The sequence below is a fragment of the Triticum dicoccoides genome, chromosome 2A (assembly GCF_002162155.2).
Source record: "Triticum dicoccoides isolate Atlit2015 ecotype Zavitan chromosome 2A, WEW_v2.0, whole genome shotgun sequence".
NCBI classification, from domain to species: domain Eukaryota; kingdom Viridiplantae; phylum Streptophyta; class Magnoliopsida; order Poales; family Poaceae; genus Triticum; species Triticum dicoccoides.
In genome coordinates, this window is record NC_041382.1 from 410,927,412 (window position 1) to 411,071,590 (window position 144,179).

Sequence of the window (144,179 nt, forward strand, 5' to 3'; positions counted from 1 at the left end):
ATGGAACTAACACAGTTTAGCTTATGCAGTTCAAGAATTATACTCCCTCCGTCCCAAAATAAGTGACTCAACTTTGTACTAACTTTGTACTAAAGCTAGTACAAAGTTGAGTCACTTATTTTGGGACGGAGGGAGTACTTGACATTGGAATGCTAGCACGTGGAAATTGGAAGAACTGAAACTGCATCCACTGGGCAGAACCATCTGTGCATGGCTGTTGCAGCGGAAAAAGACTGCCTGAGTCAACCTATTATTTTTCTTCGGATGAGGATGATCTACAAAAATGAGTAAGATATTATTGGCATCAGCTAAACTAGCAGTAGTGCATCTAACTGAGATACGGAGAAAGACATGTAAAGGCTGAGACAAAGTAGCTACTGGCCTGCTACATCAAGGAATTCCTCTCTATCTCTCTGCTTGCATGTTTTCAAGCACACGAGGGAAAACTAACAAGCTACCAGTACAAACCTAATAAATAACAAACAGAGGAATTAGAACTAGAGCATGGACCAGTAGATCAACACGAGGAGGCAGATTCGACCAAATCCACATAAACACATCCATACACATACCAGGATAACTGGATAGTGGCCAATTGGTTAGATCAGGAGCAACAGTACATATTTCCCTAAACTTAACATTACCATAGTGTGTAAATCATGCCACTGGTCAGAGCACAACACCACAATCACAAGTCCAAGGCCACCAGATGATTAGCAGTCGCTCGACTAATCGACTATTCACTATTGGAGTAATGATTACCAAGTTATCTGTCACATCTTGCTGTTGGCAACATCACACAAGAATAGGAGCGTCATCGTCCACCTCGCCCTTGAGGTCAAGCAGCTCGAAGATGAGGCTCCACGTCGCGTGCACAGCTACAAATTAACGCATGCATATGGATCAGTCAGTACAGGAACGCCCCAACCAAAAGCGGAATGGGAGGATCAGAGTAAGCAAGAGCAGGTGGAGGATGTGTGCGGGGAGGGGGGAATGTCAGTACCTGGAACCAGACGAAGAAGGTGGAAGACGGCTGCGTGAGAATCCTCTCGGTGCCGTTGCCCCTCCTAGTGAGTGCAGATCCGGGGCCTCACTTGGTCACGGCCAGATGTGACCCTTGTCGAGGACATGGCCGACAGCCGCGAGGACAAGCCAGATGTAGCTCGTCGTGGATCCGGGAGGGCCGCTGTGTCACCTGCTCGATCCGGGAGCGCCGGTGGTGCATGCACCTGCGTGAGGAGGGAAGACACAGCACGTAAGGTAGAGGAAGGGAGGCCGAGGGGAGAACAACAAATCGACAAATTGCCTTACCTATCCGAGCAGCAGAAGCACGCGTCAATGGCGTCGTCGGCCGAACGGAAGCAGACGTGGGGATGCAGCCAACTCGCCATGGAGATGGAGCACCAGGTCCAACCCATGGGCGGATCTGGAAGCCAACACCATGGAGGAGATGAGCTCTAGGCCTAGCCCCTGGGCGGATCTGGGAGCCACTGCCATGGAGATGGAGCTCCAGGTCCACGCCCTTGGCGGATCTCGGAGCTGCCGCCTGACCTGCTCGGCTGACTTGCTCGCACGTAGGGTACAGGGCGGTGGCCGGGGAAGGATCGACGGCGGTGGGGGTGAGAGGAGGAGGAGGAGAGGCATCCCGAGCGAGTGCTAGGCAGGGGCGGCGGTGCTGCGGGTCTCTCGTGCGTTGGGGAGAGAGGAGATCGTGCAGGACGGGTCAAAGGAAAGAAAGAAAGGGAGGCGGGGGTGTAGAAGGAAAAATGCCAAGGTGAGGGTAGATGGAGCTAGGGTTTCTTTTCGTGTGAGAGAGATGGATTTTTTTCTTTGGTAATAGGAGATGGAAAGGCAGCCAACCAATGGCATGCGAGTGCACGGATCCATCCCCAAGATCAAATCCTGGCCATCCACTTCTCTCGCATCCAACGGTCCAAAACTCTCCCCTCGTCCAACACTCCTCTCTTTTTATTTTTCTCTTCTTTTTGATTCAATCGGTTTTCTCTTTGCCTCTCTCTTTGCGGGCAATAGCGGGCAGAAATCTCGGGGCTTGGCGCGGGTGAAATCGAACCAAAAATTCTGTGTTGGGGTGAGTCGCGGTCACGAAGGAGGACGTGAAGGATATAGGCGGGGGTGATAATGGACGTGGCGGTTTTGCGCGGTGGTGACGGATGCATGTGGTGACTCGCGAGCAATGGTGCGGGAGGGCCGCACCCGTGTGCCTAAGGAATTTTCATTTTCTTTGGACGAAAAATTCAATTTCTATTTTCCGAATGCCCAAAATGAGATTTTTTTTTTGCGAAGGACCTACCAAACAATTGTTGCAAAATTAGACCAAATCATTTTTCTAAATTACTAGGCCATATTTAATGCACAATTGACCAAATGGTTGGGTGTAAAAAGTTTTGATCCACCTCTGGTGAAAAAGACAAATTTCTATCGATTCAGTTGGAAGCGGGTCAAATTTGAACTGCGGTTGCCTCATAGTCTGCTATTTATTTTTCCCAAAAATCATTTCTAGGTACAAAAGTATCTATTTAATCAGAGAAACACCAAAAAAATTCCAAGATTCAACCACTAGCTAGGAACGGTCATTCCCGCCGTTTTGACCGCATTTTGAAATGGGCATAAAGAATTAAAAAAATAAAAAATTGGAAAACCTTCGCATTGTGTCATTATATGTGACCAAGTTTGCAGGAAAAATAATAAACTAGTAATACGGCAATTATTTTTAAAAAGTGTTCTCAGCAATGAGCTATCATGCGTGAAGATTCATGGCTTTCAAACCAAATGATCAATCTTATGGCCACATTCATAGCATAGTTTGTTCAAATGATCTCATATTATGCACAAGGGTGCATAATGGAATTCCAAACAATATTGCCTAAGGGAGTTTTTATTTTCTTTGCATGGAAAATTCATTTTCCATTTTCTGAGTGCCCGAAATGAGTTTTTTTGTGAAGGACCTACCATATATTTGTTGCAAAATTGGACCAAAGCAATTTTGTAAAATACTAGGCCATATTTAATGCACAATTGACCAAATGGTTGGGTGTCAAAAGTTTTTATCCACCTCTGGTGAAAAAGACAAATTCTCGCCGATTCAGCGGGAACCGGGTCAAATTTGAACTGTAGCTACCTCATAGTTTGCTCTTTATTTTTTCCAAAAATCATTTATAGGTACATAAGTATATATTTAATCAGAGAAACATCAAAAAAATTCCAAGATTCAACCATTAGCTAGGAACGGTCAAGCCCGCCATTTTGACCACATTTTGAAACGGGCATAAAAAATTCAAAAAAAATCAAAAATTGGAAAACCTTCGCATTGTGTCATTATATGTGACCAAGTTTCCAAGAAAAATAATAAACTTGTAATACAGCAATTATTTTAAAAAAAGTTTCTCAGAAATGAGTTATCGTGCGTGAAGATTCATGGCTTTCAAGCCAAATGATCAATCTTATGGCCACATTCATGGCCTAGTTTGTTCAAATGATCTCATATTGTGCACAAGGGTGCATATTGGAATTCCAAACAATGTTGCCTAAGGGAGTTTTTATTTTCTTTGCACGGAAAATTCATTTTCCATTTTCCGAGTGCCTGAAATGAGTTTTTTTTTGTGAAGGACCTACCATATATTTGTTGCAAAATTGGACCAAATCAATTTTCTAAAATACTAGGACATATTTAATGCACAATTGACAAAATGATTGGGTGTCAAAAGTTTTTATCCACCTCTGGTGAAAAAGACAAATTCCCGCCGATTCAGCAGGAACCGGGTCAAATTTGAACTGCAACTGCCTCATAGTTTGCTCTTTATTTTTTCCAAAAATCATTTCTAGGTACGTAATTATCTATTTAATCAGAGAAACATCAAAAAAATTCCAATCTTATGGCCACATTCATGGCATAGTTTGTTCAAATGATCCCATATTGTGCACAAGGGTGCATATTGGAATTCCAAACAATGTTGCCTAAGGGAGCTTTTATTTTCTTTGCATGAAAAATTAATTTTTCATTTTCCGAGTGCCCGAAATGAGTTTTTTTTGAAGGACCTACCATATATTTGTTGCAAAATTGGACCAAATCAATTTTCTTAAATACTAGGCCATATTTAATGCATAATTGACAAAATGGTTGCGTGATCACCATGTGACCGTGGCATTGCCATGCGTTCTGGTCAACCTAGGCATGTCTAGTAGGTTGGGCACTCTCCAGCTAGATGCTAGGAAGAAAATAACAACAGAAGAATCTCATGAGGAGACCGAACTACGCTCAAACATGAATTAGCAGCCAAGTGTTTGATAAGCGGTACGGGAAATTCACAAGGCCAATGGGCCTAAGTTTTGGCTGAGGTTGATCATCTACTAGGGAGACTGTTTTGGCAAATTTTTAGCTCAAATGGATGAGTTTGGATGGCACTGGCTTTGCAAAGTACCACATCGGGCAGAAATATGGATGTTGAATCTGGGCTCAAATGGTAAGTGGATTGAGCTAAAATTTTGTGGAGTATGGTAATTTGAGCATATTAAAGCACTGTAAAAAATTTATACCATTTGGATAATCCCAGCTTGTACTTCCTTCACAAAGCTTCTCACTGGGTAGAAACTTTAGAAATTTGCTGAGGAAGATTTAATAGGAAAATTGAGCTGAATATTGGAATGTGGCAATTGTTTTTATATGTAAGATGGCACAAAAAGTTTGAGGACAATAGGAGGTGTCTAGATAGCACTTCCTATGCAATGTGCCAATTTGGACAGAAAATAGAAAATGAAGTTGGGCTTACATAGATGATTGGATTATGCTGAAATTTGGTGTAGGGGGTTTCTATAGTCAGGGTAATGCCCTCACAAATTTTCAGCAATTATAAAGAAATATAAAATGTAGTTGCTTCACAAACTAAAAATATTACCAGGAACAAATATTCGATGGTGAGCACACATGTATTGTTAGATAGAGCTAAACTTTTGTGTAGAGATATGAATTTGGCATATAGAATTTGTGGCAAAAATTAAACTCATTACGATATTTCTATCTTGTACTTCCTTCACAATGCTTCTAGGTGGACAAAAACTTTGGAAATTTGCTGAGGAAGATTTACTGGGAAAATGGAGCTGAATTTTGTCATGTGCCAATGATTTGGATAGGAAAGAGTGCCCAAAAATTTTGAGGGCAATCAAGAATATATAAATAGTACTTCCTTCACAAAGTGATGTTCTGAACAGAATAGGAAAATAAATATTGTTGAATTATTTTTGAACTAGGCAATGAAGTATTTTTACATATTTGATGAAGATATGACCCAAAGAATTTATGAGGATTTTTTGGGAATTTTGGAAATGACAGAAATATAGGTTGCTTCACAACCTAGGGCAAAAATTGACACATGGACATGACACATAGGCAAAACTGATGAGGTGGCGCCTAGTCATAGCAATCCACCACAATTTACAAGGCTATGACCATCTATATTGGTCATGATCAGCTAGAAATAAGGCAGCGGACCAGTGTTGTCTGCTTTATGACCATTTCGTGTAAGGAAATTACGACCTTTCTGACCAAAATGGTCGATATAGTTTAGGGTTTGGAGCCCCCCGAATAGATTTTGACCAATTGGTCTCAAATGGTCATAGATTTATGACCAATTCTTCCAGGGTCACTGACAGAAGGTCAAAAGTTGACATATTTCTTCTAGTGTAAAGGTTGCTAAGTTTTTGCTAAGTGTGGAATAACAAGTTTCTACCGAAGTACCTATGATTGTGGATCTACAGATGGTTCGAAAAAGGAAAATAATTGCTAAACCTAATGGTAGCGGCGGAAGTATTGACGAACTGTTTGTTGATCCTACAAGAGATATAGTATGTTTAGATGCAAGGTCAATCTTGAATTTACTACCGTAGCATTACTATGAGCATCTCTAAGAAAGTATGAAGATCTAACTCAAGATATGATGAACAAGTACGGATGAACACCGACAAACTCTATGAACTCAGACGAGGTAATGTGAATCCGAGAAGGGGAGATCTGGGTACCTGGTTGTGGTAGCAGAAGGCGGAGATGCATCGCTGAACTCCAGCGAACACGGGGCGGCGCTATGGTCCTGGGCGAGGCGGCCGATGAAGGTCGACGGGCGCGGCGGAGCTCTGGTCGTGGGGGGCTTCGAGAAGAAGAAGAAGCAAAGGGGACGAGGTAAAAATTAAAAGGGGGACCCTCCGTATATATTTATAAGGCAAGAGACCCGAAGGTAAATGGCAGGCGCAAAACACGAGGAGGTGCAGTAACTTTTGGAGCTGAAGATGCCTCGATTTTCGGGATAATTGGATATGCACAAAGATTCGTTATGACAACATCATGGATTTCTAGGGTTTCCAAATATGACGTCAGCAATAAGGTGTGGAAAATAGATAAGTGTTAAAAGTTATAAGAAGGCGTTAGATGACCCAAACAAGGTAGATGCCACACCAGAAGATAATCCGCCAGGTTGAAGGTGATGTCAGCATTTCATATGGTGGGTAATAAAGTTTTTTCAAACCGAGATTGTGAGACCTAGAGGTACGACTCGGCAGACTAATGGAATGAAGGTTGACATGAATGAATTCAAATCAATCTGGGGCCTAATGTTGGGGATATGACCCCGTGATATAGCCCATCGTATAAAGTTTGGTTCATATCACTGGTGACTCTTGGAGCTAAACCTCAGATGGCCAGAGCGATCAAGACGCAATACTGAAAGGGCGGTGTCGGCGTCCTAGGAACGGGGGTACCCAGACTTTCCTACCTGCGGCCAACGACGTGGCTTCATCGACGGCCCGATACGGCCTAGCTTCAGCATCAACAACTCAAGACCCTCGTGAGGGGCCATGCCGCAAGAGGAGGACGACACCAAGACCTCCATGAGGAGCGGCCTCCTCAGGCTGGCTCCCGAGGAGCGGAGATTTCTATGCGAGCTTCACCTCATGAGGTTCGGATGACGTGAGCCATGACGACCAAGGCCAGGTGGGCGCCAGCGGGCGCCGTGTACCAGTTTCCTCTTTGGTGCTAAGGAGGAAAGCGCGGACGCGGAGAACCGAGGAATCAACCAAAGGTTTCCATTCCAGTGCAACAAGATCAAGACCGCCATGACAGCAGGACGAAGGTCATCGCCGAGCCCACCGCGGCATCACGACCAAAGGCTTTTGCAGGCGGAGACTACTTGTGTCAGGATAGCATGTACAAGTTGTCTCCCTTCGAATTTGTCCGTTGTGGGAACCCTTCCCGCCTTCATTTTGGGAAGAGGACCAGCACTACAAAAAAAAGACACATCCATGACATTTTGGGCCGAACAAATTTTTTTTCCTGTCATACTTATGACACTTCTATGACGATAATTGTGACAAAACCTGGTATCATCATAGATGTGGTGGGGTCCTACTTCTATGACAGAAAATCATGATAGAAAATGGGCTTTTGTCTTGGACGGGTCGGAGACGCAACTGCATAACATTCTTTGGGTCGTCCATGATGGAAAAATCGTGGTAGAAGCGAGGGCGAGGAAAATATCGGGGTGTTCCCGGTTACGGTGGGTGGTCGGGGCCGAGCGATGCGCGTTTCTCTCGTACATGCATGCGCATGGGTGTGAGGCGTTGGGCTCTAACTGAAACCGAGCGAGGCGTTGGGCTCTAACTGAACCCGAGCGATTGCACTGCAGGCTACGCGTTACTAAACCCGAGCAATCGACCGATGGCTGTTAACTGAACCTGATCGAGCGATTCCTTCGCTACTGCTGCTAACTGAAGCCGATCGATGCTGCCTCTAGATGAATAGTGAGCATTGCGGGGGGGCGGGGGGTTGGAGGAACAGTTCCGGTGGGGGTGGATGAACAGGACCCCGTGGTGTTGCCTCTAGATGAACAGTACCCCAATCGGTCGAGCCGGTTAGGGCTGGATGAACAGGACCCCGTGGAGGGCAGGATGAACAGGACCACCCCATGGAGGGCAGGATGAACAGTAGACGGTGGAGGGCTGGATGAACAGGAGCCTGTGGAGGGGTGGTTGAACAGGAGCCCGTGGAGAGGGCTGGTTGAACAGTAGCCGGTGGAGTAGCGTGCGGTGGAGGCTGGATGAACAGGAGCCCGTGGATGAACCGTCGCAGGTGGAGGCTGGAGGACATCGACGGTGGATGAACAGTAGCCCGTGGAGGCTGGAGGGGGTCGACGGTGGAGATGAACAAGACCCCTGTTTCGACCGTAGCGCTCCAACACAAGTCTGTTTCCTTCGTTTTGCAGTACGCCGCACCCCTCCCGATCAATAGGACCCCCGTTTCGACCGTAGGAGGTCTGTTTCCTCTGTTTTGCGGTACACCAGACCCCTCCCGATGAACAGGATCCCTTTTCAACGTGGCCGGTCGAACACAAGGCCGTTTCCTACGTTCTATGGTACGCCAGGCCTCGTTTCCATCGGCTGTTCCGTCCAAGCCCTCCTGATGAACACGACGATGCATTCCGTTCCGACCAAGCCGGTAGGCTCCCCATGAACACAACGACGACACTGTTTCTCCATTCCGACCCAGCCATGTACACGAGCCCTGGCCGTACGTACGCGCGAGTAGGCGTTCGAGACCCTGCCCGTATGTATGTATGTGGTCGTATTTTCTTTCTTGCACACTGGCCGCTGTACGTACGTGTACATGCTACGTGCGCGCCTCTACTACGACACGTGCGTGCCTCTACATCGACTAGTATGTACGTACAACTTCGCGATCAGAATGACAATGCTACGTACGCTTCCACCAGGTGGGTCCCGACTGTCTGGCACTTCCTTGCATGCGAAGATGTAGCTGGTGGGTCCCAGCAGTCAGGGGGGCGGATCGTTTTTTTGCCCGGACGCACTTCCTTGCGTGCGAAGATGTAGCTGGTGGGTCCCAGCAGTCAGGGGGAAATGTTTTTTTTCATGAAATACGGTGGCCCGTCCGGTGGGTCCCTGCTGTCAGGTGGAGGAATAATTATTTTGCGCGTAATAAGGAGGCACTTCCTTCTGCGGCCGTGGGCCCAGCTGTCAGCCTCTCCACGTACAGTCCACGTCCGATGGAAGCTGTTCCTTGACCACGTTGACCATGCTGCACAGAGAGCACCAGGGTGGTGGATGGCGACGAGGCCTAGGAAGGGGACGACGCGAAGCCGGGGAAGACGCGGCAGTGGAAGCCCGCGCGGAGAGGAGTACGAGGGTTCACTGGTTCGGCTGCCGTCGCCGCAGGGCCTGGCCAGCGGTGGGAATAGTAGGGGCGGTGAGGCCTCCGCGGCAGCACAGCCGGCCACGGGAGGCAGGAGCGTGCGGCACGACCAGTGCTGCTTTGGGCGGCTGGAGCAAGAAGACCAGAGGTTGAAGAAGCATTACGGCCGTTGGATGGACATCATACAGTCACTGGAGCTAGAATCATTCATATTAACTAAGTTGACAAAGCACTCTGTCCCTGTCAACTTAGTAGGCCCACAAGTCAGCCTCCCACTAAGGTGGGTCCCAACTAGCAGGGGGAGTTTCATTTTTTGTGCGTAATAAGGAGGCACCTCCGATGGGTCCGAGCTGACAGCGGGGGGAACGTTTTTTTTCGCAAAATACGTTCGCCCGTCCGATGGGTCCTAGCAGTCAGGGGAGAAACATTTTTTTTGCCAAATACAGTGGCCCATCCGGTGGTTCCCCGCTGTCAGGTGGAGGAATAATTATTATCCGCATAATAAGGAGGCACTTCCTTGCGGCTTCCGTGGACCCAGCTGTCAGCCTCTCCACGTACAGTACTCTTCTGATGGAAGTCGTTCCTTGACCACATTGACCATGCCGTGCCGAGAGCACCAGGGCGGTGGACGACGACGAGGCCTAGGAAGGGGACGATGCGGAACCGGGGAAGACGCGGCAATGGATGCCCAGACGGAGAGGAGTACGAGGGTTCACTGGTTTGGCTGCATGTGAGGCTGTCGTCGCTGCAGAATAACAGGGGGTGTGGGTGAGTGGAGGGATGCCCTGGCCAGCGGTGGGAGTAGTAGGGGCGGTGAGGCCTGCGCGGCAGCACAGCCGGCCATGGGAGGCAGGAGCAGGCGGCACGACCGGTGCTACTTTGGGCGGCTAGAGCAAGAAGACCAAAGGTTGAAGAAGCACGACGGCCGTTGGATGGACATCGTACGGTCACTGCAGCTAGAATCGTTTATATTGACTAAGTTGACAAAGCCCTTGGTATGCGTCAACTTAGTAGGCCCACAGGTTAGCTTCCAAAATGGTGCACCCCAGATTTCAGGGGGAGGAATCATTTTTTGGGAGGGTGAAGCTAGAATATCCGAGATTCAAGAAGAAGCACGGCACCTGTTGGATGGACATCCAACGACCATTGCTGCTAGAAGCGTGTGTTGACTATAAGTTGACAAAGCCTTGCATACACGTCAACTCTCTTTTTTAGGGGACGCGTCAACTTAGTAAGGCCACAAGTGTGTGGCAGAGAACTTATAGCCCATTTGAGATTTGTAAGAATGTGCAACCAATTTTTGAATTCTAATGGAATTTACTACAGCCCATTTACAGTTTGTTAAAAGTACATCCCATTTCAACCAACCGTTCAAAACATTCAATAAAATTTCCCACATTTTGATGGGATCCAAAATATTTTTATCCCAGAATTTCTAGTCAGATTAAATACAATTTCAATATAAATTTATATTATGTAAAAATCTAACGAAACATTGCGCTCGCAACAATTAATGAAATTAAAATTTTCAATATCGAAAAATAATATTTTATAAAGTAATTACGTGTTTGGTGCATTTTTTATAGTTACTGCCCAGTTTTTTATAATTACATCCCATTTATTATTTCTTAAGGCCCATTTTCTTGTTAAGCCTAATGCATCCCTCCTAGAAAAGATTTGCAGCCCAGCGGGGCGGAGAATAACAACTTGACCTTGCCTGGGTATTCCTAAAAAAAAAGTATAGCTGGGCTAGCCATTTTCAGCTTGAAAAAAATTAATATCTGGGCTGGATATCTGGACTGGGCTAGACGGGCCACAATCCGCCCAGTTAATAGCTGCAGCGATGTTTTCGTTGTTGTTCAGATGTGAAAAATTAATATCTGGGCTAAACATCGCTCAAGAAAAACTCTGCAGTGCTCACACCTCAAAAACACAAATACTGCTCGAGCTGCTTGGTCCCAGTTATCGGCCGCTTATTGTGCAATTCTCTCATTTATTGACTACATAGGTTGACAATGGTGTGGGACCCTGATGTCAGGAAACCAGGAGGAAGCAAAAAAATTATTGTTTTATATACTAATAAGGAGGCACTTGCCTACATGCGGCTATGGCCCTGGTGGTTCCCCACTGTCATCCTCTCCAATTAAAGTCATCTCCTCATCCTCATGTCCGTTGACCATGTTGACAACGCGAGACGGCGGTGCCACGGCAAGCGCAACAACTCAAAGGACGACGAAAAGGGCCTTGCGGGCCCTACAGATGGTCTGATACAGTGCCCGCTGCTCATTCGTGAAGCCAGGATCATAGGGCCACATGTCCGCTACGACATTGTCGTTCACTTATTCACCGGTGCTCGTTGAGGAGATAGAGGTTGCAGCACAGGTCCTCCTGCACTGGTAACTCTTCCGCCATTAGGGCGTCGAAGTGCGGTCGCACCTGCTCTATGGTGAACACGACATGAACCGGCTTGGACAGTGGCGCCGGCTCCTGGTCGGAAGCTATGTCCATCGTCTGATTGTCATCGCTCAGCTCGGCGAGGTAGCAGGCGAGCCAGCATGTCCAGCTACTGGAGCGAGTCTGACTGCCCTGGCCCACCCAGACCGCCTCTCTCACCCGCGCACGCTTTCCGCCCGAAACGGTCAGCACCACCCGCCCCGCTTCCCGGTGCATGTGATTGCTCCGCCTTCAAACAACACAAGTGCCGTCCATCTGTCCTTCTGCCGCCCATATTAATTATACGCGGTTGCTGAGGCGGCTACTCCGGCGCCACACGTCCATCCCTCTGCCGCCCACCATTGCTATATAAACTGATGCGCCGGCCATAGCCGCAGTCATCCACATCCGTTTCTATTCTCATGTCCACACCACTACTACCCACGATGGCTTCCTCGCGCTCCAGCGCTCTTTGGGATGGGCGGATGATGGACCACAAGGAGATTGTAGCCATTGCTGTCGACTGGCTGGCCGACAGGCAGCCAGAGGACGACGACGACGTCCCAATGAAGAACATGGTAGTCGACAATCCGGCGCCAACCCCCTCCACCGCGCCATCCTTGCCGGTGCATTGCACCATGACCATCGGCGAGGCCCATGCCCAATATATGGACACGGTGAGGCAGAAGCGTGAGGAGCAGTTCTAGGAGGCGCAGGCCGACGCCGCCTACAACCACCATCTCCTTCAGGAGCACCTGCAGGCGGAGGAGCAGATCACCACGGAGCGGGCGGAGCAGGAGGCGCTGCTCGACTCGTACCGCTCCGCCCACGAGGGCTGCCTCAAGCGCTGGCAGTACTGCATGCGGGTGGCGGAGGTTGCGGTCGCCTATAAAGAGGGTGATGAAGCGGGCGAGGCGCTGTTTGGCGAGACCGAGGACGAGGCAGAGGACAATGCCGGCTCCGATGAGTCCCTGCTCCGCTGGCGTCGACAAGGCCCTGCGGCGCCAACAACGAGGCAGAGGACACCGCCAGCTCCGCCGAGGCCCCACCCTGCCGGCAACGAGGGGGAGGATTTCCCCCGCTCTGCCAAGGCACCGCCCGCCGGCAACGAGACATAGGACATCGTCGGCTCCGCCTAGGCCCCGCCCCGCTGCCAGCGAGGCCGTGCCACATAGAAAACGAGGAAGAGTAGAACACGGTAGGTCGCCGCCGCTCAGGTCCAAGTAAGGCCACCGCTGCTACCCACGGTTGAAGCCAAGCTAGGCGGGTTGACCACTGACGGCCGGTTAGCTTCTTGGCGGTGACATGGAGTCGGAGAGCTATGTTGGAGAAGGACGCTGCTTCTACTTAACTGCTGGTGCAGTTGGCTGACTAACACGTGGGCCCAACAGGCATCTGGGCCACATGTTAGTTATGCAACTGCACCTGGAGTTAAGTCACTGAAGCTTCTGTTCGGCTGAGCAGGACATAGGTGGGTAGCTTTGGTTAATTAATTATACCTCCAGCGCACCCCTTTTTAGTTAAAGAATGTATAAAATGTAATGAAATCCGGCATGTTTATATGAAATCTGACCGTGTATGAATGAATTTATTTCGATTAGTTCGAATTCTTGTATCACTGGCATTGGATGAACATGCAAAACAATACGTACTAGCATTATTCCCAGGGTGATCACCTCGTTTGCAGCAGTTTCACATGTACTCCCTCCGGTCCTTTCTAGTTTGCATACAAGTTTTGTCTGCAGTCAAAGTATCTCTACTTTGACCAATCTTATAGAAAAAAGTATGCACTTTCACAATGTGCTAAGTAAAAAGGAACAGAAGGAGTACAAAGAGTTTGAGCAGCTTTTTAGTGTTCCTATACATTGCAATCAAACACACAGTCCTGGCAATTCATAGAGAACATTCAAAACAATCAATGATTATGCATCTCAGCAATTCACATGTCAGAGCCAATATTTACTTCACACCTAAAGAATAAAGAAAAAATGGATCGATGCTGCTGACAGCAAAGGGCGTCCCATTCGAAAATATCAAACGCATGTCTTCTTACTAAAATCAATGAGAAAAATTTGACAAGGTTTTCCCATTACAAAATATCAAATGCCTACGATTGTGGAATGGGCAGGGTTTTCCATCAGTTCGGACATTGGCATGACACCTCGTGCTAAATAAACCAGTTGTTCTTTTTTTGCAGTTTCACCAAAATCAACCAAATTCGCGCGTAGCTTGTATGATTTCGCCCTTATCTGTTGCAACACCTTGAACTTATCGGCACCTCCTTTCTTGTGGTGGAAATGAATGATTCGATGTATTCATGAACATTTTGTGCAGTTCCCATTGAAATCGAGCTGAGCACCCTGTTTGCACAAATACAAAAAAAGTGATTAGTATAAAGCAAAATGTACTATTAATTGACAGTTTAAACAGGCACCAACATCTGGTCCATGTAGAGCACACTTTTCGAAAAATGGAACTCACCAGAAAGAATCCTAGAACAACATTGTACTTGCGCATCACAGCAAGAAAATGGAGATTTGTCAGTCCTTTTGAGCCGAAGTTAGTTTGGTCTTGTGGGGGGGGGGGGGTAACCTAACCATCCTTCAACTGCTCCTTCTGATGGGAAGATAGACAGGGCTTCTTCATCCTGGCATAATCGTAACTAGTTACTTCATGTACTGCATATTCTTCTTCAGAGGAGGATGATCCTGTTGTGCAAAGACAAGAGGATAACTCAATGCTAGCATCCCTGTTTGCTCGAAAAAAGGAAAGGAAATATTTAAAACAACACAGATGAAGCATGAGGGAGTCCTGGATTAGGGGGTGTTCGGGTAGCTGGACTATACCTTCAGCCGGACTCCAGGACTATGAAGATACAAGATTGAAGACTTCGTCCCGTGTCCGGATGGGACTTTCCTTGGCGTGGAAGGCAAGCTTGGCGATGCGGATATTCAAGATCTCCTACCATTGTAACCGACTCTATGTAACCCTAACCCTATCCGGTGTCTATATAAACCGGAGGGTTGTAGTCCGTAGGCAATCAACTCCATATACAACAATCATACCATAGGCTAGCTTCTAGGGTTTAGCCTCCTTGATCTCGTGGTAGATCTACTCTTGTACTACCCATATCATCAATATTAATCGAGCAGGACGTAGGGTTTTACCTCCATCAAGAGGGCCCGAACCTGGGTAAAACATCGTGTTCCCTGCCTCCTATTACCATCCGGTCTAGACGCACAGTTTGGGACCCACTACCCGAGATTCACCGGTTTTGACACCGACATTGGTGCTTTCATTGAGAGTTCCTCTGTGCCGTCACAATCAGGAAGGATGCCTCCTCCCGTCTTTAAAGACGGCGCCGTTTCTAAGGGAGCCTTGGCTGTCGGCCGTGGTTTCCTCATGACCGCCTGTTCGGCTGTTGCACCGACGGTGACCTCTCGGGTCATCAAAAGCAACCTACACATCATCTCGGAGCTCGTCGAGCAGCTAGATCCAATGGAGCTCTCTTCCGTAAACAAGCTCTTGGATCGCATCGCCGCCTTGGGGGTCGCTACGGATTACGACCAGGTTGGGCTTAAACCCGATCTAAGAGAAATTAACTCTCCCCATGTCACCCACCACGTTGCCGTGGTAGAGACGCAGTGCGGCGACCCTTCATCTATTTTAAGGATTAGCTACGTCCGAATTCCCGACCCCTCCAAGCCGGGTACCCGCGGAGGGGGAGATGTAACTCAAGACCTGAGCTTAGGATCAGGCAACGGGCCAGATTCACTGGACTACATCCAAGAATCTAAACTTCAGAGTTCGGAAACTCTTCGGCCTCCAAATCTTGGATTGGGTGAGGTTTCAGATTCAACGACACCCGCCCACCCGATCATAAGCGATCTCTCCCAAATCAGGCAGAGGCTCGAGGAAACAGTACATCATTACTGGGCCAGATTCCTCCTGGTTATGAACAGGAAAAAGGATTGCCGCGAGGAAGACGCAATCTCAATTTTCTGCAGTAATTGCACGGACAAGGGAATCCTTAACGCCGTAAGTCGTCGTGATATCACACGCTTTGCTGACTTGGCGTTCATAGTACAAAAATACTGTGCAATGGAAAGCGCCTGGAAAACCGAAATAAATTTTTGGGATAATCCGGCCTTGAATAGTAATCCCGTCCGAACTAAGAGGGTGCATTATCACAGGACACCCGGGATAAACACCAAAAAGCCAAAACCCTCTACAGGGCATGGAACCGTACTGGAAAGATGGCTTGATGGACCCTGTAGAATTCACAGTACAGAGGACGCCACACCAACTCACAGCCTTAGAGCATATTGGATACTCCGGCAGGCAGCCAAAATCGGCGAGGACCTCTTAATTCCGGAGGCCGCAGAAAGCCAGCCCAAGGACACTAGTACCGTTCTCACAGTCTTCGAGACTTTCGCATCAAACAATGTGCGAAAAAGAACACTCCGCAGCCTCGCCGAAGTCTATCAAGTTGCAACAATAAATCCATGGAGCGACACTGCCATTACCTTCAACGCAAGTGATGAACCTAGATTCCAAACAGCCCGAGCACCAGCCGCATTAGTCATCAGTCCCATAGTGGACGGCTTTCGCCTCACCAAGGTGCTCATGGATGGAGGCAGCGGACTGAACCTCATTTATGAGGAAACCCTTCAAAAATGGAAATAGACTGGAACCGTGTCGAGCGAAGCAGCACAACCTTTAGAGGAATAATCCCAGTCGGGAAGCGCGCTGCACAAGAAAAATCACACTAGATGTGGTGTTCGGCACGCCGGATAATTACAGGTCCGAAGAAGTCACGTTTCAGGTGGCCCCGTTCAAAAGCGGATATCACGCTTTACTAGGGCGGGAAGCATTCACAATCTTCCAAGCAATACCCCATTACGGGTACATGAAGCTTAAGATGCCCGGGCCGAATGGAATTATCACTCTAGCTAGTGGTCCGGACATAGCACTTCACGCCGAAAACAAGACGGCCGCATTAGCCCTTGAGGCACTATCCGAAGCCTTAGCGGCCGAGGAACTGACTGCGCTGCGCTCCACGGTTAACAGGGATGATGTGATACTCGACAAGAGATCCAAATCCACATCCTTCAAGCCAGCTGACGAAATAGTCAAATTCCAGGTCCATCCAACGGACCCCAATAAAACAGCTTCCATCGGGGCACGACTGAACCCTGATGTAGACGTCGCACTGTGAGAGTTCCTACGAGAGAACTGGGACATTTTCGCCTGGCACCCTTCAGACATGCCAGGGATCCCACGCAGGCTGGCCGAACACAGCTTAAATATCCTAAATGGATTCAAACCTGTCAAACAAGCCCTTCGGCGTTTTTCCGAACCCAAGAGACAGGCTATGGGAGAGGAGCTAGCCAAGCTATTGGAGGCCGGGTTCATTAGAGACATAAAAGATCCGGACTGGCTAGCAAACCTGATGATGGTACCAAAGAAGGACAAATCCTGGCGCCTGTGTGTCGATTTTAAAGACCTTAACAAGGCTTGCCCAAAGGATCCCTTCCCCCTCCTCCGTATCGATCAAATTATCGATGCCACCGCAGGACACGACTCATTGTGTTTCCTCGACGCATACTCCGGTTACCATCAAATCAAGATGGCAGAATCAGACCAAGCTGCAACAGCATTCATCACACCATACGACCCATTCTGCTTCAACACAATGCCCTTCGGGCTGAAAAACACCGGCGCAACATATCAGCGCATGATCCAGACATGTCTGGCAAACCAGATCGGCAAAATAGTGGAGGCGTATGTGGATGATGTGGTCGTCAAATCAAGACATGTCGAATCTCTAGTAGACGACTTGAGGCTTGCATTCGATAACCTCCGAAAATATGACATCAAGCTCAACCCGGAAAAATGCGTCTTCGGCGTTCCAGCCGGAAAGCTCTTGGGCTTCATTGTATCCGGTAGAGGAATTGAAGCAAATCCAGCCAAGATCCGAGCTTTGTCACAATTGGATATCCCAAAGGACCTCAAACAAATACAAAAATTAACCGGATGCGTGGCGGCTTTAAGCCGCTTCATCTCCCGCTTGGGAGAAAAGCCACTACCCCTCTATCGCCTCCTTCGGCGCACCAAACACTTTGAGTGGACGGATGCCGCCACGGTCGGACTTGATGAAATAAAAGCCATATTGGCAACAAACCCAGTCCTGGCCGCGCCAAACACCGGCGAACCAATGTTATTGTATATTGCAGCAACACATCAAGTTGTCAGCGCAGTGCTCGTTGTCGAGCGGGAAACAGATGGACACAAATTCCCCCTTCAAAGGCCGGTCTACTACGTATCCACTGTCCTCACTCCATGCAAATCACGGTACCCGCATTATCAAAAGATTGCATACGCGGTATTCATGGCATCTCGGAAGCTACGACACTACTTTCAAGAGTGTTCCATAACAGTAGCCTCGGAAGTACCACTCAACGATATTATCAACAATCGCGATGCAATGGGCCAGATTGCAAAATGGCCCATCGAGCTTCTCCCGTTCGATATAACCTATAAGCCACGGCAAGCTATTAAATCACAAGTTTTGGCCAACTTCGTCGCAGAATGGACGGAGGCCGAGCTCCCTAAAGAGTACGACACATATTCAAACTGGATTATGCATTTCGACGGCTCCAAAATGTTGGCCGGACTGGGGGCTGGCGTCGTCCTGACGTCCCCCACAGGAGACACAGTCCAATATGTGCTCCAGATCATGTACACGGATTCCAACAATGCAGCCGAATATGAGGCCCTCCTGCATGGTCTCCGGATAGCAGTATCCATGGGTATCCAGAAAACGCGGGGATTCAAACCTCGCGATATCCCAAATAAATGGAGACTTCGACGCCAAGGACCCAAAAATGGCAGCTTACCGCAACGCCGTCCTAAAAATGTCAGCTCGGTTCGAAGGGCTGGAGTTTCACCATATAGCCCGAGAAAACAATCAAGCAGCGGACGTCCTGGCACGCATCGGAGCAAAACGCGATGCAGTCCCCCCCCCCAACATCTTTTTGGAAAGATTGTTCAAGCCATCCGTAGCATGGGAGGGGGAACCCGCAAATCACAGCCTGGACCAAGCCGCACCACTCGACGACGAACAATCTGACACAATTGGAGGCTCTGCCAATGAAATTACACCTTCAGCCCATGTAATAATGGCGGTTATCGCCCCGTGGACAGAACCATTCCTAGCCTACCTTACTAGGCAGGAACTCCCGGAGGACCAAAACGAGGCCCGCTGCATAGTGCGGCAATCTAAAGCCTATAGAGTCCATGAGGGAGAGCTTTATAAGAAAAGCACTACCGGAGTCCTTCAAAGGTGCATCCCCGAAGAGGAAGGGCGGAACCTTCTGGCTGAAATTCATGCTGGACTCGGTGGTCACCATGCTGCTGCTTGGTCCCTTGTTAGCAAGGCTTTCCGTACAGGTTTTATTGGCCGACGTCCCGGGCAGACGCTCAGGACTTAGTCCAACGATGCGCTGGTTGCCAACCAAAGCCATATGCCACTCACCGCACTCCAAACTATACCCATCACCTAGCCTTTTGCGGTCTGGGGGCTTGACATGGTCGGACCCCTTAAAGGTGGGACCGATAGGAAAAAATACTTACTGGTCATGGTGGATAAATTCACCAAATGGATAGAAGCCAAGCTTGTTAAACGGCCGAATCTGGACCTGTGATAGACTTCATATCCGGGGTTGTACACCGTTATGGCGTCCCCCACAGCATCATAACCGATAACGGTACAAACTGTACCACCGACGAGGTAAAACTCTCGTGCAAAAACATGGGCATCAAGCTCGATTATGCTTCCGTCTATCACCCACAAACCAACGACCAGGTCGAACGTGCAAATGGTCTTATCCTGACCGGCATTAAACCCAGACTGGTGTGGTCCCTCAAGGAATCTAACACGCACTTGGTAGAGGAGCTCGACTCCGTGCTATGGGAGCTGCGGACCACGCCAAATCGCACCACCGGATACACACCATTTTTTATGGTGTACGGCGCAGAGGCGGTTCTGCCCTGCGACATAATTCATGACTCACCTAGAGTGCGCATGTACAAAGAAAGAGAAGCCGAGCTCGATCGGCAGGACAACTTGGACGCCTTGGAGGAGGAGCGTGACGTGGCAAAAGCCCGTTCCGCATTTTATCAACAGCAGGCCCGAAGATATCAAAGCAGAGAAGTACGGGCCAAAAATTCCAATGTTGGCGAACTAGTTCTACGCCTGCCGGATAAGAAAAAGGACAAACTCAAGCCCAAGTGGGAAGGTCCATTCATAATCGACCAAGTCCTGACTGGTGGGGCGTACCGCCTGCGAGATGCGTCAGATAACCGACTCGAGCCGAACCCGTGGAACGCCACCCGTCTCCGAAGATTCTATGCCTAGCGCCGGACTCTGTGTTCGTCTCCTTCCTCTGTCCATTTTTTGCATTTTTCTGTCTTACAGTTCTCTCCTTCCCCTCTTTTCTTTTATAGCCCTTAAAGGCTCATCTAGTGACGCACCACTCGCGCTCATTAAACCTGGGGGCTTCTTTAACAGAAGCTTATTTATACGGGCTTCACGCCCAACACATGCGTCAAACTTCCGCATGTACCTTTTTCTTCACCATTATATGCATCGATATGACTCAAGTTTTGGCCAAGCTGGGTTGCCTGGCTCCTGTGCTTACCCCTACATTCCCGATTGTTCGGCTAGGCGGTAAAGGGAGCACCTCTGCGATTGTTACTGCCGGGTCAGCCAGATGTGTACCTCAGACTGGGTGAAGCCAAAAGCTAGCGTTCTTAAGGGAATATTCGGTCGGTGAAATAAAAGATGATCTTTTTACTCATTTTATGCGCCCCCAGATGCTTTTTTTCTGCGTCTTTTCACGCAGTCCGGACATGCACTTTAGGGCATGCCTCCCAGCGAAAGGAACCCCTAACGGAACTATTCTCTCTGGAAGATGTTTCTTACTAACCATGTAATATAATATAACTAGTTGGGCACTTGTCTGATAAAGCACTAATGACCCCTACGCCTGGTCTCCACGCATACCCTGGTTCTTATACAACCGCTATGGTATTCAGACACACTCCGGACCGTCAGGTCTCGAGGCTGAAGCGAAAAGGTCGGTAACGACAAACGATCTACAATCCAGCTAGAAGGCATTACCCATGTCAATTCAAAATTACACAGTCATTCTGACTGATTGTATTCCTCTTCTATACCATCTAACAGGCTGTCTAATTTACAGTCCTGCTGGGAATACTTCGCGGCCAACTCTACTTGGTCGTATACTAAGCTTACAGGGATCTCCTTCCCGTCAGGCCCCACTGGTCCGACCTCTGCCATGTGGTTTGGGTCAGACTTCGTAAAACGGGTCTTCACCATGGCCCATGCCTCCCTAGCGCCTTGTCGGCAGGCCGATATCTTCCACAACTGGAAGCGCCGCCGAGCTCCCTTCAGCTTCTCCGCAAGCTCTCCAAGGCCCTCGGGCACGGAGTGGGCAGGCCATAAGGCTTGGGCAATACCCCGCATCACCTGCCGAATTCGCTCGTGCAGCTGCAAGAGTTCGGGAAGAAGTTCACCCGTACAACCGGGCATCTCCTCTGCAGGACGACCTGTGAGCTTACCTACAGACATTACTCTGTTAGTCGACTTCCTCGCCGAACTCTTTTTTCAAAGTTCGTTCAAGCACTTACTAAAAATGCCGCGTCGAAGCCGCTGATTCTCCTTCGTGGAGTCCGACAGCTGGCCACGAACATCTTTAAGTTCGACATCCAGCATGGTGTTGGCGTCCTGAAGATCATTCTTCTCTCGCCTCACCTTTGTCAACGTACTCTCACCGGCCTTTAGCCGGCGTAAGAGTTGTTGCTTGTCCGGATCGAGTCCGGCGCCATCTGCAATATGATTTGTCAGATTTGCACCCACACCGCACAATACTAATCTTTCGAAGTGTATCTTACCTGAGGGGGTCTCTTTGGGCTCCCCTGCTGCGGCTAGTGCACCTCTAGTTGGGCCTTGCACTTTTCCAGCTCCTGGGACAGTACGGTATTCTTCTCTGTAAGAAGCTGCATATTAAATGATCCTTAAATCAGTTGCTCTAACTGCTTCAAGTCTCGAGGGCTACTGGCATATATATATATTCAACCAAAATTTTCTTACCCGTATGTCTTTTACATACTGCTCCGTGGCTCTGGCTAAACCATTTTGAGCGGCACGGAGGTACGCATCTCCCAAATTAAAGGCATCTAAAGCCTCTTGGGAGAAACAAGCGTCGCGTAGAACTGTCCGGCGATGCCTGTGGTTCATGGCACTCTCCACTTTAGAATTTGTGGCAGACAGCCTATCCGCATCCTCTGTCGGAGGAGCGTCCTATGCGTGCCTTGTGCTCGCCTCCGCTTCCTGGCCAGACGTTGGAGCCTGGCTGGTGGAGGCGCGATTGGCAACCTCTCTGGATGTAGTCCGGCGAGGTCTCTTCGTTCTGATGATGGCACGAACGTTAATATGCCCTGACAGAATAACACCAGGAAAACAGAGGGTGCGCTATACCTTTGCGCCGGCATCTCAGTCCGGACTGCATTCCTTTTTGTCCCACGGGGCCCTGCGGCCCCTCGTTGGCTAGCCGCCGCAGGTTCGGCCTCCTGCCTCGAAAATCTCCCCTGCAAAAACACGGTTGTCGTCAGAAACACCGGAATACGTGAGAGTGGAATCTCTCTCAAGGGAATGAGACTCCGGTTTCTGTCACCTGGGAGGCCGGGATTAACCCTGGGTAATCAGCCGTGATGGCTACCAAGGTATTGTCCTTGCTTAGCTGAGGGAACACCCCGTCAATAAGCTCCACCGATATGTCTGGATCCTCTTCGGAGTCCGGATCGAGGGACCGTTCTGGGTCCTCGGGCTGTGGAGGGCGGCTGTTTATATCCTTTACCTCCTGTCGCAGTTCCTGCACTAAAGTCGTTAGACTACATATCTAACCGTGGGAGTATAATGAAGGAAATATGCCCTAGAGGCAATAATAAAGTTATTATTTATTTCCTTATATCATGATAAATGTTTATTATTCATGCTAGAATTGTATTAACCGGAAACATAATACATGTGTGAATACATAGATAAACTTAGTGTCACTAGTATGCCTCTACTTAACTAGCTCGTTAATCAAAGATGGTTATGTTTCCTAACCATGAACAAAGTGTTGTTATTTGATTAACGAGGTCACATCATTAGTTGAATGATCTGATTGGCATGACCCATTCCATTAGCTTAGCACCCGATCGTTTAGTATGTTGCTATTGCTTTCTTCATGACTTATACATGTTCCTATGACTATGAGATTATGCAACTCCCGTTTGCCGGAGGAACACTTTGGGTGCTACCAAACGTCACAACGTAACTGGGTGATTATAAAGGAGCATTACAGGTGTCTCCAAAGGTAGATGTTGGGTTGGCGTATTTCGAGATTAGGATTTGTCACTCCAATTGTCGGAGAGGTATCTCTGGGCCCTCTCGGTAATGCACATCACATAGGCCTTGCAAGCATTGCAACTAATGAGTTAGTTGCGAGATGATGTATTACAGAACGAGTAAAGAGACTTGCCGGTAACGAGATTGAACTAGGTATTGGATACCGACGATCGAATCTCGGACAAGTAACATACCAATGACAAAGGGAACAACGTATGTTGTTATGCGGTCTGACCGATAAAGATCTTCGTAGAATATGTAGGAGCCAATATGGGCATCCAGGTCCTGCTATTGGTTATTGACCGGAGACATGTCTCGGTCATGTCTACATTGTTCTCGAACCCGTAGGGTCCGCACGCTTAAGGTTACGATGACAGTTATATTATGAGTTTATGCATTTTGATGTACCGAAGGTTGTTCGGAGTCCCGGATGTGATCACGGACATGACGAGGAGTATCGAACTGGTCGAGACGTAAAGATTGATATATTGGAAGCCTATGTTTGGATATCGGAAGTGTTCCGGGTGAAATCGGGATTTTACCGGAGTACCGGGAGGTTACCGGAACCCCCCGGGAACCATATGGGCCTAGATGGGCTTTAGTGGAAAGGAGAAAGGGGCAGCCCAAGGTGGCCGCACGCCTTCCCCCTCCCCCTAGTCCTATTAGGACTAGGAGAGGTGGCCGGACCCCCTTCTCTCTCTTTCCCCCTCGGGGAATCCTAGTCCAACTAGGATTGGGGGGGGAGTCCTACTCCCGGAAGGAGAAGGACTCCTCCTGCGCCCTCCTCCTGGCCGGCGCCCCCCTCCCCCTTGGCTCCTTTATATACTGAGGTCGAGGCACCCTAGAACACACAAGTTGATCCACGTGATCTATTCCTTAGCCGTGTGCGGTGCCCCCTGCCACCATATTCCTCGATAATACTGTAGCGGAGTTTAGGCGAAGCCCTGCTGCTGTAGTGCATCAAGATCGTCACCACGCCATCGTGCTGACGGAACTCTTCCCCGACACTTTGCTGGATCGGAGTCCAGGGATCGTCATCGAGCTGAACGTGTGCTCGAACTCGGAGGTACCGTAGTTTCGGTACTTGATCGGTTGGATCGTGAAGACGTACGACTACTTCCTCTATGTTGCGTCAACGCTTCCGCAGTCGGTCTGCGTGGGTACGTAGACAACACTCTCCCCTCTCGTTGCTATGCATCACATGATCTTGCGTGTGCGTAGGAATTTTTTTGAAATTACTACGAAACCCATCAGTGGCATCCGAGCCTAGGTTATTTATGTTGATGTTATATGCACGAGTAGAACACAAGTAAGTTGTGGGCAATATAAGTCATACTGCCTACCAGCATGTCATACTTTGGTTCGGCGGCATTGTTGGACGAGACGACCCGGACCAACCTTACGCGTACGCTTATGCGAGACCGGTTCCCCCGACGTGCTTTTGCACACAGGTGGCTTGCGGGCGACTGTCTCTCCAACTTTAGTTGAACCAAGTATGGCTACGCCCGGTCCTTGTGAAGGTTAAAACGGAGTCTATTTGACAAACTATCGTTGTGGTTTTGATGCGTACGTGAGATTGGTTCTTGCTTAAGCCCGTAGCAGCCACGTAAAACTTGCAACAACAAAGTAGAGGACGTCTAACTTGTTTTTGCAGGGCATGTTGTGATGTGATATGGCCAAGACATGATGCTAAATTTTATTGTATGAGATGATCATGTTTTGTAACCAAGTTATCGGCAACTGGCAGGAGCCATATGGTTGTCGCTTTATTGTATGCAATGCAATCGCGATGTAATGCTTTACTTTATTACTAAGCGGTAGTGATAGTCGTAGAAGCATAAGCTTGGCGAGACGACAATGATGCTACGATGGAGATCAAGGTGTCACGCCGATGACGATGGTGATCACGACGGTGCTTCGGAGATGGAGATCACAAGCACAAGATGATGATGGCCATATCATATCACTTATATTGATTGCATGTGATGTTTATCCTTTTATGCATCTTATCTTGCTTTGATTGACGGTAGCATTATAAGATGATCTCTCACTAAATTATCAAGAAGTGTTCTCCCTGAGTATGCACCGTTGCGAAAGTTCTTCGTGCTGAGACACCACGTGATGATCGGGTGTGATAGGCTCTACGTTCAAATACAACGGGTGCAAAACAGTTGCACACGCGGAATACTCAGGTTATACTTGACGAGCCAAGCATATACAGATATGGCCTCGGAACACGGAGACCGAAAGGTCGAGCGTGAATCATATAGTAGATATGATCAATATAACGATGTTCACCGATGAAACTACTCCATCTCACGTGATGATCGGACATGGTTTAGTTGATTTGGTCACGTGATCACTTAGAGGATTAGAGGGATGTCTATCTAAGTGGGAGTTCTTAAGTAATATGATTAATTGATCTTAAATTTATCATGAACTTAGTCCTGGTAGTATTTTGCAAATTATGTTATAGATCAATAGCTCGCGTTGTTGCTTCCCTATGTTTATTTTTGATATGTTCCTAGAGAAAATTGTGTTGAAAGATGTTAGTAGCAATGATGCGGATTGGATCCGTGATCTGAGGTTTATCCTCATTGCTGCACAGAAGAATTATGTCCTTGATGCACCGCTAGGTGACGAACCTATTGCAGGAGCAGATGCAGACGTTATGAACGTTTGGCTAGCTCAATATGATGACTACTTGATAGTTTAGTGCACCATGCTTAATGGCTTAGAATCGGGACTTCAAAGACGTTTTGAATGTCATGGAGCATATGAGATGTTCCAGGAGTTGAAGTTAATATTTCAAGCAAATACCCGAGTTGAGAGATATGGAAGTCTCCAACAAGTTCTATAGCTAAAAGATGGAGGAGAATCGCTCAACTAGTGAGCATGTGCCCAGATTGTCTGAGTACAACAATCGCTTGAATCAAGTGGGAGTTAATCTTCCAGATAAGATAGTGATTGACAGAATTCTCTAGTCACCATCACCAAGTTAGTAGAACTTCGTGATGAACTATAATATGCAAGGGATAACGGAAACAACTCCCAAGCTCTTCGTGATGCTGAAATCAATGAAGGTAGAAATCAAGAAAAAACATCAAGTGTTGATGGTTGACAAGATCACCAGTTTCAAGAAAAGGGCAGAGGGAAGAAGGGGAACTTCAAGAAAAACAGCAAGCAAGTTGCTGCTCAAGTGAAGAAGCCCAAGTCTGGTCCTAAGCCTGAGACTAAGTGCTTCTACTGCAAAGGGACTGGTCACTGGAAGCGGAACTACCCCAAGTGATTGGAGGATAAGAAGGATGGCAAAGTGAACATAAGTATATTTGATATACATGTTATTGATGTGTACTTTACTAGTGTTTATAGCAAACCCTCAGTATTTGATACTAGTTAGTTGCTATGATTAGTAACTCGAAACGGGAGTTGCAGAATAAACAGAGACTAGTTAAGGGTGAAGTGACGATGTGTGTTGGAAGTGGTTCCAAGATTGATATGATCATCATCGCACACTCCCTATAATTTCGAGATTAGTGTTGAACCTAAATAAGTGGTATTTGGTGTTTGCGTTGAGCATGAATATGACTTGATCATGTTTATTGTAATATGGTTATTCATTTAAGTAAGAGAATAAATTGTTGTTCTGTTTACATGAATAAAACCTTATACGGTTACACACCCAATGAAAATAGTTTGTTGGATCTCGATCGTAGTAATACACATAATCATAATATTGAAACCAAAAGATGCAAAGTTAATAATGATAGTGCAACTTATTTATGGCACTGCCGTTTAGGTCATATTGGTGTAAAGCGCATGAAGAAACTCCATGCTAATGGGCTTTTGGAATCACTTGATTATGAATCAGTTGATGCATGCGAACCATGCCTCATGGGCAAGATGACTAAGACTCTGTTCTACGGAACAATGGAGCGAGCAACAAATTTGTTGGAAATCATACATACTGATGTATGTGGTCCGATGAATATTGAGGCTCGCGACAAGTATCATTATTTTCTGATCTTCACAGATGATTTGAGCAGATATGAGTATATCTATTTGATGAAACATAAGTCTGAAACATTTGAAAAGTTCAAAGAATTTCAGAGTGAAGTGAAAAATCATCATAACAAGAAAATAAAATTTCTACGATCTGATCGTAGAGAAGAGTATTTGAGTTACGAGTTTGGCCTTCAGTTAAAAACAATGTGAAATAGTTTCACTACTCACACCACCTGGAACACCACAATGTAATGGTGTGTCCGAACATCATAACCGTACTTTATTAGATATGGTGCGATCTATGATGTCTCTTACCGATCTACCACTATCGTTTTGGGGTTATGCATTAGAGACAGCTGCATTCACATTAAATAGGGCACCATCTAAGTCCGTTGAGACGACACAATATGAACTATGGTTTGGCAAGAAACCCAAGCTGTCGTTTCTTAAAGTTTGAGGTTGCAATGCTTATGTGAAAAAGTTTCAACCTGATAAGCTCAAACCCAAATCGGAGAAATGTGTCTTCATAGGATATCCAAAGGAAACTATTGGATACACCTTCTATCACAGATCCGAAGGCAAGACTTTTGTTGCTAAATTCAGAAACTTTCTAGAGAAGGAGTTTCTCTCGAAAGAAGTGAGTGGAAGGAAAGTAAAAACTTGATAAGGTAATTGTACCTTCTCCCTTATTGGAAAGTAGTTCATCACAGAAATCTGTTCCTGTGATTGCTACACCAATTAGTGAGGAAGCTAATGATGATGATCATGTAGCTTCAGATCAAGTTACTACCGAATCTCGTAGGTAAACCAGAGTAAGATCCGCACCAGAGTGGTACGGTAATCCTGTTCTGGAAGTCATGTTACTAGACCATGACGAACTTGTGAACTATGAGGAAGCGATGATGAGCCCAGATTCCGCAAAATGGCTTGAGGCCATGAAACCTGAGATGGGATCCATGTATGAGAACAAAGTATAGACTTTGATTGACTTGCCCGTTGATCGGCAAGCCATAGAAAATAAATGGATCTTCAAGAGGAAGACGGATGCTGATAGTAGTGTTACTATCTACAAATCTAGAATTGTCGCAAAAGGTTTTTCGACAAGTTCAAGGTGTTGACTACTATGAGATTTTCTCACTCGTATCTATGCTTAAGTCTGTCCGAATCATGTTAGCAATTGCCGCATTTTATGAAATCTGGCAAATGGATAAACAAAAACTGCATTCCTTAATGGATTTACTAAAGAAGAGTTGTATACGATGCAACTAGAAGGTTTTGTCGATCCTAAAGGTGTTAACTAAATATGCAAGCTCCAGCGATCCATCTATGGACTGGTGCAAGAATCTCGGAGTTGGAATATACGCTTTGATAAATTGATCAAAGCATATAGTTTTATACAGACTTGAGGTGAAGCCTGTATTTACAAGAAAGTGAGTGGGAGCACTACATCATTTCTGATAAGTATATGTGAATGACATATTGTTGATCGGAAATAATGTAGAATTATTCTGCAAAGCATAAAGGAGTGTTTGAAAGGAGTTTTTCAAAAAAAGACCTCGGTGAAGTTGCTTACATATTGAGCATCAAGATCTATAGAGATAGATCAAGACACTTGATAAGTTTTTTCAATAAATACATACCTTGACAAGATTTTGAAGTAGTTCAAAATGGAACAGTCAAAGAAAGAGTTTCTTGCCTATGTTACAAGGTGTGAAGTTGAGTAGGACTCAAAACCCGACCACGGCAGAAGATAGAGAGAGAATGAAAGTCATTCCCTATGCCTCAGCCATAGGTTCTATAAAATATGCCATGTTGTGTACCAGATCTATTGTATACCCTACACTGATTTTGGCAAGGGAAGTACAATAGTGATCTAGGAGTAGATCAATGGACAACGGTCAAAATTATCCTTACTGGAATAAGGACATGTTTCTCGATTACGGAGGTGACAAAAGGTTCGTCGTAAAGGGTTACGTCGATGCAAGTTTTGACACTAATCCAGATGATTCTAAGTCTCAATCTGGATACATATTGAAAGTGGGAGCAATTAGCTAGAGTAGCTCCATGCAGAGCATTGTAGACATAGAATTTTGCAAAATACATACGGATCTGAATTTGGCAGGCCCGTTGACTAAATTTCTCTCACAAGCAAAACATGATCACTCTTTGGGTGTTAATCACATAGCGATGTGAACTAGATTATTGAATCTAGTAAACCCTTTGGGTGTTAGTCACATGGAGATGTGAACCAATCACATAAAGATGTGAACTATTGGTGTTAATCACATAGCGATGTGAACTAGATTATTGACTCTAGTGCAAGTGGGAGACTGAAGGAAATATGCCCTAGAGGCAATAATAAAGTTATTATTTATGTCCTTATATCATGATAAATGTTTATTATTCATGCTAGAATTGTATTAACCGGAAACATAATACATGTGTGAATACATAGACAAACTTAGTGTCACTAGTATGCCTCTACTTGACTAGCTTGTTAATCAAAGATGGTTATGTTTCCTAACCATGAACAAAGTGTTGTTATTTGATTAACGAGGTCACATCATTAGTTGAATGATCTGATTGGCATGACCCATTCCATTAGCTTAGCACTCGATCGTTTAGTATGTTGCTATTGCTTTCTTCATGACTTATACATGTTCCTATGACTATGAGATTATGCAACTCCCGTTTGCCGGAGGAACACTTTGGGTGCTACCAAACGTCACAACGTAACTGGGTGATTATAAAGGAGCATTACAGGTGTCTCCAAAGGTAGATGTTGGGTTGGCGTATTTCGAGATTAGGATTTGTCACTCCGATTGTCGGAGAGGTATCTCTGGGCCCTCTCGGTAATGCACATCACATAAGCCTTGCAAGCATTGCAACTAATGAGTTAGTTGCGAGATGATGTATTACAGAACGAGTAAAGAGACTTGTCGGTAACGAGATTGAACTAGGTATTGGATACCGACGATCGAATCTCGGACAAGTAACATACCAATGACAAAGGGAACAACGTATGTTGTTATGCGGTCTGACCGATAAAGATCTTCGTAGAATATGTAGGAGCCAATATGGGCATCCAGGTCCCGCTATTGGTTATTGACTGGAGACATGTCTCGGTCATGTCTACATTGTTCTCGAACCCGTAGGGTCCGCACGCTTAAGGTTACGATGACAGTTATATTATGAGTTTATGCATTTTGATGTACCGAAGGTTGTTCGGAGTCCCGGATGTGATCACGGACATGACGAGGAGTCTCGAACTGGTCGAGACGTAAAGATTGATATATTGGAAGCCTATGTTTGGATATCGGAAGTGTTCCGGGTGAAATCGGGATTTTACCGGAGTACCAGGAGGTTACCGGAACCCCCCGGGAACCATATGGGCCTAGATGAGCTTTAGTGGAAAGGAGAAAGGGGCAGCCCAAGGTGGCCGCGCGCCTTCCCCCTCCCCCTAGTCCTATTAGGACTAGGAGAGGTGGCCGGACCCCCTTCTCTCTCTTTCCCCCTCGGGGAATCCTAGTCCAACTAGGATTGGGGGGGGGGGGGAGTCCTACTCCCGGAAGGAGAAGGACTCCTCCTGCGCCCTCCTCCTGGCCGGCGCCCCCCTCCCCCTTGGCTCCTTTATATACTGAGGTAGAGGCACCCTAGAACACACAAGTTGATCCACGTGATCTATTCCTTAGACGTGTGCGGTGCCCCCTGCCACCATATTCCTCGATAATACTGTAGCGGAGTTTAGGCGAAGCCCTGCTGCTGTAGTGCATCAAGATCGTCACCACGCCGTCGTGCTGACGGAACTCTTCCCCGACACTTTGCTGGATCGGAGTCCGGGGATCGTCATCGAGCTGAACGTGTGCTCGAACTCGGAGGTGTCGTAGTTTCGGTACTTGATCGGTTGGATCGTGAAGACGTACGACTACTTCCTCTATGTTGCGTCAACGCTTCCGCAGTCGGTCTGCGTGGGTACGTAGACAACACTCTCCCCTCTCGTTGCTATGCATCACATGATCTTGCGTGTGCGTAGGAATTTTTTTGAAATTACTACGAAACCCATCATATAAAACAAACGGGCAAGCACAATTGTTCACTTACCTAGCTTGGAGGATCGTACATAGTAAATCCGGCCTGCGGGTTGATGCGGAGGAATTCCTCCTTTTCTCCCTTGTACAAAGAGGATAAGATCTTTACTAGAGGGGCAGTTGAGGCCGGCCCCTTACGACCGTAACGGGTGGCGTCATCCTCCCCGTTGAAATCCCACATAGGGTGGCCTCTATATTGAAGCGGCTGCACCCCCCGCATAATCCATGCGGCCATGACTCCAATCATGGTTAGTCCGGAATGAGCCAACAGTCTTATCCGGCCCATCAGGTAAAGGACGTCTCTGTCGCTTTCTCTCTGAGAGCTCCGCGGACGCCAGCTCAAGCGTTTCTTCAATGGATCACTGTTGAACTCAGGGAGACCGACCCGGATAGGGTCCGGTAGCGGGACGTCATCTATGTAAAACCATTCCGAAGGCCAGTCCTCGGACGCCTTCTTTGGGGTTCCGGATAGGTATCCGGTCCCGGCGATGCGCCATACTTCGGCTCCGCCCACTTGGTATATAGACCCCTCTTGAGAACGGGGCACCAGGCAGAATAACCTCTTACACAGCGCGAAATGAGCCTCAACGCCTAAAAATAGCTCGCAAAGGATGACGAAACCCGCAATATGCAATATGGATGCGGGCGTGAGATTGTGCAGCTGGAGGCCGTAGAACTCCAGAAGCCCGCGAAGAAATGGATGAATTGGAAATCCCAGTCCCCTTATTAGATAGGGGACGAGGCACACCCGCTCTCCTTTAGAAGGATTGGGGGTGCTCTCCGCTTGTTTTCCGCCATTATAGGTGGCGAGACCGGCTCGGACCGGGACCATGTATGCCTGAGGGAGAAATCCCTTGGCCTGAAGCGACACTAACTCGCTATGCGGGATGGTGCAACTCTCCCAGTCCCCGGGTTTGGGACCGGAGGGGCGAAGGGAGGAGCTGCGACGGCTGGTCATGTTGGAATGGACCTTTGCTGGAAGCGCTCTGATGATAACTCGCAGAGAGGAGAAGATGTGGTTTGGACCTAAATCCCCATCCCGTTAAATAGGCGGCTCGTTTATACGGCTAGGGGTGTGGATGTAAAAACGCCTCGGCTTTTCGCATTCATTTGATACATGGAAGACGACCATTATTGGGCGTGGAAGCCGAGGAGCACTATATTACAAAAATTGGACATTATTCCTACAGGTACACAAGATTTGGAGAAGAACCCGCCTTGCAATGCCGAACAATCTGCACGCCGGACTCGTCGTCATTAAAGCCTGGTTCGGGGGCTACTGAGGGAGTCCTGGATTAGGGGTGTTCGGGTAGCCGGACTATACCGTCAGCCGGACTCCAGGACTATGAAGATACAAGATTGAAGACTTCGTCCCGTGTCCGGATGGGACTTTCCTTGGCGTGGAAGGCAAGCTTGGCGATGCGGATATTCGAGATCTCCTACCATTGTAACCGACTCTATGTAACCCTAACCCTATCCGGTGTCTATATAAACCAGAGGGTTGTAGTCCGTAGGCAATCAACTCCATATACAACAATCATACCATAGGCTAGCTTCTAGGGTTTAGCCTCCTTGATCTCGTGGTAGATCTACTCTTGTACTACCCATATCATCAATATTAATCGAGCAGGACGTAGGGTTTTACCTCCATCAAGAGGGCCTGAACCTGGGTAAAACGTCGTGTTCCCTGCCTCCTGTTACCATCCGGCCTAGACGCACAGTTCGGGACCCACTACCCGAGATTCGCCGATTTTGACACCGACAAAGCACTTCTCAAGGACAATACCACTTTTTGATGATAGTATCTAAACAGTAGCACAACACCAATAGAGATGACAAAGCTCAATCATATGGATGAAATCAGTGGGTGAGTACCAACCTTTGTTAGGAGGCTTATTGTGTAGAGCATACAGATGAAGCACTTCTCCGGAACCATCTGTTGCTATCTACTGTGGTGGCCATGCCTACTATATACTCCTCGATTAGATTAATGTTTCCAACATCTTCTTGTGCAGTTCCACTAAAATATATGGTATCTTCAAAGAAGATCCCTGTTTGCACAAGTAGATATAATTACATATTACATTAAGAGTGGCATCAAATCAGTGGCAAAACAATTGGTCGTTCTGGACATAGCAATAAATTAAGATGCAAAACTATATCACTACTTGTGTCATCACAGTTCCAGTGCTTCATTACAGCACCAGGAGTTGATTTTTGTTTTTCTTCCGCTTGTTCTTCCCCTTCATCACTTGCTTCAATAACAGACAAGCTTTGCCTTCAATGTAAGATTTGGCATGTCAATTATGTTGCACAAGTATAGCACTAAACAATGACATTAATTTTCTGATGAAAGTGGCAAAATACAGGGCAACAGTTGTGAAATATCCTTATCTTACCTCAATGGGATATTGCGGTGCACATACGGATTGGAAGTCTTGTCTCCATTTGTGCAGTTCACTAAAATCAAGCAACATTACTGTACAAGTAGCACAACATATGAAAGCACACTGCGGAATCATGTGAAAGAAGGCTAGTACTGACCTCTGATGACGCGGAATTCAAACAACTCACAAGAAGAAGATATGAACCAAATTTGCCAACACGGATAGGAAGTAAGATCTCCTCTTGTGCAGTTCCACTAAGATCAAGCAATAAACCAACGTTGTCGGTGTGATATTTTGGTTGAACTGCACAAAACACTCTTAAAACAATAGTGTTTTGTGCAGTGCAACAAAAGGTCACAATGGCAACGAGGTGAAGTAGATAACCCTGTTTACACAGAGGTGCAAAGGAAACAACTAGTGGTCAATAATGGTGAACGACACATAAGCCAACAAAAAGAAGCATCTATCTTACCTAAATGGGAAAGAAAGCAAGACAGTAGCATTTCTCAAATGGTGGCATTGATTAATATTAAAAGAGAGATTATATTAACAATAAAATTCGTTAAACATGTAATTTTCTTTTAACCGTGGCATTGCATCAATTTTCTAGCGGCATTATTAGAGGGTGCTTGTTCACAGGGACATTTTGGTGGAGGGACTAAAAACTCTGTGTCAGTCCCATCTAAACCAAACAGGAGGGACTTTTAGGGACTAAAAGTGGGCATTTGGGACTAAAGAAAGAAGGCCCCGAGGGAGAGTCTTTTTGGGACTTTTTCCAATAGTTGCCCCTGCCACGCATCGCACCTTGTCTCTATTAGTTCATTACTAGGGGTAACATGGTCTTTTAGCATGTCATTTAATAACCTCTAGTCCATGTTTAGTCCCTGGAACCAAGTAGGTAGGGACTAGGGAGTTTTTAACCATACAGGGCCTTAGATTAACAACAACTAAAGAGTTGCACGGGACAGTGGATGCACCAGCACCATGTGCATCTGCTGATGTACTGGGGTGATGCACAGTCTGTTGCAACAAAGAACAAACAACCAAGGAGCATATTTGTGTTGGTACCAATTTTGTTATCTTTAGACACCTTTCCCTATGTGAGCACATCAAATCTAGTCTTGTTCAAACTCTACAGCCTTGTCCCCCAAAACAAAAGATCAGTTTGTTACAGATGTGTGTATTGCATTTGTCATTGTTTTCCCTTTTAGACCAACGTAGGTGCTGGATAGCCAGTCTGTACTAGTACTTTCCCCACTTCCTTTCCTCTGTGAACCATGTCCAAGATTTATGCTATACAACTTTCCCCACAACTTTCCCCCATTCCTGTCCTGTTTGAACCACATCTTAGATTCATGCGATACAACTTTCCCCACTACTTTCCCCCTCCCTTTCCTTTTTGAACCACGTCCTAGATTCATGCTATACAACTTTTCCCACTACTTTCCAACATTCCTTTCCTCTTTGAACCACGTCCTAGATTCATGGTATACAACTTTCCCCACTGCTTTCCTGTTTGATCCAACACCTAGATTCGAGTGCAGAAGCGGAAAAAGCCCACATGCAGCTAGAGCAATGCATGTGGAATAAGTAAATTATACCTTAAGGTTCTTGGGGTGTGGTTCGGTGGGCGACTGAAGGCCGTCCGACCCACACTATGTACGGCGGCGAAGAAGAAGGGGTCAGAGGCCCTCCCGCGCCGCCGCTGGGTGAAAGTGAACAGCTGCACCGGTAGTGGATTCCCTCCTCCCTCACCGGCAGCGAAAGCGTTAAGCCTCCTTCCCTTCCCGGTGGACGGATCCGACCGGCTCTTTGACCAACAGTGAGGGGAGAGAGAGAGGCCAACGAAGTCTTGTTTAGATCTAGAGAGGGTGAGAGAGTGTGAAGAGAGCAACTACAAGCAGACCAGCAGTGAGGGGAGAGAGAGAGGCCAACGAAGTCTTGTTTAGATCTGGAGAGGGTGAGAGAGTGTGAAGAGAGAAACTACAAGCGCTGAGGCTCCAGTGTGTATATATATACTGGAGAGAGTGTGAAGAGGGCAAACCCTAGAAAACAAGCGCTGAGGCTGCAGCTTATACATGATGACGTGATTATACGGTCACTATGAGATCATATAGCTCCGTATCCATCCATTTGACCAGTAGTATGTTACCTCTCTCCACGTAGTACATTGGCTCCCACCAGTCAGAGGGTGAAACAAACAAATTAATAAGAAAAATTAAAAGCGCCAGCGGTGTATCTTACCTCACACATCTCACTACTGCTCGGGAACATTGTCCAATTGATGCCTTTGTTCGCTCACATACTATTTTAAGTGAATCCTTATTATAACATGCACACAATTTTGGGCACTTGTATTCGACCTAAGTCAGTGTGCCACCGTATCTCATACGACTCCCTCCGTCTAGTTGTAATAAGTCACGTTAGAAGGTGCAGCGGGACCAAGGTGCAAGCAGATTGGAGGAGAAGGAGAAACTTGACCGGTCATTCCTCCAATCAAAGCCCTGATTTATGTCTCTAAACGTAACAATTAATCCAAACAACTAAGAGATGTCGTTTTAGCTACCATGCAGGGCCACGTATTAACGCGCATGCAAACCAACTTTGATTTCTTGACTGATCAACGTGTAGTTGTGCTCCATGCATTGGGTTTCCAGGGGAGATAACAAGGCAGAGTAAGGAGCGTTTTGTTACATTGCTTAGGCTGGTCATAGTGGTGAGTAACTTGGACTAGTACAACATGCATATGTTACTAGTCTATGTTTTTTTGGAAGCCTACTAGTCTATGTTACTACTACGCGAAGTTTGCCGTTGGAAGCGAGCCGGTTTGGCTCTCCTGAGCTAGCAAGGTTTTTCTAGCCCACCCAAGCTAGCCGGCCCACAAAAGCTAACATATTTTAACAGTTACAAACGGCTAACCTTGCCCGGCTATGCTATAAGCTGTTCTTGCTAAGGATCCAAACGCTCCCTAAGTAACAACACTCGCTAGCAATGAGGCTAGGAGGGGATTGAGATGCGAAGTTAATGGACGACGCCTAAACATTTTGGGAATATCTGATTTCCGTAGGATGACTTAACACCTAGACGGAGGGAGTACTACTCCTCAGTCCAGGTTTGATGGAATATTTGTCACCTCTTCTCTTCTTGTACGTACTCCATTTGTATCTCACTTCCTGTGGCTTCGTACTCGCACGATTTTCATATTCTATGAACCTGTGTGTGCGTGTGCGTGTGCGTGTGCATGTGTGTGTTTAACAGCATGTGTGTGTTACAGAGAGTGACAGATCGACCTACTCCTACAGAGAGATGGTGTGTAGTGTATGATTTAGCCGCCAGAGTCGATGCATCCTCTCGTTTCTGGGCGTCCGGTAGGGACAGGCAGACAACTGCCACGCCCGCTCCTGACTAGCCTGGCCGACCCAAAGCCCCTCCATCGCCCGTGCGTGCTTCCTGCCCGAAACGGTCAGTGCCGCATTCATGCCCGGGCAGAGCGGACGCGACCTCTCATTGGCGCCTGCGTTGAAGGGAGAAGCGGATTCAAGAGTGATGATTGCTTCGTCCGTCCAACTTACTGCTGGGTCTATGTGATTTGACGGCTCATTCGTCATTATTACTGAGGTGGTAGGACTGCTGGATGTCCCACTCTTTCGGCGAAAGGAGGTACTACTAGATTACAATTTTCTCCATTCTTACGGCGGAGGAGTGCAAGAGCAGTGAAAACACGTTGGCTCAGTGATTACATGGCCCACCTCACACTATCACCATATTTTCTAGACACCGTGCGGCACCTAACTCTTTACATAGTACTACCTCCGTTCCTAAATATAAGTCTTTGTAGAGATTCCACTAGGTGGACTACATACGGAACAAAATGAATGAATCTACACTTAAAATGCATCTATATACATTCGTATGTGGTTCATGGTGAAATCTCTACAAAGACTTATATTTAGGAATGGAGGAACTACTTGTATAGTACGTACTGTAATTTATCAGCGAGATAGTACAATGCGGTATATGCAATTCAAGATTACTGGGACTAGTTGATGAGACATAAACTCATCACAAATACAGTACGTAGAAGCCAGTAGAGGTATGTGCGGGGAAATGAAGTAGAGAAATATCCACATGGAGTGATTTGGGCAGCTGGAGCAGTGGTGCAAGCCAGCTGTAAAGGGCGTTGTACCTGAGGGATGTCAGGACGTAGCTCAACCTAGAGGAGGGCGGCGGGAGGAGGCAACTACCCACGTTGCGATAGTGAGCAATGGACGAAGGCAACCTCACCGGCTTTGTGAGAGAGAATGGCGGGGACCCCTGATCGGGACATGCCGACAATGGGTTTTCGCCGTCGGCGATGGCGACCGCATCTACACTAAGCATCCACCCCTTCCCCCGGCGGACGTGATTGTCAGGACCCCGACTCAATGCCACATCGATCTAGCATGTAACACCTATCACTTTGCGGCCTCACGCACGGTATTCCCACGGGTGTCGTCTTACCTTTTCCCGGGACCGTTTGCGCCTTTTGGCACACGTATATGACAGTGTCGCTAGCATCTATATGATAAGGAGCCCGGGCTGACATGGCTAGTCGTAAACCCAAAGCGGCACAAACTTACAGGGACAGGCATCCATGACCCAGCATCGAACGTGTCGGTCATCAGCGAGTGAATCCAGGCTGTAGCACTGGGCTAGCAGGACTCCGGTGAACCGGGCTGTAGCGGGCTAACAGGACTCCGGTATTCATCGCGTGACATTTCCCCGAAGGGACAGACACAGGAACGAAGAAGGACACATGCCGGCCAGCCTAAGTGTTCCGGAGCAGTAGCAAGCTACCATGGCTCAGTGGAAACACTAGGAGACATTTCCCGGTAAGAGAGGCTACTAAAGATAAACAACTAGATGGTCAGATCCCACACATACCAAGCATTTCAATAGCATACACACAATATGCTCGATATGTGCAAATACAACATGGCATCACAACATGACTCTACGACTCAAGTATTTATTCAATAGGCTCCGAGGAGCGAGATATTACAAACAGGGGTCTCACGACCCAACATTCAGAGCATACAAGTCAAAGCACAAGCGGAAGCTATCATGTCTGAGTACAGACATCTATAAATGAAAAAGGCTGAGAAGCCTGACTATCTACCAGATCCTGCCGAGGGCACAAGATCGTAGCTGAGGTAACAAGCTAAACGTCGAAGTCCACGCGGAACTACTAGTGAGACCGAAGTCTCTCTGCAAAAACATAAAATAGGCAAACGTGAGTACAAATGTACCCAGCAAGACTTACATCAGAACTAACTACATATGCATCATTATCAACAAAGGGGTGGTGGGGTTTAACTGCAGCAAGCCAGCTTTGACTCGGTGGCTATCCTAAACTACGACTGCAATGTAACTCTTTTGAGGTGGCGCACACGAGTCCACATATTCACCATATCAATACACCACTATGGATCCGCTCCCGTCTCCCTACGAGAACGCCATCCATAGCACTCACGCTTATCTTGCGTATCTTAGAGTATCCACTTTCACTTGTCTATGAACTGATATAAGCAACCCAGAAGTCCTTTACCGCGGACACGGCTATTCGAATAGATGATATTAACCCTGCAGGGGTGTACTTCTTCACACACGCTCTCACCACTTACCGCCGTTTACACGACATGTACTCGGCAACCTTCAAGCGGAAGCCCAACGTGGGTGTCGGCCACGGCCTGCCTAAACACTCAAGTCTCTAGTCCAGGTTTATCGCCTATTCGGGTTCCATCCATGAGGAGATCCGGTCGGAGTTTCGCTCATAGCCCCAAACAATGTGAACAGGGTTCCCGAGACACCAAACGGGCGCCCGGTACACCGTGCCACGTGCCTACCGCATCACAGCCCACCCCTACGGTCAGCGCTGCGCACGGCCTCCAGCATACTGCAAACACCAGAAACTACTTGCAACTCCTGGACAGAGGACAAGGGTGATCAAGAAGCCGAGAGGGTCCATTGGTTTCGGGCCCAATGCGTGGTAGTAGCTGAATCATGGATCACAAACACAGAACTCGGTTCCTGAGGACGGCTGCAATGAGACAACCCACCATGTACTCCTACATGGCCTCTCACTGCTACCTTTACCAAATCGTATTCACACACTTAGCTCACACACAGTAGGACATGTTCACACGCCTCTGATTCATCCCCGATGAATCAGACCTGACTCAACTCTAAGCAGTAGCAGGCATGACAACAAACATAAATGAGTAGGCACATCAGGGCTCAAACAACTCCTACTCATGCTAGTGGGTTTCATCTATTTACTGTGGCAATGACAGGTCATGCAGAGGATAAAGGGGTTCAGCTACCGCAGCAAGTAACAGATGAATCGGTATTGTCCTAATGCAGTAAAAGAGGGCAGGAGCGAGAGAGTGGGATTGTATCGGAATGAACAAGGGGGTTTTGCTTGCCTGGCACTTCTGAAGATAACATTGAGTCTTCATCAGTGTCAACGATCACATCATCGGTATCACGTCTACCGAGGGGGAACAACACCGGCAAACACAGAAGAAGCACAATCAATGCAATGCACAATATGATGCATGATCATGACATGGCAAAATGAATGTGTTTTGGGCTAATGCAGCTAGCAACAGATTAAATGAAGTTGGTTTGAATACAAAATTCAAATTCAAACTCCATATGTGATTATTCAAATGCCATTTAATTGATTTGTGCTAAACAGCAGCTATAAGTTGTTCTAACATGCATGAAAATGGTACAGATGGATTCCTTGAATTTTTCTGATAATTTTTCATATATAAATATTTAATTTGGAGTTACGGTTAATTTTCTATGATTTATTGAAGTTTTAGCTATTTTCTGAAAATAATAAATCATTTAAGATTTATTTAAATTCCAGAAAGAAATTAATGCGTCAGCATGACCTCACAGTGATGTCAGCAGGTCAACGGGCGCCGTCCAGGTCAAACTGACCTGTGGGACCCATATGTCAGCGTCACAGTTAGTTAACAGGGGTTATCTGCTTAATTAAAGGATTAGGGGGGGTCGGGGCCCACTGGTCAGTGAGTCAGAGGGGAGGGTCAAACCGGGCAGTGGGTCAACCCACGCCGGTCAAGGGTCAACGGTCGCCGGCGTTTAGCCGCCAGCGAGTCCCGACGCGGTGGTGCGCTGCGGAAATGGCCTACAGAGCGCCGTTTGGCGCGCGGAGCACGACTACGGGATGCGGACGCTCGTCCGCATCCAACCAGGGTGGTGGCGCGGCCGGGGAGTGGCCGGAGAGTGGTCGGCGACGAGCTTTAGCGGCGGCCGGAGTTCGGGCGAGGTCGGGGTTGGCGTTAGGGGGCACGGGAGGGGAAGCTGGTGTGTGAGTTAGGTTCCTGGTGAGGTGTGGGGCACGTTGCCGTGCTCGGTAGCTAGCTCCGGCGGCTCTGGCCTTGTCCGCGTCATCGCCGGCGGTGAGGAGCTCACGGCCCCGGTGAAAAGGGCGGCTAGCGTGCGGGAACGAGCGCGGGGAGGAGGGGAAATGGAAGAGGAGCTCACAGCAGATCCGGTAGAGGCAACGACGAGGCCGGGGAGGGGCTGGAGCTCGCGAATCCTCGAAAGTTCGTCGGCGGCCGAAGGTTGGGGACGAGCTCCGGGAAGACGCTACAGGGCTCCCGCGGTCGAATGGGTTGGTGTAGAAGACGCAGAAGGCGATGGCGGTTCCTCTGAACTCATCGGAGAGGCACGGGGTGGACGGTGGCCGCGGTGATGCTCGTCGGCGGCGACGGGTGTGTTCGGTGGCTGTGCGCGAGAGAGCCAGAGGAAGAGAGGAGCTCGGGGAGAGAGTGAGAGGCCTGGGGGGGCGTGGCTGTCTCCGTGGCACTAGAAGGGCCTCGAGGGCGTGAGGCAGGCAGGGAGGAGGCCACGGCGTCGCCAGCGCTCTCGCCACGCACCTGCCTGTCCTCCTGGCAGGAGGAAGAAGACCACACAGCCCCTGGTGGGCTGGGCCTCTTCTGCCAGGTAAAGCCCAGGTGAGGTTTCTGTCTTTCTCTCTTATTTCTGTTTGTTTTTTTTTATTTAATTCTTTTGCCACTGTTTTGAATTTAAAAATAATTCAAACAATGCCAAAAACTCCTCTGAGATATTTATGCTGCTTAATGGACTTTTCCAAAAGCTTATAAAATATTTCAAGGGTATTTGAAATTATATTCTAATTATATGAATATAATTCAAATTCAAATAGCTAATGAATTAAATCCAAAGTCCCAAAAATAATTCCTTAAAAATGTTCAATATTTTGGTTGGGACCAGAACCCTTACCAAAAATTATCAAACATTTAAGGAGAGCATTTTGGAGCAATGAATGAGATTTCTAGGGTTTTTGCCCCTTTTTTATTTAAGTTTTTGAGGCTTCCAAAATTCCTCAGTTCAAATTTCAGAATTTAAACATGATGCACACATGAAGCTAGCCTAGAGCATTACCAGAAGCTAGGGATGTGACAACTCACCCCCACTAAACAAAAATCTCATCCCGAGATTCAAGCGTAGGGTAAGGTGAAAGGGGAACGCAACTAGTACAATCTTCACGATCCAGGTTGCACTTCATAGGAACGTTGATTCGATCACCATCATTGTCTTGAAGTCTTTCTCTGAGATCTCCAACTAACATGACAAGAAGAGGGAAGGAAAACTCTAGAAGAATTAATCTTCTCAAAGAACGAACAACTCAGGATTAACTCACGGAATGAGACATAGAACCATCTCTCGGTTAGAGACACGAGATACACATCAAGAGGGGTGGAAAGAACGAATGACGAGGGTTCACTAGGTAGACAACAATTCCACACCTAAGAAGGTGGTAAACGATTGTCAACGTAGCAAGGAGTTGAGTTGCCATGATACCACAGCGAGGCACCTTAGGGATGGTGACTCATAGAAATATCTCCTTAAGTGGCAAAAAGAATTACCTTTGATTCAGAGATCATCGAAAATCTTTTATACCAACCTACGGCAATTCTCGAGCGATCATTTGGAGGGGGTCGGTAGAATGGCATACTCCGACTTGGATGATGTGGATTACCTTGTTGAAGACAACGTAATGGATGAATTTTCTTATCACCGGAAATGGAAGAGACCCATAGTAGAATGGCACATTGGCGGTGCAAACTGGGAACAAAATACAAATGCTGGGAATGATTCTGGTAACTGAGGAAGAACCCAACAATAGAGAGTGAATTCGCTGTTTGAAAAGATCATAGCATTGCCGAGGGAGCTGAGAGGAATCCTAGTTAGAGTCGATGATAACACGTAGCGCTTGTGCGTGCTCTCAAGAACTTGAGCATTTCCACAATCATCAAGGTTTTATCAACAACCGCGTCAAGGGTGCTGACAACACAACATACTACCATGATGAATAGCGATGGACGATGCAGACGCAAAGGAAGATAACACCTTCTCAGAATACACCTTAGCGAAGCCAACGAACGAAATCTGGATGATCGACCGAGAGACATTTAGCACTCCACTTCTAATGTTCTCCTTGATGTGCTAGTGTAACCCATTCATAGAAATGGTCTGGTATCTAGAACATCAAGTAAAAGGTCGGACTTCGGGAAGACAAAAATCATAAGGCACAACTAGGGAGTAAATCCTACGAAATCCTTATGGGGAGGTGGCCAACTTCCTCAAATAAGATACTATAATAATAGGTCTACCGGATGGGTGTGTTGGCCATGACATCCACTTTACCAGTCACAGAGAGACCATTAATATAGTTCTTGGGAAATGTTCCAACCATCATATCTGCCTGAGATTCAGATCTGGTTGGTGTTAGGATATTCCAGTCTCATCGAGTCTAGGAAGAGAAAAACGAAAGTTTGCAACACAAATCGACGAGATGACGTTGCGGGATTCTCGGGAGATGAACTACGATAGCAAACTCCAAAACTTGAGCTGGTTCTGCTACACACATGTGAACACGCTGTCCTGGACAAGCATGACCACAAAGTAGTCTTATAATAAAACACTACCGAGTTCAGGTGGGGAACCATAATCGAGGATATCGAAGTCTTTACGCAAGTCCATGGATTAGATCCCAAGCATAGACTTCTTTTCCTTGAACAAGTCAATCAGTGGCTTAGTGTGCTAGGGACACATATAGAATGAAGGTTGCAAGTCTCCAGACTACAGAATACTTCGCACGTGTGCATGACTGATTTGGGATGATTCCAAAGGAAACAAAACAATCTTTCTCAAATTCACGGCGGCAACTTTCACCAAATGCACGTGTATAAGAGGAAGTCACTCCTTTCATCAAACAAATACTTCATGAGCTAGCATGAAGAGAATGCTTTCAAAAGTTTCCAACACTAGCTTAATGTTCAACAACATCATGGAGGAGATAAGGATGTTGCCAATGGGCTCAACAACAATTCATCTAGGTTTCCTTTTAAAAGGAATTCCATAGTTAAGTGAACACGGTGATAGCATTGGTCAGACCAAAGATGTAATGGTGTATGCTCGAGGGATCAACCACGAATAAGACAACATTACGAGCATCGTTGGTACTGATTTGATTTGACGATAGCCCACACTCAAATCAAAGGATTGATAAGACAATAGGTCCAACAACTGATCACAAGGACCAATCGATGAAGATATCATCTTTCTTCAGCACACCCTACACAAGAATATCCCTTTGGAACGAACTAAGTCAGGCAAGCTTTTATCTTCCAACTCTCCAAGTTGTTGTCTAGCTTAACCAACTAGCTCAGGGATATCCAACACAGATTCTTGGAGAAGGGTGGTTCACAAGAAACCAACTTGATCACGAGCTCAACACAGCAGTCAGGTGACAACCTGGTAATACTTCCGAGAAGATCTTCGGAAAATCACGAAGCACCGATATGTTACTAGGCTCGAGAACAATCTTGCTTTTTGAGGCAAGACGGTATGATCAATAGAGCGAAGATTTGAATAATCCTAACTCATCGATCGAGGAGTGCACCGAGAACAAGGACTAGGTAGCACGATCAGTCTTAGGAGGATGATTCAAAAACCAACACGCTAAGAATGAAATTATTATCCATTAACTACCAAGCAACAAGGTTGCTAGGAGTATTGAATTCACACATCACGATTCACTTGTCGGCATTCCGGTTGCGACAACACGGAACCGAGGGATGAATAATGATGGTGAGAAGTATCACTACATCAAGAATTCACAAGAGCCGGTGCAATCCTCATGAAAATCCTGACATAAAGACGGTAATACTTCAGGGTAGAATAGAATCAAAAGCTGGGCTGGCATTTTGATCTGCGGAGCACAATTGCTTTGACCCAATCCTAGATATGGAAGAGGTACTGGAGTTTGTTTCTCCCAGTCATTCTGCGATAGAATGGCTTGACGGACCACAAGAGTAATAGGCATCGATAAACGAACGCACGCATACTCTTGACTATCAATTGATAGACGAGGGTCAGAATACAACTAAAGGGAACAACTCAAAGGAACATATAATTTTCTGAGTTGTGGATGCATAGATTAGTATGTCGAACCAAGTTCAACATATTTCTTCCGGATAACCCATGCAGAAAGGTAGAACTGGCAGAGTCACGATTTATGAATGGGGAACTCCTCAAGAGTACTCTAATTGTGATTTTTTTTGATCCAATAAACATCTGCCATAAGCGGTTCATAGTATTTGGAAGAAGGAAATACCACGGACCTCGAGGACTATCGCAAAGTTACTAATATCCTGAAAGAACTAGCAAACACTATCAACATGAAGTAAGTAGAGTGAATCTCGGGTTCAAAACCCAGAAATAGAATACCTACTACTAGGTAGCATCACGGGATGCTTTCAAGAATGATGGCCATAATCATCACACTGGGAACACAAAACATTGCTAGATTACTAGGTGACTCCCTAAACACCTAGGGCCATAATAGTAACTCCAACATAATGTCAAGGCAATAGAATACCTCAACCCAACAATTAGTGTGATTGAGCTAGCATAAAGGAGCATCGAAACCAGAGGAAAAGGATTTTGCAAATGCATCAGACTATTTAGAAACCTGGGATGACTCGGACAGCATAACAGCTGTAAATGCTCAGAAAAGATTTGAGACATTCACAAAAATGGTGGCATAACCACTCAGAAGCACAATATCAAGGTCTCGAGATCAATAATTAACATACAGAAGTAGTAGGAACTGAAACGAGGCTTAAGTCCAACAATCTTATAAGTCTACAGATTAGCAACACGTGATCCTGATAGAAAGAAGAGATAGCCTAGTTCTTAATCCCCGTAGAAGAGAAGATGATGACTCAGATCAGAAGGCCATGAGGTATAAGGAGTAAAAAGAGCCTTACGTTCCATCCCACAATCAATTCCCCTACATATAACTAAAGAATTTCTAGACTCAACTTCGACCAGTTTGGCTTGGTAATCCTACAGGCAGTCAATCTCTGATACCAACGCTGTCAGGACCCCGACTCAATGCCACATCGATCTAGCATGTAACACCTCATATCACTTTGCGGCCTCACGCACGGTATTCCCACGGGTGTCGCCTTACCTTTGCCCGGGACCGTTTGCGCCTTTTGGCACACGTATATGACAGTGACGCTAGCATCTATATGATAAGGAGCCCGGGCTGACATGGCTAGTCGTAAACCCAAAGCGGCACAAACTTACAGGGACAGGCATCCATGACCCAGCATCGAACGTGTCGGTCATCAGCGAGTGAATCCAGGCTGTAGCACTGGGCTAGCAGGACTCCGGTGAACCGGGCTGTAGCGGGCTAACAGGACTCCGGTATTCATCGCGTGACATTTCCCCGAAGGGACAGACACAGGAACGAAGAAGGACACATGCCGGCCAGCCTAAGTGTTCCGGAGCAGTAGCAAGCTACCATGGCTCAGTGGAAACACTAGGAGACATTTCCCGGTAAGAGAGGCTACTAAAGATAAACAACTAGATGGTCAGATCCCACACATACCAAGCATTTCAATAGCATACACACAATATGCTCGATATGTGCAAATACAACATGGCATCACAACATGACTCTATGACTCAAGTATTTATTCAATAGGCTTCGAGGAGCGAGATATTACAAACAGGGGTCTCACGACCCAACATTCAGAGCATACAAGTCAAAGCACAAGCGGAAGCTATCATGTCTGAGTACAGACATCTATAAATGAAAAAAGCTGAGAAGCCTGACTATCTACCAGATCCTGCCGAGGGCACAAGATCGTAGCTGAGGTAACAAGCTAAACGTCGAAGTCCATGCGGAACTACTAGTGAGACCGAAGTCTCTCTGCAAAAACATAAAATAGGCAAACGTGAGTACAAATGTACCCAGCAAGACTTACATCAGAACTAACTACATATGCATCATTATCAACAAAGGGGTGGTGGGGTTTAACTGCAGCAAGCCAGCTTTGACTCGGTGGCTATCCTAAACTACGACTGCAATGTAACTCTTTTGAGGTGGCGCACACGAGTCCACATATTCACCATATCAATACACCACTATGGATCCGCTCCCGTCTCCCTACGAGAACGCCATCCATAGCACTCACGCTTATCTTGCGTATCTTAGAGTATCCACTTTCACTTGTCTATGAACTGATATAAGCAACCCAGAAGTCCTTTACCGCGGACACGGCTATTCGAATAGATGATATTAACCCTGCAGGGGTGTACTTCTTCACACACGCTCTCACCACTTACCGCCGTTTACACGACATGTACTCGGCAACCTTCAAGCGGAAGCCCAACGTGGGTGTCGGCCACGGCCTGCCTAAACACTCAAGTCTCTAGTCCAGGTTTATCGCCTATTCGGGTTCCATCCATGAGGAGATCCGGTCGGAGTTTCGCTCATAGCCCCAAACGATGTGAACAGGGTTCCCGAGACACCAAACGGGCGCCCGGTACACCGTGCCACGTGCCTACCGCATCACAGCCCACCCCTACGGTCAGCGCTGCGCACGGCCTCCAGCATACTGCAAACACCAGAAACTACTTGCAACTCCTGGACAGAGGACAAGGGTGATCAAGAAGCCGAGAGGGTCCATTGGTTTCGGGCCCAATGCGTGGTAGTAGCTGAATCATGGATCACAAACACAGAACTCGGTTCCTGAGGACGGCTGCAATGAGACAACCCACCATGTACTCCTACATGGCCTCTCACTGCTACCTTTACCAAATCGTATTCACACACTTAGCTCACACACAGTAGGACATGTTCACACGCCTCTGATTCATCCCCGATGAATCAGACCTGACTCAACTCTAAGCAGTAGCAGGCATGACAACAAACATAAATGAGTAGGCACATCAGGGCTCAAACAACTCCTACTCATGCTAGTGGGTTTCATCTATTTACTGTGGCAATGACAGGTCATGCAGAGGATAAAGGGGTTCAGCTACCGCAGCAAGTAACAGATGAATCGGTATTGTCCTAATGCAGTAAAAGAGGGCAGGAGCGAGAGAGTGGGATTGTATCGGAATGAACAAGGGGGTTTTGCTTGCCTGGCACTTCTGAAGATAACATTGAGTCTTCATCAGTGTCAACGATCACATCATCGGTATCACGTCTACCGAGGGGGAACAACACCGGCAAACACAGAAGAAGCACAATCAATGCAATGCACAATATGATGCATGATCATGACATGGCAAAATGAATGTGTTTTGGGCTAATGCAGCTAGCAACAGATTAAATGAAGTTGGTTTGAATACAAAATTCAAATTCAAACTCCATATGTGATTATTCAAATGCCATTTAATTGATTTGTGCTAAACAGCAGCTATAAGTTGTTCTAACATGCATGAAAATGGTACAGATGGATTCCTTGAATTTTTCTGATAATTTTTCATATATAAATATTTAATTTGGAGTTACGGTTAATTTTCTATGATTTATTGAAGTTTTAGCTATTTTCTGAAAATAATAAATCATTTAAGATTTATTTAAATTCCAGAAAGAAATTAATGCGTCAGCATGACCTCACAGTGATGTCAGCAGGTCAACGGGCGCCGTCCAGGTCAAACTGACCTGTGGGACCCATATGTCAGCGTCACAGTTAGTTAACAGGGGTTATCTGCTTAATTAAAGGATTAGGGGGGGTCGGGGTCCACTGGTCAGTGAGTCAGAGGGGAGGGTCAAACCGGGCAGTGGGTCAACCCACGCCGGTCAAGGGTCAACGGTCGCCGGCGTTTAGCCGCCGGCGAGTCCCGACGCGGTGGTGCGCTGCGGAAATGGCCTACAGAGCGCCGTTTGGCGCATGGAGCACGACTACGGGATGCGGACGCTCGTCCGCATCCAACCAGGGTGGTGGCGCGGCCGGGGAGTGGCCGGAGAGTGGTCGGCGATGAGCTTTAGCGGCGGCCGGAGTTCGGGCGAGGTCGGGGTTGGCGTTAGGGGGCACGGGAGGGGAAGCTGGTGTGTGAGTTAGGTTCCTGGTGAGGTGTGGGGCACGTTGCCGTGCTCGGTAGCTAGCTCCGGTGGCTCTGGCCTTGTCCGCGTCATCGCCGGCGGTGAGGAGCTCACGGCCCCGGTGAAAAGGGCGGCTAGCGTGTGGGAACGAGCGCGGGGAGGAGGGGAAATGGAAGAGGAGCTCACAGCGGATCCGGTAGAGGCAACGACGAGGCCGGGGAGGGGCTGGAGCTCGCGAATCCTCGAAAGTTCGCCGGCGGCCGAAGGTTGGGGACGAGCTCCGGGAAGACGCTACAGGGCTCCCGCGGTCGAATGGGTTGGTGTAGAAGACGCAGAAGGCGATGGCGGTTCCTCTGAACTCATCGGAGAGGCACGGGGTGGACGGTGGCCGCGGTGATGCTCGTCGGCGGCGACGGGTGTGTTCGGTGGCTGCGCGCGAGAGAGCCAGAGGAAGAGAGGAGCTCGGGGAGAGAGTGAGAGGCCTGGGGGGGCGTGGCTGTCTCCGTGGCACTAGAAGGGCCTCGAGGGCGTGAGGCAGGCAGGGAGGAGGCCACGGCGTCGCCAGTGCTCTCGCCACGCACCTGCCTGTCCTCCTGGCAGGAGGAAGAAGACCACACAGCCCCTGGTGGGCTGGGCCTCTTCTGCCAGGTAAAGCCCAGGTGAGGTTTCTGTCTTTCTCTCTTATTTCTGTTTGTTTTATTTTTATTTAATTCTTTTGCCACTGTTTTGAATTTAAAAATAATTCAAACAATGCCAAAAACTCCTCTGAGATATTTATGCTGCTTAATGGACTTTTCCAAAAGCTTATAAAATATTTCAAGGGTATTTGAAATTATATTCTAATTATATGAATATAATTCAAATTCAAATAGCTAATGAATTAAATCCAAAGTCCCAAAAATAATTCCTTAAAAATGTTTAATATTTTGGTTGGGACCAGAACCCTTACCAAAAATTATCAAACATTTAAGGAGAGCATTTTGGAGCAATGAATGAGATTTCTAGGGCTTTTGCCCCTCTTTTATTTAAGTTTTTGAGGCTTCCAAAATTCCTCAGTTCAAATTTCAGAATTTAAACATGATGCACACATGAAGCTAGCCTAGAGCATTACCAGAAGCTAGGGATGTGACAGTGATCCTCCGGGATGTTAGAGATGTGGCCCCATTGGTTTTGTGTGAGAGAGTGTGAAAATTGAAGAGAGCAACCCCAGGAAGCAACCGTGTAGGCTCGTCCTGCCTATATATATACTGGAGCGGTTTCCTTTTCTCTCCATATGAACCTATTTATATTGCGTACGTGCCACTGAAGAAAAAAAACTTTATTTATAAATGATGCGGCACCTACTACTCGTTCTCCTATAAACCTTGCACTTGGCTTCTCCAAACTATTAACCTTGCGATTGGCTCTTCGCCTCTTCGGGAAGTCGAGCAATAATGGTATTGCAGTATATATCGTTCTGGCTATATGAGACTGAATGAATTGTTGCACGTCCACCATGTGGCGAGAGGCGAGGGGCGAGGGCGAGTGTGTACTATTACGTTCGTTTCAATATGGACTACATATGGAGCAAAATGAGTGAATCTACACTCTAAAATACGTCCATATACATCAGAGTTCGGAGTATGTACTAGTAGTTCATATTTAAATCTACTAAAGGACATATATTCCAAACAATATGATAATCTCTCTAACAAAGGTAGGGACGAGGAGTAAACGGAGGGAGTACTAGTAAAATTTTCTCCTCGTCCTGCGGGCCACCGCGCACGTGGGCGAGGGAGCAGGTGTACTAAGCAAGCTTCTCCTCGTTCTGCGAGTTGACGGGACACATCAAAAGTACTCCAGTGTATAGAGCCTTGCCTCTAAGGTAGGCCCCACATGGTTTGCCTCTTTTTTAACATAACACGTCAGGTCGCAATTTGTTTGTTCTCCCGTGGTAGACGATCCTCCCTCCATCTAGTGGACAACCAGTACACGTGTCAAGTTACCACGTGGGCTACCTTTTCGTATAGAAATGAGCTCCACCGTGTACCCACGTGGGTGTGGTTGGGAAAGAGATGGGAGTACGTGCGCCGTGCGTGCACCTCTTCTCTTCGTGCACGCCCCCACCTACGTGGGTGTGTGTGAGAAGGACTATAGAGATACAAACCTAGACATAATGCGCCGTCCATCCCCATGCCTCCGCCCAGTCCGACCACCAGTCACCACCACGCCCCACTCCTCCTCACCTTATCTCTCATCTTTCTCCCTCCATTTTTATATACAAGGCCACTATCAAAATTACAATTTGCAGATATACAAGGCCACTAACACTAATTAATGCAATATTAATGGTGTTTGCCTCGTAGTACTACTATCAAAGGAGTACATTAATTATCCCTTGCATGCATGCGGGAGTGTGAGCACTGGCTTGATGTGCATGAAAGAGAAGAATACACATTAATTTACATGGCAAACAAGGAAACAAGGTGGCTTGCAACATTGAGTTAGAAGACATTAATTTTTGCCTTGGTACCTGTAATATGGGTTTGTGGCCTTATATACAAAAATGGAGTCTGATAAAATTCTCGAGATACCATTTATCCGACAAAATTCTCGAGCAATCATTAGTTTTTGCAAAATGGGATTACTCCTGCATGGGTCAATCACAACAGGTGTTTTGTAAAAAAATGCATCTTGATGTTCCGTGCAATGCACGGGCATGTTGCTAGTCCAGGAAAACAACACATGGCAAAAATCCACGGCGAACGAGGGATTTGAATCTGTTGGGAGGGGCTGTTTGGAACTTGCCCGGGTTAGCCAAAATATTGGCGACCCTTTTGTCCACCTGTGCCTTTGCCACCGATGAACGAGGAATGGCTCGGGTTCTCATGCATCCTCCAGCGCGCACGTTGGAGACGAGCTCGCACGAGCTTTTTGTCCCACCATGCCACTCGAGCCGCCCGCAGACCGACCGGCGACCCGCAAATTACGCCATCCAACCGTAGCCGCACACATTATGACAGCAAGTCAACCAACCAGACGAAATTCATGCAAACACGGCGATATTTCATATAAACAATGACGGAAATCATATAAGATACCGGATTTTCATACAAACATGATGGAGGGAGCACACCTAGACGTAGGGAGTAGTAAAATTTTTGTAAGGTGACTTACACACCTAGACGGAGGGAGTAGTAAAATTTTCTCCTTGTCCTGCGAGCCACCGTGCGCATGGGCGAAGGAGCGGGCGTAAGGCGTAGTAAGCAAGCTTCACCTCATCCTGCGAGCCACCGCGCCTGTGCGCAGGGGAGACGGCTTACTAAGCAAGCTTCTCCTTGTTCTGTGAGTTGACGGGACACATCAAAACTACTCTAGTGTATAGAGCCTTGCCTCTAAGGTAGGCCCCACATGGTTTGCCTCTTTTTTAACATAACGCGTCAAGTCGCAATTTGTTTGTTCACCCGTGGTAGACGATCCTCCCTCCATCTAGTGGACAACCAGTACATGTGTCAAGTTACCACGTGGGCTGCCTTTTCGTACAGAAATTAGCTCCACTGTGTACCCGCGCGGGTGTGGTTGGGAAAGAGATGGGAGTACGTGCGCCGTGCGTGCACCTCTTCTCTTCGTGCACGTCCCCCACCTACGTGGGTGTGTGTGAGAGATACAAACCTAGACAAATGGCTTGTGCGTTCGTGAATGTATTTGTGTGAGTATGTGTCGATGACAACTCAAACAAAATTTTGCATGCAATGTGTGTGAAATGGAGGCCTATCCATATCATATATAGAGGGTCGGGCGATCCATGAGAAGAGAGGGAGGGGTCATAGATATCGATAGAGTCGAAGAGAGGATCAAGCGGGTGGGTGCGAGATCGATGAAGAGAGCCATCGAAATTGTGTGTGTGTGCAAGTCAAAGATATAGGGCGACTGACCTAGCTACCAGAATGTCAGAGGGCACAGGTCAAGTTTGTGTGTGGCAGGGAGACATGACTAGAGCGCTCGATGTATCGGTGTGTGTGTGTGTGTGTGTGTGCGAGGGGGTGGGGGAGGGGTAGGTAGAGGCCTAACTATAGAGGTAGAACGACTCGTATATGTGTTGAGAAGGAGAGACCCAGCTATGTCTTGAGGGAGATCGGTCGACGTCCATACATAACTGAAGGACGGGAAATATGATGGGATAGAGAGAGAGAAAGGAGAGAGAGAGAGAGGGAGGGAGAGGGGTAGAGTGTTGGATGGGTGATGGAGTTGCTTCTTGAAGATGGTGGGAGAAGCCTACTAGACAAACTGAGGGTGGAACTGCAATATTATCAATAAGAGTGGGGATGTGTTTCTGTGTGTGCCTATGCGTGATAGATCTGTTGGGACACGTCCATGGATGATGAAGGGGAACCATGTGTTTGGTAAGCAAACCTAACTAGATCGGTAGATCAATTGTTGTTTGTTGGAGGAAGGGAGAGACACAACTAATGAGGTAGATCGATCGACACGTGGGTAAAACGAGTTATAAGGACCTGGCTAGCTATATGTATAGCGGGAGATCGGTCAGTGTACGTCCATTTGTTATAGGCAAATAAGGCCCGGCGAGACGGATAGATAGAGAGAATGGAGCTAGGAGGTGGTGCGAGAGGCCCAGCTACTAGCTAGATAGGGGGAGGAGTGTGCGGTTGTTAGATCGATGAAAAGAGGGGCGAGAGTTTACACGTGTGTGGGACCGTATGAGAGACACGAGGCAAGGACACATAAAGGAGGAGATAGAAGGTGCGTGTGTATGTTGTAGGCAGACATCGTTGGAGAGGTTTATCGATTGGTGTGTGTCGAAAAGGAGTTGTGGAGACTGTGGGAGAACGACCTAAAGAAAAAAATGAATGTGCGCGATGGATAGAATGCTGAGGGAGGGGGAGGGCGAGGAGGGTGTGTGCATGCACGAGAGAAAGTTAGTGGTAGCTACAAAGGTTAGAGGATTGTGTGGTTGTAAGAGACTAACAAAGATCATAATTTGATATGAAAGTGGATTAATACATTTGAACAAGAGATCATAGTGTTTTAAACATATGCATGCATGAATATAGCGGTGATACGTGTGTTGTGGTTTTGCACATGTTATGCCATAATGTGATAATGCATGGCGTTTGCAACTCACAGCTAAATGTCGAACAATCTAAACCATACTATACATCGAACAATCTCACATTTTATTTGAATTTGTGGTAATGTGTGGCGTTTGCAGCTTACAACTAAATATCGAACAATCTAAACAATACTATATATCAAACATTCTCACATTTTATTTGAATTTGTGGTAATGTGCGGTGTTTGCAACTCACACCTAAATACTTGTAGGCATAGGGGGCGGGGCGCCATACATAATGTGATAAACACATTATACATATGAGACATGGTTTAGTTTGTGAAGATCTAGCTAGAGCTTGAAATGTACTATGATTTGAAATCAACATAAAGTGGATTCAAAAAATCGAGTTCGAGTTCATATAGTACACATAGTTCATATGTAACTCGAGACTAATCATGTGGTGTGCTGTGAAGATAATACACAAACGATGGTTTAACTTGACAATAATGACGATTGTAGATCTTATTAAAACAGAGAAATGAATTCAAATGCTTTGACTTCACAACAATCATTATTGTAGATCTTATTTAAATAGAGAAACAAATTCAAATTTAGTTCATATTGAAGCGGTAGTATATACGTTTGGAATGCACTAAAACGTTCATTTGAGTACTAGGTTGCATGGATTATACACGTAGCGAAATATTTTAATTGAACATAACATGAATTCAAAGTTTTGAATGACATTTGTAGTGCGAATTGATTTGGTACAGTACACATTAGGCTTGTCCGAAAATTTCAACCTGTGCCTTGTTAGCCCGAAATATTTAAGATATATCTTTGTCTCGTTGTGCTCCGACAACTACCTCCATCTCAACCCGCGCCTTGCTATTCCAAAATTACAACGCGCACGAAAACTCCCACCTGCTGTGAAATCCCGACACACGAAATGCCCGTGATACCCCTGAACCGAAAGAACCGCCTCAAATCGGTGGGGGTACTTTCATAACTTATCCCACATTTCGGACAAGCGCGTCCCATCCGCCCACCCATTCGTACACCGAGGCTGGGAAAACCCGCGAAGCCCCACACCCTCCTCCGTCCACCACCAAGCCGGAGCCTCTTCCCCGACAACGTCATCCACAGCAACACCTCGATGTCCCTCATCCACCGTACCGGATCAGGATCCGTCGTCGATCTGGTTGTCCCGCCGGTTCAGCCACCCCGTCCTCCAGCTCCAAGAAGCTGCCCTGATGTTCCCCTCGTCTTTCGTGCCACCTCCATTCCCACACCACCGTCTTCACCTGCACCACCGAAAGAGCATCATCATCACCGTTTCCTCGGATGAAGCTGCAGCCTAATCGGCGCCACCAAAGAGGTTGTGCACTAATCGCCGCATTTTCTTCTTGATTCGATCTCACGGTGCTGCCGGCACTCGGTCCCGAGCCGACACGGCGATGCTCCATCCACGGGGGCGTCGACGGCCACTTCCTCCATGTTGTTTCTCCCTCGATGGCGGCGTCCACATCAGTAGGAGCTACTGCTGCTTTAGCTCTCGCTCGCGCTGCTGCTCTGCTCTTGCTCTCGGTCCCCTGCCTGGTCTGCTCTTGCTCTTGCTCTTGCTCACCCTGCTGCTCTCGTTCTTTCTCTTGCTTGCGATGCTGCTCCGATTTAGCTACACTTCAGTCGACTGAATCAACTTTTGGGTCAGTCGATTTTCAGGGGGGAGGCTCGCCGGAGTTAAGGAATAATCAGCCGCAGCGGGGAGGGGGGCTCGCCGGAGAGGTACCCACTATCTATCTTAGGGTTCAGGGTGGGGGCGGTGGTCACCGACGATGGTGGGGCGGTGGCGTGGGGATTGCTGGAGAAAAAGCTCGGCACGAGGGGGGGGCTACAGGGATGGCCGGGGCGGTGGCGGACCGGCGGTGGGGAGTGTTTTCGGGGCGGGCAGGGCGGCGCACCGCCGGCCGCGGGAGGCGGGGGTGGCTGTTTGGCCGGTGGTGGCTGGCGGCTCAGGGGATGGAGGTTGAAGATGAACTACAGTCCCTTGATTTCGTATCCAACGGCTGCAAAATTGACTGACCAGAGATGAAAAAGTCAGTCGACTGACGTGTAGCCTCACCTCTAGTGCGTTCAGTTTCGACAGTAAAATTCAGTTTCGACAGCAAAATTCAGTTTCGACAGTTAAGATCAGTTTCGACAGTTAAATCCAGTTTCGACAGTTAAGTTCGGAGATGAGCGGCTGATGTATACATCTAGCACTTTGTGGTTATGTAATTTATGTCATCTATTGGAGATGCTATTAGAATTCCACTCAGGTTAACGTTGTCTCTCTTGTCCTGCTTCAGCCTCGGCGTCGTACAACTCACCAGAGCTGCTCCAATGATGAAACCCTCCATCACAGCGGAGCAGTACCTCGGGGTCCATCTCCAGACGCCTAAGATCTTCTTCCCTCCTTTGACACCCAAGTCAGCTGGAGCATCCTCACCGGCCAACCCAATCACGCTGAGATCGACATGGCTTCGCCAAAGAGGTTGTACACTTGTTGCATATCTTTTTTACTCTACATGTTATATATATTGTCCACTGAGCACACGGAGTAACGGGAAATACGATCATTTTATCCTACTATATGACAAGCAGTGAGGTACCAGGAAACTTATCTATCTGTGATGGACTCTCTTGAACTCCATCATTATTTATCTCTGCGCGCTTGAGCTGTGCATTTGTCGATGGCCCTGGGAGTTGAGCTAGTAGGGCAGTGGCCTGGGTCCAAAGTAATAGAAGTAGCACAAAAACATTTTTTTAGTGTAGGCTTTTCCTTGCCCAAGCCTGCCTACTGGAATCGCCAGTGCTTGAAAGGAAAAGTGAATGAAAAACATAGGAATTGGAAAGTTTTGTATGGTACTACTTTTCATGAATTTGGTGCAAAGTAATGGAGCAAAGGAAAGCTGTAGGATTTGTTCCTTTAGTGTCTCCTTGAAAGAAAAATCGTAGGAATTTTAATTTCCACTTGTCCTCCTTTTCAAATTCCTATTCATGAAGCACAAGACTAAGGGATAGTAGCATAATAGCATTATAACAGTACATTTTCTTGTGGTTTGACTTAATCTCACCATGCTTCTTTGCATACTGTGATCTTCCAATTCTTTTGAACCAAACACCCAGATTGGCAGAAATCCTTTGTTTTTAATTTCTCTGCTTTGCACGTGCATTCCTATCCTATTACTATCTATTTCCTATCCCTGCATTGTTAGAATCCTAAAATTCAAACAAGCCCTTACATAATTACTTCTATTACAGATATGTGTCAAAGAAAACCTTGTGTGGTTTGTCCTGCTCCTGCGGTGCTATGTTCCACCCCAGGTCAGCTACTCCAATGACGGAAGGGTTCACCACAGCAGGGATCCGCTCTCCAGACTGCCTTTCGCCGCCTTAGATCTTCTTCCCCACCGCTAGCAGCCATGACAAATGCATTACCATCATCAACTGAGCAAATGACCTTGAGGACTACACGGGTCCGCAAGAGAGGTCGCACTCTTCCGTGTCTGCTTATGTTATGCATCGCTTAATATGATGACATGCTACTTTATCGTCGTGTTCACCTATTAGACTCCGAGTCAGGTCCAAACTTATGTCGAAACTTGAGTTTTTAAATGTGTGTGGGGTACATATTGGGGCAGCAATGAGTACTATCGGTCTACTATCTGGTTAATCTCGGGTGTCTACTATGAGTTTCATGTTGGGTGCAAACAAACATTAAAGGAGCCATTATCTGTATTTTTTAACTAAAGCTATTATCTGACTGCTATCATTGGTTTTGGGTCTATCCACAGTTTGCTACCATCACTCTGGATTTGTGCATGCACTCCTTACATAATCTCACTATGTTTTATTCCTATGCATGTCATTTATTGTACACAATGGAACTGAACATGTAGAGCAAAATGGACGAGCCTTGTGTGGCAATAAAATTTCATGCAGATGTTGCTCCATGGTGGGCGCAAAGGCAACCCCCCTCCACCCATTTTCGGATCATAATCAAGAGGAAGATAACTGTTCTGAGGGGGGTTCAGAAGCAGAAGACCACTTCTATTTACCCCATGAGGTCTTCGCTCTAACTTGGCATGCTGATGTTGGTTATATCATGCATATGGTGCCTTGCATTTCTTACTTTATACATCAAATATGTCAACTGCTTAGTTTAGACATGCTTTGTGTGAATGCCATCTGTTTAGTTTATTCATCATTTATGTGAATTATGCAATGCCATCTTGTTTAGCCAGGCATCATATATGTGAATTTTGCAATGCCATCCTGCTTAGCCAGTCATCTTATATGTGAATTATATCAGGCCATCCTTTTTTCCGTTACGTATTACATTTGTCAACAATGTTAGTACATTCAACTACTCTTCATGTGCATCAGCCATTTGACACGGTGATGGAAAATTCTAGAGTGAAAACAAGGTCTTCAGAGCAGACTATGCTATCTGACGAAGCGCATATCTCACTGGTTACGGATAGCTCCTCAGAGGAGGATTCAGAGACACATGACCAGTCCTATTCCCCCGCCCCCCGAGGTATATGCTCTAATTAACTTGGCACGGTTTTGTTGCTCATATCGTGCGTATGGTGTCTTGCATTGCGATTTCATTTGATTAGTTTAGACATGCTTTGTGTGAATGCCACCAGTTTAGTGTTAATTACCATATATGTGAATTATGCATTGCCATCTTGTTGCAAGACATTATATATGTGAATTATGCAATGCTATCTTGTTGCGAAGGCATTATATATGTGAATTATGCAATGCCATGCTGTTGAGCCAATCATCATGTATGTGAATTATATCATACTATCATTTTTTTGTATTACATGTTCCATTTGTGGACAACGTTTGTATATTCAACTACTCTTCCTGTGCATCAGCCATTTGAAGCGGTGATGGAAGTATCTGGAGTGAAAACAAGGTATTCAGAGTAGACGATGCTACCTACTAAAGCAGACATCTTGCTGGATACAGAGAGCTCCTTAGAGGAGGATTCAGAGACTCATGACCAGTCCTATTTCCCCCCTGAGGTCTATGATCAAACTTGGCAGGGTTATATTACCCATGTCATGCATGTTGTCTTGCATTGCTTAGTTTTTACATCATATATGGATTGCCATCTGCTTACTTGCTTACTATATAAATCATATGCTTGAATTATATCATGCCATCATGTTTACATACACAACATCTATCTGAATTATGGCATGGCAACCCATTTAATAAAGACATCATATAGTTATATCATCTCATCATGTTTAGTGTTTACAGTCATCATATTTTGAATTATGTCATTCTATCCGGGAATTATATCATGCTATCATGTTTCCATAGGTGGCATGTATGTGAATTATGGCATGCCAACCTATTTAATAAACACATTATATAGTTATATCATGTCATCCTGTTTACATAGTCATCATATTTTGAACTATGTCTTTCCATATTTTTAGTTAGCCATCATAATATGAAATTGTATCATGCTATCCTGTTTAGTTAGCCATCATATATGTAAAATTGTGTCATGCTATCCTGTTTGGTTAGAAAACATAAATGTGAATTATTTCATGCCCTCTTTTATTCCCCACTATCCTTTGCACCTATCTATCATACAATGTCTGTACATTCAATTACTTATCTTGTTTATCAGCCATTTGAATTGGAGAGGGTGATGGCAGTATATAAGGGAGTAACAACACGGTCTTCAGAAAAGATAGTGCTACCGGTTGATGCAGATAGAACCACGGTTGTACTTGCCCAAGAACCAGCCCCACCACACATAACCCAGACTCTCGCAGATTGTACCCCTACCCAGTTGGACAGAGAACCAGCTACACCCCTTCTAACCTCAACCCCAGCAGATAGTAACCTAGTTCCAGTTGACACAGCACCGTCTCCACCATAGAGCACCCAAACACGAGCAGTTAGTAAGGAAACTGCAGTGCCCAAAGCACGAGGACTGCCACTCCGAATCCCAACTCAACGCTTAAAGGAGAAGAAGAATTGTTCTCAGGTCAGGTTCTGTAGCTATGGTTCATACTCCTTTGCTCTTGCATCACTGTATTTACTCTGACCAACTATTTTCAAATTTGAAGGATGGAATTGAAACTCCAATGGCGCAATAGGTATGTTTTAAACTTGTTTCTCTAACTGGTTTGCTGTTGTAACTTGCTCTATATTGATTTCAGTTTCAATTGAATAAACAGTTATGTTCTCATGTCATGCACATTACAAGTGTCTCTATAGTTTCCCACACTTATATTCTATCTATTCTGCTTTGTCTTGAATAAATATTATTTGAACTGTGTCTCTATCTTGATTTGGCAACAAAAACTAGAATGATATAGACCATAAAGTGACCATGGTACATAGATATATGTTTGTTTCATGATGTTATCCTGTGCACTTTACTACTGAACTGATTTACCAAAATGAGTTTCATATACAACATGGTAAACCTGTGATGTGTCTGCTTGTTTCTCTTTTAGAATGCGGACAAAATATTGGAGAACAACACCCCGTTATGCAATGGTGAAGGAAGTAATGCTGATAAGGTTCAAGATAGTGAGACATCCCTGTTGGTCTCCAAGAAAGCTGATAAAGACTACCTTGACGACAGTGAGAGAACCCAGAAGTCTTGTCTTGATGTAGTGTTCGAGTTACTGGCCACTACTACTGGCACAAGCTCTTCGAACTCGCTGCCTGAATTAGTTCGTCTTCTTGAGTCTCAGCTTCAACTTGAAAGACATCGATCAGATGTGTTGCGATAGGAAGCTGAAGGACTGAGGAAGTCCCTGCATAATTCAGATGCATACTTTCTAGTGCAACAGCAAACGCTAGCGGAGTTAAGTGCCAAACAAGAGAAAGTTAATAAGCTTGCTAAGCATCTTGCTAGCATTATGGGTACCCAGGATATTGTTTCTTGAGATCTTCTGAAGCGGTTTTAGTTCTGGACTTGTTTTGCTGCGGCGTTTATTTGCACTGGTCACCAACTTTGACAACAAGTGTATATGATATGCTGCTTTGTTCCCTATATTTGCACTGGTGGTGAACTTTGATGCCCAGTGGATGTAATATGTGTAATAGTCGTGATGGCCTAGCATAAGTTGCTTGCTTATTTATTTCCTTGTTGTCTTGTTTATTTGTTTGCTTGTAGTCAGTGCTGTTCTTTTTCCGCGGTTTGCTAGTGGCCGCAATAACCTATTTTTTAAAACTAGGCCACAATAACCATGGGCTACATATTTACTGTAGTTCCACTGGGCCTTCTAAGGGTCATAGAAACAATGGGCCTTCTATGGGGCGTAGAAACAATGGGCCTTCTATGGGCCGTATCATTAATGGGCCTTCTACGAGCCATAGAAACAATGGGCCTTCTATGGGCCGTATCATCAATGGGCCTTCTACGGGCCGTATCATCAATGGGCCTTATACGGGTCGTATGATCGATTGGCCAAACATGGGCCAATAACATACCGCTTTATGGCCGTAAATGGGCTAGAGTTGGAATCGTCCGTTCATGGGCCGACCATAATGGACCATCGTTAATCGGCCGTATTTGATGATGCTATGAAAACGGCCCAACGTATTAACGGGCCACAAATGGGCCGACTGTAAGCACAGGCTGAATTTGGCCCACAAGCAGAAAATGACAGTAACGGGTCGTAAGTAACTGAATGCTGGAAATGAGCCCAAGAATAAACCATGAGAAGGCCGAAAGATAACATGGGCTGGAAATAGCCCAACGGAATAATGGGTTGTTAATGGGTATAAAGTGATGCACTGTTCATTACGGGCCAGTTTTACCATGGGCCATTAATGGGCCAAGGGTTACTAAGGGCCTCATATGGGCCAAAATACGTCATGGGCCATACATGGTCCAAATGTTAAAACGGGCTGGAATTATATTGGACGGCCTAGATGACGCTACTGGGCCTAATTCAGATAGGCCGTAAACGGGCCCTGGGCTAGCGGGCTGTAGATGGGATATATGTGAACATGCCGTTAACAGGCTTGCCGTGGGCCGGCCCGCCACCTTTTGACCAAGTCAAACGGACCGGCCTTTTCACAAGAATGGGCCTCTATTGGGTCGTGCCACATGTCAACGTATCATAGGCATTTTGGGTCCAATGAGTGGATGACATCTGTCCCAACGATGAGCCGACACGTGTTTCCTCCAGCCAATGATGATTTTACACATGGAAAATCCCTATTGGTCGGGGCTATTAACGGGTTATCGGATCCAAAACCGGACCCGATAGCTTAACGGTGTTTCGTTACGGTGGATGCCACGTGTCGGTCACCCTTGACGAAAGCACTTCTATGACACGCGATTTATCGTCATGGAAGTGGACACTTCCGTGATGATAATTTTGGTAATGTCATGGAACACTTCTACGACAGCACAGGTATGACTATCTTGATTCTGTCACAAAATTGTCATGGATGTACATGCATGACAGAAAACGTGACCTAATGTGACAAACATGTATCATCACGGAAGTGTATTTGTTTTGTAGTGAAGGCCAGTATAAATAGGGCCTAGCCACCACCATAGAGGGGGATCAGGATCCGAATCCTAGAGATCATCCTCTCCCCACCAGCTCAAGAACGCGCCTCCTCCTGAGGTTGTTCTCCCACTGTACTAGTTTGTCCTCAGCCCCTCGAGGCCAATCCACCACAAAGCAGGGGTAGGGTTTTACACCGCAAGGTGGCCCGAACCTGGGTAAACTGCTATGTCTCATATTCCTTCTAGTTCATCAAGCTAGGCCGAGAGTTTGGCGAGTAGGCAGACTAGGGAGGTTGAGTTCTTCGCACGCACCCAAGAGTTCAAACCTCTCAAGGGTCTGCGGAACCCGAAATCTGACATTTGGCGCGCCAGGTAGGGGTGCATCGAAGGTTCGCCTCTCTATCTGTTGCGCTCCACTACTCAACGCTCATGGCAGACGCAACTCCATTGACTGGATCGACGCGCGCCTTTGGGGGAGCCAAGGGCCTTTGAGCCTTCACCCCCTTTCTACGGCGGGTGCAATGGCCGCCCAAGTTCATGCCGGACCTTCCACCCCGATATGACAGAGTGGCGGATCCGACAGACTTTCTCCGGGCATACGAGGAGGTGGTGTTGGTAGCCGGTTGTGATGACAAGGTCATGGCCAACTGGCTTCCCATGGCCCTCGCAGGCGTGCCACGCACCTGGCTGCGTAGCTTGCCGGGATCTTCTATGGTCTCCTAGGAGGAGCTACGGGGCCTCTTCATCACGAGCTTCGTGGTGCCGGTGCCACATGTCGTCGCAACCCTCCTCAATGGTTCGCGGGCGCCGCCCTTGGAGCACCACGTAAAGCAGTTCTTCCGCCAGGTAGGTGTCGCCCGCGTGCAGAAAGGAGCTCCCCCCGGCTGGGCGGCACCTAAGTCCAACCTCACCTTCGACTCGAGGGACCACCCCGCGACCACCGCGGGCATTGGCGCGCTCCCGATGCTTTGCACCCCCACCATCTGCAACATGGTGGTCACCAAGACCCTAATCGACGGCGGAGCTAGCCTCAATGTGTTCTCTATGGAAGTTTTCAGCTTGCTTCACATGCCGCATGGCTGGCTCCGCCCCACCAAGCCCTTCTTCAGGGTCATTGTAACACCCACGATGCGGCTATATCTCCCACGTGCCGGAGCACGACTTAGAGGCATAACCGCATAGTAGGCATGTCGCAAGAGGGGTAATCTTTACACATCCCATGTATTGAATAAGAAAGGGGTAAAGAGTTGGATTACACTCGCCACTTCACACAATACATAAATATATCATACATCATCCAGAATACAATCAAGGTCCGACTACGGTACCAAAATAAAGAAAGACAACCCCAAATGCTAGATCCTCGATCGCCCAACTGGGCTCCTCTACTGATCGAAAGGAAACGAAACAACACAACGAACACGATCTTCATCGAGCTCCCACTTGATCTCAGTAGCGTCTCCTGCACTGGCATCATCGGCACCTGCATCTATTTGGAAGTATCTGTGAGTCACGAGGACTCAGCAATCTCACACCCGCGAGATCAAGACTATTTAAGCTTATGGGTAGGAAAGGGTAGTGAGGTGGAGCTGCAGCAAGCACTAAGCATATATGGTGGCTAACATACGCAAATAAGAGCGAGAAGAGAAACAATGCAACGGTCATGAACTAGAAGTGGTCAAGAAGTGATCCTGAATCTACTTACGTTCAAGCATAACACAGGAACCGTGTTCACTTCCCGGACTCCGCCGAAAAGAGACCATCACAGCTACACACGTGGTTGATGCATTTTAATTAAGTTAAGTGTCAAGTTCTCTACAACCGGACATTAACAAATTCCCATCTGCCCATAACCACGGGCACGGCTTTCGAAAGTTCAAAACCCTGCAGGGGTGTCCCAACTTAGCCCATCACAAGCTCTCACTGTCAATGAAGGATATTCCTTCTCCCGGGAAGACCCGATCAGACTCGGAATCCCGGTTACAAGACATTTCGACAATGGTAAAACATGACCAGCAAAGCCCCCCGATGTGCCGACATCCTGATAGGAGCTGCACATATCTCATTCTCAGGGAAACACCAGATTGTCCAAACTTCCGGTAGGCCAGCCCAGAGTTGCCCCTGGTGGCCACCGGCGGCTGATAGGTTCGGACCAAAACTTAGACAAGCACTGGCTCGGGGGGGTTAAAATAAAGATGACCCTTGAGTCTGTAGAACCCAAGGGAAGGTGATAGGTTGTTAGGTAAATGTAAAACCAAGGTTGGGCCTTGCTAGAGGAGTTTTATTCAAGGCAAACTGTCAAGGGGTTCCCATAACACCCAACCGCGTAAGGAACGCAAAATCAAGGAACATAACACCGGTATGACGGAAACTAGGGCGGCAAGAGTGGAACAAAACACCAGGCATAAGGCGAGCCTTCCACCCATTACCAACTATATAGATGCATGAAAGTAAACAAGATATAATAATGATATCCCAACAATATCCATGTTCCAACATGGAACAAACTTCAACTTCACCTGCAACTAGCAATGCTATAAGAGGGGCTGAGCAAAGCGGTAACATAGCCAAACAACGGTTTGCTAGGAAAGGTGGGTTAGAGGCTTGACATGGAAATATGGGAGGCATGATAAATCAAGTGGTAGGCATCGCGGCATAGCAATAGAGCGAATAACTAGCAAGCAAAGATAGAAGTGATTTCATGGGTATGGTCATCTTGCCTGCAAAGTTCTCAGAGTTGATGAAAGCTTGATCCTCGTAAGCGTACTCAATGGGTTCCTCGATCACGAAAAACTCGTCTCCCGGCTCTACCCAAGGCAAGAACACAAGCAAGACCAACAATCAATCATGGTGCAATGCGCAAGCAACATGATGCAAAACATGGCATGACATGCGGGATGTGATATGCAATGCATATGCGTGCTCCGGTAGGAAAAGGATGAACAAGGAATCAACTTGGCAAAACAAGTGTGCCGCTGGAAAGATGAGTTGATTTCGGCCGAAATCGATATAAAGATCACCGGAATCGGATGCACGGTTTGCAAATGGCAAGCAAAACAAGAATGGCACCATTCTGCGATTAACAGCACGATGCCATCTAGAATACAACAAGAAACTAAGCTACTGCACTCCAACATAGCAACAAAGCACATGGCAGCATGGTACTCAATATGCTTGACAAAAGATGAACATTGAGCTACGGCTAAATCACAAAAGAGCAAGTGCAAACAAGCATGGCAAAAGTGCAAAAGATATCAGCATCACAGACTTGGTGAAAATATCAACATGCCGGGAATTAACATCAGGAAGCAATGTTTAGAGCAAGCAAACAACATGCTACAAGAACATATCATAGAAAACAAAGGCATGGCATGAATCTACTCAAAGCATAGAACAAAAGTTCCTTACTGACTATAAGCCAAAAAGGATCAGAAGATATGATGGCACCCATGTAAACATAGCAAGTTTCGTTAACATATTCAGACTTAGCAGAAAACTGGGCATGGCATAAACAGAATTATGAAGGCCTCTTTGCGAGCTTGATTCACTCACCACAAGGCATTGCATGACAAGATAAGCATGCTACCAGCAAGAAGACATGATCATAAGGCTAACCATGGCAAGAACAAGTTTATAGCATGCTTGTATCAACTACAACAACCATGGCAAAATTGATTAACATGTAAACAATCTGCCAGGAACATCTTATAGCAAAAGTAGAGCAAGATTAAGTCATGCTAGGGCACTCCATAATTGCAAACATGGGCATGTATGGATAGAGCATAATCCTATGTCCAAATCATCCTTACTGAAGATACTCAAAACACGCATGGATCACTCTGTAGCATCATGGATACATGGCATAAAAATAACAGCGGGAAAATGACTTAGCCAAAATCCTGAGAACCTCAAATCAGCAATAACACGAAGGCTACTTTGCATGCTTGTAATAGTCACCAAAAAGATCAAAAAAATACATGGCAAGCACCCCTGTACAGATGGCATAGCATAGATCAAAACACATGTAGAGCCCATGCCCATATGCAGCACACAACAAATGTAGCAAAAATGACAAATCCTCATACTCTGATAAGAATCAGCACCTAACAATTTATAGCACTCTTGCATCCACGATTTGGGCATCAAGATGGACTCAAACAAGCATGTCACAATGGAATGAAATGAAGAGCACATCCTGATGAACATTTTGATATATCATGCACATGAAACGGAGCTACGGTCATGTAGTTATGATGTGATGAACATGGCATGAAAACATTGCAGAAAAGGACTTAGTGGAATTTCAACCTCCAAGAACTTGGACGGGGTGATGCGGGATGGAGTGGTACGGCTCGGGGATGATGTGTTTGGATCTGGGGGTTGGTGGATCTGGTCCACCCTCCGGGATCTCGCTGGAGTGGAGGAAGACGCCGACCGGAGTTGGACGGAGCGGTGCGCCGGCGAGGAGGAGCTTTGCGAGAGGCGCGGGACGGCGGAGGTCGAGGAGGCCGGCTCCAGGGTGCGACCATGGTGGGCGGCGATGCCGGCGGAGTGGCGGCGAAGTCCAGCGTGCGGCGGCCGGCAGCGAGGTGCAGGCGTCGTGCGGTGGAGGAGGAGATGGCGCACAGGCGGCGGAACACGGGCGGTGGTGCGCGGGCGGCCGCGCCGGATGCGGGTGGCGGCAGTGGGCGTGTCCGACTCCGGTGGACATGTCCGGCGGCGGAGAGCGAGCGGGGCTAGGGTTTGGACTCGGATTTTGGACGGGGAGGACATATTTATACCTAGAAGGAGGTGGGAGTGTCCAAATGAGGTGCGGTTTTTGACCACGCGATCGTGATCGAATGGCCGAGAGGATGGAGGGGGTTTGGATGTGTTATTGGGCCACTTTAGAGGGGTGTTGGGCTGCAACACACACAAGGCCTTTATAGTTCCCCGGTTAACCGTTGGAGTATCAAATGGACTCCAAATGGCATGAAATTTGACAGGCGGTCTACCGGTGGTGTACCAAGGCCGCTTGGAAAATCTCGGTCCATTCGGATAAAGTTTAACACCCGCTCATGAAAAGGGACAAAAAGGGGCGCCAGAGGATGTAGGAGTGCCAGATTGCAAAACGGACAACGGGGAAAATGCTCGGATGCATGAGACGAACACATATGAAAATGCGATGCACATGATGACATGATATGATATGCATGACATGAACAAAATGCAAAACAAAGACAAGAACCCAACCACGAATCTCATAACTTAAATCCGGAAAAGGTAGAGTCGGAGTAGAAATATGGCAAATTACATCCGGGGTGTTACAGTCATGGACGGCTCCACCTGTCCCCTAGGGCAGATCCGCCTCCCTATCACCTTCGGCACCCGCGACAACTACCGCACCGAGCTTATCGACTTCGACATCGCCCGCATCGGCCTCCCGCACAACTCTATCCTCGGGTACCCAGCCTTGGCCAAGTTCATGGCAGCAACTCACCTTGCCTACAATCTCATGAAGATGTCGGGAAGCGGCGGTGTTCTCACCGTGGCAGAGGACACCAAGGAAGCATTGATAGCCCTCAAGCTCGCCTTCTGGGCCGCGGCGGTCGCGTGGATGAGTGAGGAAGGAGCCCCGAGGCTCTAGGGGATGCGCCAGCGAAGAAGAAGCAGTTGTTCTCTCAAGACCATGCCGAGACGAAGCAGGTGCTAGTTGATGAGGACGGGGCATCCGGCGCCACCTTCACCATAGGTATCGGCCTCCCCCCAGAGGAAGAAGAGGCATTGGTTAGCTTCTTGTGTGCGAACAAGGATGTTTTCGCATGGGAGCCTAAGGATCTGGTTGGGATCCCGAGAGGGATAATCGAGCATCACCTAAGGGTGTGCCCAAATGTGCGTCCAGTAAAACAGAAGGCGCGGCGGCAATCCACGGAGAAGTGGTCGTTCATCGTCCAAGAAACGCGCAAGCTGCAAGAGGCTGGTGTCATTTCGGAGGTGCGGTACCAAGAGTGGCTGGCGAACCCGGTTATTGTGTCGGCGTTCTGGGAACGGGGGTACCCAGACTTGCCTACCTGCATCCTAGGGCGTGCCTCCACCAGCAGCCTGGTACGGCCCATCTTCATCAGCAAACACTCAAGACCCTCACGAGGGGCCAAGCCCCGCGAGGCGGACGACACAAGACCTCCTCAGGGGCAGCCTTGCTAGGCTGGCTCGCGAGGAGTGGAGAGATCAAGGCGAGGGGCACCTCGTGAGGTTTCCGTGACGTGAGCCATGACAACCAAGGCCAGGCGGGCGCCAGGCGAGCGCCAGCGAGCACAGAGTGCCAGTTTCCTCTTTGATGCTAAAGAGGCAAGTGCAGGCGAGGAGTCCCGAGGCATCAGGCAAAGGTTTCCATATCGGTGCAACGAGACCAAGACCGGTAGGACGGCAGGACGGAGGTCATCACGGAGCCCACGACGGCGTCACCACCAGAGCCTTTGGCAGGCGAAGACCACCTTTTGTCAGGATAGCTTGTACTAGCTGCCCCCCTTCAAATTGGCCATTGTGGGATCCCTTCCCGCCTAATATTTGAGAAGAGGACCAGGGCCTCTATAAATAGGACTATCCACCACCATAGGAGGAGGGGTCATCTCATCCAATACGGAGAGGAACCAGACCATCCACACACACACACACAAGCTCATCGAGCTCAAGAACACCTCTCCTCAGGAGGCGGTTCTTCCCTTGTACTTGTTCATCCCCAGCCTACAAGGCAATCCACCACACCACACTGAAGTAGGGTATTACACCACAAAGGTGGCCCGAACCAGTATAAACTCTTGTGTCTCTTGTTCCTCAGGTTCGGCGAGCTAGCTTTGAGATTGTTGCGATGGTGTGAGCTAGGGGGAGAGAGATCTTCGTGCGCACCCCAGAGTTCGAACCTCAAGGGTTTTGCCGGAACCCATGATCCGACATTTGGCGCGCCAGGTAAGGGTGCACTGAAGCTTTTCTTTCGTTGATCCGCATTCCAACACTCCATCGCATCCATGTCTGACGCTCACTGAGCCCGTGCTGAGTGTCGCGCTGCCCTCGCCGCCTGCGTTGCTTAGACGGCGCCCGTTAGTGGACCTCCCCGCAGTTCTCCATCACCCGTTGCCAACGCCGCCACTAGCCCAGCAGTGAACAAGCAGCAAGCGTCATCGCTACACCACTCTGTGCGGCGGGATGGCCGCACTGCCACCCCGTCACTGACTCGGCCGGCTCATCGTCCCACGCTCATCGCGTGCCCACGGACGCGCAGGCCGCGCTGCTCATAGCACGCGAGCTCCTGCGTTACCGCCCGGTCGATGACCTCTACGAGGACTGGTTGGACCGCATCGCCGAGCTCATCAGCGCCGCTGGGGGCTCCCCTACACCATCCCTCTCGCTGCCTCGCCCACCTCCAGCCGCGGGCGACGTAGCTCGCGGAGCGCCTCCGCCGCCTCCACATCAAGATGGCGACCTCGCGCCAAGACGCGCGGCTCATGGAGCGCCCCCGCCTCCTCCGCATTAAGACGGTGTCCTTGCCCCAAGACGCACGGTCCCGTGGCGTGATCAACCATGTCGTGTGCCCGTGCACGAAGAAGGAAGCGGCCAGGAGGTCCCTTGACTGCAAGAAAACGCTCTTGCACTCCCCGCACCACCACGTGAAGACTGCGTGCCTCCTGCGGTGGTGGTGCGTGGGTACCAAGACCAGGCTCCACCACCATGATGGGCTCCGGTGACCACATCAGGCCGCCGAGCTTTCACTCACGAGCTCTGCACCGTCATCTGGCCAGGCAAGTTCAAGCCGGACCTGCCTCTGCGCTATGACGGCACCCCCGACCCTGCGGAGTTCTTGCAGCTCTATGAGCTGAGCATCGAGGCAGCCAGCGGCGACGAGAAATTCATGGTGAACTAGTTTCCCATGGCTCTCAAGGATGGTGCTCGCTCGTGGCTCTTGAACCTTCCCGCGGGATCGATCTCCTCATGGGGCGAGATGCGCGATCATTTCGTCGCCAACTTCCAGGGCACTGGCGACCGCCCGCCAGCCGCAGGAGACCTGCGGCACTTCAACCAGCAACCAGGGGAAACCCTGCAAAAGTACATCCAGCGCTTCAACAGCGTCTGCCTCAAGATCCCCAAGGTGACAGACAAGGCCATCATCTTTGCGTTCTCCGATGGCGTCCGCGACGTCAAGATGAAGGAGGAGCTCGCCATCCACGAGGAGCTATAATCGGCCCTGGAGATGTTCAACATGGCAACCAAGTGCGCAAGAGCTGAGGAGGGTCGCCTCTCCCTCCTCAAGCTCCCTGATGCCGACCCAAAAGAGAAGAAGGCGAAGGCCAAGGATGTGAAGAGCAAGGGAGTATCCGTGCTCACGGCGGAGCCGGACTCGAAGCGCGGCAGGGACCACCCCGAGTCGTCTAAGAGTAGCCGTCTGTTCTGCACCTTCCACAACGTACACAGCCACAACACCAATGACTGCCAAGAGCTCAGGGCCATTCGAAATGGACGATTCGGTTGGCACCCCGAGCGCAATGACCGGGGCTATGGCCGAGGAAGAGGATGAAGTGGGGGATGCTGGGACGACCATGGCCCCCGTCAGGAGTGGCGTGATGGGCCTCGCGAGGACCACTAGCAGGACCAGCCTCACGAGGGCGCTTGGAGGGACCAGCCTCATGAGAACCGTCCTCAGGGCAATGCTGGCCTCCCTCCGCTACCGCCACCACCAAGGAGAAACGACGACCACCATCAGGACGAGGGGGCTGGGGGCTTCCAGGAGCCACAAGCTATAGCCTGCATCTTGGGCGGTGCTCAGGCCGCAGCTTCCCAGTGCAATCTTCAAGCAGTTTGCTCGTGAGGTGAACGCGGCCCTTCCTAGGCTCGAGGCCACGCGCCCGCTCAGGTGGGCCAAGTGCGCCATCACCTTCAGCTCGGCGGACCAGCTCAAGTGCACGGTGACTGCCGCCGTCCTTCCGATGCTTTGTTCACCCGTCATCAGCAACATCCAAGTCACCAAGACCCTCATAGACGGTGGCGCAGGGCTCAATGTCCTGTCCATCAAGACGTTTGATAACCTCCAAGTGCCATATGATCAGCTATAGCCTACCAAGCCTTTCTCAGGAGTGACCGACAGCTCCACCACCCCGATAGGGCAGGTCCGCCTCCCTGTCACCTTCGGCCGGCGTAACAACTACCGCACCGAGCTCATCGACTTCGATGTCGCCCACACCCGTCTGCCATACAACGCCATCCTTGGGTACCCAGCATTGGTCAGGTTTATGGCAGTGACCCACCACGATTACAACGTCCTCAAGATGCCAGGGAGTGGCAGAATCATCACAGTCCCCTACAAAGATATAGATGCAGTGTGCTCCCTTGAGCGCGCCTTCCAAGCCGCTGCGATCGAAGACCCCGACAACGAAGGTACCCCGTACCCTCCTGAGGCTATCCCCAAGAAGAAGAAGCAGCTACTCCTCCTAGGCCTCGGGAGAGCAGCGTCTCCAGCGGCACCACCTCAGGATCCGCGCCCGCAGCTGGGGCGCCTCCCTCCCTCACATAGGAAGGCGCGCCCGGTGCCCTCCTCTGGTAAGGCTCAGGGGCTCTCTTCTGGAGGGCCTCGGACCTAGCCAACATCACGAGGGAGGCGCTCGGTGTTGGGAAATATGCCCTAGAAGCAATAATAAAATGGTTATTATTATATTTCCTTGTTCATGATAATTGTCTATTGTTCATGCTATAATTGTGTTATCCGGAAATCGTAATACATGTGTGAATGTATAGACCACAACATGCCCCTAGTGAGCCTCTAGTTGACTAGCTCGTTGATCAACAGATAGTCATGGTTTCCTGACTATGGACATTATATGACATTGATAACGGGATCACATCATTAGAAGAATGATGTGATGGACAAGACCCAATCTTAAGCATAGCCCAAGATCGTGTAGTTCGTTTGCTAGAGCTTTTCTAATGTCAAGTATCATTTCCTTAGACCATGAGATCGTGTAATTCCCGGATGCCGTAGGAGTGCTTTGGGTGTACCAAACGTCACAACGTAACTGGGTGACTATAAAGGTATACTACAGGTATCCCCGAAAGTATTTGTTGGGTTGACACGGATCGAGACTGGGATTTGTCACTTCGTATGACGGAGAGGTATCTCTGGGCCCACTCGGTAATGCATCATCATAATGAGCTCAATGTGACCAAGTGTTTGGTCACGGGATCATGCATTACGGTACGAGTAAAGTGACTTGCCGGTAACGAGATTGAACGAGGTATTGGGATACCGACGATCGAATCTCGGGCAAGTAACGTACCGATTGACAAAGGGAATTGAATACGGGATTGATTGAATCCTCGACATCGTGGTTCATCCGATGAGATCATCGTGGAACATGTGGGAGCCAACATGGGTATCCAGATCCCGCTATTGGTTCTTGACCGGAGAGTAGTCTCGGTCATGTCTGCGTGTCTCCCGAACCCGTAGGGTCTACACACTTAAGGTTCGGTGATGCTAGGGTTGTAGAGATATTAGTATGAGGTAACCCGAAAGTTGTTCGGAGTCCCGGATGAGATCCCGGACGTCACGAGGAGTTCTGGGATGGTCCGGAGGTGAAGATTTATATATAGGAAGTCCAGTTTCGGCCATCAGGAAAGTTTCGGGGGTAATCGGTATTGTACCGGGACCACCGGAAGGGTCCCAGGGGTCCACCGGGTGGGGCCACCTATCCCGGAGGGCCCCATGGGCTGAAGTGGGAGGGGAACCAGCCCCTGGTGGGCTGGTGCGCCCCCCATGTGTTGGGGAACGTTGCAGAAAATTAAAATTTTTCCTACGGTTTCACCAAGATCCATCTATGAGTTCATCTAAGCAACGAGTCTAGGGAGAGAGTTTGCATCTACATACCACTTGTAGATCGCGTGCGGAAGCTTGCAAGGTGATGATGTAGTCGTACTCGACGTGATCCAAATCACCGATGACCTGCGCCGAACGGACGGCACCTCCGCGTTCAACACACGTACGGAACAGCCACGTCTCCTCCTTCTTGATCCAGCAAGGAAGGGAGGAGAGGTTGAGGGAGATGGCACCAGCAGCAGCACGACGGCGTGGTGTTGGTGGAGCTGCAGTACTCCGGCAGAGCTTCGCTAAGCACTATGGAGGTGGATGAGGTGTTGGGGAGGGAGAAGGAGGCAACCAAAGGCCGAGACGTTCAGGTATGAAGTCCCTCCTCTCCCCCACTATATATAGGGGTGCCAAGGGGGGGTGGCCGGCCCTAGGAGATCCAATCTCCTAGGGGGTGCGGCGGCCAAGGGGGGTTTTCCCTCCCCCCAAGGCACCTAGGAGGTGCCTTACCCTCCTAGGACTCTTGCCCCCTTTGAACCCTAGGCGCATGGGCCTATGTGGGGCTGGTGCCCTTGGCCCATTAGGCCAAGGCGCACCCCACACAGCCCATGTGGCCCCCCGGGACAGGTGGACCCACCCGGTGGACCCCCGGGACCCTTCCGGTGGTCCCGGTACAATACCGATAACCCCGAAACTTGTCCCGATGCCCGAAACAGGACTTCCCATATATAAATCTTTACCTCCGGACCATTCCGGAACTCCTCGTGACGTCCGGGATCTCATCCGGGACTCCGAACAACATTCGGGTTACTGCATATACATATCCCTATAACCCTAGCGTAACTGAACCTTAAGTGTGTAGACCCTACGGGTTCGGGAGACATGCAGACATGACCGAGACTCTCTCAGTCAATAACCATCAGCGGGATCTGGATACCCATGATGGCTCCCACATGCTCCTCGATGTTGTCATCGGATGAACCACTATGTCGAGGATTCGATCAAACCCTGTATGCAATTCCCTTTGTCAATCGGTACGTTACTTGCCCGAGACTCGATTGTCGGTATCCCAATACCTTGTTCAGTCTCGTTTCCGGCAAGTCACTTTACTCGTACCGTAATGCATGATCCCGTGTCCAACACCTTGGTCACATTGAGCTCAATATGATGATGCATTACCGAGTGGGCCCAGAGATACCTCTCCGTCATACGGAGTGACAAATCCCAGTCTCGATCCGTGTCAACCCAACAGCTACTTTCGGAGATACCTGTAATGCACCTTTATAGTCACCCAGTTACGTTGTGACGTTTGGTATACCCAAGGCACTCTTATGGTATCCGGGAGTTACACGATCTCATGGTCGAAGGAAGAGATACTTGACACTTGCAAAGCTCTAGCAAAACGAACTACACGATCTTTTATGCTATGCTTAGGATTGGGTCTTGTCCATCACATCATTCTCCTAATGATGTGATCCCGTTATCAATGACATCCAATGTCCATAGTCAGGAAACCATGACTGTCTGTTGATCACAACGAGCTGGTCAACTAGAGGCTTACCAGGGACATTGTGTGGTCTAAGTATTCACACGTGTATTACGATTTCCGGATAATACAGTTATAGCATGAATAAAAGACAATTATCATGAACAATGAAATATAATAATACTTTTATTATTGCCTCTAGGGCATATTTCCAACAGTCTCCCACTTGCACTAGAGTCACTAATCTAGTTACATTGTGATGAATCGAACACCCATAGAGTTCTGGTGTTGATCATGTTTTGCACGCGAGAGAGGTTTAGTCAGCGGATCTGCGACATTCAGATCCGTGTGCACTTTGCAAATCTCTATGTCTCCATCTTGAACATTTTCACGGATGGAGTTGAAACGACGCTTGATGTGCCTGGTCTTCTTGTGAAACCTGGGCTCCTTTGCGAGGGCAATAGCTCCAGTGTTGTCACAGAAGAGTTTGATCGGCCCCGACGCATTGGGTATGACTCCTAGGTCGGTGATGAACTCCTTCACCCAAATCGGTTCATGTGCTGCCTCCGAGGCTGCCATGTACTCCGCTTCACACGTAGATCCCGCCACGACGCTCTGCTTGCAGCTGCACCAGCTTACTGCTCCACCATTCAACATATACACGTATCCGGTTTGTGACTTAGAGTCATCCAGATCTGAGTCGAAGCTAGCGTCGACGTAACCCTTTACGACGAGCTCTTCGTCTCCTCCATAAACGAGAAACATGTCCTTTGTCCTTTTCAGGTACTTCAGGATATTCTTGACCGCTGTCCAGTGTTCCTTGCCGGGATTACTTTGGTATCTTGCTACCAAACTTACGGCAAGGTTTACATCGGGTCTGGTACACAGCATGGCATACATAATAGATCCTATGGCTGAAGCATAGGGGATGACACTCATCTCTTCTTTATCTTTTGCCGTGGTCGGTGACTAAGCTGAGCTCAGTCTCATACCTTGTAACATAGGCAAGAACCCCTTCTTGGACTGATCCATTCTGAATCTCTTCAAAATCTTATCAAGGTATGTACTTTGTGAAAGACCTATGAGGCGTCTCGATCTATCTCTATAGATCTTGATGCCTAATATATAAGCAGCTTCTCCAAGGTCCTTCATTGAAAAACACTTATTCAAGTAGGCCTTAATGCTGTCCAGAAATTCTATATTATTTCCCATCAGGAGTATGTCATCTACATATAATATGAGAAATGCTACAGAGCTCCCACTCACTTTCTTGTAAACGCAGGCTTCTCCATAAGTCTGCATAAACCCAAACGCTTTGATCATCTCATCAAAGCGAATGTTCCAACTCCGAGATGCTTGCACCAGTCCATAATGGATCGCTGGAGCTTGCATACTTTGTTAGCGTTCTGAGGATCGACAAAACCTTCCGGCTGCATCATATACAGTTCTTCCTTAAGATGCCCGTTAAGGAATGCTGTTTTGACGTCCATCTGCCATATCTCATAATCATAGTATGCGGCAATTGCTAACATGATTCAGACGGACTTTAGCTTCACTACGGGAGAGAATGTCTCGTCGTAGTCAATCCCTTGAACCTGTCGATAACCCTTAGCGACAAGTCGAGCTTTATAGATGGTAACATTACCATCTGCGTCCGTCTTCTTCTTAAAGATCCATTTGTTTTCTATCGCTCGCCGATCATCGGGCAAGTCTGTCAAAGTCCACACTTTGTTTTCATACATGGATTCTATCTCGGATTTCATGGCTTCAAGCCATTTGTTGGATTCCGGGCCCGTCATTGCTTCTTCATAGTTCGAAGGTTCATTGTTGTCTAACAACATGATTTCTAGGACAGGGTTGCCGTACCATTCTGGTGCGGAACGTGTCCTTGTGGACCTACGAAGTTCAGCAGTAACTTGATCCGAAGTACTTTGATCATTATCATGGTATTCCTCTTCAGTTGGTGTGGGCATCACAGGAACGGTTTCCTGTGCTGCGTCACTATCCCGCTCAAGAGGTAGTACTTCATCGAGTTCTACTTTCCTCCCACTTACTTCTTTCGAGAGAAACTCTTTTTCCAGAAAGCATCCGTTCTTGGCAACAAAAATCTTGCCTTCGGATCTTAAGTAGAAGGTATACCCTATAGTTTCCTTAGGGTATCCTATGAATATGCATTTTTCTGACTTGGGTTCGAGCTTTTCAGGTTGAAGTTTCTTGACATAAGCTTCGCATCCCCAAACTTTTAGAAACGACAGCTTAGGTTTCTTTCCAAACCATAATTCATACGGTGTCGTCTCAACGGATTTAGACGGTGCCCTATTTAAAGTGAATGTAGCTGTCTCTAGAGCGTATCCCCAAAATGATAGCGGTAAATCGGTAAGAGACATCATAGACCGCACCATATCCAATAGAGTGCGATTACGACGTTCGGACACACCGTTTCGCTGAGGTGTTCCAGGCGGCGTGAGCTGTGAAACGATTCCACATTTCTTTAAGTGTGTACCAAATTCGTGACTTAAGTATTCTCCTCCACGATCTGATCGTAAGAATTTTATCTTTCGGTCACGTTGATTCTCCACCTCATTCTGAAATTCCTTGAACTTTTCAAAGGTCTCAGACTTGTGTTTCATTAAGTAGACATACCCTTATCTACTCAAGTCATCTGTGAGGGTAAGAACATAACGATATCCTCCGCGAGCCTCAACGCTCATTGGACCGCACACATCGGTATGTATGATTTCCAACAAGTTGGTTGCTCGCTCCATTGTTCCGGAGAACGGAGTCTTGGTCATTTTGCCTAAGAGGCATGGTTCGCACGTGTCAAACGATTCATAATCAAGAGACTCTAAAAGTCCATCGGCATGGAGCTTCTTCATGCGCTTGACACCAATGTGACCAAGGCGGCAGTGCCACAAGTATGTGGGACTATCGTTATCAACTTTAAATCTTTTGGCATCTACACTATGAACATGTGTAATATTACGCTCGAGATTCATTAAGAACAAACCATTGACCATCGGAGCATGACCATAAAACATATCTCTCATATAAATCGAACAACCATTATTCTCAGACTTAAATGAGTAGCCATCTCGTATTAAACGAGATCCAGATACAATGTTCATGCTCAAACTTGGCACTAAATAACAATTATTAAGGTTCAAAACTAATCCCGTAGGTAAATGTAGAGGCAGCGTGCCGACGGCGATCACATCGACTCTGGAACCATTCCCGACGCGCATCGTCACCTCGTCCTTCGCCAGTCTCCGTTTATTCCGCAGCTCCTGCTGTGAGTTACAAATATGAGCAACAGCACCGGTATCAAATACCCAGGAGTTACTACGAGTACTGGTAAGGTACACATCAATCACATGTATATCAAATATACCTTTGGTGTTGCCGGCCTTCTTATCCGCTAAGTATTTGGGGCAGTTCCGCTTCCAGTGACCCTTCCCCTTGCAATAAAAGCACTCAGTCTCAGGCTTGGGTCCATTCTTTGACTTCTTCCCGGTAACTGGCTTACCAGGCGCGGCAACATCTTTGCCGTCCTTCTTGAAGTTCTTCTTACCCTTGCCCTTCTTGAACTTAGTGGTCTTATTGACCATCAACACTTGATGTTCTTTCTTGATGTCAGCCTCTGCTGACTTCAGCATCGAGAACACTTCAGGAATGGTCTTTTCCATTCCCTGCATGTTGTAGTTCATCACAAAGCTCTTGTAGCTTGGTGGGAGCGACTGGAGGATTCTGTCAATGACCGCCTCATCTGGGAGGTTAATGTTCAGCTGGGTCATACGGTTGTGCAACCCAGACATCTTCAGGATGTGCTCACTGACAGAACTGTTTTCCTCCATCTTACAACTGTAGAACTTGTCGGAGACATCATATCTCTCGACCCGGGCATGAGCTTGGAAAACTAGTTTCAGCTCTTCGAACATCTCATATGCTCCGTGATGCTCAAAACGCTTTTGGAGCCCCGGTTCTAAGCTGTAAAGCATGCCGCACTGAACGAGGGAGTAATCATCAGCGCGAGACTGCCAAGCATTCATAATGTCTTGGTTCTCTGGGACGGGAGCGTCACCTAGCGGTCCTTCTAGGACATATTGTTTCCTGGCAGCTATGAGGATGATCCTCAGGTTCCGGACCCAGTCCGTATAGTTGCTGCCATCATCTTTCAGCTTGGTTTTCTCTAGGAACGCGTTGAAGTTCATGTTGACATCAGCGTTGGCCATTGATCTACAAGACATATTTGCAAAGGTTTTAGACTAAGTTCATGATAATAAAGTTCTAATCAAATTATGAACTCCCACTTAGATTAGACATCCCTTTAGTCATCTAAGTGTTACACGATCCGAGTCGACTAGCCCGTGTCCGATCATCACGTGAGACGGACTAGTCATCGTCGGTGAACATTTTCATGTTGATCGTATCTTCCATACGACTCGTGTTCGAACTTTCGGTCTCCGTGTTCCGAGGCCATGTCTGCACATGCTAGGCTCGTCAAGTTAACCCTAAGTGTTTTCGCTGTGTAAAACTGTCTTACACCCGTTGTATGTGAACGTAAGAATCCATCACACCCGATCATCACGTGGTGCTTAGAAACGACGAACTGTAGCAACGGTGCACAGTTAGGGGAGAACACTTCTTGAAATTTTATAAGGGATCATCTTATTTACTACCGTCGTCCTAAGTAAACAAGATGCATAATACATAATAAACATCACATGCAATTATATAGTTGTGACATGATATGGCCAATATCATATAGCTCCATTGATCTTCATCTTCGGGGCTCCATGATCATCTTGTCACCGGCTTGACACCATGATCTCCATCATCATGATCTCCATCATCGTGTCTTCATGAAGTTGTCACGCCAACGACTACTTCTACTTCTATGACTAACGTTTAACAATAAAGTAAAGTAGTTTACATGACGTTATTCAATGACACGCAGGTCATACAAAAAATAATGACAACTCCTATGGCTCCTGCCGGTTGTCATACTCATCGACATGCAAGTCGTGAATCCTATTACAAAGAACATGATCTCATACATCACAATTCATCATTCATCACAACTTCTGGCCATATCACATCACATGATCAATCGCTGCAAAAACAAGTTAGACGTCCTCTAATTGTTGTTGCATCTTTTACGTGGCTGCAATTGGGTTCTAGCAAGAACGTTTTCTTACCTACGAATCACCACAACGTGATTTTGTCAACTTCTATTTACCCTTCATAAGGGCCCTGTTCATCGATTCCGCTCCAACTAAGGTGGGAGAGACAGACACCCGCCAGCCACCTTATGCAACTAGTGCATGTCAATCGGTGGAACCGGTCTCACGTAAGCGTACGTGTAAGGTTGGTCCGGGCCGCTTCATCCCACAATACCGTTGAGCAAGAAAAGACTAGTAGAGGCAAGTAAGATGACAAAATCCACGCCCACAACAAAGTTGTGTTCTACTCGTGCAAAGAGAACTATGCATAGACCTAGCTCATGATGCCACTGTTGGGGAACGTTGCAGAAAATTAAAAATTTTCCTACGGTTTCACCAAGATCCATCTATGAGTTCATCTAAGCAACGAGTCTAGGGAGAGAGTTTGCATCTACATACCACTTGTAGATCGCGTGCAGAAGCTTGCAAGGTGATGATGTAGTCGTACTCGACGTGATCCAAATCACCGATGACCTGCGCCGAACGGACGGCACCTCCGCGTTCAACACACGTACGGAACAGCCACGTCTCCTCCTTCTTGATCCAGCAAGGAAGGGAGGAGAGGTTGAGGGAGATGGCACCAGCAGCAGCACGACGGCGTGGTGTTGGTGGAGCTGCAGTACTCCGGCAGAGCTTCGCTAAGCACTATGGAGGTGGAGGAGGTGTTGGGGAGGGAGAAGGAGGCAACCAAAGGCCAGGGCGTTCAGGTATGAAGTCCCTCCTCTTCCCCCACTATATATAGGGGTGCCAAGGGGGGGTGGCCGGCCCTAGGAGATCAAATCTCCTAGGGGGTGCGGCGGCCAAGGGGGGTTTTCCCTCCCCCCCAAGGCACCTAGGAGGTGCCTTACCCTCCTAGGACTCTTGCCCCCCTTGAACCCTAGGCGCATGGGCCTATGTGGGGCTGGTGCCCTTGGCCCATTAGGCCAAGGCACACCCCCACACAGCCCATGTGGCCCCCCGGGACAGGTGGACCCACCCGGTGGACCCCCGGGACCCTTCCGGTGGTCCCGGTACAATACCGATAACCCCGAAACTTGTCCCGATGCCCGAAACAGGACTTCCCATATATAAATCTTTACCTCCGGACCATTCCGGAACTCCTCGTGACGTCCGGGATCTCATCCGGGACTCCGAACAACATTCGGGTTACTGCATATACATATCCCTATAACCCTAGCGTAACTGAACCTTAAGTGTGTAGACCCTACGGGTTCGGGAGACATGCAGACATGACCGAGACTCTCTCAGTCAATAACCATCAGCGGGATCTGGATACCCATGATGGCTCCCACATGCTCCTCGATGTTGTCATCGGATGAACCACTATGTCGAGGATTCGATCAAACCCTGTATGCAATTCCCTTTGTCAATCGGTACGTTACTTGCCCGAGACTCGATTGTCGGTATCCCAATACCTTGTTCAGTCTCGTTTCCGGCAAGTCACTTTACTCGTACCGTAATGCATGATCCCATGTCCAACACCTTGGTCACATTGAGCTCAATATGATGATGCATTACCGAGTGGGCCCAGAGATACCTCTCCGTCATACGGAGTGACAAATCCCAGTCTCGATCCGTGTCAACCCAACAGCTACTTTCGGAGATACCTGTAATGCACCTTTATAGTCACCCAGTTACGTTGTGACGTTTGGTATACCCAAGGCACTCTTATGGTATCCGGGAGTTACACGATCTCATGGTCGAAGGAAGAGATACTTGACACTTGCAAAGCTCTAGCAAAACGAACTACACGATCTTTTATGCTATGCTTAGGATTGGGTCTTGTCCATCACATCATTCTCCTAATGATGTGATCCCGTTATCAATGACATCCAATGTCCATAGTCAGGAAACCATGACTATCTGTTGATCACAACGAGCTGGTCAACTAGAGGCTTACCAGGGACATTGTGTGGTCTAAGTATTCACACGTGTATTACGATTTCCGGATAATACAGTTATAGCATGAATAAAAGACAATTATCATGAACAATGAAATATAATAATACTTTTATTATTGCCTCTAGGGCATATTTCCAACACCATGGGCCTCCCCTGCGCCTAGGGTTGGAAACTCTAGGGGTGGGGGGCGCCCCACTTGGCTTGGGGGGCAAGTCCCCCTTGGCCGCCGCCCCCCTTGGAGATCCCATCTCCTAGGGCCGGCGCCCCCCGCTAGGGGCCCTATATATAGTGGGGGGAGGGAGGGAAGCTGCACCCAAGTCCCTGGCGCCTCCCTCTCCCCCCGTGACACCTCTCCCTCTCGTTGGTGCTTGGCGAAGCCCTACCGAGATCACCGCTGCTTCCACCACCACGCTGTCATGCTGCTGGATCTCCATAAACCTCTCCTTCCCTTGCTGGATCAAGAAGGAGGAGACGTCTTCCCAACTGTATGTGTGTTGAACGCGGAGGTGCCATCTGTTCGGCGCTCAGTCATCGGTGATTTGGATCACGACGAGTATGACTCCATCAACCCCGTTCTCTTGAACGCTTCCGCTCGCGATCTACAAGGGTATGTAGATGCACTCCCCTCTCCCTCATTGCTAGATGACTCCATAGATTGATCTTGGTGATGCGTAGAAAATTTTAAAATTCTGCTACGTTCCCCAACAGTGGCATCATGAGCTAGGTCTATGCGTAGTTTCTATGCACGAGTAGAACACAAGTTGTTGTGGGCGTTGATTTTGTCAATTTACTTGCCGTTACTAGTCTTATCTTGATTCGGCGGCATCGTGGGATGAAGCGGCCCGGACCGACCTTACACGTACGCTTACGTGAGACTGGTTCCACCGACTGACATGCACTAGCTGCATAAGGTGGCTAGCGGGTGTTTGTCTCTCCCACTTTAGTCGGATCGGATTCGATGAAAAGGGTCCTTATGAAGGGTAAATAGAAATTGGCATATTGTGGTTTTGGCGTAGGTAAGAAACGTTCTTGCTAGAAAACTTGCAATAACAATTAGAGGACGTCTAACTTGTTTTTGCAGCATGTGCCATGTGATGTGATATGGCCAAAAGGATGTGATGAATGATATATGTGATTTATGAGATTGATCATGTTCTTGTAATAGGAATCACGACTTGCATGTCGATGAGTATGACAATCGGCAGGAGCCATAGGAGTTGTCTTAATTTATTTATGACCTGCGTGTCAACATAAACGTCATGTAATTACATTACTTTATTGCTAAACCGTTAGCCATAGTAGTAGAAGTAATAGATGACGAGATAACTTCATGAAGACACGATGATGGAGATCATGGTGTCATGCCGGTGATGATGATGATCATGGCGCCCCGAAGATGGAGATCAAAAGGAGCAAATGATATTGGCCATATCATGTCACTATTTGATTGCATGTGATGTTTATCATGGTTTACATCTTATTTGCTTAGAACGATGGTAGCTTATATAAGATTATCCCTCACATAATTTCAAGAAAGTGTTCCCCCTAACTGTGCACCGTTGCGAAGGTTCGTTGTTTCGAAGCACCATGTGATGATAGGGTGTGATAGATTCTAACGTTCGAATACAATGGGTGTAAGCTAGATTTACACACGCAATACACTTAGGTTGACTTGACGAGCCTAGCATGTACAGACATGGCCTCGGAACACGGAAGACCGAAAGGTCGAACATCAGTCGTATAGAAGATACGATCAACATGAAGATGTTCACCGATGATGACTAGACCGTCTCACGTGATGATCGGACACGGCCTAGTTGACTCAGATCATGTATCACTTAGATGACTAGAGGGATGTCTGTCTGAGTGGGAGTTCATTAAATAATTTGATTAGATGAACTTAATTATCATGAACTTAGTCTAAAATCTTTGCTATATGTCTTGTAGATCAAATGGCCCACGCTAATGTTGCCCTCAACTTCAACGCGTTCCTAGAGAAAACCAAGCTGAAAGACGATGTCAGCAACTACACGGACTGGGTCCGTAACCTGAGGATTATCGTCATAGCTGCCAGGAAAGCATATGTCCTTGATGCATCGCTAGGTGAAGCACCTGTTTTCCCTGCAGAACAAGATGTTATGAACACTTGGCAGACACGTAGTGATGATTACTCCCTGGTTCAGTGCGGCATGCTTTACAGCTTAGAACTGGTGCTCCAAAAGCGTTTTGAGCAACACGGAGCATATGATATGTTCCAAGAGCTAAAAATGGTTTTCCAAGCTCACGCCCGGGTCGAGAGATATGAAGTCTCCGACAAGTTCTATAGTTTTAAGATGGAGGAGAACAGTTCTGTCAGCGAGCACATACTCAAAATGTCTGGGCTGCATAACCGCTTGTCTCAGCTAGGAGTTAATCTCCCGGATGATGCTGTCGTTGACAGAATCCTTCAGTCGCTCCCACCTAGCTACAAGAGCTTTGTGATGAACTTCAATATGCAGGGGATGGAAAAGACCATTCCCGAGGTATATTCAATGCTGAAATCAGCGGAGGTGGAAATCAAAAAGGAACATCAAGTGTTGATGGTGAATAAAACCACTAAGTTCAAGAAAGGCAAGGGTAAAAAGAACTTCAAGAAGGACGGCAAGAGAGTTGCCGCACCTGGTAAGCAAGCTGCCGGGAAGAAGTCAAAGAATGGACCCAAGCCTGAGACTGAGTGCTTTTATTGCAAGGGAAGCAGTCACTGGAAGCGGAATTGCCCCAAGTACTTAGCGGAAAAGAAGGCCGGCAATACCAAAGGTATATGTGATATACATGTTATTGATGTGTACCTTACCAGCGCTCATAGTAGCTCCTGGGTATTTGATACCGGTGCAGTTGCTCATATTTGTAACTCAAAACAGGAACTGCGGAATAAACGGAGACTGGTGAAGGACAAGGTGACGATGCGCCTCGGGAATGGTTCCAAGGTCGATGTGATCGCCGTCGGCACGCTACCTCTACATTTACCTACGGGATTAGTTTTAAACCTCAATAATTGTTATTTAGTACCAGCTTTGAGCATGAACATTTTATCTGGATCTCGTTTAATGCGAGATGGCTACTCATTTAAATCTGAGAATAATGGTTGTGCTATTTATATGAGAGACATGTTTTATGGTCATGCCCCGCTGGTCACTGGTTTATTCTTATTTAATCTCGAACGTGATGTTACACACATTCATAGTGTGAATGCCAAAAGATGTAAGGTTGATAATGATAGTCCCACATACTTGTGGCACTGCCGCCTTGGTCACATTGGTGTCAAACGCATGAAGAAACTCCATGCAGATGGACTTTTGGAGTCTCTTGATTATGAATCATTTGACACATGCGAACCATGCCTCATGGGTAAAATGACCAAGACTTCATTCTCCAGAACAATGGAGCGAGCAACCAACTTATTGGAAATCATACATACTGATGTGTGCGGTCCAATGAGCGTTGAGGCTCGCAGTGGCTATCGTTATGTCCTCACCCTCACTGATGACTTAAGTAGATATGGGTATGTCTACTTAATGAAACACAAGTCTGAGACCTTTGAAAAGTTCAAGGAATTTCAGAGTGAGGTTGAGAATCAACGTGACAGGAAAATCAAGTTCTTACTATGGACATTAGTCATGGTTTCCTGACTATGGACATTAGATGTCATTGATAACGGGATCACATCATTAGAAGAATGATGTGATGGACAAGACCCAATCTTAAGCATAGCACAATATCGTGTAGTTCGTCTGCTAGAGCTTTTCTAATGTCAAGTATGATTTCCTTAGACCATGAGATCGTGTAACTCCCGGATGCCGTAGGAGTTCTTTGGGTGTACCAAACGTCACAATGTAACTGGGTGACTATAAAGGTATACTACAGGTATCCCCAAAAGTATCTGTTGGGTTGACACGGATCAAGACTGGGATTTGTCACTCCGTATGACGGAGAGGTATCTCTGGGCCCACTCGGTAATGCATCATCATAATGAGCTCAATGTGACCAAGTGTTTGGTCACGGGATCATGCATTACGGTATGAGTAAACTGACTTGCCGGTAACGAGATTGAACGAGGTATTGGGATACCAACGATCGAATCTCGGGCAAGTAATGTATCGATTGACAAAGGGAATTGAATACGGGATTGATTGAATCCTCGACATCGTGGTTCATCCAATGAGATCATCGTGGAACATGTGGGAGCCAACATGGGTATCTAGATCCCGATGTTGGTTATTGACCGGAGAGTCGTCTCGGTCATGTCTGCGTGTCTCCCGAACCCGTAGGATCTACACACTTAAGGTTCGGTGACGCTAGGGTTGTAGAGATATTAGTATGCGGTAACCCGAAAGTTGTTCGGAGTCCCGGATGAGATCCCGGATGTCATGAGGAGTTCTGGAATGGTCCGGAGGTGAAGATTTATATATAGGAAGTCCAGTTTCGGCCATCGGGAAAGTTTCGGGGGTAATCGGTATTGTACCGGGACCACCGAAAGGGTTCAGGGGGTCTACCAGGTGGGGCCACCTATCCCGGAGGGCCCCATGGGCTGAAGTGGGAGGGGAACCAGCCCCTGGTGAGCTCGTGCACCCCATGGGCCTCCCCTGCGCCTAGGGTTGGAAACCCTAGGGGTGGGGGGCGCCCCACTTGGCTTGGGGGGCAAGTCCCCCTTGGCCGCCGCCCCCCCTTGGAGATCCCATCTCCTAGGGCCGGCGCCCCCCTAGGGGCCCTATATATAGTGGGGGGAGGGAGGGCAGCCGCACCCAAGTCCCTGGCGCCTCCCTCTCCGCTAGTGAAACCTCTCCCTCTTGTTGGTGCTTGGCGAAGCCCTGCCGAGATCACCGCTGCTTCCACCACCACGCCGTTGTACTGCTGGATCTCCATCAACCTCTCCTTCCCTTGCTGAATCAAGAAGGAGGAGACGTCTTCCCAACAGTACGTGTGTTGAACGCGGAGGTGCCGTCCATTCGGCGCTCGGTCATCGGTGATTTGGATCACGACGAGTACGACTCCATCAACCCCGTTCTCTCGAACGCTTCCACTCGCGATCTACAAGGGTATGAAGATGCACTCCCCTCTCCCTCGTTGCTAGATGACTCCATAGATTGATCTTGGTGATGCGTAGAAAATTTTAAAATTCTGGTACGTTCCCCAACACTCGGGCACCATGTGGAGGTGTGCTTCGCCGCACGTTTCCTTCAGGAGGGCACTGGGCGAGGAGAGCACTGGCGAGGAGCGCCCGGTGCTCAGAAGTTCATTGTCAAGGCGACCCATGAGCTCCAAGTGGCAAGGGCCATACATGACGACCGCCGCCCACCACCCGGCGTAGCTCCCCATCCTGGCGAGGACGGCGGGCTATGAGTCTATGTCGACATTCCAGGGCTCAACAGGGCTGCATCTCAAGAGCGCATCTGGCCTTCGCGCATTGGTCGATGTGAGGGTCCACCTCACAGCTATGTTCGCATGCCATTTGGCTTGCCGGACGCGGCCGCCACCTTCCAGTGCCACCTGCGGAGCATCCTGGTTGCTCAGGAGGCCAGGCACCACGCCGTCTTGGAGGAGATGGCGACGGTACTCAAGGAACCACCCGAGCCCCGGGAGCCTCCTGAGGCTCAGGGCCCTGGCGGCTCGTGAGGAACGACTCTTTGGCATGCATCATTGGCTACTCCAATATCACCCAAGTGGCGTTATCAGGTGACTCTTTCTAGTTCATTCAGTTGGGGGCGCTCCTCGGGCAGCATTATCCCCAAGTAGCACGGGTCTGCCTGTAACGCCCCAAGATCGGAGCTTCAGATGCCTTCCATGATTTCCGATATTCGTCGTGTGATTTTTTTGTTTGTTGCTTTCATTTTTGCATCATGTGCATTGCATCATATCATACTGCACCTCTTCTTAAAACTCAACCAATTAAATTGTATGGTTCTTCGATTAATTTAAATCGAGGGATATTCACTATGGTGATTTCTCTTTAAAACATATTCTCCCAATATTTTAGGGAGCTATATAAATTATATTCCAATAATTTGGAATCACCCATAAACACACTTGCAAAATATCCCAATGCCTTTCATATCTTAAATCGTGGTCTCCAACCTTGCCATATATTCTTTCATCATATTCCGGAGCTCCACCACAAATCCGAACATTTTTGGACCTTCCCAAACCTCACTTCCTATTCAAATCATTCGAATTTAAATCAAATGAGTTTGAATTTAATCTTTCAATCTTGGCCATTTCTATTTTCTCAGAACGAGCACATTTTTGTGAGTCCGGGAAATTTATCCGTGTGTCCAACTTCTTCCCCAACACTTTCGTTCATCTCTTTTTCTTCTTTGTTATTTTCTGTTTATAGAAAATAAGAGAGAGGAAGAGAGAGTGCAGAGCAGCCCACCAGGCCGGCCCATCTTCCCCCGCAGCCCACCAGACCGGCCCACCTCCTCCTTAACCTAGCGCCAGGGAGATCCTCTCATTCGATCCCCATCCCCCCTTTGTCCTCCTTCCTCCTGGCGCCGCTACCACACACAATCACACGCACGCAGCTGCCGCCTCCTGATCCGGCGTCCCACGACCTCCTCCGCCTTTGATTCGGTGCCGCCGGAGGCTACCAGCGTCGCGTCGCCCAGGCGCCGCAGCTCCTCCTCCGCGCGCCTCCTTCCTCCTGCGTCGGCCTCTCCTTCCTCGCACCGCACCACCAGGCCCCCGCCGGCGACCTCGACCTTCAAGAGGCTGAAGCTCCTCCGCCCGCCTCCTATTGTCTCTCTCCTTCCCTCTCTCTTTCTTCTCCTCTGACTTTTCTTTCTCCAGGTGCTCAACCACCACACCACCGGCCTGCTACCTCACCTCCCTGACCCGAATTGGCTTGGTTTTGACCATCTTCGACGCCTCATTGCCGGATCTCGCCGTCAAGTCCATGTCGCCCGCTCGTGCTCCATCGTCAGGTCAAGTCACCGTCACCCCTTGACGCCTCCTCCTGCTGCGTTCGGGCCCCCCTTGGCCATCAGCTCAAGCCACCACAACCTCGAGTGCTCTTGTCCTCCTGTCGAGATGTGCTTGCTCCAGCCACTACCACGAGCACCATGTTTCTTTGCTGCCTCCGTGCGTCTCCGGTTGCTTCTCGCTGCACTATCGCATTGTTGACTCCCTCGCGATCCGCCAAGACGCAGCCCGAGGCCTCCATGCTCGCTGCCAAATTCCACCTTGGCACAACTTGCACCACATGCAGGTGAGATCCTCGTTGGCAGGCCAAGACCGGACCCGTCAAGTACATGATGATGCATCAAGTTCCTACGACCCGTGTACGACTACAGGGATTCATCACGCACCCTTCGCATGCGCCAAGTTCTACTATATGGACCGTCAAGTTCATTTACCGGTGACTCGAACATCTACAAAAACGTGTACCTCTACCGCCGTCTTCGGAATCGCCAAGAACGCAAAGTACCCCGACGCCCGATGCCTAGAACGACTACCGTCGGTGTGGATCTGACAAGACCAAGTGTACGACTACCGTCGACATGGATTCGTCTAGTTCCTCGATGACCGTGTACCACTACCGCTCCCCGAACATGAACGACTACTTCCTCTTTGACTCGTGAACCACTACTTCCTCTACGAACCCGAACCGCTCCGAGAATGCACCTGGAAGGTATAACCGCCAAGACGATGACCCGTGGATGAAAGCATGTGTTTAGATGTTGTATTCGCCCGTGAACATTAGTTGTTCCTCCTCGTTGCTATGCCGTCCACTCGTGGGAACCCGGCAAATGGGATCACCCCACCATCTCTAACTTGTTCCACACATCCGCACACTTCTCTTTTGCATCGGTATCTCAATCGAGTTATCGGAACCGATATGTTGCCTTAACATCTTTTTTGGATTTGTTGCCGTGGCACCCCTTTCGTTTCCGCCATGATGACAAATGCTTGATAACATGCTCTTATCAACATTTTCATAAAAATTGCATAAAACTTGCAAATGTGATCCGCATCATGATAACAACACCAAGTATGTTTAAATTGTTGTTTGCATTAAATTGCTAAATGCACATGGGGATTTTCTGGAATGGTTGTTATTTCCAACCTCATTTAAACTTGCCTAAATGTTTAGTTTACTTATGCTTCACCTCTTGCCATGTTTAAACAACATTTCATTTTGTTGAGTAGTTTAAACGAGAGAGAACTAAATAATTAAATGTGGTGTTTCTTCAATATGCAACTCATTGCATATTGAACTCCACTTAATTTGTAGTATTGTTTGATGCTTTTTGGCATGCCATGCATATTTAAACCAGACATGCATCATACTTGGTTGTGCATCATGCCATGTTTATGTGATTGTTGTTTACTACGTTGCTTGCTTCTTTCCGGGTTGCCTCTCTCGTTAGCTTCGGTTTCGTTCCGAAATTGTGAGGATTCGTTCGACTCCATCTGTTTGTCTTATTCAATGACTCGTTCTTCTTCCTTGCAGGATCTCAGGCAAAATGACCATACCCTCGAAATCACCTCTATCTTTGCTTGCTAGTTGTTCGCTCTATCGCTATGTCGTGCTACCTATCACTTGTTATATCATGCCTCCCATATTGCCATGTCAAGCCTCTAACTCACCTTCCTAGCAAATTGTTGTCTGGCTAAGTTACAGCTTTTGCTCAGCCCCTCTTATAGTGTTGTTAGTTGCAGGTGAAGCTGAAGTTTGTTCCATGTTGCAACATGGATATGTAGGGATATCACAATATCTCTTATTTAATTAATGCATCTATATACTTGGTAAAGGGTGGAAGGCTCGGCCTTATGCCTGGTGTTTTGTTCCACTCTTCCCGCCCTAGTTTCCATCATATCGGTGTTATGTTCCTTTATTTTGCGTTCCTTACGCGATTGGGTGTTATGGGAACCCCTTAACAGTTCGCTTTGAATAAAACTCCTCCAGCAAGGCCCAACTTTGGTTTTACATTTGCCTAACAACATATAACTTTCCCTTGGGTTTTCGCGAGCCCAAGGGTCATCTTTATTTTAACCCCCCCGGGCCAGTGCTCCTCTGAGTGTTGGTCCAACCTAGAGCCACTTGCAGCGCCACCTCGGGGAAACTTGAGGGCTGGTTTTAGCTGTACGTAGTGTTCATCTGGTGTGCCCTGAGAACGAGATATGTGCAGCTCTTATCGGGATTTGTCGGCACATCCGGGCGGCTTTGTTGGTCTTGTTTTACCATTGTCAAAATGTCTTGTAACCGGGATTCTGAGACTGATCAGGTATTTCTGGGAGAAGGAATATCCTTTGTTGACCGTGAGAGCTTGTGATGGGCTAAGTTGGGACACCCCTACAGGGCATAAACTTTCGAGAGTCGTGCCCGCGTTATGTGGCAGATGGGAATTTGTTAATATCCTGTTGTAGAGAACTTGACACTTGATTTATTTAAAATACATCAACCACGTGTGTAAACGTGATGGTCTCTTTTCGGCGGAGTCCGGGAAGTGAACACGGTTCTTGTGTTATGGTTGTGCGTAATTAGTTTCAGGATCACTTCTTTATCACTTCTAGCTTCACGACGGTTGTGTTGCTTCTCTTCTCGCTCTTATTTGCGTATGTTAGCCACCATATATGCTTAGTGCTTACTGCAGCTCCACCTGATTACCTTACCCTACCCATGAGCTTAAATAGTCTTGATCTCGCAGGTGTGAGATTGCTGAGTCCTCGTGACTCACGGATACTTCCAAACAGTTGCAGGTGCCGATGATACCAGTGCAGGTGATGCAACCGAGCTCAAGTGGGAGCTCGATGAAGATCTTGATCGTTGTTTTGTTTCGTTTCTTGTTGATCAGTAGTGGAGCCCAGTTGGGTCGATCGGGGATCTAGCATTTGGGGTTGTCTTCCTTTATTTTGGTTTCATAGTCGGACCTTGATTGTATTCTGGATGATGTATGTTTAACATGTTATTTGTGTGAAGTGGCAATTGTAAGCCAACTCTTTATCCCTTTCTTATTCAGTACATGGGATTGCGTGAAGATTACCCCTCTTGCGACAAAACTACCATGCGGCTATGCCTCTAAGTCGTGCCCCGACACATGGGAGATATAGCAGCATTGTGGGTGTTACAAGTTGGTAATCAGAGCCATCCCCGACTAAGGAGCCCCCTGTTTGATCGAATCGCTGACGTTGTTGAGTCTAGAACAAAATGTGTTGAGTCTTAGGATTATATATATCAGAGATTAGGATTCTTTTTACTCCTCAGTCCCTTCGTCGCTCTGGTGAGGCCTCTTGACGTAGAAGTTTTGACTTTTCTCTTCTCAATTTTCATGAAATTGTTTTTAGGATCACGCGTGTATCTTGGAATCGTTCTGATAGTCTTGTGACGAGAACATTGTTTTTGGTGCCTCCTGACATTTAGGGGTTGTGGCAGTGTCCCGGGGAGTTGAGCTCCGAGGTGTTGTCGTCACAATTTTATCGTTGCAGTTCTGGAATACCTAAGTTCGCCGACATCGAAAATCTCTTTTATGTAGTTGTTGGTGAGATAACCTCGACACCACCCAGTTATGGGGTGGGAGTTCAGGAGTACTGCCATAACTTGTATAACGGATGCTTTTCGAAGGTTGAGGTACACGATTTCCGAAGGTTTCTTGGTTATGTGTTGAAGGATGGATACAACTGGATGTAGGGATTGCTAGTTTGGGTGAGATATTATGCTTCCCCTGTATCCCCAACACCTGATTGCATAACCAGAAAGTTTCGGGAGTTCATAAGTGGGAATTCAAGTATCTCGTAGGATATCTTTCCAACAGACACATGATATGACATGGGGTCAATCATATGTTTGTTTCCGCCTTATTCTGTAAGGCAATCCTTTGTTTTGTTTTGTGTTGTGGTATTCGAGTTGCTTCAATGTCAAGTGTTGAATCCATAACTTTTTCCTAAATGGTGTTCTCATATTTCTATGGGAGCGCTAATCCTTCATGATAATCGAGATTGTCATGTCAATCCTTTTCCAACCGGTGTGCTTCTCTTCAAGTGGATCCGATCATTTCAACAGTCGCGAGATCAAATTCTCAGTTCCTTGCATCGGTGTTTGTTTCATCCGTCCCAAGTTGTCTTTGTTTTTCCCGCCTTCCCACCCTTTTTCTTCAAGGACTCAGATTTCTTATTCAAGTATCCTTTTATTGATGGGAAGTCTCTCCATTCTTTTCCGTCAATGTTCTTATTCGGTGATTCTCAGGAAGGTACTAACAGAGCTTCAAGTTATCATTCTTCGTTCTCTTTTCTTTTCTGGTGGATTCAATTCAAGCTTTTGGTGTTGATCATATCTCTTTCCTTATTTCAAATGCTTTCTCATTCCGGTGCACCAATTAATTATTCACCTCAAGCTATTCATTTGTTCTGTAGTGCTGAACATATCTCAGAATATTTGTGTCTCCACTATCAATCTGTTTAAGCTATTTCGAGGTTGTTATATCATTCAAGCCATTTAATTCAACCGGCGCATTATCTCCTTTAAATTGTCAACGGTGTTTCTCTTGAGTGGGCCCTAACCCACAGGTCTTTTCCCAGGATCTTACCTGACTCTTCTAATTTTTTCAGAGTTATTCTCAAATACATTTCAAAGTATGACATAAGTATGAATTGTCATCAGTCATATGTCTTTCTCTAAGATCTCTCAAATTCTTTTCATCTTTGGCTCAACCTTTCCTCTTTTAATCATTCCGGAGTGTCCCAACAATTCTTGATGGTGTTTCTCGTCATCATTCTCGGAGTTTGAAGAACAAAGAAGAGTTTTCCTCCAAATCTTATCCGTTCTCTCAAAGACTCGTGATTCTAGCTTGAGGCCATCCTCTCATAATTGTTTTCGATTGTGAGAATTATTTTCACCCATCCGGAGCATTTCATGAGTTGTTTCCATTTCTTTCCCCTGAAGGCCATCTTTTCAAATATTACTCATTCCTAGCTTTCAGCTCTCATTCTCCAAATCTTACTGGTGCATCATTCAAGTATTCTCTAGCCAGTTCATGATCTCTTCGTTTCACTTGTATCTAAATTCTCTCAAGTATCTTCGTTCACTTTCCAATTCCTCCTGGCGATGCGTTCGTTTTCTTCGCTCGTTCTTTTAATCCTACCGGTGGTTCGTTGAAGACCTGTCTCAAGTTTGCGCTATATCTATCTTAATCCTTTCTACGAGAATAAGTAGTATGCCAAATCCATTGCTTTTCATCAATCTAAATTGGTGAAGGATACGCATAACGTAATTGTTATTATTGTTTCATCCAAGTGATCTAGTTTCTTCTTTCCAAAATGTTCATCATGTCACATTTTGCGGTTCGAGATGCTTCATCTTTTCTTTCCGGAGTTTCAAGTTTTTCTCGGTTATATCATCGCGAAGCTCCATCTAATCAATGCAAGGATTCATCTTATTCTTTTCAAGCTTCTTTTGCTTGCGACCTTCTTTTATCTATCCGGAGTTCTTCGAGAGTTTCTTCATGGTGGTTTGTCAAAGATTCCTTTCATTCTTCAATTGTCCTCAAGATTTCTCTTGAAGTTAAGATCCGCCAAGCTATACTCTCAAATAAACATGGTGTTCAACACATGTCTTGTTTTGAGGAGTTCAAGCATTCTTCATCTTGCATTCTGTAGTGCAGTTCTTCCTATCTTATCTTTTGAGGTGGTGTTATGTCACTCTTGACAATTTCCCTTCGTATGTCATGATTCAACAGTTGTTAAGAATGAGATATTTTAAATCCACCAATCTCTTCGTTGGAGTTATCTTGTGTCATGTTTCACCTAAAGCCTTCCCTAAGGAATGTTGCTCTTATGGTGCTTATAAATGATCCAAGTTTTCTCCTATCCTCTTGGTGAAAGAAGTTTTTCCTCGCCTTGGTGCTCTCACTCAAATCAATGGCTTCCTTTAGTGGATGTTTGTCACCTCATAATGTTGAGATGTTTCCATAAGCACACTACAAGCTTATTCGTTTCGTTGTTGGTTCTCCAACAACTCCATTATAACCTTCTTGGAAGGGTGCTTTCCAAACTCATCGGTGGTACAAGTTGGCATTTTCTTCCCCATTCTATTATTGCAATGGTATATCTTCTATTCTTCCTTCCGGAGGCATTGTGATGTTGCTCTCTTCATCCCATCACCTCATTTTTGCCAAGATCATATTCTTTTCATGCTTATCCAATTAACCGGAGTGTTGTGTCATTTGCTCAAGTTCTTTTCATCTTATCAAGTTTTGCCTCCTTTCTCAACCGAGTGCTATCTGAAATCTTTCTTACCCATTGTGCCATTATTTCAATAGTTCTGGAGGCAGTGTGTTGTTGATTTCGTCAAGAATCTTCCCAAGTTCATGTTCAATTCCATCCATTTACAGTTGGAGTGCTGTCCAAATTATATCATTCTTATTCCTTCTCTATCTTGTTTTAAACGGAGTGTTGTGGATATCATTCCTCTTCTAACCGGAGTCTCATTCAAGTGCTTTCATTTGTACAAGTTCATATTTTTTCCTTCCATTTCCAACCGAAGTGTTGTCGTTATCGTTCCTTGTACATCTCGTTTCTTGTACATCTCATTTCACCCGGAGTGCTTGCATGTACTTCATGTCCATTGGAACCCTTTTTCTTATGTCTTTCAACCTACAAGGTTCTAGTAATGTTCCTTGTTCCTCTTTTCTAATGGAGTGTTTTTCTACTTTGTTCATCTTCGTTGTATTCTTTCTTTCAATTGGTTAAACCTCTCAAGGTTCGTGGTGTCACTCGTTTGTCCAAGAAGCAACTTTGTTTTACCTCTTCATCTTCTGTTTCCCCCCGGTGCCATCCTAGATCTCGGGACGAGATCCTCTTGTAGTGGTTGAGTGTTGTAACGCACCAAGACTGGAGCTTCAGATGCCTTCCATGATTTCCGAGATTCGTCGTGTGATTTGTTTGGTTCGTTGCTTTCATTTTTGCATCATGTGCATTGCATCATGTCATCCTGCACCTCTTCTTAAAACTCAACCAATTAAATTGTATGGATCTTTGATTCATTTAAATCGAGGGATATTCACTATGGTGATTTCTCTTTAAAACATATTCTCCCAATATTTTAGGGAGCTATATAAATTATATTCCAATAATTTGGAATCACCCATAAACACACTTGCAAAATATCCCAATGCCTTTGCTATCTTAATTCTTGGTCTCCAACCTCGCCATATATTCTTTCATCATATTCCAGAGCTCCACCAAAAATCCGAACATTTTTGGACCTTCCCAAACCTCACTTCCTATTCAAATCATTTGAGTTTAAATCAAATGAGTTTAAATCAAATGAGTTTGAATTTAATCTTTCAATCTTGGCCATTTCTATTTTCTTGGAGCGAGCACATTTTTGTGAGTCCGGGAAATTTATCCGCGTGTCCAAATTCTTCCCCAACACTTCCTTTCTTCTCTTTTTATTCTTTGTTATTTTCTATTTATAGAAAATAAGAGAGAGGAAGAGAGATTCCAGAGCAGCCCACCAGGCCGGCCCATCTTCCCCCGCAGCCCACCAGACCGGCCCACCTCCTCCTTAACCTAGCGCCAGGGAGATCCTCTTGTTCGATCCCCATCTCCCCCTTCGTCCTCCTTCCTCCTGGCGCCGCTGCCACACACACAGTCACCCGCATGCAGCTGCCGCCTCCCGATCCAGCGTCCCGCGACCTCCTCCGCCTTTGATCCGGTGCCGCCGTAGGCTACCAGCGTCGCCCAGGCGCCACAGCTCCTCCTCCGCGCACCTCGTTCGTCCTGCGTCGGCCTTTCCTTCCTCGCGCCGCACCACCAGGCCCCCGCCGGCGACCTCGACCTTCAAGAGGCTGAAGCTCCTCCGCCCGCCTCCTATTGTCTCTCTCCTTCCCTCTCTCTTTCTTCTCCTCTGACTTTTCTCTCTCCAGGTGCTGAACCACCATGCCACCGGCCTGCTACCTCACCTCCCTGACCCGAGTTGGCTTTGTTCTGGCCATCTTCGACGCCTCATCGCCGGATCTCGCTGTCAAGTCCTCGTCGCCCGCTCGTGCTCCATCGTCGGGTCAAGTCACCGTCACCCCTTGATGCCTCCTCCCGCCGCATTCGGCCCCCCTTGGCCATCAGCTCAAGCCACCACAACCTTGAGTGCTCTTGACCTCCTATCGGGATGTGCTTGCTTCAGCCACTACCACGAGCACCATGTTTCTTCGCTGCCTCCATGCGTCTCCGGCTGCTTCTCGCTGCACTATCGCACTGTTGACTCCCTCTAGGTCTGCCAAGACGCAGCTCGAGGCCTCCATGCGCGCTACCAAATTCCACCTTGGCACAACTTGCACCCCATGCGGCTGAGGTCCTCGTTGGCAGGCCAAGACCGGACCTGTCAAGTACACGATGACGCATCAAGTTCCTACTACCTGTGTACGACTACAGGGATTCACCACGCATCCTTCGGATGCGCCAAGTTCTACTACATGGACCGCCAAGTTCCTTTACCGGTGACTCGAACATCTACGAAAACGTGTACCTCTACCTCCGTCTTCGGAATCGCCAAGAATGCCAAGTACCCTAACGCGCGATGCCTAGAATGACTATCGTCGCTGTGGATCTGAGAAGACCAAGTGTACGACTATCGTCGCTGTGGATCTGACAAGACCAAGTGTACGACTACCGTCAACATGGCCTCCTGTTCTCCCTCTCCTTCCCTCTGTCTTTCTTCTCCTCTAACTTTTCTCTCTCCAGGTTCTCAACCACCACACCACCGGCCCGCTACCTCACCTCCCTGACCCGAATTGGCTTGGTTTTGACCATCTTCGACACCTCATTGCCGGATCTCGCCGTCAAGTCCATGTCGCCCGCTCGTGCTCCATCGTCAGGTCAAGTCACCGTCACCCCTTGACGCCTCCTCCTGCTGCGTTCGGCCCCCCCTTGGCCATCAGCTCAAGCCACCACAACCTCGAGTGCTCTTGTCCTCCTGTCGAGATGTGCTTGCTCCAGCCACTACCACGAGCACCATGTTTCTTTGCTACCTCCGTGCGTCTCCGGTTGCTTCTCGCTGCACTATCGCATTGTTGACTCCCTCGCTATCCGCCAAGACGCAGCCCGAGGCCTCCATGCTCGCTGCCAAATTCCACCTTGGCACAACTTGCACCACATGCAGGTGAGATCCTCGTTGGCAGGCCAAGACCGGACCCGTCAAGTACATGATGATGCATCAAGTTCCTACGACCCGTGTACGACTACGGGGATTCACCACACACCCTTCGCATGCGCCAAGTTCTACTACATGGACCGTCAAGTTCATTTACCGGTGACTCGAACATCTACAAAAACGTGTACCTCTACCGCCGTCTTCGGAATCGCCAAGAACGCAAAGTACCCTGACGCCCGATGCCTAGAACGACTACCGTCGCTGTGGATCTGACAAGACCAAGTGTACGACTACCGTCGACATGGATTCGTCTAGTTCCTCGATGACCGTGTACCACTACCGCTCCCCGAACATGAACGACTACTTCCTCTTCGACTCATGAACCACTACTTCCTCTACGAACCCGAACCGCTCCAAGAATGCACCTGGAAGGTATAACCGCCGAGACGATGACCCGTGGACAAAAGCATGTGTTGTATGAGATGCATCTTTAGATGTTGTATTCGCCCATGAACGTTAGTTGTTCCTCCTCGTTGCCATGCCGTCCACTCGTGGGAACCTGGTAACCGGGATCACCCCACCATCTCTAACTTGTTCCACACATCCGCACACTTCTCTTTTGCATCAGTATCTCAATCGAGTTATCGGAACCGATATGTTGCCGTGGCATATTTTTCGGATTCGTTGCCGTGGCACCCCTTCCGTTTCTGCCACGATGACAAATGCTTCATAACATGCTCTTATCAACAATTTCATAAAAAATGCATAAAACTTGCAAATGTCATCCGCATCATGATAACAACACCAAGTATGTTTAAATTGTTCTTTGCATTAATTTGCTAAATGCACATGGGGATTTTCCGAAATGGTTGTTGTTATTTCCGGCCTCATTTAAACTTGCCTAAATGTTTAGTTTACTTATGCTTCACCTCTTGCCATGTTTAAACAACATTTCATTTTGTTGAGTAGTTTAAACGGGAGAGAACTAAGTAATTAAATGTGGTGTTTCTTCAATATGCAACTCGTTGCATATTGAACTCCACTTAATTTGTAGTATTGTTTGATGCTTTTTGGCATGGCATGCATATTTAAACCGGACATGCATCATACTTGGTTGTGCATCATGCCATGTTTATGTGATGGTTGTTTACTATGTTGCTTGCTTCTTTCCAGGTTGACTCTCTCGTTAGCTTCGGTTTCATTCCGGAGTAGTGAGGATTCGTTCCACTCCGTTCGTTTGTCTTCTTCATGGACTCATTCTTCTTCCTTGCGGGATCTCAGGCAAGATGACCATACCCTCGAAATCACTTCTATCTTTGCTTGCTAGTTGTTCGCTCTATCGCTATGTCGCGCTACCTACCGCTTGTTATATCATGCCTCACATATTGCCATGTCAAGCCTCTAACTCACCTTCCTAGCAAACCGTTGTCTGGCTAGGTTATCGCTTTTGCTCAGCCCCTCTTGTAGCGTTGTTAGTTGCAGGTGAAGCTGAAGTTTGTTCCATGTTGGAACATGGATATGTTGGGATATCACAATATCTCTTATTTAATTAATGCGTCTATATACTTGGTAAAGGGTGGAAGGCTCGAGCTTATGCCTGGTGTTTTGTTCCACTCTTGCCGCCCTAGTTTCCGTCATACCGGTGTTATGTTCCTTGATTTTGCGTTCCTTACGCGGTTGGGTGTTATGGGAACCCCTTGACAGTTCGCTTTGAATAAAACTGCTCTAGCAAGGCTGTAACACCCACGATGCGGCTATATCTCCAACGTGTCAGAGCACGACTTAGAGGCATAACCGCATTGTAGGCATGTTGCAAGAGGGGTAATCTTTACACATCCCATGTACTGAATAAGAAAGAGATAAAGAGTTGGCTTACAATCGCCACTTCACACAATACATAAATATAGCATTACATCATCCAGAATACAATCAAGGTCTGACTACGGAACCAAAATAAAAGAAGACCACCCCTAATGCTTAGATCCCCGATCGCCCCGACTGGGCTACACTACTGATCAACTGGAAACGAAAATGACACAACGAACACGATCTTCATCGAGCCCCCATCTGAGCTGGGTTGCGTCACCTGCACTGGTTTCATCGGCACCTGCAATTGGTTTTGGAAGTATCTGTGAGCCACGAGGACTCAGAAATCTCACACCCGCGAGATCAAGACTATTTAAGCTTATGGGTAGGAAAAGGTAGTGAGGTGGGGCTGCAGCAAGCACTAGCATATATGGTGGCTAACTTACACAAATGAGAGCGAGAAGAGAAGCAAAGCACGGTCATGAACTAGAAGTGATTAAGAAGTGATCCTAAAACTACTTACGTTCAAGCATAACACAAGAACCGTGTTCACTTCCCGGACTCCGCCGGAAAGAGACCATCATGGCTACACACGCGGTTGATGCATTTTAATTAAGTTAAGTGTCAAGTTCTCTACAACCGGACATTAACAAATTCCCATCTGCCCATAACCGCGGGCATGGCTTTCGAAAGTTCAAAACCCTACAGGGGTGTCCCAACTTAGCCCATCACAAGCTCTCACGGTCAACGAAGGATATTCCTTCTCCCAGGCCAACCCGATCAGACTCAGAATCCCGTTTACAAGACATTTCGACAATGGTAAAACAAGACCAGCAAGACCACCCGCTGTGCCGACAAATCCCGACAGGAGCTGCACATATCTCGTTCACAGGGCACACCGGATAAGCTAAGCGTACAGGAGCCGACGTAACCCAAGTTGCCAAGGGATGGCCCTGCACGATGCTCTAGTTTGGACCAACACTTAGAGGAGCACTGGCTCGGGGGTTTAAATAAAGATGACCCTTGAGTCTGCAGAACCCAAGGGAAAAAGGCTTAGGTGGCAAATGGTAAAACCAAGGTTGGGCCTTGCTGGAGGAGTTTTATTCAAGGCGAACTGTCAAGGGGTTCCCATTATAACCCAACCGCGTAAGGAACGCAAAATCAAGGAACATAACACCGGTATGACAGAAACTAGGGCGGCAAGAGTGGAACAAAACACCATGCATAAGGCCGAGCCTTCCACCCTTTACCAAGTATAATATAGATGCATTATATAAGAGATATTGTTATATCCCAACAAATATCCATGTTCCGACATGGAACAAACTTCAATCTTCACCTGCAACTAACAACGCTATAAGAGGGGCTGAGCAAAGCGGTAACATAGCCAAACAACAGTTTGCTAGGACAAGGTGGGTTAGAGGCTTGACATGGCAATATGGGAGGCATGATATAGCATGTGGTAGGTATCGCAGCATAGCAATAGAACGAGCAACTAGCAAGCAAAGATATAAGTGATTTCGAGGGTATGGTCATCTTGCATGAGATCCCGCAAGGAAGAAGAACGATTCCATGAAGAAGACAAACGGACGTAGTCGAACGAATCCTCACAAACGCGGCGTTATCGGAACTAACCCGAACAAGCAACACCGGAAAGAAGGAAACAACATAGTAAACAACCATCACATAATCATGGCATGATGCACAACCAAGTATGATGCATGTTCGGCTTTAAAGAGGCATGACATGGCAAAGTGCACAAACAATACTACAAATTAAGTGGAGCTCAATATGCAACGAGTTGCATATTGACGGAACACCACAACAATTATTTAGTTCAATCCCGGTTAGGTACTGAACAGTATTAAATGTTGGTTAACATGGCAAGAGGTGAAGCATAACAAACCTATACCATCTAACAATTTAAATGGGCCGGATATAACCAACAACAAATCCGGTAAATCCCCATATGCATTTAGCAGTTTAAAGCAAACAACAATTTAAACCATCTTGATGTTGTTATCATGATGCGGATGACATTCGCAAGTTTTATGCAATTTTTATGAAAAAGTTGACATGAGCATTATGAAGCATTTGTCACCGTGGTGGAAAGAAAGGGTGCCACGGCGACGAATCTGAAAATGATGCCACGGCACCATATCGGTTCCGGTAGCTCACGGAGATACCGGTGCAAAAGGAAAAGTGACGGAAGCGTGTCAAGCAAGGATGGTGGGGTGCTCCCGGAAACCGGGTGTCCCACATGACGGTGGCAAGGAAAAAGAGGGGCTTCGTGCAACGAAAAACTTCGACACGGAGCAAACACGAGCATATCATACATCACACATGCATTCGTTCACGGACATCATATCGGGGTTATACCTTCAAAGCATGCAAACGAGACAGTTCGGGTTCGATGGGACGTAGTGGTACTTTCGGTCCTCGGCGACGGAAGAGGTACAGACGTTCTCAAGGCACTTGTCGGTCTGGACTTGGTGTAGTTGTACATGGCAAATGTAGTGGTACTCGGAGTCTTGTCAAACCCAAGCGACGGTAGTCGTACACGACGCGTTGTGGAAGTAGTTGTACTCGCAGACTTCAGCGGCGGTAGTCATTCAGGGTCTTGGCGGTTCGTAGTGTAGCCGTACATGTTCGACGTGGTACACGGTTCGAAGTCGTGCATGTCCCATAGATGTTCAGGGTCACCGTGAGGAACTTGTCGGATCCAGGGTCTTGGTCATTGGTAGTGGTACACGTTTCGAAGGTGAACTTGATGAACTCGAATCTCTTCGGGGTTGTCATGGTACTTGGGGTCTTCGGACCCGCCGGTCTCGTTCTTGCGACAATAATTGAACTTGAAGTTATTGGTTCATGGGTCTTTGGCAATAGTAGTCATTCCAGGCGCCGGGTGTCGAGGTACTTGGCTTTCTTAGGATTCCTAAGAAGGCGGTAGAGGTACTTGGCGCGTCACAATGTAGTCGAACTTGACGACAAATGGGTCTCCTCGGGGACTTGATGCATCCGAGTTCTTCGGGTTTGTAGTTGTACTTGGCATTCTGAGTCCGGGTCTTGCTGGTCTAGATGGTCTGAAACGAAAGAAAAAATGCAAGGACCCCAGGTGGCAGCAGCAAGGAAACCATGGTAGTGGTCAGTGGCAGGACGCAGGGAGCTCGAGCGTGAAGCGGGCAACTGGCAGTCGACGCGGGGATGGACGGGTGAGAAGCGAGGCAGAGCAGCGGGTCCTGGTGGCCGGCGTCGCTGGATCTTGCAGATGGGAGGCTTGTGCCTCGGGAGCTCACAGGATAAAGCGGGTCATCCTGGACGGCAGTCATCGGAGGTGCAGCAGCGGAGTCTCCGGAGTTGGCCTCCACTGGCGCGCGGGAGTGCTTTGGGCGACGGAGGGGAGTCCTGCCGGCGTGGTCGTCTCACCATGACCCGAGGCAAGGGAGGAGCGGTCTTGGGGCGGACAGCGAGGGAGGCGCGACCAAGGCGGGTGCAAGGTGGCGGGGACGAACTCGTGGGCACGGGAGCGGGGCCTCGCTGGAAGGAGTGGAGGGGCTCGGCGTGCAGAGCTTGGCGGCGACCATGGCGCCATGGATATCGGGCTGTGAGGTCGAGCGAGGGGACGCGAGCTCCTGGCGCTGGCTACGGGGCGCTGTGCGGGCGTCGGGGCTGCGCAGTAGCCATGGATGGGCGGCGACGGCGCGCAGGAGGTGAAGGAGGTGGGAGGCGAGAGGGGCGGCGCAAGGCGGCGGTGCTCGTTGGTGCTGGGGCGCTCAAGATCGAGCGAGAGGTAGCGGGTGCTGGGAGATCGAAGATAGAGGAGGAGGGATCGAGCATGCGGCGGCGTTGAATGGGCATCGAGGGAGAGAGCAAGGCTGTGAGGGAGATGGGGGAGTCGGGCTCCCTAGCGGCGCGAGGGGAGAGGATGAGGGAGAGAACGATTGGAGGGGAGTCGGCCTAGGTTAGGATTAGGTGGGGCGCGACTGGGCCTAGGAGAGGTGGGTTATATGGGCCGCTAGTTGGCCCTCATGGCCTGCTAGGCTGTTGGGCTCCTTTCTCCTCTCTTTCTTCTTTAACCGAAAAGAAATAGAGAGAAAGGAAAAAGAAGGGGGTTTAGGGAAAATAATTTGAGCAGGAGGACAATTTTCCTGGACTCATAGAAATAAGCATGACCACAGAAAAATAGAAGTGGTAAGATGGCAGGAATTAAATTCAAATTAATTTGAATATAATTCAAATGGTTTTGAATTGGGACTAGGTTTGGTGTGGCCCAACATTGTTCGGATTTTTGGTGGAGCTTGGAAAAAAGGACAAAAGAATTACCGACAAAGTTTGAGAGTCGAAAATCATAAGAAGGAAAGGTCAAGGATTTAACATGCAAGTGGGTTGTGGATAATTCCAAATTAATGGAATACTTTATAATAGCTCCCTAAATATTGGGAGGGTATGTTTTAAAGAGAAACCACCATGTGAGTTCCCTCGGTTTAAATGGACCGAAGATCCATGCAATTTATTTAGTGAGTTTTATAACAGGTTGCATGATGACATGATGCAATGCACATGATGCAAAGATGAAATGCAATGGACCAAACAAATCACATGACGAAACCCGGAAATCATGGAAGGCACCTAAAGCTCCAGTCTTGGGGCGTCACAAAGGCCCAACCTTGGTTTTACATTTGCCTAACAACCTATAACTTTCACTTGGGTTTTTGCGAGCCCGAGGGTCATCTTTATTTTAACCCCCCCGGGCCAGTGCTCCTCTGAGTGTTGATCCAACCTAGAGCCACTTGCAGCGCCACCTCGGGGAAACTTGAGGGCTGGTTTTAGCTGTATGTAGTGTTCATCCGGTGTGCCCTGAGAACGAGATATGTGCAGCTCCTATCGGGATTTGTCGGCATGTCCGGGCGGCTTTGCTGGTCTTGTTTTACCATTGTCGAAATGTCTTGTAACCGGGATTTCAAGACTGATCGGGTATTTCCAAGAGAAGGAATATCCTTCGTTGACCGTGAGAGCTTGTGATGGGCTAAGTTGGGACACCCCTGCCGGGTATAAACTTTCGAGAGCCGTGCCAGCGGTTATGTGGCATATGGGAATTTGTTAATATCCGGTTGTAGAGAACTTGACACTTGATTTATTTAAAATACATCAACCGCGTGTGTAACCATGATGGTCTCTTTTCGGTGGAGTCCGGGAAGTGAACACGGTTCTTGTGTTATGGCTGTGCGTAAGTAGTTTCAGGATCACTTCTTGATCACTTCTAGCTTCACGACCGTTGCGTTGCTTCTCTTCTCGCTCTTATTTGCGTATGTTAGCCACCATATATGCTTAGTGCTTGCTGCAGCTCCACCTCATTACCTTACCCTACCCATAAGCTTAAATAGTCTTGATCTCGCGGGTGTGAGATTGTTGAGTCCTCGTGACTCATGGATACTTCCAAACAGTTGCAGGTTCCGATGATACCAGTGCAGGTGATGCAACCGAGCTCAAGTGGGAGCTCGATGAAGATCTTGATCATTGTTTTGTTTCGTTTCCTGTTGATCAGTAGTGGACCCTAGTTGGGACGATTAGGGATCTAGCATTTGGGGTTGTCTTCCTTTATTTTGGTTCCGTAGTCGGACCTTGATTGTATTCTGGATGATGTATGTTTAACTTGTTATTTGTGTGAAGTGGCGATTGTAAGCCAACTCTTTATCCCTTTCTTATTCAGTACATGGGATTGTGTGAAGATTACCCCTCTTGCGACAAAACTACCATGCGGCTATGCCTCTATGTCATGCCCCAACACGTGGGAGATATAGTCGCATTGTGGGTGTTACACTGCCCCTAAGACATGTATCCTTTTTGCATCTTTGGCTTACCCTGCTGGGGGCGCCCCTCGGGCTGCATCATCCCCAGGCCACTTGGGTCCGGCCCAGTGGCATGTATCGTTCTTGCATCTATCTGAGCTAACCTGCCTCTCTGCTAGGGTCCTTTCATGATTATCACCTGCTTGCCTATTATCCATCGCGGCCACCCGCGCTGCCCATCGACCCCCTACTCATCCCGCAACGGGGCTACTCATGCTGGCACAGCGCTTGTGCTCAGGTCTGTCCCTGCAACTCTGACAAATCTGAGCGGCCGAGCTCTGGCTCGCGGCACGCCCCGCGCACGTCACCTCACCAGGCCCTCAGTCCCTTCATCTTCTTGCGGAACGACCAGTGGCAGACTGGCAGGTGCGGTTGCAACCTGTATTCCTCCCTCGCGCTAACCTGCAAGAACCTCCGGAGGCTGGCGGCGGGTAGCACCCCGGGCTCCTTCTTTTTTCACACAATTCACTTGCACGTTAAAGGGGTGCTCCTGAGCATTGCGACTCAGGAACTCTTACTGGCTCTCCAGCCCTCACCCCCTGGCCTTGACTATGGCATCACGACCTGGCATACCAGCAGCGGCTAAGCTCGCTCGAGGGCCGGGACCCGAGGACGCAGAGCACATAGGAGGACGTGAAAGGAGAGGGAAGCTCGCACGAGCATGACCCAACTGACACACGAAGCTGGCGCGACACAAGGAATCGACTTCGGACCGCTAATATAAGTCTCGCACTCGGATCAGCCAAGCGCTGCGACACGGGATTCCCATCTCTTGCAGCCTTGCTATGGCAACGCCGCCTTCCTTTCCTACCTTCAGGTAGCTGCTTGCATGCTAAAGGGGACCTCTTGAGCATTGCGCCTCAGGAGCTCTTACTGGACCTTGTGAAGGAAATATGCCCTAGAGGCAATAATAAAGTTATTATTTATTTCCTTATATCATGATAAATGTTTATTATTCATGCTAGAATTGTATTAACTGGAAACATAATACATGTGTGAATACATAGACAAACAGAGTGTCACTAGTATGCCTCTACTTGACTAGCTCATTAATCAAAGATGGTTATGTTTCCTAACCATGAACAATGAGTTGTTATTTGATTAACGGGATCACATCATTAAGTGAATGATCTGATTGACATGACCCATTCCATTAGCTTAGCACCCGATCGTTTAGTATGTTGCTATTGCTTTCTTCATGACTTATACATGTTCCTATGACTATGAGATTATGCAACTCCCGTTTGCCGGAGGAACACTTTGTGTGCTACCAAACGTCACAACGTAACTGGGTGATTATAAAGGAGCTCTACAGGTGTCTCCAAAGGTACATGTTGGGTTGGCGTATTTCGAGATTAGGATTTGTCACTCCGATTGTCGGAAAGGTATCTCTGGGCCCTCTCGATAATGCACATCACTTAAGCCTTGCAAGCATTGCAACTAATGAGTTAGTTGCGGGATGATGTATTACAGAACGAGTAAAGAGACTTGCCGGTAACGAGATTGAACTAGGTATTAGAATACCGACGATCAAATCTCGGGCAAGTAACATACCAATGACAAAGGGAACAACGTATGTTGTTATGCGGTCTGACCGATAAAGATCTTCGTAGAATATGTAGGAGCCAATATGGGCATCCAGGTCCCGCTATTGGTTATTGACCGGAGACGTGTCTCGGTCATGTCTACATTGTTCTCGAACCCGTAGGGTCCACACGCTTAAGGTTTCGATGACAGTTATATTATGAGTTTATGAGTTTTGAGGTACCGAAGGAGTTCGGAGTCCCGGATGAGATCGGGGACATGACGAGGAGTCTCGAAATGGTCGAGACATAAAAATTGATATATTGGACGACTATATTCGGACATCGGAAAGGTTCCGAGTGATTCGGGTATTTTTCGGAGTACCGGGTAGTTACGGGAGAAGCAATGGGCCTTGATGGGCTTTAGTGGGAAGAGGAGAAAGGGCCAAGGGCTGCTGCGCCCCCCCTCCCCTCTAGTCCGAATTGGACTAGGGAAAAGGGGGCCGGCCACCTCTCCTTCTCCTCCACTTCCTTCTCCCTTCTTCCCCTCTTGGTGGACTCCTACTAGGACTTGGAGTCCTAGTAGGACTCCACATCCTAGCCGCACCAACCTTGGCCGGCCTCCTCCTCCTCCATCCTTTATATACTGAGGCAAGGGGCACCCCAAAGACACAAGTTGATCCACGTGATCATATCCTCAGCCGTGTGCGGTGCCCCCTTCCACCATAATCCTCGATAATATTGTAGCGGAGTTTAGGTGAAGCCCTGCTGCAGTAGTACATCAAGATCGTCACCACGCCGTCGTGTTGACGGAACTCTTCCCCGACACTTTGCTGGATCGGAGTCCGGGGATCGTCATCGAGCTGAACGTGTGCTAGAACTCGGAGGTGCCGTAGTTTCGGTGCTTGATCGGTCAGATCGTGAAGACGTACGACTACATCAACCAAACGCTTCCGTTGTCGATCTACTAGGTATGTAGATCACACTCCCCCCCTCGTTGCTATGCATCACATGATCTTGCGTGTGCGTAGGAATTTTTTTGAAATTACTACGTTACCCAACAGTGGCATCCGAGCCTAGGTTTTATATGTTGATGTTATATGCATGAGTAGAACACAAGTGAGTTGTGGGCGATATAAGTCATACTGCCTACCAGCATGTCATACTTTGGTTCGGCGGTATTGTTGGATGAAGCGGCCCAGACCGACATTACGCGTACGCTTACGCGAGACCGGTTCTCCCGACGTGCTTTGCACAGAGGTGGCTTGTGGGTGACAGTTTCTCCAACTTTAGTTGAACCAAGTGTGGCTACGCTCGGTCCTTGCGAAGGTTAAAACGGAGTCAAATTGACAAACTATCATTGTGGTTTTGATGCGTAGGTGAGATTGGTTCTTACTTAAGCCCGTAGCAGCCATGTAAAACTTGCAACAACATAGTAGAGGACGTCTAACTTGTTTTTGCAGGGCATGTTGTGATGTGATATGGTCAAAACGTGATGAGATATAAGTTGTTGTATGAGATGATCATGTTTTGTTAAAGTTATCGGCAACTGGCAAAAGCCTTATGGTTGTCTCTATATTGCATAAGATGCAAGCGCCAAATAATTGCTTTACTTTATCGCTATGCGATAGCAATAGAAGCAAGAGCAATAGTTGGCGAGACGACCATGTGACGACACATTGATATCGATCAAGATGATGGAGATCATGGTGTCATGCCGGTGACGATAGAGATCATGACAGTACTTTGGAGATGGAGATCAAAGGCGCAAGATGATGATGGCCATATCATGTCACATATTTTGATTGCATATGATGTTTATCTTTTATACATCTTATTTTGCTTAGTTTGACGGTAGCATTTTAAGATGATCTCTCACTAATTATCAAGAAGTGTTCTCCCTGAGTATGCACCGTTGCCAAAGTTTGTCGTGCCCAGACACCACGTGAAGATCGGGTGTGATAAGCTCTACGTCCATCTACAATGGGTGCAAGCCAGTTTTGCACACGCGGAATACTCAGGTTAAACTTGACGAGCCTAGCATATGCAGATATGGCCTCGGAACACGGAGGCCGAAAGGTCGAGCATGAATCATATAGTAGATATGATCAACATAGTGATGTTCACCATTGAAAACTACTCCATCTCACGTGATGATCGGTTATGGTTTAGTTGATATGGATCACGTAATCACTTAGAAGATTAGAGGGATGTCTATCTAAGTGGGAGTTCTTAAGTAATATGATTAATTGAACTTAAATTTATCATGAACTTAGTCCTGGTAGTATTTTGCAAATTATGTTGTAGACCAATAGCTTGCGTTGTTGCTTTCATATGTTTATTTTGATATGTTCCTAGAGAAAAATTGTGTTGAAAGATGTTAGTAGCAATGATGCGGATTGGATCCGTGATCTGAGGTTTATCCTCATTGCTGCACAGAAGAATTATGTCCTTGATGCACCGCTAGGTGACAGACCTATTGCAGGAGCAGATGCAGACGTTATGAACGTTTGGCTAGCTCAATATGATGACTACTTGATAGTTTAGTGCACCATGCTTAACGACTTAGAATCGGGACTTCAAAGACGTTTTGAACGTCATGGACCATATGAGATGTTCCAGGAATTGAAGTTAATATTTCAAGCAAATACCCGAGTTGAGAGATATGAAGTCTCCAACAAGTTCTATAGCTAAAAGATGGAGGAGAATCGCTCAACTAGTGAGCATGTGCTCAGATTGTCTGGGTACTACAATCGCTTGAATCAAGTGGGAGTTAATCTTCCAGATAAAATAGTGATTGACAAAATTCTCTAGTCACCATCACCAAGTTAGTAGAACTTCGTGATGAACTATAATATGCAAGGGATGACTAAAGTGATTCCCAAGCTCTTCGTGATGTTGAAATCGACGAAGGTAGAAATCAAGAAAGAGCATCAAGTGTTGATGGTAGACAAGACCACTAGTTTCAATAAAAGGGCAAAGGGAAGAAGGGGAACTTCAAGAAGAACGGCAAGCAAGTTGCTGCTCAAGTGAAGAAGCCCAAGTCTGGTCCTAAGCCTGAGACTAAGTGTTTCTACTGCAAAGGGACTGGTCACTGGAAGCGGAACTACCCCAAGTGATTGGCAGATAAGAAGGATGGCAAAGTGAACATAAGTATATTTGATATACATGTTATTGATGTGTACTTTACTAGTGTTTATAGCAACCCCTCAGTATTTGATACTAGTTCAGTTGCTAAGATTAGTAACTCGAAACGGGAGTTGCAGAATAAACAGAGACTAGTTAAGGGAGAAGTGACGATGTGTGTTGGAAGTGGTTCCAAGATTGATATGATCATCATCGCACACTCCCCTATACTTTCGGGATTAGTGTTGAATCTAAATAAGTGTTATTTGGTTTTTGCGTTGAGCATGAATATGATTTGATCATGTTTATTGCAATTCGGTTATTCATTGAAGTCAGAGAATAATTGTTGTTCTGTTTACATGAATAAAACCTTCGATGGTCATACACCCAATGAAACAAGTTCATTGGATCTCGATCGTAGTGATACACATATTCATAATATTGAAACCAAAAGATGCGAAGTTAATAATGATAGTGCAACTTATTTGTAGCACTGCCGTTTAGGTCATATTGGTGTAAAGCGCATGAAGAAACTCCATGCTGATGGAATTTTGGAATCACTTGATGCTTGCAAACCTTGCCTCATGGGCAAGATGACTAAGACTCCGTTCTCCGGAGCGAGCAACTGACTTATTGGAAATAGTACATACTGATGTATGCGGTCCGATGAGTGTTAAGGCTCACGGCAAGTATCGTTATTTTCTGAACTTCACAGATGATTTGAGCAGATATGGGTATATCTACTTGATGAAACATAAGTCTGAAACATTTGAAAAGTTCAAAGAATTTCAGAGTGAAGTGGAAAATCATCGTGACAAGAAAATAAAGTTTCTACGATCTGATCGCGGAGACAAATATTTGAGTTACGAGTTTGGTCTTCAATTAAAACAATGTGAAATAGTTTCACAAACTCATGCCACATGGAACACCACAGCATAATGGTGTGTCCGAACGTCATAACCGTACTTTATTGGATATAGTGCAATCTATGATGTCTCTTACCGATCTACCACTATCGTTTTGGGGTTATGCATTAGAGACAGCTACATTCACGTTAAATAGGGCACCATCTAAATCCGTTGAGACGACACCATGTGAACTATGGTTTGGCAAGAAACCTAAGCTGTCGTTTCTTAAAGTTTGGGGTTGCGATGCTTATATGAAAAAGTTTCATCCTGATAAGCTCAAACTCAAATTGGAGAAGTGCGTCTTCATAGGATATCCAAAGGAAACTATTGGATACACCTTCTATCACAGATCCGAAGGCAAGACTTTTGTTGCTAAATTCGGAAACTTTCTGGAGAAGGAGTTTCTCTCGAAAGAAGTGAGTGGGAGGAAAGTAGAACTCGACAAGGTAACTATACCTGCTCCCTTATTGGAAAGTAGTACATCATAGAAAACTGTTTCTGTGACACCTACACCAGTTAGTGAGGAAGCTAATGATGATGATCATGAAACTTCAGAACAAGATACTACTGAACCTCGTAGATCAACCAGAGTAAGATCCGCGCCAGAGTGGTACGGTAATCCTGTCCTGGAAGTCATGGTACTAGATCATGATGAACCTACGAACTATGAAGAAGCGATGGTGAGCCCAGATTCCGCAAAGTGGCTTGAAGCCATGAAATCTGAGATATGATCCATGTATGAGAACAAAGTATGGACTTTGGTTGACTTGCCCGATGATCGGCAAGCCATAGAAAATAAATGGATCTTCAAGAGGAAGACGGACGCTGATAGTAGTGTTACTATCTACAAAGCTAGAATTGTCGCAAAAGGTTTTTGACAAGTTCAAGGTGTTGACTACGATGAGATTTCTCACTCGTATCTATGCTTAAGTATGTCCGAATCATGTTAGCAATTGCCGCATTTTATGAAATCTGGCAAATGGATAAACAAAACTGCATTCCTTAATGGATTTACTAAAGAAGAGTTGTATACGATGCAACTAGAAGGTTTTGTCGATCCTAAAGGTGTTAACTAAATATGCAAGCTCCAGCGATCCATCTATGGACTGGTGCAAGAATCTCGGAGTTGGAATATACGCTTTGATAAGTTGATGAAAGCATATAGTTTTATACAGACTTGCGGTGAAGCCTGTATTTACAAGAAAGTGAGTGGGAGCACTACAACATTTTTGATAAGTATATGTGAATGACATATTGTTGATCAGAAATAATGTAGAATTATTCTGCAAAGCATAAAGGAGTGTTTGAAAGGAGTTTTTCAAATAAAGACCTCGGTGAAGCTGCTTACATATTGAGTATCAAGATCTATAGAGATAGATCAAGACACTTGATAAGTTTTTTCAATGAGTACATACCTTGACAAGATTTTGAAGTAGTTCAAAATGGAACAGTCAAAGAAAAGGTTTCTTGCCTGTGTTACAAGGTGTGAAGTTGAGTAAGACTCAAAGCCCGACCACGGCAGAAGATAGAAAGAGAATGAAAGTAATTCCCTATGCCTCAGTCATAGGTTCTATAAAGTATGACATGCTGTATACCAGATCTATTGTATGCCCTACCACTGAGTTTGGCAAGGGAGTACGATAGTGATCTAGGAGTAGATCATTGGACAGCGGTCAAAATTATCCTTAGTGGAATAAGGATATGTTTCTCGATTATGGAAGTGAAAAAAAAGGTTCGTCGTAAAGGGTTATGCCGATGCAAGTTTTGACACTAATCTAGATGACTCTAAGTCTCGGTCTAGATACATATTGAAAGTGGGAGCAATTAGTTAGAGTAGCTCCATGCAGAGCATTGTTGACATAGAAATTTGCAAAATACATGCGGATCTGAATGTGGCAGACCCGTTGACTAAGATTCTCTCACAAGCAAAACATGATCACACCTTAGTACTCCTTGGGTGTTAATCACATAGCGATGTGAACTAGATTACTGAATCTAGTAAACCCTTTGGGTGTTGGTCACATGGCGATGTGAACTATGGGTGTTAATCACATGATGATGTGAACTATTGATGTTAATCACATGGTGATATGATGTAGATTATTGACTCTAGTGCAAGTGGGAGACTGAAGGAAATATGCCCTAGAGGCAATAATAAAGTTATTATTTATTTCCTTATATCATGATAAATGTTTATTATTCATGCTAGAATTGTATTAACCGGAAACATAATACATGTGTGAATACATAGACAAACAGAGTGTCACTAGTATGCCTCTACTTGACTAGCTCGTTAATCAATGATGGTTATGTTTCCTAACCATGAACAATGAGTTGTTATTTGATTAACGGGATCACATCATTAAGTGAATAATCTGATTGACATGACCCATTCCATTACCTTAGCACCCGATCGTTTAGTATGTTGCTATTGCTTTCTTCATGACTTATACATGTTCCTATGACTATGAGATTATGCAACTCCCGTTTGCCGGAGGAACACTTTGTGTGCTACCAAACGTCACAACGTAACTGGGTGATTATAAAGGAGCTCTACAGGTGTCTCCAAAGGTACATGTTGGGTTGGCGTATTTCGAGATTAGGATTTGTCACTCCGATTGTCGGAGAGGTATCTTTGGGCCCTCTCGGTAATGCACATCACTTAAGCCTTGCAAGCATTGCAACTAATGAGTTAGTTGCGAGATGATGTATTACAGAACGAGTAAAGAGACTTGCCGGTAACGAGATTGAACTAGGTATTGGAATACCGACGATCGAATCTCGGGCAAGTAACATACCGATGACAAAGGGAACAACGTATGTTGTTATGCGGTCTGACCGATAAAGATCTTTGTAGAATATGTAGGAGCCAATATGGGCATCCAGGTCCCGCTATTGGTTATTGACCGGAAACGTGTCTCGGTCATGTCTACATTGTTCTCGAACCCGTAGGGTCCGCACGCTTAAGGTTTCGATGACAGTTATATTATGAGGTTATGAGTTTTGATGTACTGAAGGAGTTCGGAGTCCCGGATGAGATCGGGGACATGACGAGGAGTCTCGAAATGGTCGAGACGTAAAGATTGATATATTGGACGACTATATTCGGACATCGGAAAGGTTCCGAGTGATTCGGGTATTTTTCGGAGTACCGGGTATTTAAGGGAGAAGCAATGGGCCTTGATGGGCTTTAGTGGGAAGAGGAGAAAGGGCCAAGGGGCTGCTGCGCCCCCCTCCCCTCTAGTCCGAATTGGACTAGGGAAAAGGGGGCCGGCCACCTCTCCTTCTCCTCTACTTCCTTCTCCCTTCCTCCCCTCTTGGTGGACTCCTACTAGGACTTGGAGTCCTAGTAGGACTCCACATCCTGGCCGCACCAACCTTGGCCGGCCTCATCCTCCTCCATCCTTTATATACTGAGGCAAGGGGCACCCCAAAGACACAAGTTGATCCACGTGATCATATCCTCAGCCGTGTGCGGTGGCCCCTTCCACCATAATCCTCGATAATATTGTAGCGGAGTTTAGGTGAAGCCCTGCTGCAGTAGTACATCAAGATCGTCACCACGCCGTCGTGCTGATGGAACTCTTCCCCGACACTTTGCTGGATCGGAGTCCGGGGATCATCATCGAGCTGAACGTGTGCTAGAACTCGGAGGTGCCGTAGTTTCGGTGCTTGATCGGTCAGATCGTGAAGACGTACGACTACATCAACCAAACGCTTCCGTTGTCGATCTACTAGGTATGTAGATCACACTCCCCCCCTCGTTGCTATGCATCACATGATCTTGCGTGTGCGTAGGAATTTTTTTAAAATTACTACGTTACCCAACACCTTGGGCCGCTCACCTCCTGGCCTTGACCACGACATCACGACCTGGCATACCAGCGATGGCTGCAGCCTGCCTGGGACCGGGACCTGTTGGCATAGAGCACCAAGCTATCGCGAGGTTGGAAAGGAGGGACTGAGCCGAAGCAAGACACGTAGTCATAGATCTTCATAAATAAGGAAAGTATTAACAAAAGACACTACATATCCTTTACACGCCCCCATGGGGTTCATCTCGACTCCTCGCAGGGAACAAAAGACGAAGGTTTCTCGGGGCCCTATCTACAGGCGTCACCGCCGACGCCATCATCAACAGTGGGCCACGGGAGGCTGATGCCAACCCCATCCAGATCAACGGCGGCGATGGGTGGACGCCGCGGCTGCGCTCCGGGCACGGCGCGAGCTCAGGGGCACATAGTTGTCGTCACTCATCTCCGGAGTCTCGTCGGGCTCGAGAGAGTCGCTGGACCCCCCAGGAGCCGCCGCTACTGCTGGAGGAGCTATCGGCAGGTTCAAGGGCGGGCTGAGCGCCCATCACCGCACCGTCCTGACGGCCCCCTCCAGGGCAGCATTCCAGGCGATTGGCCTCCTCGTTGAAGACCTTGAAGAATGGCGTGGAGGCGTCATCGTACTCGAAATGGATGGCGAGCGCCCCCTCTACGCGGCAGACGTGAGCGACCTCACCCCATCCGCGGGTCATGAAGACCTTGTGATGTAGGGTAGAACCCTAATCGACCGATCTTTCACGAAAGGAGCGGATCCTGCGAAGAACACGAAGAACACGAGGGGAATCATGAGGGGAAACACGAGAGAAACACTAAAACCAACAAGAATGATCACACATGCGCTAGATCCATGAACACAAAGGAAGATACAAAATACAAAGTCAACAACGGATGATACAAAGGTAGTCGGTCTTCTCCATGAGGAGGTCTTGATGGGGCCGCCCAAGAGGGGGTCTTGATGATCTTCTTCGCAAGGAGCTCTTGAATCCAAAGGGATCTTCTCCGTAGAGGCTGCGGTCTCTCTCGTGGAGTAGATCCGATGTGGATGAGCAATGCTCTATCTCTAAAATGAGCTAAACCAATGCTAACCCTAGAAAGAGGGACGAGGAGGAGTATATATAGTCTAGGTGGGCGAAGGGGTACACGGGCCTCGAGCCCTTACACTATGCGCAGATAGGGGAGGCCAGATGTCCGGGCTTTCACGCGGGCCCGGACGTCCGGGCTGGGGGCGGATGTTCGGGCTGGAGGGGTTGGCCTTGCTGCTCTCTGGAATGGCAAGGTCTGGATTTCCGGGATGGAGGCCGTATGTCCGAGAGCTCGAGACACGCCGGATGTCCGGGCTGGACGCCTGATGTCCGGGCCCTTTAGACTTGGATGCTGGCTCCTTGCTGCTGGTGACACTTCCAGGGGCCGGATGTCCGGGGCCTGGGATGTGTTCTTGACTCCTTCCGTTGGTTCTCTTCATCTGTGAACTTGGGGGCTTGATCGTCTTCACGTGCATCTTCGGGAGGGTCCTCTTGATACCTAATCATGCATAACATTCCAGACTTAGGTAGTAGCCATGTCTTGAGAGGATCATATGTGATATCACTAAGGAAAGAAGTCACCTTATTCTCAAGAGCTCTAGCTCGTGCTCATGGCATGGGTCCTCTTGGCACTTGATGAGACGGTGGTTGGTCCATGGGGATGACCATAGGATGCTCCGCATCATCTCCCCTCCCTTGGGAAAGATCCTACATCGGATCGAAAACCTCATCATCATGGAAACGATTGTCATTGACGGACTTGTAGTTGGACTAAGCGGAAGACATGGCGCAATCCAAGTACTCCAAGTTGTCTCCGGAGTGGTACACATGCAAAAAGAGCAAACACAAATGACACTCGGAAATACAATGGTTAGTGCACACAAAGTGTCCATTATGTAAGGATGAGTCCGTGCGACAAGATTGAGCATGACAAGGTGCATGAATCTTATCCAAAAGATATGGAATGGTATGCAAAGCATTCATGGGAGCATAAACATTCATTATGCACATAAATGTGTTGTCAATATGATCAATGCAACCATGGTGCAAAATGATGTCATAGTGAGACGGTTTATCAATAGCATGAATATGGTAATGGATGCTCAATGTGATGTGATCATGCAATTAATGGTAGGCAATAAGATCATGATGTATGAATATGCCATCAAGGTATATCACAACAAATTTGCTAAGGAAATGCATAAGCTCATATATCATGGATGACATAGAAAGACAAGATGCAACAAGGAAATCATAATATGAGTCAATCCATGCATAAGATGCAAATTTGTCATGTGTATGATATGTCCATCGAGCATGACATGTGTGAGCACAATCAGCAAATAAGGAGGTGTTGGTGTACCAATGCTCGATGTCGTGGCATGAGTGTAGGTTCGAAGGTGCTTCCAATAAGTTCGAGCGCTCCTCAATGTGAAGGTCCATAGAGCCAATCTTCAATGTTGCTCCTCCATTCGCGAGATGTACCATGTAGACAACAAGAAGGAAACAACAATGAAAGAGTGACCCATCCAATATGCATATTTGAGGATGGCTCAAAGGGAAGGAGTTCACCTTTAGGAGATTCTCGGAAATGTTGGTGTTGCACATCGTGTATGCCTTCACATGACCAAACTGTGTCATGACAGTATCGCCTTGTGAATCCTTCAACATGAAAGAACATGACAAACACTCGGAAAAACAAATGAGGTTAGCGGAGATGAAAAACCTATCATTCGTGTGGTAAAATACCCAACAAGTGTATGCATCATGCTCATCATAAAAAAGGACAAGGGAGCATTTCATAGTATGGCGGCATATGATGATGCGAGAACAACCAAATACAATAGGCTCAATCAAGCAAGCATGCATCACAAGTAAAGGGTCGAAGTCTCCACGACCAATAAGCATAGATGCAACAATTGGAGGCAAGCGACAATGAACAAAATATAGCATGTGAGAGGCATGAACATATACGTCATCAACCCAAGAAATCAAGTAAGAATGGAACATGGGTAATGCGACAAAGCAAGCAATCATGTGAATCAAGGAAAGCAAGCTAGTAGCCGAAGATGCAACATACTAGAAGGAATCATGTGAAGTATGTCATGTGTGCAAATAGTGTGTGTGAATAATTCACATGACATAGCACAAGCATGAAAGGGGGATATGAGAAAAATAGGATCAATAGCATGAGGCACATGATAAACATGGCAATAGCAACAAGGATCTCCACCAAGCATGCAAATACACATAGGAGTAGCATAATGGTGAAACATGGGTAGATGCACGCAAGGGTCACAATTGCATGTCAAAGGCATAGAATTAAGCATAGCATGCAAACTGAACATGGTAAAATGAGCATGAAATGACAAGCGGTATATAGCCCATAGTCGTGTGAGAGCCAAGTGAGAGAGATGCGCATAGTTGTTGCGCGAAGAGAACGGTCGGAAGGATAGTTCACGGGATCCCAAGTCATCTTTGCTCCCAAGAGCTCGTTTCGTCAACTCTTGGGATTGAGAGGTTGACGAGTATATGTGAGTACCTACACAAAACAAAGACAAAGGGAAAATTGTGTGTGCATGGTATATGTACACATCATCCATCATGATGCATACGTGCTTGTGTTGGTTAGCACAAAATATCCAATGCTCAAATAAATGAGATGTGTGATATAGAAACATGTCATCCATCATGATAGGTTTGTTGTTATGTATAGCATAATGGAGACTCAAATTGCGTAATGCATCACGAGAAAAATCTAGAGCATTGTTATTCATGGAATGGATATGGTGCAAGAAATTATGGGAATCATGCAAAGCATGGAATTCATCAAAATCTCCTAATATGTATGAGGAAACTATGGGGGTCTCCTCATGAGCATTAATGGAAACATCACATGGAGAATATTGACAACATCCAAAACAATGCATAGTTGGAACATTGTGGTCATGGCATGGCATAGTAGATGAATTGCACAAATCATGTAAAGGAAGCATGGCAAAGTCATCACAGGAAAAACAAAATCCAATGACCATCATCTCGTCATCGATGCCATAAGTGCATATGGGATTTATTTGAATGGGGCATGCATAGCTACTATGTTGAGATTGAAATGATTCGATATGGGATATCTCACTCATAGCATATGACAAGGTTAAAGGATTGGCAAACATGATGTGACCAATAGAATTTTCACATGATATCCTATGGAGCATAGCATCACAACTAGGCAAATCAACATGCTCATCATCATATTCATCATAAATAGGTAAGTCATGACATGCAAAATTTGCACTAGCATGAAGCATGGGAATAGGTGTGTCAACATCATGCAAGCAATCATTCGCAGAATAGTCCACTAGTGGGACAAGAGAAGCACCATCACCTATGTTACCTTTGGAGCATCGCTCATGTGTTATAGGTGAGGTGTCGAAGATCAAGTCGTTGTCATCTTCATCTTGATGGAACCATGTGGGGGGGTGCATCATCTTCCACCATGGCCATCGTCATCTCCATTGGAGGTATGGACTCGTCGAGGATAGGCGTATCGTCATGTAGGAGACCTAGCACCAAGGAAGAAAACACACTCGGAGTAGAGGTTAAGTCGTTAGAAACCATAGTGGCCTCACATGCCGTGTCAACTGCCTCACTCACTAAGTGTTGTGGCTCACTCACTCCTAGTATGATGCTCTCACTGATATGGTTGGTGGAGTCACTCAAATGGCTCTCAACCTCACATAGGATATTTGGCATGCTCTCATGTATGGGGCTAGTGGTGGTCACACTCATCCTCTCATAGGAAATGCACTCAATGTCATATATGATGGAGTCACTCATCTCACTCATGGGGTGGTGGCTTTCCTCACATGGCAATTGGGGCATCTCTTTATATGTGGGTGTCGGAGAGATGTAGGTGCAAATGTCACCATGCTCAATCATGTCATAGTCGTAGCCGTGGATGAAGGCCGAAGATGGCACATCATCACTCTCCTCTAAGACCAAAGATAAGGTCTCATGTGCGGTCTCGTAGCTTGAGTTGGAGTATGAGTCCAATATGGGTTTCGTCTTCATGTTGTTGAAGAGGTTCATGCTCATTGCCGTAGTTGAAGGGGATGGCCCTTGCTCGACCTTCTTGTCGCCATCTTGTTGTAGGAGGTCCATATGATGTGGCACCTCATAGCTTGTCTCCATGACTGAAGGGAAATTCCCATGCTCGGCCATCTTTCTTGAGGGGCTTCCAAAGATGGAAGTGTCGCCCTCGCTCGTAGGTGGTCGCCTCGTTAGTGAAGATGTCGATGTAGGCAAACTCATGGGAAGTAGGCGAAGATGCCGTACGTCCAAAGGCGAAGATGCCTTGATAGCACTTGGCGAAGATGCTGAAGTGGTTGTTATAGTCGTAGCGCCGTCTTGGTTGTGGTCGTCTCGTGGTCTTCTCTTATGCTCATGAAGGTTGGCCTTGGCGTGAAGTAGGACTTGTTGGTACTTGTGCATTTGTGTTTCGTGAGCATCGTCATGATGATGTTGGCGTTGTTGCACTTGAGCTCGTAGTAGATGTCGTTCATCGTCGTCGTGCACATGTTGCTTGGAGGTGACCTGCCCTTCATGACGAGGTGGATCATGAACGTGATGGTGGTCGCCATGGAGATGTGGACATGGACGACTTGCGCTTGTATCGCTTGGGCGCTCCGAAGATGATCTACTTGCTCGCCGCCTCCTTGAAGATGACGAAGGGGAAGTAGACTTGATCAAGGTCTGAATCTCCTCCATCCTTGCATCTTGCGCCTTCTTTTGTACGGAAAGCTTGTTGTCGATGTAGTCCCTTTTCCTCTCTTCGGAGTAGCGAATGTCAATGGAGATGTTCTCGATGCGCTCTCTCAATCTTGATTGTGCGCCTTGCATTTGTCGTTGTAGGTCAAAGATTGACGCTTTGGTGATGTAGTTGTTCACACTGGTGTTGTTGTGGAAGACCGGAGATGAAATGCCTTGCCTATCCATCAAAATACTCGAGAAAATATGAGTGAGAGAAAGAGAAGAACGAATACCAAATGTACCTTGACCGAAGTTGAAAGTGGATCAATGATCACTCCAATGTGTAACAAGGAAATAGCACAATTGGTATGAATTCTTGTCGGTTTCTCACACCTACACAAATAAGGCTTATGGTGGAGCTCGGTGAGGATAGAGGCACAAAATTTTTGATGTGAAATGTTAGCAAGTGTCAATAATGTTGAAAGAGATTCACAAATTCGCAAGTGAAACAAGTAGACCAATAGCAAAATGTGGCACACAGAAACACACACACGGATAGATAAAAGGGGTCGTGCAACCAAGGATGAGCACAAAATGTGGAATCCACGGAAAACACTCGTGTTGCATAACTCAAGAGAGACGCTAGCACAATTGCTCAATAGGCGGATACGACACTTGTGCACAACCTATAAGATGCAAAAATGCAACAACTTCTATCCCAAGTATGCTATGTATATGATGTTCCGGTGGTATGATCCAAGATGATCGGATATGACAATCTTATGCAATGTGGTATGATGCTATGTCACTTGCTTACAAGCTTCTTTTGTTTTTCTCTTTTGCCTAAAAGATTTTTCTTTCTTTTTCTTTTTTTTGTATATGGACACTTTGCGAAATGCACAAACCAAGATAGTGATTGGGTATATACGGGAACAATCATGTGACACAAGGGATGATATGCTACCAATATGATATGGTATGTATGCGATGGAAGGTGTAGATCACTAATGTGCACAAGTAATGTTGCCATCAATACTCAAATGGCTAGTCTCGATAGGCAAGTAATGCAAAATGGGCTAGGGGTTAACAATGCAATGGCAAGGGAATATACAATGGAGGGATACCACGATACCAAGATGATATGGAGGTTACCATCCGTCTCGATGATGAGTGGCAGTGATCTTGATGGAGATACCAAGATGATGGAGACTCGTCCCTAAGTAGCCGAAACACCTTAGGAAACAGAAAAACCGCGAACTCAAAATCTCAAATGGCAAATGTCAAATGGTGGTAGCGGGATGCGGTGGTGGTTTTGTGGAAGCTCAATGGAATTGCAGAATAGCAATGATAGGCTGTGCGAGTAGGCAATGCGGAAGTGGAGGGTAAGGTGGTGGACTATACACGGTGTCAGAGTTGTAAGCACGTACCCTAAGTAGCCTAAACACCTTAGGAGACACAACTCACAACACAAACAAAATTGGGTTAAGGTGTGGTCGTGGAAGTGTATGGTGGTCAAGCCTATGCGGAAGTTATGGTGGTGGTGGTTGATGAAGAAGCAACCGTCCCTAAGTAGCATAAACACCTTAGGAGACTCGAATCACTCCTCATGCAACCACTAATGCTATAAGGAACAAAATTGGTTATGTTGCGGAAGTCGGTGGTGGTTATGCGGATGATATGATGGAAGCCCTAGGCAAAGATGCCAAAGTTACAAAATTTTGATGGAGTCAAATGGTGATGGTAATATTTTTGTGGGAAGGGGGATGTCAAGAGCTTTTCAACGAGCTAAAGAATGTCAAAAACGGACTCCGTATGAATTAGTTATGGACAAAACGGTGAAATGGGGAAGGCAGAAATCCCAGGGGCCGGATGTCCGGGGTGGAGCCCGGATTTCCGGGGTTGTGTGTCCAAAACCGAGCAGATTTGGTGCCCCAGGAGCCGGATATCCGGCCAGGGACCTGGATGTCCGGCCTGATGGCCCGGATGTCCGGCCCGACGAATCCAGATCTCGTTTGGGGCGGAAATTTTCGAATTGGGGCGGAAATGGATGATTCCAAAGGCAAAATTGGAGAGATTTCGTGGATGGAAAGTGGGGAAAAGTGGGGACATGCTAGATCCACTTGAAACCAAGCAAATCCATGGATCAAATCCAACAAAACTTCATCAAATGAACAAATCACAAAAAAAATTGGGGGCTATTTTTGTGGGGAATTTTCGAATTTAGGACGAAATCAACAAAATTAGGCTAGAAAACAAAGAGGGGGGCTCCGAAATCGTGATCAACGTGGCTCACGATACCAAGATGATGTAGGGTAGAACCCTAATCGGCCGATCTTTCACCAAAGGAGCGGATCCTGTGAAGAACACGAAGAACACGAGTGGGAAAATGAGGGGAAACATGAGAGAAACACTAAAACCAACAAGAATGATCACACATGCGCTAGATCCATGAACACAAATGAAGATACAAGATCCAAAGTCAACAACGAATGATACAAAGGTAGTCGGTCTTCTCCATGAGGAGGTCTTGATGGGGCCGCCCAAGAGGGGGTCTTGATGATCTTCTCCGCAAGGAGGTCTTGAATCCAAAGGGATCTTCTCCGTAGAGGTCGCGGTCTCTCTCATGGAGTAGATCCGATGTGGATGAGCAATGCTCTATCTCTAAAATGAGCTAAACCAATGCTAACCTTAGAAAGAGGGACGGGGAGGAGTATATATAGTCTAGGTGGGCGAAGGGGTACACGGGCCTCGAGCCCTTACACTGTGCGCAGACAGGGGAGGCCGGACGTCAGGGCGTCGGGCCGGATGTCCGGGCTTTCACGCGGGCACGGATGTTCGGGCTGGGGGGCAGATGTCCGGGCTGGAGGGGCTGACCTTGCTGCTCTCTGGAATGGTGAGGTCTGGATTTCCGGGCTGGAGGCCGGATGTCCGGGAGCTGGGGACGCGCCGGATGTCCGGGCTGGACGTCGGATGTCCGGGCCCTGTAGACTTGGCCGCTGCTCCTTGCTGCTGGTGACACTTCCAGGGACCGGATGTCTGGGTTCGTGGCCCGATGTCCGGGGCCTGGGATGTGTTCTTAACTCCTTCCGTTGGTTCTCTTCATCTGTGAACTTGGGGGCATGATCGTCTTCATGTGCATCTTCAGGAGGGTCCTCTTGATACCTAATCATGCATAACATTCCGGACTTAGGTAGTAGCCATGTCTCGAGAGGATCATATGTGATATCACTAAGGAAAGAAGTCACCTCGTTCTCAGGAGCTCTAGCTCATGCTCGTGTCATGGGTCCTCTTGGCACTTGATGAGACGGTGTTAGGTCCATGGGGATGACCATAGGATGCTCCGCAGCACCTTGCCTGGGGAGATGACCTCAACCTCTGCTCCCGTCGCCGGGGTGTCGCACCCGGCATGCTGCAGCCACAACTCTAGTGGCACCCTCGGCGGCATCTTTTCGGTGAAGAACAACAAGAACCGGATCCACATTCGTGGTGGCATCGCCGCCCACACCACGAGTTCACGCAAGGAGCCCTCAGCGTAGGTTAGCAGGGCGGCAGCGCGTGCCACCACTGCACAGCCACTGCGGCCATGGCGCGAGGGGCGTCGGTCCCTACCTCCTCCTCCGGAGCCCTCTGCCTGGGCGTACAAAGGCAGCAGATAGCCGGGGGGAGGCCGTTCGTACCAAGGCCTCGTCACCTTCTGCCTCACAACGACATCACGCGAGTGAGCTAGCCTCTTCTTCGGCGGGAGAAGCCCAAGCTCTTCGCAGGGGGCTTTTCCCTTCTCGACGGCGGAGAACCTCCGTATCGACGCCATAGGTGACGCGGCGAAGCAGTGAAGCAAGGAGGAAGAAGAAGAAGCTCAAGGAGTGGAGGAAGAGATGGATGACGGGGGTTCCGCCCCCCTCCCCGTTTATAGCCAAGGGGAGGCCAACCGCCAGCCTCCACGATCTAAGGTAATGATGACCTTTTTTGCATGCAACATGGACTCGTCAAGTCGGGCAGTTGCCGAGGTAGTGTGAGGAAGCGGAGACGCCCATGTCCCGTCAATCGCCACGCGTCAATCAAGGCTGCAAGCAGTAAGGGCCCATGGCGCTCCGCACTTGACCCTTGGCTTCACTGCGAAGCCAAGCACGAGCGCGCCTTGGGCCCGGGGGCTACTATCGCCGTTCTGGGAACGGGGGTACCCAGACTTGCATACCTGCGTCCTAGGGCGAGGCTCCACCAGCGGCCTGGTACGGACCATCTTCATCAGCAAACACTCAAGACCCTCGCGAGGGGCCAAGCCTTGCGAGGCGGACGACACAAGACCTCCTCAGGGGCAGCCTCACTAGGCTAGCTCACGAGGAGCATAGAGATCAAGGCGAGGGGAACCTCGTGATGTTTCCGTGACGTGAGCCATGATGACCAAGGCCAGGCGAGCGCCAGTAGGCGTAGAGTGCCAGTTTCCTCTTTAATGCTAAAGAGGCAAGCCCAGGCGAGGAGTCCCGAGGCATCAGGCAAAGGTTTCCTTATCGGTGTAACGAGACCAAGACCAACATGACGGCAGGATGGAGGTCATCACGGAGCCCACGACAGCGTCACCACCAGAGCCTTTGGCAGGCCAAGACCACCTTTTGTCAGGATAGATTGTACTAGCTATCCCCCTTCAAATTTGCCGTTTTGGGATCCCTTCCTGCCTAATATTTGGGAAGAGGACCAGGGCCTCTATAAATAGGACTAGCCACCACCATAGGAGGAGGGGTCATCTCATCCAATCTGGAGAGGAACCAGACCATCCACACACACACAAGCTCATCGAGCTCAAGAACACCTCTCCTCAGGAGGTTGTTCTTCCCTTGTACTTGTTCATCCCCAGCCTACAAGGCAATCCACCACACCACAATGGAGTAGGGTATTACACCACAACGGTGGCCCGAACCAGTATAAACTCTTGTGTATCTTGTTCCTTGGGTTCGGCGAGCTAAGCTTTGAGATCATTGCAAGAGTGTGGGCTAGGGGGAGAGATATCTTCGTGCGCACCCTAGAGTTCGAACCTCAAGGGTTTTGTCGCAACCCGTAATCCGACATATTGTCTGCAAGAAAGGAGGGAAGGAGCGCATGTGCGTTGATTTCACCAACCTCAATAAGGCTTGCCCTCAAGACCCCTTCCCGCTTCCACGCATTGATCAGATCATCGACTCCACCGCTGAGTGCGACCTGCTGTGTTTTCTGTACGCCTTCTCGGGCTACCACCAAATCAAGATGGTGGTGCAGGATGTTGAGAAGACAGCCTTCTTGACCCCATGCGGGGTGTATTGCTACACCTCCATGTCATTTGGGCTGCGTAACGCCGGAGCAACTTTCCAACGGCTGATGCACATCGCTCTGGGCTGACAGCTCGGGAGGAATGCCGAGGCCTACGTCGACGACATAGTGGTGAAGTCTCGGGAGGCAAGGACCCTTTTCGAGGACCTGGAAGAAACATTTGCTAGTCTGTGCAAGGTAGATCTGTGACTCAATCCGAAGAAATGTGTGTTTGGTGTCCCCTCAGGCAAGCTGCTGGGCTTTCTGGTGTCGCACAAAGGGATCAAGGCAAACCCAGAGAAGGTCAAGGCAATAGAAAGGATGAGCCCACCACAAACCCTCAAGGAAATGCAAAAGATGGCAGGTTCTGTGACCTCACTAGGGCGCTTCATCTCCAAGCCGGGAGAACGCTCCCTCCCATTCTTCAAGCTTATAAAGAAGAAAGGACCATTCGAGTGGACTCCGGAGGCTGATGCGACATTCCAAGAAGTACCTCACCAGCCCGCCGGTGATGGTGGCGCCATGCCCCCTCGAGCCCTTGGTACTCTACCTGGCGCTGGTGGCGGTCCGGGAGGAGCGCCTGGCCAAGGGCTCACGGAGCAGCACCCCGCACCCAGTCGAGACACAGCGGCCTCAGGATGGTGCTCCTGAGGCCTTGGCTACCTCAGTAGATGACCAAGCTCCTCGGGACGGTGCTCCTGAGGCCTCAGCAGCCCCAACGAGCGACCATGCTCCTGAGGCCATCCAGTCTCAGGAGGTACAGGACTCCACCAACACCTTCGCCCTCGTCGAGCACCCAGTGTACTTTGTCAGCACGGTGCTATGCGATGCGCGGGCACACTACCCTATGCAGCAAAAGCTCTTGCTCGCACTCCTCGTGGCCTCCCGCAAGTTGCGCCACTACTTCCAGGGCCACCCCATCAAGGTTGTCTAAGCTTACCCCCGGAGAGGGTGCTCCGAAGCCCCAATGCTGCGGGGAGAGTCACCGAATGGAACATAGAACTGCAGGCATTCCAGTTGGAGTTTAGCACCACCAGAGTCATCAAGGGTGCAGCACTCGCCAACTTTGTGGCGGAGTGGACCAACGTCCCCAGCCCTGAAGTAGACAAGGACCGGACCCTCTCACCTGGAAGCGAGGCTCCGGACGGTTGGGTCATGTACTTCGATGGCCCATTCGCGTGTCAGGGCGTGGGGGCTGGAGCCGTGCTCATCTCACCCACCTAGGACAAGCTCTACTACGTTGTGCAGCTCTGTTCCAGCAGGGCGAGAAGGTCTCCAACAATATTGCGGAATACGAAGGCCTGATCGCCGGTCTCAAGGCTGCTGCAGCCTTGGGGGTGAAGCGCCTCACCATCAAGGGAGACTCCCAGCTCCTCGTCAACTTCTCCAACAAAGTATATGAGCCAAAGGACGAGCACATGGAGGCATACCTCGAGGAGGTACGTAGAATTGAGAAAGAGTTCTTGGGCCTAGAATTGCATCACGTGCCGCGCGGCATGAACCAGGAGGCAGACGACATCACCAAGAGGGCATCTTGGCACCTACCACAAGAGCCTGGTGTCTTCGAGGAGCGGCTCTTCAAGCCATTAGCAGCCCCCTCCACCACGGAACCGACAACGCCTCAGGAGGAGCTCCCCCCAGCACCACCCTCGGGCGCACCTGCTTGCGGTCCAACCTCGGGGGCCCGTCTTCTCCTCGCACTCCAGCCTCAGGAGGGGTACTGGACCGGGGAGTTTAAGGCGTACCTTCTCCAGGGGACACTCGCCAGGCCATAGCCTATTGCATCCGGGATGGTGAGTGTGGGTGTCAAAACAGGCGGATCTCGGGTAGGGGGTCCCAAACTGTGCGTCTAAGGACGATGGTAACAAGAGACAAGGGACACAATGTTTACCCAGGTTCGGGCCCTCTCTATGGAGGTAATACCCTATGTCCTGCTTGATTGATATTGATGAATATGAGTGTTACAAGAGTTGATCTACCTCGAGATCGTACTGGCTAAACCCTAGAGGTCTAGCGTGTATGGCTATGATAATCCATCTCCTCTATCCGGACTAAGTCCACTGGTTTATATAGACACCAGGAGGATCTAGGGTTACATAATACAAAGAAAGGAATCTACATATTCGGTCGCCAAACTTGCCTTCCACACCAAGGAGAGTCCCATCCGGACACGGGTGGAGTCTTCGGTCTTTGTATCTTCACAGCCCATCAGTCCGGCCCATGGCTAACAGGCCGGACGCTCGAGGACCCCTTAGTCTAGGACTCCCTCAGTAGCCCCTGAACCTGGGTTCAATGACAAGGTATCCGGCGTGTAGTGCTTTCTTCGGCATTGCAAGGCGGGTTCCTCCTTCCGAACTCCAAAATAGTCTTCGAATGAATTGATCGTGTCCGGACCTGTAACACACACCACACACAACTGTAGAGAGAATATAATAATACACAAGTACAATCTACAGACAACTTTTACAACATGACATCACGTCCATCAGGTCCTAATTTCGAACCGTTTTTTGCCTATCGCTCCATGTTTCGAGACGCGGTTGCCATTGGCACATCTTATCAAAGCAGAGATCGTGTCCCCTTATCATGGGATTATCATCAATACGGGCATGGGTAACCCAACCATGTCGTTTTACACAGCCCTTGGGAGTAGGCGAATTTTGAGGCGAGTGGGGCGGCGTTCAATATTCACTGCCCTTATAAGGAGATAAGATTCCCCTTTCTTCTCCCACGCCTTCTCTCTTCTCCTGCCTTTCCACTCTTGAGCTCCAGCGCCCAAGTTCTCATGTGTTTCCCACTTGAGAAAGCACTCCAACCATGTCCGGATCAGGAGCTGGTGGCAAGTGGATGGCTTCTTCTGTCAAGAAGAAAGACATCAAGGAGCTTCGACAGGCCGGATACCTAGCCAAGGAGATCGTTCACCGTCTCCCGGACGAAGGATAGATCGTCCCTACCCCAGAGCCCCATGAGAGGGTTGTATTTCTCACACACTTCGTCCGCAGGTTGGGATTCCCTCTCCACCCATTTGTCCGCGGACTGATGTTTTACTACGGGCTAGATTTCCATGATCTAGCCCCCAATTTTGTCCTCAACATCTCAGCATTCATAATCGTTTGCGAGGCATTCCTCCGTATCCCGCCTCACTTCGGCCTATGGCTGAAGACGTTCAATGTAAATCCGAAGGTGGTGAGAGGCCAACAAGCAGAGTGCGGAGGCGCCATAGTGCGCAAGATGCCCAACGTGATATGGCCCGAAGGTTCCTTCGTGGAGACGGTGAAGGGGTCGCAGTCAGGGTGGTTCTACATCACCAAGCCGCGCGACACCAACTGGGCGGCGGCCCCCGAATTTCGATCCGGAACTCCGCTGCGGCTTACCTCCTGGCAAGAGAAGGGCCTCGCCTGGGGCTCTTCGAGCGAGCTGACTGGGCTCCAGACGTGCGTTCAGAACATGCTAACCAAGAGGATCAAACTCGTCAACGTGATCCAGGTTATGCTCATTCGCCAGATCCTTCCATGCCAACACCGGACTTGCTTTTTGTGGGAGTTCAATCCGGCCAAGCATCAGACACTACGAGAGCTCTTCGGCACAATGCACGAAGATATCTAGAAAGTTCTCTTCAAGGCCGATGAGACACCACCGCCCACGACTGAATATCGCAGGCTCAGCTTAAAGCGCCAGGCCAATTCGGTAAGTTCTTTCTTGTATTCAAGGTATAGCCTTTACTGACATATTTTGGGAAGGAGTCTAAGCCTTCCTATCAATTTTCAGGCCTGGATCGACATAGCGGAGCGGATTAATTATCCCGCTCCACTTCCCGAAGATGAGGAAACCCCACTCCTAATGAAGATGCTATTCGCGGCGCCTTGTGATGTGCCGGAGAAGAAGGCCAAGAAGACGGCCAAAGGGAGCAGGAGCGGCCTTCGCCGAAAGAATGCTTCGGACATGTCGTCCAAAGACGAGACTGACTTTTTGGTCACCAAAGACGATGGTGAGGAGGAAGAAGAAAGCGGCTTCCCCCCAGAGGGGGGAAAGAAGAAAAGAGAGGCCTCCACAAATCTGGAGGCGAAAGCGCCCAAGAGGGGGAAGGGCTCCCTTGCGGATAACTCCGCATGGGATGCCGAAAGTAGTCCGGAGCGAATGCCCCGGACCAAGCCTCGGTCTGCCTCGTAAGTACCAAAACTATATGCACCTCCCAATACCCCGCCTTTCTAGTTTGTAATATTAACATGTTTAAACTATGCCATTGTAGTCTAGCCCGCGACGGCTCCTCGCGATCCTCGGCAGAGGATTCGCTAGACTCAAAGGAGATGGCTAGCATGTCTCCGCCGCCCGCTCATTCGGCCTCACCCAAGGGTGATGACGAGGTGGCGTCCCAAAGGATCTTCCCTGACCAGGGGGAGATTCCGGAAATCATTAAGGTGGCGCCACAGGATGACTCCTCGGCTGCCGGACACATGGGGGAGAAAGCCCCCATGGAGGCTGGCAATGCGGGCCAAATTACCATCGGCCCTCAGCCAGATACCGTTCCAGAGACCTACACGGCTCCAGAGTCTAGCGAAGGGCCTTCCCCGAAAGGAGGAAGTGTGTCAGTTCCACCGGTGACCTCTGTCCCACCAGAGGCACCGGATAATCTTCTGCAGGCGCTGCGAGGCGCCTCCATTGTGGATGAGCACCGTATCCTTATGGGTACGGTGATTGAAAAGGTTCAGCCCACCAAAAGCGGACTGACCGATGCCTGCACTAGCCTTTTAACAGGCTTTGAGGTAACCACTGTAGAAAAAATATCACAATGTGGACAGTAGCCCCCGATGCTCTGTTCGGTGTTCGGAAACGAAAAGCCGAACAGGGGATCAAAATAATCTTCGCAGGAGTCTAACATAATATGTCTTTGTGATTAAGCAGGCGTCGCTACTGGCTGCTGCTGCTCACCCTGCGGAGGTCTCTGGACTGAAGCAGAACCTGGAGCGGGCCGAGAAAGAGCTCGGCCTCGTGAAGAAGTAGCTGGTGGACAGTAAAGGTATGCAGTGACCTGCGTTTATGTTTAGGAAGAATGAATGGTTCGTGCTTGACTAAAGTTCCATGAACTTTATTAGAGCTCCAGGACGCCATCAAGAAGTGCGAGTCCTTGGAGCGTGATTCTAAGACGCAAGTGTCCGAACTTGCGAAGGACCTCCAGAGCGCGCAGGAGGCTCGAGCCGTAGCCTAGAGCGCCTTTCAAGAAATCCAGGCGGCCCAGAATATCGCGATAGGTAAGGCTTTCAGTATGCAAAGCAAGTCTGTGGAGGAAGCGTTCCTTTTACTTACCCAAATTTGGGGCTCTCTAGGGGCGTTTACGGATTTGCCGCGCAGCGTATCAGACGTTGCCGAGTTCTATCGAGCCAAGGAAGGGAGTTCGATGGAGAAGCTGTTCTGGTCCCAATATCTTGGACCCGAACATCTGGTGTCCTTCAGCGGCTAGCTAAAACGGCTGGTCGAGATGCACAAGGCGGCCGAGCTAGCCATGAAGGACCTGATAGTCCGACTATGGCATGCTGTGCCGATACCTAGCAGCTACTTCAGACTTGTGAAGCGGCTTGTTGATGCCTGCCCCCGGCTTGAGGTGACAAAGTGGTCGGTCTGCATCGAAGGTGCACGGATGGCCTTTGCCCGCGTCAAAATGCACTGGGCGAAGATGGATGCCAAGAAGGTAATGATCGAGGGGCCACCTGAGGGCAAGGAGCACCGCCGACCTAAGATGTATTTTGATGGTGTCCTGGAGGGGTCCCGCATTGCGGACCACTGTGCGAAAGACATTATCTTTGAATGAATGTACTCGAGCTCCCTCTGCTTTGTATAAAACAAGTTGTTTATGCAATATGATGCTTGTTATGTTTTTAAATTTTTACTTCCTGTGCGGCCGTGTTGTATGAAATCTGAGGGTTAACCAGTCGTCGGCTTCTGCCCCCATGTAGGTAGTACGGGGGTGTTCGGGATAGAATCTAAACAATCTTGAAGTATTTAGATGGTCCTTGAAGGAGTTGTTTAGCGCAACGAACCAGGCAACAAGACTATGCGGCTGTAACGCCCTCAATTAGCCATAGGAGTGCGACAATAAAAACATGGGCACAGCCCCTAGTATCCGAACTAGAGTGCTATAGGCGTCTAATCGGGAAGTACCGATCCTTCGTGTAATGCGGAAGAAATCTCCAATGGTTTGCAACCTCCGAATAGCTGACCGGCTCTCGCCGCATCATGACAGTCAGTTTTCGGCTTTCTCTACTGAGGTTCTCCTTTGGATAAACCAAGGCACAATCGCAGTAGTTCTCCCTTTACTACCTTAGCCGATATAGCAGAACATAAGGTAGCAAGAACAGGAGCCGGGCAACCCAACTATTGACCAAAGACATGATTCGGAGCCAATGCATATAATGCTAAATTCGGGGTGCCGAACTATACTTATAAAAAGTGTTCGTACTTTTTGTTGCCATAGTGTGGGGTGCTATGTAGCCCATGGCAAACATGAAAACGTACCAAAGTGTACGGGTGCTACCTAATAGGGTTATCCACAGGGGAGCTGAAAAAAAAGAAAACAGAAAAGGTACGAAGGTAAAAGGCTGGAGTCCTACAGCTCTAGCCGCAGACTGTTCTCATTGTAATTTAATTAGTACGTCAAAGTGCATTGACATAGGTAGTGCGATAAGCCACAGGCTATTTGACATGCCAAAACCAAGGGAGAGCTGCATCCGGGTCCTGAAAAATAGGTAAAGCTATCGTTAACGGAATCGCCTAAAAAGTCCCCCATATGTCTGCGTTTCTCGTCGTCTTGGTGTGTTTATCCTTCCAGAGGACCGATGATCAGAGCACCAGATGGTGCCTGTGGGATTGAGACCTGCAAAGGAAACAAGTAAAAGTGAAAGTATGTGTGTATCTGACGTCGGTTGAGCCGTACTACGGACCACAAGCTAGTTGTGCCTCCATCGATGCCCATGGGATTTTGAGTGTGTAGTTATGTATGCGCGACACGAATGCCATTACTTGATCGGAACTGCAACGGAGGCCGGATTGCTAGTAGAGCTCCTGACGAGCCGAGCTCTCCTGCTGCAGAGTACTTCGGACCCTCTTAATGGTATTCGTGGGCTCGTCAGCCAAATTAAGGCTCTGCCTAAGAAGGTCGCACTGTACTTCTGCTGCTAGGGCAGCTGTGTGCTCTTCTGTATGGAGGGAGTGTTTCGTATTCCCGTTGACTGTTATGACGCCGCATGGACCAGGCATCTTGAGCTTGAGATAAGCATAATGTTGTAATGTATTGAATCGAGCAAATGCAGTTCTTCCGAGCAGTGTGTGATAGCCGTTGTGGAAAGGGACGTTATCAAATATTAACTCCTCGCTTCGAAAGTTGTCCGGAGATCCGAAGACAACCTCTAGTGTGATTGAGCCCTTACAGTGAGCCTCGACACCTGGTATGACTCCTTTGAAGGTAGTCCTGGTGGGCTTGATCCGAGATGGGTTAATGCCCATTTTTCTGCGTTGTATCCTAATAGAGCAGATTAAGGATGCTACCTCCGTCCATGAGGACATGAGTCAAGTGGAACCCATCAATTATTGGGTCTAGGACAAGTGCGTCTGAGCCACCGTGACGGGTACTAGTCGGATGATCCCGGCAATCAAAAGTGATCGGGCATGACGACCATGGATTAGATTTTGGGGCGACTGGCTCTATCGCGTAGACGTCCCTGAGCGCACGCTTGCGCTCCCTCTTGGTGACGTGGGTAGCGTATATCATGTTCACCGTTTTAACCTAAGGGGGAAACTTCTTTTGTCCCCCTGTGTTCGGTTGCTGGTGCTCTTCATCATCGTCCTTGCTTTGCGATCCTTTTTCCCTGTTCTCGGCATTTAATTTGCTGGCCTGTTTAAAACCCCAGCAATCTCTATTTGTATGATTGAGTGGCTTGTCTGGGGTGCCATGAATCTGGCACGGACGATCAAGTATGCGGTCCAAGCTGGATGGGTCTGAATTGTTCTTTTGGAACGGCTTCTTCCGCTGACCGGACTTAGAGCCCCTGAATCGGGCATTGACTGCCGTGTCCTCGGTGTTATCGCTATTGTTTCGACGTTTGTATCTGTTGTGTCGAGACTTGTCTTTGCTAGTTTTAGCTTCAGGGGTACCGGCATCGCTTGCATTCTTTTTGCTATGGGCCAACCAACTGTCCTCACTCACACCAAAGCAGGTCATGAGTGCCGTGAGTGCTGCCATGGATTTTGTCTTTTCTTGGCCCAGGTGGCGAGCGAGCCATTCGTCGCGGATGCTGTGTTTGAAGGCTGCTAGGGCTTCGGCATCCGGACAATCGACGATTTGGTTCTTTTTAGTTAAGAACATAGTCCAGAATTTCCTGGCGGACTCTCCGGGTTGTTGGACTATATGGCTTAAGTCATCAGCGTCCGGAGGTCGAATGTATGTACCTTGGAAGTTATCGAGGAAGGCCTCTTCAAAGTCCTCCCAGCTGCCAATAGAATTTGCAGGCAGACCGTTGAGCCAGTCTCGAGCTGGCCCCTTGAGTTTAAAAGGGAGGTATTTGATGGCGTGGAGGTCATCACCGCGGGCCATATGAATGTGGAGAATGAAGTCTTTGATCCACACCGCGGGGTCCGTGGTTCCATCGTATGATTCTATATTCACAGGTTTGAACCCTTCTGGGAATTCATGATCCAGGACCTCATCGTTGAAGCAATGAGGGTGTGCGGTGCCTCTATATCGGGCGGCATCGCGACGTAGCTCTGATGGAGTCCGTCTGTGGTTTTCGTCCCGTGCGTGACTAAGTTTGTCACGTCCGAATAGGTGGCCATCGTCGCGTGTCGAGGCATGCCCTCGCGATCCGTAGATTGATCCAGTGTGTCCTAGTTTATTGTTTAGGGTTTGCCGGAGGTCATATGTATGCCCCTGGGTTGGTTTACCTCTGCCCGTGCACCAAGGCGGGGCTGGCTGGTGTTCGGCGTGAGTTGCCGTTTTGTCTCGACCGCGCGGTGGTCGGTTAGCCGCATTGTACGATGGAGGTATGTAGTTCGGCGCCTCCTCGTCAAACTAAGGTAGCAATTTGTGCTTTGGGTAGCTTTTGGTTGGGCGCTTGAGGCCGTACTCTTCGGCTGCTAGGACATCGGTCCATTTATCATTGAGCAGATCTTGGTCAGCTTGAAGCTGCTGCTGCTTCTTTTTCAGGCTCCTTGCAGTGGCAATTAGTTGGCGCTTGAAGCGCTCCTTCTCAAGAGGCTCCTCAGGCATGATGAAATCCTCGGTGCCGAGGCCCACCTCGTCCTTGGAGAGTGGAAGGTAGTTATCGTCCTCCGAATCTTCATGCGTGGCCTGTTTACCGGGGCTAACCTGCCCGCCCTCCCGTTCATCTTGTTCATTAACTGTATCGACGGGGTCTTCGTTGTCTTCGACCCTTCTGGCGTGTTGTCTTCTCCTGTGCCGGTGTTGTTGTCTTTACTGCCGCGTGACTTAGAGCGGCGCCGCTGACGCTGGCGCTTGGATTGTATTTCGGAAGGTTTATCCTCAACCGGATCTTCCTTGTCATCGTCGCTGTTCTCCTTTGGTGCATCCGCCATGTATACATCATACGAGTAAGTGGTCGTCCAACGTCCGGTGAACGGCGGGTTCTGGGCCTCTTCTTCTCCAGCATCGTCGTCCATACCGTCGATGTCCTCAGAGTCGTAATCAAGTTCGTCGGTCAAATCCTCGACTGTGGCTATGAAGTGGGTGGCGGGTGGGAAGCGAAATTCTACAGCGTCAGCCCCTAGTTCGAGCCGGATATAGTTCGGCTGTGAGTCCTCCGCCAAGGACAGATTCTTTAATGAGTTTAGCACATCACCCAAAGAAGAGTGCTGGAAGATGTCTGCGGCACTGAATTCGAAGACCGATAAACGATCAAGCTCAGCGTCTGCGGCCTCACGTGGTTCGAAACTTACAGCTGGAGATGGGTCCGGAGTTCCACTGACAGAGACGTCATGAGAGGTTAAGTCTATATGTGGCTCCAATGCCGTGGAATCTGTGGCCTCCGTGGTGGGGTTGATCCTCCCGTCCTTGGGTGGCGCAGCTTGCTCCGGATCTAGGGCCAGAGCAGTTATAGGAGGAATCTCCCAGATGCAGCCTGATGATAGATTTAGGTCATGATCATCGGGGCGACCGGGAGCGGCTACCACGGTCTCAAATCCGGCGAAGATCAAGTCTCCATGGGTGTCCGCAACGTAGTTCATGCTCCCAAATCCGACCTGATGACCAGGGGCATAGCTTTCGATCTGCTCTAGATGGCCAAGCGAATTGGCCCGAAGTGCGAAGCCGCCGAACACGAAGATCTGTCCGGGGAGGAAAGTTTCTCCTTGGATAGCGTCATTATGGATGATTGAAGGGGCCATCAAACCTTTTAGCGACAACATAGTGGAACTCTCAATGAAAGCACCAATGTCAGTGTCAAAACCGGGGGATCTCGGGTAGGGGGTCTCGAACTGTGTCTAAGGTCAATGGTAACATGAGACAAGGGACACGATGTTTGCCCAGGTTCGGGCCCTCTCTATAGAGGTAATACCCTATGTCTTGCTTGATTGATATTGATGAATATGAGTATTACAAGAGTTGATCTACCTCAAGATCATAATGGCTAAACCCTAGAGGTCTAGCGTGTATGGCTATGATAATCCGTCTCCTCTATCCGGACTAAGTCCTCCGGTTTATATAGACACCGAGAGGATCTAGGGTTACATAAGGTCGGTTACAAAGAAAGGAATCTACATATTCGGTGGCCAAGCTTGCCTTCCATGCCAAGGAGAGTCCCATCTGGACATGGGTGCAGTCTTCGGTCTTCGTATCTTCACAGCCCATCAGTCCGGCCCATGGCTAATAGGCTAGACGCCCGAGGACCCCTTAGTCCAGGACTCCCTCAGTGAGATTCACCGAAAACGGCCGAACGATGTCTCTCTGCGGTGCATCTCCAGGGAGCAGGGACACGAGATGCTGGCCGACATACATGGCGGGGATTGCGGGCATCACTCTTTGTCGCGCACCCTCGTGGGAAAGGCGTTCCATAGTGGGTTCTACTGGCCCACGGCACTCAATGACGCCACGAGCTGGTGAGATCCTATGAAGCCTTCCAGTTCCATACCAAGCAGATCAACCAGCCCGCACAGGGTCTCCTGACGATCCCGCTCTCTTGGCCGTTTGTGGTCTGGGGGCTGGACATCTTGGGCCCATTCCCTCGAGTGCCCGGGGGCTACCGCTACCTCTACGTCGCCATCGATAAGTTCACCAAGTGGGCGAAGGTGGAAGCTGTCCGCACCATCCCAACCAGCTCGGCAGTCAGGTTCATCAAGGGCCTCATGAGCCGGTTTGGAGTCCCAATCACATCATCACCGATGATGGCTCGCAGTTCACTAGCAACCTTTTCAAAACATATTGTGCTAACCTTGGAACACAAATATTCTATGCCTGACACTACAAAAAAAGACACATCCGTGACATTTTGGGCCGAACGAATTTTTTCTGTCATACTTATGACATTTCTATGACGATTATTGTGACAAAACCCGGTATCATCATAGATGTGGTGGGCTCCTACTTCTATGACAAAAAATCATGACAGAAAATGGGCTTTTCATCCTGGGTGGGCAGGAGATGCAGCTGCATGACATTCTTTGGGCCGTCCATGACGGAAAAACTCGTGGTAGAAGAGAGGGCGAGGAAAATATTAGGGAGTTCCCAGTTACGGTGGGTGGTCGGGGCTGAGCAATGCACGGAGGTTTGCACATTTGTCTCATACACGTACGCGTGTGTGTGCGAGGTGTTGCGCTCTAACTGAACCCGAGTGAGGCGTTGGGCTCTAACTGAACCCGAGCGATTGCACTAGCTATGTTACTGAACCCCGATCGATCCCTTGTTGTTAACTGAACCCGAGTGATTCCTTTTCTACTGCTGCTAACTGAAGTAGATTGATGTTGCCTCTTGATGAAGAGTGAGCGTTGTTGGGGGTTTGGATGAACAGTTCTCGGTGGGGGGTTGGATGAACAGGGCCCCATGGTGTTGCCGCTAGATGAACAGGACTCCGATCGAGCCGGTTGGGGGTCGATGAACAGGACCCCGTGGAGGGCTGGATGAACGGGACGACCCCGTGGAGGGCTGGTTGAACAGTAGCCGGTGGAGGGCTGGATGAACAGTGGCCCGTGGAGGGATGGTTGAACAGGACCCCATGGAGAGGGCTGGTTGAACAATAGCCGGTGGAGGAGTGGTGGAGGCTGGATGAACAGGAGCCCATGGATGAACAGTCCCAGGTGGAGGCAGGAGGGGAGACATCGTGGATGAACAGTCGCAGGTGGAGGCTAGAGGACGTCGACGGTGTATGAATAGTAGCCCATGGAGGCAGTCGACGGTGGAGATGAATAGTATCCCGTGGAGTCCCGTTTTGCGGTACGCCACACCCCTCCCGATGAACAGGACCCCCGTTTCGACCGTAGCGCTCCAACACAAGTCTGTTTCCTCCGTTTTGCGGTACGCCACACCCCTCCCGATCAACAGGACCCTGTTTCGACTGTAGGAGGTCCAAGAGAAGTTCGTTTCCTCCATTTTGCGGTACGCCAGACCCCTCTAGATGAACAGGATCCCGTTTCTACCATGGCCGGTCAAACACAAGGAGGTTTCCTCCATTCTACGGTATGCCAGGCCTTGTTTTGATCGGTTCTTCCGTCCAAGCTGGTTGGCTCCCGATGAACACGATGATGACACAGTTTCTCCGTTCTGACCCAGCCATGTACACGAGCCCTGGCCATACGTATGCGCGAGTAGGCGTTCGAGACCCCGCCCGTATGTACGTACGTGGCCATATTTTCTTTCTTGCACCCTGGACGATGTATGTACGTGTACACGATATTAACGGGACTACGTGGCATGCTATGTGCGCGCCTCTACTACGACACGTGCGCACCTCTACTACGACACGTGCGCACCTCTACTATGACACCTGCCCTTCCTTACACGGCCACGGTTCATCGCTGCGGCCTGCAGACAGACCGATCGACCAGTATGTACGTACACGTTCGCGACCAGAATGACAACGCTACGTACGCTTTGACCAGGTGGGTCCCGATTGTCAGGCACTTCCTTGCGTGCGAAGATGTAGCTGGTGGGTCCCAGCAGTCACGGGGCGAATCATTTTTTTTCCCGTAATATGGACGCACTTCCTTGCGTGCGAAGATGTAGCTGGTGGGTCCCAACAGTCAAGGGGAAACATTTTTTTCATGAAATACGATGGCCTGTCTGGTGGGTCCCTGATGTCAAGCGGAGGAATCATTATTTTCCGTGTAATAAGGAGGCACTTCCTTGCTACTGCCATGGACCCAGTTGTCAGCCTCTCCATGTACATTACTCTTCCGATGGAAGTCGTTCCTTGACCATGTTGACCCACCGAGAGCACCAGGGTGGTGGACGACGGCGAGGCCCAGGAAGAGAGTGATGCGGAGCCGGGGAAGACACGGCAGTGGAAGACCACGTGGAGAGGAGTATGAGGGTTCACTGGTTCGGCTGCAGTGTGAGGCTACCGTCGCCGCAGAATAATAGGGGGTGTGGGTGAGTGGATGGTCTGGCCAGCTCTGGGAGTAGTAGGGGCGGTGAGGCCTCCGCGGCAGCACAGACGACCACGGGAGGCAGGAGCACGCGGCACGACCGGTGCTGGTTTGGGTGGCTGGAGCAAGAATACCAGAGGTTGAAGAAGCACTACGGCCGTTGGATGGACATCGTACGATCACTGGATCTAGAATCGTTCATATTGACTAAGTTGACAAGGCCCTCCGTCCCCGTCAACTTAGTAGGCCCACAAGTCATCCTCCCACTATGGTGGGTCCCAACTAGCAGGGGGAGTATTCAATTTTTTGTGCGTAATAAGGAGGCACTTCCATGCGTGCGAAGATATAGCTGGTGGGTCTGATCTGTCAGCGGGGGGAATGTTTTTTTCATGTAATACAGAGGCCCTTCCGATGGGTCCCAACTGTCAGGTGGAGGAATCATTATTTTGCGTGTAATTAGGAGGCATTTCCTTGCGGGTGGCCGTGGACCCAGCTGTCAGCCTCTCCACTTATAGTCCACTTCCGATGGATGTCGTTCATTGACCACGTTGACCACGCTGCGCCGAGAGCACCAGGGCGATGGATGACAGCGAGGCCTAGGAAGGGAACGACATGGAGATGGGAAGACGCGGGAGTGGATTTGCAGACGGAGAGGTGTACAAGGGTTAACTGGTTCTGGTGCGGTGTGGTTCAGTAGTCGGTGGAGAAGAACAGGAGGTGTGGAAGGGTGGGTGGATGGCCTGGCCGGCGGTGGGGTAGCGCTTCACAGCGAAGCGTGCTAAGCAGAGCTGCTAGCAGCAGGAGGCGGGCGCAGGTGGTCCCGGCGGCGCTGGAGGAAGAAGATGAGAGATTGAATATGGATGTCGGTCGTTGGATGTAAATCCAATGGCTAACGATGTCAGAATCATTTCTTGACTAAGTTGACAATGACTTGTGTTGGCTTCGACCTATTGGCCCACATTTCAGCCTCAAAAAATGTGGCACGTATTCAACCCATTTTTCAGAATTTACAGTCAATTTGATCTCTCTTTTTTTAGAATTACAATCCATTTGCTGGGCTGGGTGAACAAATAATGTAGCATCCATGCGGCCCATTTATTTTTTTCCTAAAAAATTACAGGCCATTTGCACTTTCTCGAAATACATGATTTTGCTGCGCTGATTCTAATTATAACGTTGGGTTGGGCGCAACAATGTTATTAAAAAATAAACAGGGCTGGGCATTTATAAATATATGTAAATAATAAGTGATTTATTATTACATTGGTCCTTAAATCTTACCAAGCTTTTCTACACAATCACCAGGATTTTCGTTGCCTTAATGTAAAAAAATCCAGGATTTTATTGTTAAGAAATTATTTTTATATGTTAAAAAGATGTGGGATATTGTTATCTAATATATGTAAGTATCTGTTAAATATATGATGACAATAATAATAATATATAATAACATATAAAATAATTTAAATATATATAATATAGTTAGAAGGGAAACATAAGTTGGACCAGGCGTTCCTATACTTACATAGAAAAATAGAACAGACCTCTGCGTTTTCTTCAAAAAAAAACATAAGTTGGGCTGCCGATGTTTCAGGAAAAATAAAACCTCAAATGGGAGGTCCATAGGCCGGTCGATACATGACGGCCCTCAAGAAAATACAAACCAACATGTCGTCGGCTGCACATGTTAAAAAAGAAAGCCTAGACAGGGCAGCCCACAACCCAGTTGATACTTGCTGCCCCAGTGATAATAAATGATACCTGCCAGCTCCCCGGCTTCGTTGTGAATTTATCTCCTTTGGTAACTACGTTGAAGCACCTAAAAATGTAACTATGTTGACAAACCCATGGGCCCCAACGTCAGTATAGCATTAGGAGGAAGTATTTTTTTCAATCAGGCACTTGCTTGCATACGGCTATAGACCTGGTGGGTCCCGACTGTCCACCTCTCCACATACAGTCCTCTCCAGATTCCTCTCGTTTGTTCAGCATATTCAGAACGGCAGACAGCGGCGCCGCGGCGAGCGCACAAAGGCGCAGGATGAGATCGAACCACCTGAGGCAGTGCCTTATTTGTAACGAAAGTACTTAACTAGCCAAGTGGCCAAGTGACACTACCCGACAGCTATTCCGCCCGGGTTCGATTCCACCTGATGCAGGGTAAATATCTTCAAATTTTTTGCCTCTACCATTATTGACATGTGGGTCACCATTGTCATCTACGCACACCACGTCCAACACTTGCCAAAACTTTGTCCCTTGTTTTCTCTGTTTTTTGCACACTCGACATTGTGTGGGCATTTTGAAAATAGCATATCTTTTTGATTGTGCATCATATGAAGATGTGCTATGCATGACTGTTGATCAACATGATGTTAACTGGTGGTAGTTCCATTTTCGACCATGAATAAAACTTCCAACATGATGTTATCCCTGTTTGTAATGGTCGTGTTAATATAAATGCTCTGCCTCTGAAAGTTGTAGTTTCTTCTTTGAAACTGAACTTGCAGTTTCTTATCCGAAACTGAAACTTGCAGTTTCTTCTCTGAGAATCACATTGCCTAAAGTTTTACACTCCTATGAAACTACATTTTTTTCAAGTGCTAAAAATAGATCTCTAGAATTCATAAAATACTTCATATGCTCAATACTGCAAACATGAAATTCAAAAGGCATTCATATCTAAAAGTACTCTCAAAATACACAACACAAAACACAATTCACAACCTGCAAATACTGACAACCCTAAGCTCCTCCTAAGAATTCACAACTTGCTCGACTATTGGGCTGGGGGCAGTCCCCTCCTATTCCTCGGCGGCGGACAGCCGCCCCGTGAGACGATGTGAACAACGAGGGAGAGGATGGCGGGGAAGCGTCGTTAGGGCCAACTGCTTTTCTCCTCTTGCAGTTGGGTTCGGTCGACGAAGACTCCATCGGCTCGCTCTGGCACGACACCCTCATAAACGGCACCTCGTAGATGCTCAATCCTTCAATCTCTGGTGGATGCTCCATCTGGGATCGATACTCCCACCACCGCTCCCTCACGATCGGATCCGGTGAATCTATTTGCTCCATGGTCCAGAGGAGCAGCTCTATGTACTCCTGCATAACTCCCTTCGGGAGTATCGCCGCCTTTTTGCTCTGTTCCAGATATTTGGCCATGGATGTCGCCATCGCCGCTAGTTGGTCCTTGTTGTCAAACCAAGACTGTATCTCCAACATCCTAGCTAGCTTCACAGGGTCGCCCTCTGCGATCCTCACGTATCAGTTGTACTCCTCCATCGATCTACTTCTCCACAGCACCTTCACTCGTCGTCGGTGGTTTTTGAATGGAAGTGGAGAGGAGCAGCGCTGGTTTTGGGTTAGAACAGGAGAGGAGCGATGCTGGTTTTGGATTGGAACAGGAGAGGAGGGGCGGCGGTTTTGAAATGGAAGAGGAGATGAGTGGTGCTGGATTTTGATTGGAACAGGATAGGAGCAACGCTGGTCTTGGAAGTATTTTTTTGTTTTGCGTATTTTAAGTCAAAGTTTGACCACGTACTGTATTTGACAAGCAAATGTGAATGCATGTCACCAAAAATTGTATCGTTTGGTTCGTATCCGAATGTACTTTCAAATTATATTATTTTTGTAACGTATAACATATATTTTATTTGTGAAAATCATGGTCAATTATGACCCAGAATAAAAGGGAGACTAGTTAATGTGGGATCGCTTTCTTAATTGAAGGGTAAATTGATTTTGATTTTGATCCAGTCACAGCGCACCGGCCCTCTCGTCCAATCCTAAATCGCTGATGCACGCTCCTCTCCCTCTTCTCCATTGCAAAACCACCTCCTCTCCTCTCCATCATCTCCATTCCAAAACCACCATCTCGCCTCTCCCTCTTAACAATTGCAAAACCACCTCCTCTCTTCTCCATCATCTCCATTCCAAAACCACCATCTCGCCTCTCCCTCTTCTCCATTGCAAAACCACCTCCTCTCCTCTCCATCATCTCCATTCCAAAACCACCGTCTCGCTTCTCCCTCTTCTCCATTGCAAAACCACCCCCTCTCCTCTCCATCATCTCCATTCCAAAACCACCATCTCACCTCTCCCTCTTCTCTATTACAAGACCACCGTCTCTCCTCCCATCTTCTAAAGCTAGCACCAGACCACTTTGATACGTCTCCAACGTATCTACTTTTTCGCACACTTTTCCTCTTGTTTTGGACTCTAATTTGCATGATTTGAATGAAACTAACCCATACTGACGTTGTTTTCGGCAGAACTACCATGGTGTTATATTT

General features: G+C 47.9%; 1 long non-coding RNA gene across 3 annotated transcripts in view; it reads right to left on the reverse strand.

Annotated features, from left to right (window-relative positions):
• The window catches only part of LOC119354729, a 3,581-nt gene extending 1,814 nt beyond the window's left edge, over positions 1–1,767 (reverse strand). Inside the window, exons 1-4 of one of the 3 annotated variants that reach the window (XR_005171191.1) lie at positions 1,312–1,767; positions 1,004–1,229; positions 763–878; positions 139–468 (exon numbers count right to left, since the gene is read on the reverse strand). This is a non-coding gene — a long non-coding RNA (uncharacterized LOC119354729). Of the gene's footprint in view, positions 1–138; positions 879–1,003; positions 1,230–1,311 lie in introns of all 3 variants that reach the window. The other 2 variants (XR_005171190.1, XR_005171189.1) reach the window with 2 other exon arrangements.
• Positions 1,768–144,179: the final 142,412 nt, after the last annotated feature.